This window comes from Ascaphus truei, chromosome 9, assembly GCF_040206685.1.
Source record: "Ascaphus truei isolate aAscTru1 chromosome 9, aAscTru1.hap1, whole genome shotgun sequence".
Classification (NCBI taxonomy): Eukaryota; Metazoa; Chordata; class Amphibia; order Anura; family Ascaphidae; genus Ascaphus; species Ascaphus truei.
In genome coordinates, this window is record NC_134491.1 from 38,795,678 (window position 1) to 38,939,856 (window position 144,179).

Below are 144,179 nucleotides of genomic sequence, written 5' to 3' on the forward strand. Positions count from 1 at the left end.
AGCGGCCCTAAGGTCCAAGTTAGCCCTGATTCCCCACTAGGTTAGTGAGTGTTGCCAGGGACAGTCTCAGGTTAGGGACCCCTGTCACTTGCTGTAGTTAGAGCTGGGGAACAGAAAGGGACAAGTGGGCTGAGTGTTAGTCTGCAGAGCGTTGCTGCAGGATTTAGGTGAGGCAAGCGACGTGAGACAACTGGGGGGTTCTTAGCAGTAACCAGTCCGGGGAGCCATAGCCCAGGGTCCGTCTTGCAAGCGACGTGAGACAACTGGGGGGTTCATAGCGGTAACCAGTCTGGGGAGCCATAGCCCAGGGTCCGTGTTGCAAGTGGCGTGAGGCAACTGGGGGGGTTCATAGCGGTAACCAGTCCGGGGAGCCATAGCCCAGGGTCCGTGTTGCAAGTGGCGTGAGGCAACTGGGGGGGTTCATAGCGGTAACCAGTCCGGGGAGCTATAGCCCAGGTCCGCGTTGCGCGTAGTATGAGGCAACTGGGGGGTTCATAGCGGTAACCAATCCGGGGAGCCATGGCCCAGGGCCCGTGTTACGAGTAGGGTGGGTGCAGGGACCTACCTGCATAGGATAGGCACCCCGCAGGCCCTAGGAGTTTTCCTTAAGCCACTTAAGGTTGCTGTGCTATAGGGACGGCCTATAGTAAAGTGTGTGTCATGTTGTTATAGTGTTAGTGTTAGGTAGGGACTCAGCGGACGCTGCGGTTCCAGAAGGAGTTCGGGCTCAAGTCGGGGCCACAGAGAATAACTCAAGGTTGGGATCAGACGGATTCATCGCACGTCTGACCCTTTGTGAAGTTGTTGCTGATCTGAGCACCGGAGTGCTCGGCAGGTACTATATAGTAATAAGTGCACCAACGGGCCCTTGTGACTGCGCAGTCACCCAGTGCTTTTCTCTGCAAGAGTGCGGGACATTGGGTGGGACTCTATGGACACTGGGTGGGACCACCTGGTGTTGGTAAAGCGTCCTGCGCGACGCAGTGGTAAGTGTCTCCTCTAAAGAGGGACACCGGTTATGTTGGTATTGTCCTGATATGTGTTATCTCATGTTCCTAAGTAAATAGTATTAGTAATTACACCTCACCGTGTATGTGATTATTGTGATTGTCCAGCGAGGAACCACTCCCCCTCTGGTGGGAGCCATCGCAGGTGGAGGCGCTGCACCGCTGTAAGTGAGTACCCCTAGTATAATTGCTCCAGGTTCCCCGTAGCGGAAGCTCAGCCCTCCTGCGAGCCAACAGGTAAAGCACCACACACCTGGTAACATTGTATGTTCCCTTGCACCCCACACTATATCTGCGATTGGGGGGGGGGGGGGAAACCCGTTACACACATAAAGGTAAGAAGTGCTTCAGACATAAAAGTAACATTTAGGAAAAGGGGTCCCTGCTCCAAATAGCTTACAATCTAATTGCTTGGTAGGACGAACGTACAGAGACAAATTGCAAATTGCATTGTCTGGTAAATGTATTTTTTCAATAATGAACTGAACAAATACAGTATTAATGTGTTATACCTCAGTGAATCTCAGTAATATATTCCTGTTTTGGTGGTTTTATTAGGGATATATATATATAAATAAAGAAAGGGACAGGCGGTCCTATGTGCAAAAAAGTGATATTTATTGACTCAATGTTTCGGTCCCCACCGGGACCTTTCTCAAGAGCAAAGTGGGGACCGAAACATTGAGTCAACAAATGTCACTTCTTTGCATATAGGAGTGCCTGTCCCTTTTTCTGTATCTTTTTGGACAGTATGCACCCTCCCTTACCTTTATTTTGTTTTGTGCGTGCCTCATTTCTGATTTTTATATATAAAAATATATAAAATATTTTAAAAAAATTCTTGACTATACTTAAAATTTTATTGGGGGCAATTCAAATAGTTTTTGCTTGGTAACCAAAAACCTTAGTGGACGACCACACAGATGGGGTCACCCCCTACTGTACTACCCCCTACTGTACTACCCCCTACTGTACTACCCCCTACTGTACTACCCCCTACTGTACTACCCACTACTGTACTGGTACATTGTTAACTCCTTTAATGCTGGGAGTGCATAACAGCAACAATTTATAACTAATATGCAGATGCCTTTCTGGTGTTTAAAGCTTCTGTTCCCAAGGCTGCGTAATGTACTAGCTTAAAAAGTTTCAATGTTAAACCACATAACCACTTCCAAATATATATTTTCTCCCAGATGAATTGACCTAGTAATAAGTGGTTGTACCTCGGTGAAGTTACATTTCCCAAATGTTAGTGGTGCTCTCTTAGGTCACCCTGATTTTTCTTAATTTACAGTGTCTCACAGAGCTTTTCAATAAACAACTACAGTACCTGGAATCTATAGTACGTTCCAACAAGCAGGATTTCACAAGAGTTATCCATCCAGCCCAACCAAAACCTCAATCATATTTGTGCATAAAACACCCACATCGGCTATTTGTCTTGGACTTGAGTGCTTGGCAAAAAGCCTTACTTAAGCCTTCAGAATAAGGGCTTAGTAAAGAATGCTGGCATTCACTGGGAGTTTAATGTCCACGACTGACCACGCCCACTGTACTTAGCTTACAGCATTTTGGCAAGAACATACAAACCGCAAGACAAGTTTTATCATCTGGTAAACCTGTCGCTTAAAAAAAATGACTTCAATAAAATATTTCAACAACTATGGTACATTTTAATTAGGTGCACACCACATAATTATATATTTTTTACTTTATACTGTTTAAAAAAAACATAACATTTGCTGAATAAGTGGTTCGTTAACCCTTTAGTGCTTGGGCAGGATGCTTTGCAGAACCCTATAGCATTGAGGCTTAAATACTTGTATATATTTATTTTTTCCTTACTTGATTACCAAACTATATTACCACTATTATACCACTATTATATCATGTAAAATCCCTTTATATCCATACTTGTCAACACCACATTTTCAGCAAAATTTGAATAAGTCAATATTTTTATCTCTTACTCATACTGTAATTATTTTGAAACTCGTGGTCCTGATTTTGTAGATGCATAGAATAGGACTATATTCAATGGCCTATGTGTTTAAAAGCCAGGGCTAAATCGAACTGTCCTGAAAATCTGGAGTTAGTTGAATGAGATCATGTCCCAGTTAGAGGGAGTTTTAGATTTACTGTTTAAGTTGAGTTTCTTTATTTTTGTGTTGCATGATGGATTGTAAAATTAAATGTACTTCAGACACCTAGCCAATGCTTAGGGCAAAGGAAAGACACTTTTCTGGGAATCATAATGAAATGAATCATGATGATGAAGTTGTTTGTGTTTGATTATACAATGATATTTGCATAATGTACATGAAATTCCCAACCTTAATTACTGTCAGTAGTCATGATACAAGTGGAAATCTACTTCTTATTAAATCATGTTTTCTTCACCATATAAAACCTAGGCTTACCAACTTTACACTTTTGTGTTTGTGTTTATTGATGATGTCCACTGTGCACTATGCCAGAGCTGAAACAGTGATGGCTGTAATGATGTAGAGAAGTGAAACCGGCTCGTGCTTCCAAAGTTTGCAGGTGCGTGTGTTCTTGTAACTTGTATCTCATTACTGCTATTGTGTTGGAGCACTCCAGGATCCTCAAGATATCACAGAAAGGGTTCATCAGAAATTAGAAGAGAAAACACAAAGCCCACCGGAGATAAGTATAAAGATTGTATTGACAGGAATAAAATGTATGAGAACACCTACAATGAGGTACCGTATTGACCCTCATATAGTGCAATGTTTTTTTCCTAAAAATGTCCTTCCAAAAACTGTACTCATATTATACAGTATGCGCAGTCTAACACCTTTTATATTCCATATAGAACACCTTCAAAACTTTAGGGTCGTATTATGTGCGAGGCCGTACTATATTCGGGCCAATACGGTAAATGTTGGTGAACAAGTCACTGATTGCTGATCGCCGGGCCAGGAGGGCTCAACGACATGCCGCTCGGTTCTTTGCGCGCTGGGGCATATCCTGTGCTGCAGTTAAAACACTTCCTGCTTCCGTCAGCGACTTCTAACTCCGATGTGATCAGCCCTAGTGAGTGTTACTGCGCGAGCCGAAATGGACACCGGACAGGAACATGACCACTACGCGTTTTGCATGGCTTGTACTTCATCAGGATAACGTTTAAGGCTCAGTGTTCATCTTTATATACCCTCCACACAGTGGGGATCAATTACAAGTTAATTAAACATTTTTACCAGAAACATATGAGTATCATATTGTACATCATTATAAAATACACATTTTAATAATTTATTAAAATCTAAACACACATGAATTATCAATATCTTCCAGATATGGATGATATGAGATTCCGAGACCAACATATGTATTTAAATGTATTTTATAATGATGTTTAATATGACACTCGAATGTTTTTGGTAACATTTTTTTAATTACTTGTTATTGATCCCTACTGTGTGGGGGGTATATAAAGTTGTATGTATGTATGTATGTCTTTATTTAAATAGCGACATTAATGTATGTAGCGCTTCACAACAGTAATATATGAGACAATCATATAAATAACAAATAATATAAATAACACATAAAGGGGAAAAGTGCTTCAGACATTAAAGTAACATTTAGGAAAAGGAGTCCCTGCTGATTTGTTGGTAGGAACAACATACAGAGATAGTAGGAGGGCGTTCTGGTAAGTGAATCTGCAAGGGGCCAAGGTTAATGTATGAGGTGTATAGTATCAGCCAGGGAGCTACTCATATGCTTCCTTAAGCAGGTGTGTTTTGAGGTGGGTCTTAAATGTGGATAGAGAGTGGTAGTCGGATGTTGAGGGGAAGGGCATTCCAGAGGTGTGGGGCAGTCAGTGAGAAGGGTTTAAGGTGGGAGAGTGCTTTAGATACAAAAGGGGAAGAGAGAAGACATCCTTGAGCAGAACGCAAGAGTCGGAATGGTGTATAGCGAGAAATTAGGGCTGAGATGTAAGGAGGGGCAGAAGAGTGATTTGAAAGATTTGATAAGAAGCCACGAGAGGGATTTCAGCAGGGGGAACACTGAGACAGATTTCGGAAATAGTAGAGTGATTCTGGCAGCAGCATTTAGGATAGATTGTAGGCGAGACAGGTGAGAAGCAGGAAGGCCAGACCGCAGGAGGTTACAGTAGTCGAGACGGGAGAGAATAAAGGCCTGTGTCAGAGTTTTTGCAGTCGAGCAACAGAGGAAAGGGTGTATCTTGGTAATATTGCGGAGCAAAAACCACAATTCTTTGCTACCTTTTGAATGTGAGAAGATGGAAGATGGACACTAAACCTTAAACGTCGGTCCTGATGAAGCATCAGCCGTGTGAAACATGTAGTGGTTTTGTTCCTGTTCGGTGTCCATTACGGCTCAAGCAGTAACACTGTCACGCTGCGCTCACCACAAATAGGACTTATACTGCAGGGCTGAGGTGGGGATGTATATAACCGCCGCCCTACAACCACGGAGCCGGGTCCGGAGTGCGTAGTCAGAGTTGTCAGGCCAGGTTAGGGTACGAGAGTTCGGGTATGTCATGGTACTTGCCGTGGTCTGGGGTTGGAGAGAGAAGAATGGTCGATATCCGTAAGCCGTGGTCAAGGACAGGAAAGAGCAGGAATCCAAAGTCAAGCCGAAGTTCAGGGTAAGAGACGGGTCCGGGTACAGGCAGGGGTCAAGGCACAGGTTCAGACAAGCACTGGAAACAGACAGACTTCAAGCAGAGAGCACAGCACATAAACCTTAGTTTATGCTCAGCAATGTGCACAGGAATCAGGAAGGTAAATAAAGGAAGTGAGAACCAATCAGGAGGCTGCAGACAGAGTGAGGTCAGACAAAGGCTGTGAGGCGATAGGAGGAGAGGAGATTGGCTGCAGGTGAGAGGCAGCTGATACCATTCCTGTTATCAGCTGTCGTGCGTCATGCGCACGCAGGTAGAGTGCGGCGTGGGGCGAATGCGTTGCCTGTGAGTGCAGGCGTTGTGCGGGGAGCACGCCTCCTGGATGTTTTGGTTGGCTGGCGCGCACACGCTGACAGAGATCTGCGCGCACTTCTGCGTACTGCATCAGGTAGCTCAGGACAAAGAGGAGTGAGAAGCAAGTACTGTATCATATAAGAAGAAAACAGGAATAGAAAAAGAGGCACTCCACTGGTGTTCCAAAGATTATAAAATGTATTGCACAAGCATCAACGTTTCGGTCCTCTGCGAACATTTGTCAAGATAAAGTGTCAGTGACAGTGCATGTCATATATACCTTCTATGGGCGCATCATCAGAAAAACGGTGCCAAAGACCTACAATGAAACCTATGCTGCATAATGCAGAAATATTTTTATTTTATTTCTAAAAATGTTTTACCAGGAAGTAATACAATGAGAGTTTCCTCTCATTTTCAAGTATGTCCTGGGCACAGAGTTCTAACAATACATGATTACATTAAAAGAACAGGTTATACAGTCAATTCACAGACATTTCATGGACAGATAGAGTTGGAAAATTGGGTACAGGGTATAAATGGGCTGCTGAGTTTCAGATTGAAATAGAGAAGCTTTAACATCACCAAACATCAGAGAATGGCAGCAAACGGCTCACACCCTTTAGCTGCGCCAAAGGCTGTCTGCCTTTGAGGCGACGCAGATGTACAGTGAAGGGGTTCAGATTGAATGCAGCTGTGGATTCAAAGTCCTTTGTCTTCCTGGCTCATTAACGTTCCAGTGGGTGGAGTTGACGTTCCATATAGTACAAGCAAATGTTAACCCTTAGCGCACTGGTTCTGTGCAGAGGGGAGCAGCTCTTGGGTAACCCCATCTGGCATCCACTTTTGGGGCAACGCAGATGTACACTAGGACCGTAAAGTGTAAAATTGCCATTAAGTGAGTGGCAGTAGTAGAAAGTACGGTAGCCATAGAAAACATAAAGAAGACACGCATAGAACTGTGTAGCATTCACGCAACTATGTCTAATAGCATTAGATATAAGATACTGATGTAGATAAGTAAACAAGTGTGTATACCATACTAGAATTGTCCCTAAATGCCGATCAACATGTTACAGAATATGATTCAACAACCAGAGTGTACATGTATTTAAGTAAGAGTGTAAAAAACTTGTAATAAAGTACAAATAGTGCTAGGCATTATATACAATATACAAACAAACAGCACATATGTATAAATGTACAAAAGCAGTGTCAAGACTGCGCATATAATTCATCAGATTCTCATAAGTAAAAGAGATATACAGTGTTGTGAAAAAGAAGTACACCCCCTTTATTTATTATTTATTTATTTATAAAATATTTTACCAGGAAGTAATACATTGAGAGTTACCTCTCGTTTTCAAGTATGTCCTGGGCACAGAGTAAAACAAATAATACATGGTTACAAGTACAGATACATAAATGAACAGGGTATACATTATATACAAGACATTGCGTGCACAGTTAAAGAAAATATATATTATGAGCGAATGAAACAGTTACAGACCAGATTAAAATGTGAGACAGCCTTAGATTTGAAAGAGCTTAAACTGGTGGTGGATGTGAGAGTCTCTGGTAGGTTGTTCCAGTTTTGGGGTGCACGGTAGGAGAAGGAGGAACGTCCGGATACTTTGTTGAGCCTTGGGACCATGAACAGTCTTATGGAGTCTGATATCAGATGATAAGTGCTGCATGTGGTAAGGGTGAGGAGCTTGTTCAGGTAGCTGGGTAGCTTGCCCATGAAGAATTTAAAGGCAAGACAGGAAAGGTGAACTTTGCGCCTAGACTCTAGTGATGACCAATCTAGTTCTTTGAGCATTTCGCAGTGATGTGTGTTGTAGTTGCATTGGAGAACAAAACGAAAATTTGAATTGTAGAGGGTGTCAAGTTTGCTAAGGTGGGTTTGAAGTGCCGAGCCATATACCATGTCTCCATAGTCAATAATTGGCATTAGCATCTGCTGTGCGATACGCTTTCTGACCAGGAGACTTAGGGAGGATTTGTTCCTGTAAAGTACCCCTAGTTTGGCATAGGTCTTGGTTGTCAGGGTATCAATGTGCATCCCGAATGTTAAGTGGGAGTCAAACCATAAGCCCAGGTATTTAAAACTAGTGACAGGTGTTAGGGTGGGGTTAGCGTTGGTTCTAATCAGGAGCTCAGTCACTGGAAGCTTTACAAATTTAGTCTTGGTCCCAAATACCATTGTTACAGTCTTGTCAGTGTTTAAAAACAGTTTGTTTTGGGAAATCCAGTTTTCGAGTCTCAAAAAGTCAGACTGAAGTATGTGTTGAAGGTCAGAGAAGCTATGGCTGTGTGCATATAGGATTGTGTCATCTGCATACATGTGTATTGAGGCTTCCTTACCAGCTGTGGGAAGATCATTAATGAATACTGAGAAGAGTAGGGGCCGCAGAACAGAGCCTTGCGGGACACCACAGGTGATATCCAGGGGGTTGGAGTTAGAGCCTGAGATGGACACATGTTGGGATCTTCCTGATAGGTAGGACTGAAACCAGTTTAAAGCATACTTCCCTATTCCAGAGCTCTGGAGTTTGTTAAGCAGAATAACATGATCAACTGTGTCAAAAGCCTTTGCAAAATCTAGGAATACTGCACCAGTGAGTGGTCCCCGTTCCATTCCACACTGGATTTCATTGCAAACTTTTAGCAGGGCAGTTACGGTGGAGTGTTTGGGACGAAACCCACATTGGAATTGGCTAGGGAAATTTGTCTTGGTATAAAAATCGCTTAATTGGGAGTGGACACATTTTTCCATGACTTTGGATAGAATTGGGAGAAGTGAGATTGGCCTGTAGTTTGAGACAATGTTTTTGTCCCCACTTTTGAAGATTGGGACAGCTCTGGCAGTTTTCCAGGACTTAGGGATATGGCCTGCAGACAGGATAGAGTTGACTATGGACGCAATTGGTTTGGCAATGGCTGGGGCACCAAGTCGTAGGAACCTAGATTGTAGTAAGTCAGGTCCACATTGGCTGCTTAGTTTTAGTTTGAGGAGCGCTTGTATAATCTCCTCTTCAGATACTGGGCCAAATTGAAAATTGTGGGCAGTGTTGGGAGGGGGTGGGACTATGGGGGTACTCCCAGGATGAGATTCAGGTTTATGGTTTGGGCTGCGTTTCGCTAATAAGTTAGTGGCACACCCCACAAAGTAATCATTGAATGCATTTGCAATGTCAGTGGGGTTTGTCAGAGTAATATCCCCCTTAGTGATATTACTTGGTTGTTGATGGTTAGGAGACTGGAATATATTGTTGATAACCTTCCAGAAGTTAGCTGGGTTTGATGTATTTTGGTGGAGATTGTCAGAGTAATATTGTGCTTTTGCATGCCTTGTTTGCCTTGTGCACATGTTCCGCATGCATCTGTAGTGATTGAGTTCCTTGGCAGTGCCAGTTACTTTGTAGCTTTTCCACAAGGCATCCCTGAACTGGTAGAGTGCTATAAGGTCAGGTGTAACCCATGGAAGGTGGGCCCCCCGTACCCTTATTTTGCGTAGTGGAGCATGGGTATCGCAGAGTTTTAAGAACTCAGATTGGAAATAGTCGAGCGCAGAATCAGGGTCGGGAATTAAATCGATTCTGTGCCATGGGCAGTTGGTAAGGTCATCCAGAAACTGTTGTGGGTTAAAGTTTTTAAATGTTCTAGTGAGAACTGTAGGGCTTGAATGGGGCGGTTTAATTTTCCTTACACAGTACACTATTGCATAGTCACTGAAAATATCAGGAAGAATGCCAGAGGATTGGATTCTGCTGGGGTTTGAGGAGAGAATCCAGTCTAGCAAGGAATGGTTACGCGATTTCAGGTTTATCCGTGTGGGTTGGGAAATAAGTTGCGATAGGTTAAGTGACTTAAGTTGTATCTGGATTTTGTGGTTTTTAGGGTCAAGCCAATTGAAGTTGAAATCCCCAAGAACTAGCAGCTCACTCTTCTCATTCTGAGAGGAAATGGAGTCAAGAAATTTGGTGATATCAGTTAGGGATTGTAGAGGGGCTTTAGGGGGGCAGTAGATGCCAGCAAGCAAGATGGGCTTAGAAAAGGGGAGGCAGATTTTGCCAACTAGAATTTCAAAAGAGGGTGGGCTTGGTGGGCAATTTAACAGCGTAAATTGTAAGGTGTCTGCAATATAAAATAACACCCCTCCTCCTCTCTTTGACCTATCTCTCCTAAAAATGGAGTATCCCTGAATGGCGATATTTACATCAGGGGTTTTAGGGTTTAGCCATGTTTCTGTAAGAACGATGGCTTTGGGTTTATGCATAAGGCACCATGCCCTTAGTTCGTCCAGTTTGGGCAGCAGGCTCCGGATGTTTATATGGACGACAGATAGCCCTTTTTGGAATTTAAAGGTGGAATTCTCAGGGGCATGGGACAGAGCTGAAATGGGAGGACCTGGGTTAGGTTCAATATCACCTGCTAAAGAGAGTAATAGTATGAGTAGAAATTTGGGTAGTTGTTTGCAAGTTGTAAATTTGTGGTGTTTGCCATTTGAGTGAGCAGTGGTTGGTGTGCTGGTTTTTAGAGTTCTCCACCAACATTCAGTATATAGTGCAAGGCTTTTGAGTAGTCCAGGGTGTATGGTGATGTTGGGTGCGGGCCAGGAAGGAGGAGTTTGTAATGGATAGAATTCTAAGGTTTTACATATAAGGACATAATAACAATCATCTGTTCCTTAGCAGGTCTTAAAATTAGGTCAATACAACCTCAGATGAACAATAACACATGACAAATTACATCGTATCATGATTTATTTAACAAAAATAAAGCCAAAATGGAGAAGCTATGTGTGAAAATGTAAGTACATCCTTACTGCTTCCATAGGATTTAAGATGCTAAGTAGCAGACAGATGCTGCTAATCAAATGCCCTTGATTAATTGATCATCAGCATGTGTGACCACCTCTATAAAAGCCAAAGTTTTAGCAGTTTGCTGGTCTGGAGCATTCAGGTGTGTGTTAACACAATGCCAAGGAGGAAAGACATCTGCAATGATCTTAGAGAAGCGATTGTTGCTGCCCCCCACCACTTCACACACAAGCCTTACAATGTGAATAGAAATGTTTATCCACAACTTCCCGAATTTAATATGTAAATCTGATAAGCGATTCTTGACAACTACAGTAGTGTAGGCCATCCCTAACCACTTCACACACAAACCCAAACCCTTCTTGAAGAATCCCGTCCCCCCATACATTCAAAGTTAATTTAAAGTTCAAAGAAAAAAGAGACATCCTTTTTTAAGGACTGATTTCAAAAAAACTTAATCTGTATCATGTTTTTGATAAGTTACCAATTTTTGTCATTCTTTCATTTTCTTTGGGGGGGAGGGAGGGAGGTGGTGTTTCAATGATTATCTTGAATTTAAAGAAAGATTTATTTTATCAGGAATGAAAAATACAAATAAATAAATAATACCAATAATCATGAATTACAGTAAAAACAGTAACACAAATTTTCAGTCTTTATCTTCTTCGTCATGGCCACATTGCATTCTGCATTGCATTCTGTAGTTCATTGAGAGAGGGTTTTTTTTATGTAAATCATGACTGTTGATACACTATACACACAGTTCACAAAATTTACACATGATAATCCTTTTTTTAGTGCAGATCTCTCTGAAAACGAAAGAAAAAATTAGTGCAGTTAAGTGCATATAATGGCATTGTGTACAGTATAACTACTCCATATTTTACTATGCAGTTTTTACTGTCAAACTACTGTATACTGGAACTCTATAGTACTGTACATTATAACTACTGTATAACTACTGGACAGTACTTTGTACCAAGATTTGTATTGCAGCTCTCTCTGAAAAGGAAAGAAAACATGAGTGCAGCTAAGTGCATACTGTATAATGGCATTGTGTACAGTATAACTACTCCATATTGGACTATGCAGTTACTACTGTCAAACTACTGTATACGGGAACTCTATACTACATTACAACTACTGTATAACTACTGTAAAATACTTTGTAACAAGATTGGTAGTGCAGCTCTCTCTGAAAATAAAAATTAGTGCAATTCAGTAAGTGCATACTGTATACTGTAAAACAATCTGTGTCATACTGTACTTGGTGTGCCTGTACTTACCATACTATAGTACAGTACTGTACCATACTACCTTCCTGATGCATGCCCATTACGCTCTATCACAATGGGCAACAGAGTCGCAATATGGTCGATATATTTATTACATCTTTCGACGGTGAGTACATTGTTCCAAAAACTCAGTATTCCATTCGCCAACTCATCCTTTTTTGAGGGTTTCACCACTTTTCGGATATGATCCTTCAGCTGATGCCAGACCATTTATATTGGATTGAAGTCTGGCGATCTGTCATTGGAGGGGGAAAAGAAGGAGAATTAGTTAAAGAGATACACAGTAAACAGTGGAAAAAAATGAGACACGGTTACCGTACTTACTCCGCTGGCGTCTTCACCCAGTTGATACCGCAGACAAGAATATGCGCAATAGACGCAGCATTTGGGATCGTTGTCCTGATAGAAACGGTGACCATCTGGGAATTCACGTGTGATGTATTCCACAATCTCAGGCACTATTTTCTCTTGAAAAATAACTTTATTCATGATTCCTGTAACAAGAAAAGAATAGTGCTCAAAATAATGCACACTACAGTAGTACAGTACAGTGCATAAGGCTACAGCATGTGACTTTGTGCATTATTTTACCATCAAAGAGGACGATGCATCCTAGTCCACGCCTAGAGATGGCACCCCACACATGCATCTTCACGGGGTGTTTTGGACGCGGCTTCATAGATATGCGACCTTTTTTGTGGAATGCAAAGGTGGCAAATCTCTCCAGCGATACAGTAGACTCGTCAGTAAAGATGCAATCCTGAAATTTTTTGCCACTTTCTATCCCCCTAGTGTCATCTCCACACCAGTTGGAAATAGAGAGACCTTTGTGACAAGGGGTACGTATCAATGTAGTAAATGCAATATATGTAGGTTCATGAGTCCGTCCAACTATATCACCTCCCACAACCCGAGTAAAAAATATAGAATTAACAACTTTATTAATTGTGACACCACTTATGTGGTGTACATGGTAACATGTGGATGTGGAAGGAGATATATAAGAAGAACCATGCGACCACTAAAAGTAAGGATGCAAGAGCACTTTAGACTAATTAAAAAGAAAGATCTTCAGCACCCTGTCTCTAAACATTTTACTGAATGTGAGAAGGGAGGACCAGGGAATTTCACCTTTGTAGGCGTAGAAAGGATCATTAAGCGTGAAAGAGGAGGGGACGTTATTAACACACTTGATCGCAGGGAATCATACTGGATCTTTACCCTAAAAACAAGAGTACCGGATGGAATCAATGTGGATTGGAGCCTTAGTCATTTTCTAAGGTAACCATCCAATTGCTTCCTCCTATGTGTCCCTTCACTGTCTTTATAACATTTTTCACTATGGTTCTAGGCTATCCTTTAGGTGTGTATGTGTCACATGTTTTGTGTTGGGGACAATTAATTATGTCCCCAATAACACACTTGATATACACACGTATACACATATGCATATATAAGCAATATATGAATATACATATATGAACGAATCAGTATGAATAATGATCATGACCCTTCCAGTACTCAAGTGTCCTCCGTGTACAGAATAGGTTTAACTATTGTATTGTACTTCGTGTGATGCATAAACTTATGGAAAGGCAAATGTAGTCTGTTTGCTGAACCGATAAATGGACATTAGATGAGTTTTGAATATTGGATATAAACAGTTCATGGACAGAGTCTGCCCTCTGGTACCTGACTCTCTTGTCTGAAACATATTGTTGGATGTAGAGAATATTTATATTCTATAAATAAGGATGAGATATGAACAAAATACCACTCAATAACCATAAGTGTCACCCGTATCAGGGGAGGTGTAGTTAAGTCATTTTATTTTTATGTGGTGTTATGCACTAAACTGTGTACCGTTATAATCATTTTACTAATTGTTGTCTTTTTCTTTTGTTTTTCTTTATTGTAATAGATGTATTCGTGGATATCTCAAATCCGGCAGAGATCTAATTGTGCCAATGATGTTGGACAACTTATGGTGCAGTCCGGTGATTTCAACCCTTTGACATGCCTGCACCCACCACCAGATGCTGTTGCATCTTTACATCTTCCTAGTTATATATTGTAAATAGGAGTACTATTGGTGGTCAGTGAGGAGCTCGTATGTAGAGCTCTGTCATTTGCGCAGGTGCACTGGGGATGTTTGGATTTGTAAGGGGAGGAGTTAGGGGCACTCGGGCTTCATGATGTGGGTGCTGTCAGTATCCTGTTCGCAGGTGTCTGACAAGCACCTAACGTTGGTAGGGGCAGAGTATGCCATTGGCCTCCCCATTACCTCGTCTTCAGTCACCCTCAGTGCGCTGTGTGTGTGTTTTTTTCAATTGGCATGCGTACCTGATCAGGGCATTTGAGGTGGGCGTGGACTTGAGCGACATGACGTCGATGGCGTTGGTCTTCCATTGCTAGGTGCCCGACGGCCACCGAATGTCCCTGTTGCTCGGATCACTGTACACCTCCTATTTCCGGTTATGCATTGCGCGATTGGTCCATATGAACGCTAAGCATTGTGGGTATGACATCATCGGTTTTGGCGCGAATTTTGGTACCAGGGAGTGTATGAATAGTATGTATGTGTCTAGTATCAAGAACTCCTTGATAAAGTGCCTCACAGCACGAAACGCGTAGGAGTGTTGTACCCTCCACCGTTTTTTTAATGCAGCCTCAATAAATATTTTTCATTTACCACATGACCTGTTCTTTGTTGCTGTGCGCCACACTCAACTACTTTGGATATATTTGCCCTTTTTGCACCTGTCTGTACTTTTTGACCTATTTGGTCACATTAGATAGCGCGGGTTCAATCTTCTTTTGCTCTTTAGAAGAGAGACATGAAAGACTGAAGGTATTTTCATAGAAGGAGGCAGTTGTAACCGGTACGTGACCGGATTGATTTGCTCCAAAATGGAAAATGGACCCAGGAACTGGGAGCCAGTTTGAGGGTTGGTGTCTTCAGCCTGATATTCTTTGAAGAGAGCCACACCCTGTCTCCTGGTTTGAAGCTGGGCACCTTGCGCCGATGACGGTCTGCTTGAACTTTTTGTCTGCGAGTTTCCTCCACAAGAGTCCTCTGAATCCTCTTCCAAGATTCTTGTAAGGAATTGATTCTGTTTTCAGCTGGTGGGACCCGGAGGGAGAAGAAGAAATGGGAAGCCGTGCCAGGTGAAATCCATAATTGATAAAGAATGGGGATTCCTGTGTAGATTCGTTCCTTAATGAATTGTGAGCAAACTCTGCCATGGGAGAAGATCCACCCAGTCATCTTGGGCGTCGGAAATGAAGCAACATAAATATTGTTCCAAAGTTTGGTTAGTTCTTTCAGTCTGTCCGTTGGTCTGGGGATGATACACTGAAAAAAAATGAATAGCAATGTCCTTTCTTTGGGCAAATGCACGCCAAAATTTAGAGACAAATTGAGGACCACGGTCGAATACTATGGTCAGATGTACCCCGTGAACACGAAAAATCTCTTTGACAAAGGTATCTGCTAAGGAAGCGGAATTGGTAGGCCTTTGAGTGGAATGAAGTGAAATTGTTTTGAAAATCTGTCGACGACGACCAAAATAGTATTCATTCCTTTGGAAAAAGGAAGCTTGACAATAAAATCCATAGAGAGATGACTCCAGGGACATTCAGGAACTGGCAGTGGGCGTAGGAGACCCGGTGGTTTGTTGCGTGTAGCTTTAACCTGAGCGCAGATAGAGCAGGACTTAACAAACTCCTCAATGTCTTTAAGCATGGTAGGCCATCAGAAGGTTCGTCTGATGAGGTCAGAAGTTCTTCTGGTACCAGGATGACCGGCAGACTTAGATGAATGACCGCAGTCTAGAATCTTTTTGCGAAATTGAGGGCAGCATATAGACAACCATCTGGCACCTCAATACCATCGGGAATGCGTGTTTGAGTAGCCAAAATGTCATCCAGGATGTCAAAAGAATTGGCAGAAATAACGTATTTGGAAGGGACGATAGTCTCCAATATATCTTCAGACTTGTCTTCGACCACGAATTGGCTGGACAGTGCATCAGCTTTCAGGTTTTTAGACCCGGGAATATAGGATGGACAATTTAACTTATGAGGAGAGACTAGCTAAATTAGATTTATTTACATTAGAAAAGAGGCGTCTAAGAGGGGATATGATAACTATATATTCGGGGACAATACAAGGAGCTTTCAAAAGAACTATTCATCCCAAGGGGAGTACAAAGGACTCGGGGCCATCCCTTAAGGTTGGAGGAAAGGAGATTTCACCAGCAACAAAGGAAAGGGTTCTTTACAGTAAGACACAGTTCTGTGTTTTATGTACACACTGCCTGATTTTGGGGCTTTCTTGTCCTCACTGGTGTACTGCGCTCCCTGACTTTTCGACATCTTTACAGTAAGGGTAGTTAAAATGTGGAATTCATTACCCATGGAGACTGTGATGTCAGATACAATAGATTTGTTCAAAAAAAAGGTTGGACATCTTTTTAGAAAGGAAAGGTTTACAGGGATAGACCAAATAAGTAAACATGGGAAGGATGTTGATCCAGGGATTAATCCGATTGCCAATTCTTGGAGTCAGGAAGGAATTTATTTTTCCCCTTAATGGGTTTTTTTTTGCCTTCCTCTGGATCAATAAGTAAGTATAGATATAGGATAAAGTATCTGTTGTCTAAATTTAGCATTAGGTAAACTTGATGGACGTACGTCTTTTTTCACCTTATCTACTATGTAACTATGTAACTATGACTGCCCCAAACCTCTGGAATGTCCTTCCCCTCAATACCCAACTAGCACCCTCTCTTTTCAACTTTAACACCCACCTTAAGACGCACTTGCTTAAAGAAGCATATGAGTAGCAGCGTGAATAATACTATACATGATACATAAAGCTTGGCCGTGCAATGTCTTTCTAGAGAGAAGGAAAATATTAATTCACAATACCGGAATCAAGGGCTGATACTATATACTCCAAACCAGCCGATCAAACTGCGTTAGACCAAAAACTTCCACTGATGTGAGTGGGAGTTTCTAGCTGATCACAGAGCGATCTTAAAAATATAAAGGATGATGATGATCCACAACAAAATGGCTAAAATAAAGCCCTTTCAGGTGACACCGAGTCACGGATAAACTATCTCAACCTGGCTGATATTGGTCTGTTTTGACACATCATCAATGACCACACTTCATTTTCATACTAACTTTGGAAGGTGTTCCTACTGCTGCAATGATAATGTTAGCATAAAAGTCAATTAAAACAGGGGGGTTGTTTATCAAGTTATTCCATCCAAAATTTTGTATTTTGTCTTGAACTCAATGAATGCTTCAGGCTATTTAGTCTGCAGCAGTTTTAACGGGTGATTGGTTCCCACGGGTTTTAACAGGCCTCAAATTGTTTAAGAATTTTGGAGCACACATAAAATAAGATTATGTCAGTATCAAGATGTAAGCACACACTTTCTGATTAATAACAAGGTATAGTGGATATCTTATTTTTTTTGCTCAAGGAAAGACATTCCTTTTCTATCATATTTCAGTGAGTCATTGTGTCACTCTGTGATCTACTGTATAATGACATTGTTCTATTTTATTTTTCAAATAATACTTTGCATTCTTTCCAATCTTGAGGTATAGAGAAGCTTTCTAATGGCATAAAATAATATAATAATTTCCTTTTTCAGAAGACTAATCATTCGACTAGACTCAATGAGGACAGAATGACAGCTGGTCAGTATTGGGTTTATCCATACGGGTGGAGCACCCCAGGGCTGCAAGACCCAAACACAATTGGAGGAGTAATAAACAATCCCCTTTGTTTTCTAAATGCGCATTTGCAGTAAAAAATAAAGTACACCGCTTAGGCATGTCGAATGGAATATCCTTGTATGTCAGCTATAAATCAACAGGCTCAGTCAACATTGTGTCATAGTTGAAAAGTTGCCTTTTGTTCAAGGTTTTGCGGAAAAAACATTCATAAAGCAATACATTTGTCATGGAAAAGGTATATTTTTACTTTTATATTTGAACAAGGAAACTGCAGTGTACTAAATGCAGCTAAGTTCACCTAAGTTCAGCCCCAGTCACACACCCTTGCCATAGTCACCATTCTCTGGTCTATACCATATACTAAGAGCTGTATATAAAACTTAGACAAATTAGAGAAATCACAAGAGGGCCTGATGAGAATTTCACTTTACATCCATTGTTAATTTACACACGTAAACCCTCATACTGTCATAATTTATGTTAGGTGGTAGACATTAAAAAAAAGTCGTTCTTTTTAATTACATTTGGGCAAAAATCAATGTCAAAGTTTATTCGGTTTTTAAGAACCACCAGCATATTCTCTAGATACTACAGTGTAATGTCTAGAACAGTTTTTTAACCATTTTTGGAACCCTATAATTATCTTGTGAAGTTCTGAGGAACACTAATAGCACTTCTGAGATCAGATGCATTGCAAGGAACCCCAACCCCCCTAATAGCGCGTCTGAGATCAGATGCATTGTAAGGAACCCCAACCCTCTCTAATAGCGCGTCTGTGATTAGATGCTTTGTAAGGAACCCCAACCATCTCTAATAGTGTGTGACCTGAAAATTGCAGGGAACTCTTTAGGGATGCCCGGGGAACCCAAGGGTTCCTAGGAACAACTATTGAAAAAAACTGGACTAGTACATCTAGTTATGGGTCATCACTCAGTACCATTTTATTACATTGATTTTGTGCATTTGGAAACTAAAACGTTAAATCCTACAGAAATCGCCTGTATCTCTCGTTATAATGATAAGTTTCACTTCACATTACCAGCTTCCAACAAGCCCTTATTCTAGAGAAAATAAATAAAATAGCCTTCCTGTGCAGGGGATAAATAATTCTCAGGTCTTCTAACCCCTAGTAGAACATATAAGGAAGTCTTTACTATAATGTGCCTTTTTTGTGTTTGCAGGCCGCAGGGACAGACAGAGGAGATTTCAAATGATAATTTTTGAGTGTTTGTTTCTATGTTGACTAACAGAATACGTTTCTCATTTCGGGGATGCAGCCAGGATCATTACTGAGGAATGTTAACTTCACATATAATAGGAGCAAAAACACAGAGAGAAAAAACAGATCTGAAAGGGATATTTTCATTTTAGTATGATTTTACCTGCATGCACTAACAAAACCTGATTTCCTAAATGCATTTAATCAAAAGGGTCACACTGTTAGTATAGCAAAGGTTATTTTAACAGGTGCACCTGTGCATAAGGTATATATTTTGCATATACATGTACATTATACATATACATTTACTGTAACGTACAAGGTCTTATATTTCCTATACCTCCCGACCATCAGGGTTGCAGACCTGTCTAAGACATGCAAATGAGCATACAGTAATAATTCCATACCATACCATACCATACTTTGCTGTGGCGGGTTTTTGTCACTTTTTTTTACCCACCATAGCTTAACTAAGTATGGTAAAACCTATCCCTTGCTTCATTTTTTGCATAGCCATAAGAACCAACCCCACACTGAGGAGACCCATTAAGGTCGAAACAGCTGCCTGTGGGTGGGTTTGCTGGCTATGCATCTTAACCCTGGCTGTGCTCAAAGCTGTGACCATGCAGCAAGCTTAAGCCTATAGGGAACCATGTTTATGGTTTTGAAGCAAAAAGTGGCATTGTGTGCTCATTTGCATGTCATTTCCCAGAATCCCTTGCTGCAGTGGAAGGGCTGTGTGCTGGGTGATAATGGTGAAAGGCGGGGTTGCAGACCTGTCTAAGACATGTTAATGAGCATACAGTAATATTTCCATTTGCTATTTGCTTTGCTGTGGAGGGGTTTTGTCACTTTTTTTACCCACCATAGCTTAACTAAGTGTGTGCGTGTGTGTATACTGTATATATAACACATATATGTGTGGTCAGCAGCAGCCAGAACTAGAGTTAAACATTTGCAATTAACATGTACACATTACATGAATGACTGAAAAGCTTTTACACAGATACTGTACATGCTCTCACCAAATTGTATCCAACAGATGTTACTATGTGAAACTTTCGCTCTACTACAATCTTTACCTGTGTTGAACAAATTAGCTCTGTATACTGCAAACTTTTATCAGTCTAACCCCTTTGCTGTCAGAATGACCTTCAATAGTTTGCAGGGAAAGGGTTTTACAAAACATTGTAGTTGCTTTTCCGGTTAATTCAGTAAATATGCCTAAGGCTGCTACTCACTTTTCCTTCTTGTTTACTTTACTTGGTGAAAGATGTTGTGTTCAACTGTGTTAAATCAAATTTACTGATTAGATTAGCTTGCCTTCTAATCTACAAGATAGTTTGCAATGTAATATATTTTGAGACTGGTGGAGAGACACATTTCTTTATACAGTATACCTGCAAATAGCGCTAATTGGGTCCAGATGCACTAAGCTCCATTTGGCAATTTAATGTAATGTTAAGCTAAATTAACGTTGGGCTAATCCTAACACCTTTTCACTAATGAAAATAATATAACCCAGTGCTACTGTGATTGGCTCTAGTACCATGTGACAGGCTTTGAATGACGTCACATCCGTTCTCCCCAAAGCCTCTGTCACATGGTCTTCTAGAGCCAATCAGAGTAGGGATGTAGTTCCCACGCTCTGATTGGCTACCGTACCATGTGAGGCCGGCCATCTTTCTTTTCATGACATCGTCTTAAAGGCAATTGAAGCACAGCCATTCTGATTGGCTGGTGTCATTGCCTTTAAATGCCTTTAAATGACAATAAAAACAAACAAACCGGCGCCTCCAAAAAGAATAACAAACAAAGCCTGACCAAATATAAAGTCCAATAAGGCTGAGTGGAAATCCAGAGTAGAATCTTCGATGAAGTCTCATGGAAAAACAAACAAACAGATAAGACAAACACACAAAAAAAGAAAAAAGAAAAAGATCATACTGCAACTAAAAACAACTAAAACAAATAATCACTGATATGATAAACGAGAGAATAATTACAAATTTAATGCAAATGAATTAAAATGAATAAAAGGCAACAAACACTTGAATGTTGTGCAAGAGACACTTATAAAGCGATGACATCCGGAAGGGATAAAATTGAAACCCTACTTACAGCAAAGCTGCTACGTATAAGCCCATAGCACAGTGTCCTAAACTGGAACTGAAGCCTGGTAGGTGGTTGGTAATACACCGCCTCCGGAGATCCACGATGCCGGGGACTGCCGCTGCTACCACACTGATTGATGTCCTGATGTGTGGGGGGTGCCACAGGTGAAAACCTGGACCCGATGCTGCCGAGGGAATCACCGAGGTGCTAGACACAGACCAAAGGTCTCGCGATACTTCAGTGATGTCACCACGCAGCGCGAAGGCAGGGGAAGTAGCTGGACAAGAACAGGGAAGCCCAGAGGACTCAGGCTGGGTAGAGAGAGGACAGGAGGGCTGCCGGGGGAGGATGTCAAGGTATCTGCAACAATAAAAACCACCCTATGCATTTCGTGACGTCAGTCACTTCGTCAGGGGCATGATGGGAGAATGGGGTGCCAGCATATTTATACCATAGCACCAATTGACACATTAGCAGAATTGGTCCTTGTGGACCATGGCGCCTGGCGGGGACCACGCACAGCCCTACAGACCCTATTTGAAACCAGGTGTTGGGCTACTGTAGGTCTGTGAGGTGACCCATCAGGCCCACCGGGGACTCCTGTGGGGCTGGGGTATGAACCCTGTATGTAAAATAATAAATCATGTATTTATGGGGGGGCACAGGGGGTGGGTTAAGTATGTAATAAATATAATGATGTTTATTGTGGGGCTGTGTATTGTTTTTATTGTGGGTACTGGGGGTGGAGGAAGGGGGTATTGGTCCCAAGTGTATGTGGGTAGGCCTCCCGGCTGGATAGTGTGTGAGGGTGGGTAGGCCTCACGGGGTGGGTGGGTAGTGAGGGAGGGTATTTAGGCCTCCCGAGTGGTGGGTGAGGGTGGGTTAACCCCTAATGACTGTAGCGGTTAATAACCGCTATGGTGATTAAGGGGTTAGGGAGCATTACATTAGCTGTTTTTATTCTTGGTTATGTTTTGCAGCATCGGAGGGGGCATGGACGGTGATGAAGATGAGGATGGCCTTCATCGTGGCAGCTGGACAAGGGTGAGTGCAATATGTATTTAATGTATTTATTGTTCTTTATGTATTTAAATGGGCAAATGCACTATTATCCATTTGTGGATAATAGTAATTGTGCCCATTACTATACTGTATGTGTTAGGGGGGGGGGGTTATTTTTTTATAAGTATGTATGTGTTTTTAAATTAATTTGGGGGGGCACAGAATTGGTACTGCAGGCCCGCGGCTAACACCCGAGGGCCCCTGCCGGCCTATAGAATCATTGCTGTTCATATATGTACTGTATGTTAGGGGGGTATAGGGGTTGTTGGTGTAATATATATATATATATATATAACACAACAAAAAGAAAAAATGGCGCCAACCTAAACCACTAAATGAATATATTGTCCATTCCCTCGCTTCTTTTCCTCCCCTATTCACCCCCCTCCAATTCGTCTCCTCGCCCTCCCACCTTCCCCTACCTTTCCCTTGCACTTCCCCCCCCCTCCCGCATCACTCTGTTGTCTTTTGTACTTTGACCTCTCTGAATCTCTGTATCATTATCTCAGTATATGTATTATCTAGTAGAGACCCATTTATTTAAATCACTAGGATCAATGTTATCTCTCTACTAACATCTGTTTATTATATTATTATATGATTTTGCCGATGATGCAATATTATGTTGTATGATGTTATATTATATTTTGTTGTAGTATTTAAATGTATTTTAATTTAATTTGTTTAATTGTATGTTATCACATGTATCTGTTTATTTGGTCACTTTCTTTAGTATTGTTGGTCCACTTTGCCTATATGTGTTCTGGAACATATAGAGGTTAATATTATCCTTACATTGACCGTGTGTTCCTGATTAGCAATTAGTAGTCTTCTTTGCCCTGATTGGTTCATCTTACTATAAAACTATGTCCCCTATCTATGCTTTTTGCTCCTGATGAAGTCTCTTTGAGACGAAACGCGTAGAGAGTGTTGTGTGGAGGTTTTACTGCCCAGTTTTATTATATTTCCACTCACTGGCTTGCTACAGCAATTTATTGCGGTTTTTGGAAGTATTACTCTCAGCTGTCCACTCGTTGCATACATGGGAACTTTTTCCGGTTGAATCCACTGACGTCACTGAGTTCTCACGGTATCGGGAGCTGAGTACTCACTGTGTGACGCAGGATTGAGAGGAAGGCGGTGTCCCTCGTGTTCCCCGGGCTCTGGAGGTATCCATAGAGGCTGCTGCAGTGTACCTACAACGGACACCATACCAAAGTCATCTGCTACCGGGTTCCTGCGTCTGGCTGGCTGAGTTTTACTCAAAAATGCTTTTTATTAAGCTACGTTTGTGAGTGTACATTTTTAAATCCTTGACTCCATAAATATATTGTTATACCTTTTACGCTATGAGTGCACCTGTTTTTTCTGTGTTTTTATATATATATATATATATATATATATATGCAAATATAACTGTATGCTCATCTGCATGTCTTAGGCAGGTCTGCAACCCCGCCTTTCCCCATTATCACCCAGCATACAGCACTTCCACTGCAGCAAGGGATTCTGGGAAATGACATGCAAATGAGCACACAGTGTCACTTTTTGCCTCAATAACCATTTTTAACATGGTTCCCTATAGGCTTAAGCTTGCTGCATGGTCACAGCTTTGAGCACAGCCAGGGTTAAGGTGCATACCCAGAAAACCACCCACAGACAGCCGTTTTGACCTTGATGGGTCTCATCAGTGTGGGGTTGATTTTACTGGGAATGCAAGAGAGGCTATGGGATAGGCTAAACCATAATACTGAGTTAAGTTATGGTGAGTAAAAAAAGTGACAAAAACCCTCCACAGGAAAGCAAATATGCAAATATAACTGTATGCTCATCTGCATGTCTTAGGCAGGTCTGCAACCCCGCCTTTCCCCATTATCACCCAGCATACACTGTGCTCAAAGCTGTGACCATGCAGCAAGCTTAAGCCTATAGGGAACCATGTTAAAAATGGTTATTGAGGCAAAAAGTGACACTGTGTGCTCATTTGCATGTCATTTCCCAGAATCCCTTGCTGCAGTGGAAGTGCTGTATGCTGGGTGATAATGGGGAAAGGCGGGGTTGCAGACCTGCCTAAGACATGCAGATGAGCATACAGTTATATTTGCATATTTGCTTTCCTGTGGAGGGTTTTTGTCACTTTTTTTACTCACCATAACTTAACTCAGTATTATATATATATATATATATATATATATATATATATATATATATATATATATATATATTTAATATTTATTTATTTATTTATTGTGGAGCTGTTGTGTGTGTATTTTTTTAATTGTGGGTAGCGAGGGTGGGCGAAGTGGGTATTAGCCCCAACGGTGGTTGTTTGGGATTGCGGGGGGGGGGGGGTAGCGGGAGGGCTTAACCCCTTCATGACCGTAGCAGTATTAACCGCTAAGGTCAGGAAAGGGTTAAGTCCACCCGCAACCCCCCCCCGCAAGCCCTAAACAGCCACCAAGGGCCAAATACCCCCTTCACCCACCCCCGCTACCCACAATAAACCTGGCACGACTGGTTAACCCCTTCATTGCCTTAGCGGTTAGCCGCTCAGGTAATGAAGTGGGCTTTAAATGCATTTCCTGCCTCGGATGCATGCCGGGGGGCTCCGGTGCTGCTATTAATGGGTATCAGCTCCCGAGACCCCCGGCATCAATCCCAAGCAGGAAAAGGGCCTGATTTTTTCTAAGTGTCGACCTTGCCGATGCTTCTCCCCCAGCAACTTGCCATTTTTAGTTGGCGGCTGGATTGGCGTTAAATTCTCAATTCTAGAGTGCCGATCAGCAGCGAAAAGCTGATCAGGGCTACTAGAATTCAGCCGATTTCAAAAAGTGGCGAAAAGTGCCGAAAAGTGGCTTATCGGCACCCGCATGCCGAAAAGTTTTTTTCGGGAAATTTTTTTGCCAATTTTGGGCACTTTTCAGCGCTTACTGAATCGGAAAGGCAATTTTGGCGAGAAAATGGTGAAAAAAAGCCTTTTCGGCGTTTACTGCATAGAGCCCCTAGTTCAGTAGTCTCCCAAGTGCTATACATATCCCCTCAAACCCACCTTGAAACAATTTGTGGAGAGACGTGCTCAAAAAGGAGTAATTCAAATATGCTTTGTGTATTTCCCAGGTATCTCAGTGTACTACTTTTTGGGCACAGGTATCTTTCCACAAATTGTTTCAAGGTGAGTTTTAGGGGTTTTACATAGCACTTGGGACTCTACTAAAATCCCCCCCCTATCCTCCTCCTCCTCTCCCTCCGTCCCCCTGACCCTCCTCTCCCATGAAAACACCTGAGATAACGTGGAAAAACAAGTAAATACACAAAATATATTCAAATGATTTAATAAGCTTATTTCTCGGGTGTGTTCAGGGTTTGTTCACAGGTAGACATATCTCTCCATGTGGATAATAAGTGACTCTATTTGTGGCAGGGTGGATAGCCTGTCTGATAACTATGCGTTGGAAATGTGAACAAAATAAGGCGCAAACAAATAAAATTGATATCTTGTGAACAAACTCACATGCGGCCTAAACACCTGCGGTATCCCAAACCGCAAACCTAAACTTAACAAACTGGTGTTCGTGGCACAAACAAGAATGTGAATATAACAGTGCAATGTAACCATGCAATAAACCCAGTGAATACAAATAAACACTGATAGCACTTATACTGCAACTTCATGGAACAGGGTCATCCGAAGTGGTTACTCCTTGATAAACCCCATGTAGAAAAGAAAGGACAGATACATGCAATATGGTGAATTAACATTTTACTTTCATTGACAAACAACACAGGGGGGAAAGGGACAACTCACACTTTCCCCGCTGGTTAAAAGCAGAGAGTGACTTTGGGCACACTCCAACCCTATTCCAGGCTCAGCTCCTTGCTGTGTGCGTGTCCGTGTGCACGGCTTCCCCGTTCTGCGTCTCTCACTTGCGTCCCGGGTTGCCTTGCATCTGTCTCACATCAGCCGCTCTGATTCCTGGTGGAGTGGGTACGGTGGCCTCTGCAGTCCAAAATGCCCAACTAGTTTCGTCTGTGTATCAATTTCTTCTGGGAAAACGTACCTGTAGGTTCTGACTCCAGCAGAGCAATAGTTAAACAGTGCAAGCAGTGTTAATTAGCAAGGTCACAGGTGCATCGTTAGACCTTTAAAAAGGACAGCATAGCTCACTATGGTTTGTCCCTGATCAGGAAGATGGCTGCCCGGCGACCAAAGGTCTGGGCGCAACTGGAAACTGCTGACTGAAGACCTATTTAACCCCTTTATCTATGATTATTAAACTTAGGGTATCAATGGTATGAAGTCTCCCTTGCCCTTGAAAAGTGCTAGTCAATGTCGATATTGGGGTGATTAGGAGGGGGCACTGAGAGAGAGTTAGACAAAATGGAGTCAAGACTATTGTATTTTGTATTGCACTGTTGAGGGGTGTGAGATGTGCATGGGTGTGGGGCTACTGCAGTATGAAGATAAGTTTCTTATCAGAAAATGGCTAACCACAAGTTTCAATTTTCTTAGAAATAGAGTGTTGAAATTAGGAAAACATATGATTCATGATTATTACAGCTCAACCCCGTTATAACGCGATCCGTTACAATGCGAATCCGCTTATAATGCGATGCATGCGTGGCTCCCAATTTTCATATTTAGGAATACTTTACAACACGATTATTGGTATCTTAAATACTTTATTGTACAATGCATACACTTGTACATTATTTCTAACGCGACATGCTTATAACGCGATGTGATTCTTTGGACCCAAAGCACAGGGTTATAAGGGGGTTGAGCTGTATTTGTTTGTTTTTTGCATTATATGTATTTTTTTCTATTCTCTATGTCACCTATGTCTTATCGTTGATGTGGTAATGCAAATGCCCATATTTGTGTATATAAGCTTTGTTCAGAAATTACCAAACCAGAGTCTGTTGACTCTCCCTGTTTGCTACTTGTAAGTGATCAATAAATCTGTTTTTATTGAACCAATATTATTATTTTATTCTTTGATTTCACAACATAGTTTGTAAGCAGTTGAGGTCTGTTCTGTCAAACAGCCCTCAGATCCTCTATATCTCCCTGAGAAGGAAGAAAGATACTGAGCCTTTATATGCCAATAGATACAGCCCTCCTATGGACTGTTTTTGATTTTTCCTGTGTTCTGACTTAATGCTGGTTCTGTGTGTGTTTCATGTTGGGTTGTACAAAATAAAAATCCTTGCTCAGTCGACCCATGTGTTGCCCCTTTCCTGAATCACATTGTCCAACTGCTTTGCGGACTTAAACAAAAGTTTTGCACATCTCTAAATAACATTGTCAGTGGACGTGGAAACTTCTGTATTCATAATATATTGAATGTATAGGAAGGAATAAAGTCTAATACAATGTCAGCTCTAGCTAATTTCTCAAAGACCATTCCAAAGTTGAGGAAAGTGCAAGAGAGAGAGGTGAGATTAATGTGATTGTTCTAAACAAAGCAACAAGCATTACCTTATTTTATGGGGCAGTGGGCACAGCACATACCAATAAAGTGGCTTTATTAGCCTTAAAAGAAGACAACTCTATTACAGTATGTATCAATGCATTTGTTTGCATTTTTCTGTATATGTTGGACCTTGTTGCAGCTACTGTAAGTAGAGATGCCAATTAGCAAGACGGCCTTACTAAAGAGCAAGACTACTATGATGAAGCGATTATCTCACCAAGAAAAGTACTACTGCGATATTTTTACAAGGTGGTTATTATTAATTATCAAATGGCTTAATAAAAATGGTTGTCTAGCAGGTTGCGAGATTGGTAACTTTAGCTGATGGACCACAAGGGATTTCTCATTGGTCACGGATCTCCTTAACTGCAAAATTAAACCTTACATAGACTTTAAAGAAGCACATCAGATCCCCAACTCGGAACAGTTCCGATACATGCAGATGAGACACTTGATCCTATCACACTTTACCAATAAGCTATCCAGCAACAACACTTCCTTTGAGGAGACATGTTTATCTACACTGCTGGGTAAAGGACTCATCTCTACTCTCTATCAATCCATTTCTCCACTGTGTCTTGAAAAAGACTTGAACTACATTAAAAGGTGGGAACGTGATCTGGGAGAACCCTCTGAACAGTAAGACTGGGGGGAGATTTGGAAAGCATTGGCATCAGTTTCCACTCAACTAAAGAGAATACTTACAAAGTTCTGTACCGCTGGCACTTCACCCCTGACAGGCTCAATAAGATGTTCAAACACACTTCTCAAAACTGTTTTTGAGGTTTTGGCCAAAGGGGGACTATTCTGCACATTTGGTGGAGCTGCCCTCATTAACACTCTCTGGTCAGAGGTCTTCAGCCTCATAAACAGGATCCTGGAAACAACAATTAGAGCTGATCCCTGGTTGGTACTTTTGAACAAGCAACCTCAAAACATCGCATATAATGGCCACAAACTTCTTGCATATTCTGGCAGACACTAGGTTCTCCATCGGAGCCTCCCGTAAAGGTCCAACCCAACACCTCAATAAGATAAGTAATAACATTTGGCAAACACTTCATTACGTGAAGATAACAGCTTACCTTAACGATTCCATTAATAAATTCAGAAACATTTTGGATCCCTGGTTGGACAAGGCTGGGGAAGAGGATTCGACTCAGTCTTTGGCTCACTTTGATTAACATAAGATGTTCATAGTTTGGGAATAAACCAAGACCTATTGAGTATCTTCTCAAGTCCCTCATTATATTAGAAATGTGTTTAACCTGATCTTGTGTGACATACAGTAAGCCTCAAGTTAGCATGTTTACATGTTAATTGTAATCACTGTTATCCATGGATGTTGATGTGACGTAACCCCTCACCCTCTCCTTTTTTTGTTGTTTTTGTTTGAAATAAGATGAAAGCACTCCGCTCTATAACACATGCCAAACATAATAGCCGTTTCCTAATTTAACCTTTTTATTACCCAGAGCAGTCTGATAGGGTTGAGATATGTTTAATAAAAAGTACCACAGCATTCAAAGTATTCAATGTATGTGAGAGGCTCTGTCAGTACAAAAGAAGGATGCTGCAGCGATTGCTAAATGTACACATTGTACAGTACTTTGGGTTTAAGTTATATCAGAGATTTTAGAAAATCATAATGGTGGCAACAAGATTGTTTCAATCTTTCTGCGAAATACATTTTTCATAGAGGAGTTGAATCAGAGCGTAAAATGCAAAATATTATTTAGATCTTTTAATTCATCCAGATACTATGGGGTAAACTGCCATTTGGGCAGTTTTTCGGTCGAAAATCCATATTAATGTCAATAGAGATTATCGGTCAATAACGTCCTAATAATAACTACTACCATAGGACGTCTTTCTATTCATTGACACAACATATTTGATGCATCACCAGTAGGCCTTGATAAATTACATCCAATGAGTTTACCCCCTTCTACGCTAGGCAAGTATAGCAATGCATAGCTCTATAATAGCAATGAAGCTATTTTGGAGACCTCATACTGTAAATATGATGCTGTAACCCTGAAAAATAAATACATGTATTCCCCTCACATACTTCACTGGAGCAGATGCTGAACTTTCTAGCATACACTAATTATTTGACTCATGCAAATGAAAATAAGAATGCATATTTACTTAAGCGTTATTCATTTATTTTAAAAATGATCATGCAAAATCTTTGCAACATACATTATATCAGTCTGTATGGCTTTAGCATCTCTGATGTTTGAAGAAATGTTTGTGTCTGATTTCTGTTACAATAGTATTTTTTATTATTATTATTTTTAGCCCCGAGCACAGTTAATGAACCAAAATTGTTTCCTTTCAAGTGGTTCTGCAAACCATGATCATTAGATGTCATGTTGGCTCAAAGATGTCAGCGAAGAAAAAGCTGTTCCGATTGAACTAGCGAATAATAAAAACCATTTATATTTCTTTTCATTATGAATTTAGTGAATTGAAATAGTGAGTGCTTTTCTTTCATTACTGTGAGTCTATTTGAGTTAAATGAACCAAAAAAACTGATTCAGTTTTAAATTGAACATTGACCATTTGGGGGAGTTACAGTTTGCTTGACCCATTGGTTTCCTCTGTTATAGCACATCGTTTTCTCTCATGGATTGAGGTAACCCTGATGTTATGTAACGAGTTGTCCCTATGCACTCAGACCATCTATTATATTATTTTCACTTTGTGAATACTTTCATTGTACTCTATGTCCTCTTGCCAGCTCAGGACTGTTGTCCCCAGAGGTCCTCAAATGTAAAGACCAATTTACCATGTATCTAGACAGTCTACTAAACAGATACTTGCTGCTGCGGAAGTTAGGATTGCAATGGTCAGTTTCCTGTTATGCAATAGGAATACAATCACCCAGAGTCTGAGAACCGGGTAAATGGATTAAGTTCAGTAATTAAGGTTGTACGTATCCTTCACGAGAATGATATTGTTGAAAGACATAGCCACACAAATGCCTTAATATACTTTTTAGCCATTTTTCCTTTTTTCAGATCAGAAAGTAGGAAACACAGAGGAAGATCCTCAGAAGTCCGTTAAATACTTAATGATACCTTAGCTTCAATTTAAGTGCTAACCGTAATCTTCAAAGCTCAGTAACGATGTGTTAAATGCTGTTTTCAGCTTTTCAGCCGCAATGAGCCTTGCGTTATGGTAACGGACGTTCATGCTAATGATATGCAAAAGCAGTGATCCCTCTAACAATGCATATCCACATAGCTCCGTTATAGTTACCGCAGGGATTTAACATAGCTTTAGTTAGGTCCGCGCTAAAGGTGGTGTTACTCCCATCCAGACCCTCACATTGGTCTTTTACAGGGTCTGCATAAGTGTAAGATCACGGTTAGGAAGGATTTAACTATTGTACTCTTATTTGCAGGGTTTTGTCCTCTCCAGTCTTCTATTTTTTTTTTTAACTTTAATTAAACATCTATTCAAGGTCTGCATAGAAACAACACCACCTCTAATGAGACAGGCTTCTCTATGTTATTTGAAGCTAACACAAGGCATTGCTAACGTAACATGGTGTTCATGAGATAAGTAACGACCATTGTTTTTGCATGTATTTACAGATGCAGCAACAAGTATCCGAACACTTGCCTTTGCAAATCTGGGACAATCTCCCAGTAATGCTGCAACATTTCTGTGACATTTCTGCAAACAGACTAAAGGCCAACGGATTAACACAGCGGTGGTCCCTGGCAGCCTCATTCCGTTTTAATGTGACTGCCATGGACCCCCGCTGTGTTAATCCGATGGGCCATTAGTCTGTCTGCAGAAATGTTGCAGCATTACTGGGGTATTGCCTCAGATTTCCCCACGCAAGTGTTCGGATACTCGTGGCTGCATCAGTAGCTTTGTTGATACTCGCTAAACCCAGGGAAACTAAGGGACGATACCTAATTAGGTAACGTCACGTTAATAGGCAAGATTTAGCAGACTTGTGAGTATCTACCCCACAGAAGAGAAATTACTTGACTTCAGAAAGTTAAACGTGTTCTGTTCTCAGGCTGCACATACAAAGATGTGTGCAACCGGTGCTTCAAGGGTTACTAGTATCCATATGAGGAGAGCTCAAATTATGCTTTTACCTGTTCAGATAACCCAACACGATTAAGGAAGGCGCAACTTGTTTTTGATAACACACTACACACGGACTGTGATGATGTTACCGATTTAAAACACCAGTTCTCTTGGTTTGAAAAATTAGTCACAACTAATATTTGGTTATGGTGGGACATTGTGACGATTGAAAATTATATTCAATCAAAAGTATAACAAGGGGACTTCGTATTAAAAAGTCCCCTACGTTTGGATTCCAGGGGGATACTTTTGAAGCAAAGTGGAAGCAGGTACTTGATGAGTGCTCATTTAAACTAATGGAACTGATTGTAACATTTAAATCTAGAGAATTTTTTTTAATTGAGACGGACGTTGATATTCTATAAAAAAACTCCACGAATATACAGAAATGGAAGGTTTTCTAGAGTTGGATATAGCTTTGGCGAAAAATATAAACAAAATGGAAAAGGAAATTATGATTAAAAAGCAAACGAAATTTGAGACAGATAAACAAGACTATGAAAAATATCAGGTATATGTCTGCCAGAAGCCAATAAACATCAGAAGACCTAGTAATCCCTCTCAGGCCAGCAGCTCAACTCCTACCAAAGTGAATAGGAAGTCCTTTTCCCATAAATCTATCCTCAAGACAAAACCAAGCCATCTCACAACTGGTGGAGAATCTGAGGTCTCAGACAATGAGTCCTCTGGATATTCTGTGTCATTTCAATAATTTACAGATATTGAACAAAAATCTTCTAGAAATTCCAATATAGTCCAAAGGGTCTAAATCTCATTCCACCTGGGGAAATAAGCAGAATGAAAGACGGGAACCAACACAGACACATAGTCAGAGAACATCATTTTTTCAATGTCAAAAAACAAAAAGGACACGATGGAGAAGACCCCAGAGGGTACTCCTACAAACGGAAGAAGAGCTCCTAGTTAATACCTTAGGGGTCTGTTGCAGGGTACATGCAACCACACACGCGGGTTCTCTTGATAAGGCTTATTTATTGAGCCTTAAATACATACAGCACACAAAAACAAAATAGCTTCTCTTCAGCATACAAAATAGCTTCTCTTCAGCAGACAAAAACAAAATAGCTTCTCTTCAGCATAGAAAACAAGGCAGCTTCTCTTCAGCATGCAGGGCACAAAGTTATCACACATGTACTTTTAAAAACAGACCTTATAGCAGTAATCTCTTCAGTATATCAGTCCTGTCTCCTGACCAGCTAGCTTGCATATGTGTACAGCCTGGGAGTTTTAACACACCTTGATTATGCAGCTGGGGTCAGAATAATTAAGCAGCCCTTCTCAACTGAAACTTAACCTCGTCACTGCTGCACTGCAAGCATAAACATAGGTTTGCCAGGTATATGGCTAGTGACGTTCATTCACCCTGTCACAAGTCATTAACATATCTAATGTAGATCTTAATCCTGAAGAGTTATCCCTCTTGGGTAAAGGACTCAAATTTGCCCAGGTGTCCAATTTAAATCTTTTTGACACAGTGGTGGACTTGCATAAATTCATCCGAAAGCTAACCGTTAATAAGTTCTTTAAAAAATATACTCCTTTCCTGTCTGAGTTCAAGAATGTTACTAACATGGATGTGTCTATTGATCCTAATGTTGGTTTGTCTGATTCTGGTATTAATATATCTAATTCTGATACTAATCTTATTGAAACAAATCTCTCGTTCCGGGATTATTGTCACTTACAAGACATGAACGAACTGCTAGATGACCAAAATTCACAATTTGATCCGCAGGCCTTTTTGGGAAGAAGGGCCTCTGGATTCAAAAGAAAGTCAAACTTCTATCCTACTTTTGTTAAGGGGAGTTCCATAACTTTTGAACCTTTGAAACACTGGTGGAGAGAGATATATCTATTCTAGCCACTGGATATAAGTTTAATGCTTGGACCATGAAACCACAAAAAAATAAAAACTTAACTGTTGGAGAAATAGAAGCATTGAAAACGTAGAAAACTAACAAACAATTGATCATAAAAAATGCGGACAAGGGGGGGGGGGGGCAGGCAGTGGTTAGGAACGACTATCACAAGGAGGCTTTACGCCAACTTGGGGATACTCTCTCCTATGCTGTTCTCCCAGCTGACCCCACCCTTTCGTTCATGTATGAGCTAAGAGAACTTCTGGATGAGGCAAATATTCTGGGTATTTTGGATGCCAATGTGTAAGGAATCGGGGAACACATCCCCTGCGACGTGTTCCCTCCTTCCCTATTGCTCCACACACCTCCGCACCGCTTACAGAGCGCGCACGCACACGGAGGCTTTCTGCAAACATCACAGAGCTTGGTCCCGCCTCCCGCTTGCGTCACACATCACGCACACGTGGCCCGATCATGCGACGTTCGTGCACTGCTCCCCAGCTGCGTGGCAACATTCCTATCACTGCTTTCCTGTCTCCTGCATCCTCGGTCCTCCACTCCACTTCTCGCACTGATTGCTCCAGCGTTGCTACTTAAACCCTGCATGCTCAGTCATTCATTGCTGAGCATAAACCCTTGTAGCCTTGTGTTCCTGCATTCCTGCTTTGCTGTGCCTTTGCCTTGTACCTACCTATCTTGTTTCCTGTTGATCTCACGTGTACCAACCTAGTTTGACTATTGGACCCTCTCTGGATAACGACCCCAGCTTGCCTCTGACTACCCGCACTTCTCCATCCCTGACCATGGCTACCGGACATTCAACTATCCCACCGACTCCAACCCCTGACCACGGCACAACAGATAACGACTACGCTGCAGGCTCCGCCCCACGACCTCGGAAAGTATCTGGACTAACCCACTCTCTCCAACCCAGACCCAGCTACGTTGACAATCCACTTTCCAGGCGTGCCTCTGCTGCTGTGGGTGCGTAGTACTATACTTTCCCACCTCAGTACCGGGGTCCCGCCTTGTTCGTGGTGAGCGCAAGCGTTACACAATGAGATGGATTTCCTTTACAATCCATTTCCTGTCACGGTCGTGTTCCACCATCTCCCAAAGATCCATAAGACATTGGTCTCTCCGCCAGGAAGACCCATCGTCTCCTGCATTGGATCTTTGGGAGATGGTTTGTCACAGTACGTTGATCATTACTTCTAGCCCCTTGCGAGATCCCTTCCTTCAAATATTTTGGATAGTGGGGATCTTATCACTCAAATCAAGGATATTTCTTGGAAACCTAATTACATGTGGTTGTCTATGGACGTCACATCGCTTTACACCATAATTGAGCACCCATTAGGGATGGCAGCGTCACCACATTTTTTGGAACTTTCTGATTTATAACCTTCACAAATCACATTAATTTTAGATTCTATACACTTTTTGTTGACACATAATCACTTTTTCTTTGATGATGTTCACTATCTCCAAACGCGTGGAATGGCCATGGATCCCAGTTTTGCACCATCTTATGTTAACCTGTTCATGGGATGATGGGAGTCATACCACGTGTTTGGAGATAGGAACTCATATAGGAATAACATTGTATTTTATCGTCGGTTCATTGATTATCTTATTTTCATTTGGGAGGGTGATATCACTACACTGTTATTGTTTATAGATTCACTTAATACAAATGATTATAACTTGAAACTTACACATGATTATCAGAGTTTACAGTATTTGGATCTATTACTTCACGTTGATCTCTCTTTGAACATACATACAGATATTTTCCGAAAAGGAAAACTCACAGAATACATATCTGAGCGCGGACAACTGCCACCCTAGGAACCATATTAAAGGTATACTTAAGGGGCAATTTATGAGGGTCAAGCGAGATTTCTCCCAGGAGGAGGACATCCATAGACAATCAGATGATCGCCACAATAAGTTTCTCACAAGGGGCTACAGATCCCATGATCTTTTACAAGCAAGGGGAGAGGTGTAGGAAATGGACAGAGATCAATTATTAAAAAGAAAGTCTAAAAAGGTCTACAAATTGGAGAGCCCACTTTTCATTACGCAATTGAGTCAGCAGGCAAAAGATATCAAGTTAATCCTGGAAAAATACTGGGATATCCTGCGCCTGGATCTAGTCTTGGGGCAGGATTTACCACCAAGCCCCAAAATTGTGTTTAGAAAGGCTAAAACCATCTCAAATTCCCTCAATTCCAGTTTATTTTCATCACACACTAATAGATCTAGAAAACTGTCTAAGGGGTCTTATATGTTTTTGCAGAAACCTGCGCTCTATTAACCTACCAGCTTTTGATTCCACTTTACGCTCCTCCCACAGTTCTGCTTCAGACCCGGACAACCTCGTCAGGAACTACAATGCTGCCTTATCCTCCTCTCTTGATCTACATGCCTCGCATTCTCTCTGCCATCCTCGCCCTTCTAACCCCAGACCCTGCCTAAATTCACACACGCGCATGCTGCGTTCCTCCACTCGCTTCCCTGAAAGCCTCTGGAGGAAATCTCACACTCTCACAGACTTCCTTCACTACAAATTTATGCTGTCCTGTTTCAACTCTGCCCTCTCTAAACAAACCTACTTTTCCTCACTAATCAACACGCATAAGTCTAACATACGCCGACTCTTTTCTGTCTTGATTCTCTACTCAGACCACCCTCGGCTGCCTTCTCTTCTTCCTCCATCTCAGCTCAGGACTTTGCTGATTTTTTTAAGGAAAAGGTGGAATCCATACGTCAGAACATCTCATCTGTTGCCTCCTCCCATCCCACACCGCTCCCAACTCTCCTCCTGCCTTTCTTGACTCTTTTTCTGATGTCTCGGAGGAGGATGTGTCACTGCTGATCTCCTCTTCTCCCTCTACCACTGCCCTCTTGATCCCATTCCCTCCCATCTCCCAAAACCTCTTACTCCTTCTATAATCCCTATGCTCACACAGAGTTTTAACTCTTCCCTCTACTCTGGTACTTTTCCATCCTCCTTCAAGCATGTATTTGTTATACCATTACTCAAAAACAGCAAGCTACCTGTCCTAACTATCAACCTGTCTCCCTCCTGCCTTTTGCCTCCAAACTCCTTGAATGTCTTGTATTCTCTCTATTGCTACACTTTCTCAACACCTATTCTCTTCTAGACCCTCTACAATCTGGCTTCCGCACTGCTCACTCGACTGAAACAGCCCTCACTAAAATAACTGATGACCTCCATGCTGCCAAAGACAGAGGTCATTACACTCTGCTCATAGTACTCGACCTCTCTGCAGCATGTGACACCGTGGACCAAACTCTTCTCCTTCACATTCTCCATACTCTTGGTATTCGTAACAAAGCTCTATCCTGGATCTCCTCTTACCTCTCCCATCGTACTTTCAGTGTTTCTTTTGCTAACACCTCCTCCATCGATCTCTCTGTGGGGTACCCCAGGGCTCTGTCCTAGGACCCGTTCTCTTTTCTCTTTACAAACTCTCTCTAGGTGACCTAATCACATCTTTTGGGTTTAAATATCACCTTTGCTGACGACACTCAAATTTACCTTTCAACCCCTGACCTTACACCTGCTATACAGACCAGACTGAATGTCTCTCTGGAATATCATCCTGGATGGCCATCCGCCGACTTAAACTTAACATGGCAAAAAACAGAGAACCTTATAATTCTTCCCAATCCTGGCCCTACTACCTCCTTCCATATTAGTGTTGGAAGTACCATCATTCACCCAGTAGCCCAATCACGCTGCCTAGGGGTCACACTCGACTCCTCTCTCTTATATTTGCCCCTCACATTCAAAACATATATAAAACTGGTCTCAGCATCTCCCCTGCTGAAATCACTCTCCTGGCTTCCAATCAAATCATGCATCTCGCACTCAATTCTCCACCTCACTTTTAAAGCTTTACACTTTATGCTCCAACTTACATCTCAGCTCTAATTTCTCGCCATACACCATCTCGACTCTTGCGTTCTGCTCAATGATGTCTTCTCTCTACCCCCTTTGTATCTAAAGCCCTCTCCCGCCTTAAACCTTTCTCACTTTCTGACCTGCACCTCTGGAATGCCCTTCCCCTCAATACCCAACTAGCACCCTCTATATCCACCTTTAAGACCCACCTTAAGACACACTTGCTTAAAGAAGCATGAGTAGCACCATGGCTAATACTAAACATGATACATAAGGCTTTCCCCCCTGCAGATGAACTTACTAGAATCCCCTCCTACTGTCTCTGTACATTCTCCCAGCCAATTAGGTTGTAAACTCCCTGGAGCAGGGACTCTTCTTCCGAAATGTTACTTTTATGTCTGAAGCCCTTATTCCCATGATCTGTTATTCGTATTATTTGTTATTTATATGATTGTCACGTGTAGTACAAATGTGAAGCCCTAGGTACACTAATGGCGCTATATAAATAAAGACATACATACATATGTGTGGTTCCTGTAAAATTTGTAATCTAATGTTGCCGTCCAAGATTTTCTAAAGCACTATAACTAAAGAAGTTCCATATACAGAGCTTCATCAATTGTAAAACCATATATGTTATTTACCTCCTCACTTGTGGCTGTGGGAAACAATATGTGGGACAGACCATGAGGTGTTTGAAGGTACGTGTCATGGTACACGTTAAGAAGGGGGTAGGATGGTCCGTGGTTCACAGCAACTTCAGCAGCCAACGCATGGATGTCTAAAAAAACTTTATTGATCGCTAGCAGCAAACATCAGGCAACATCAGGCAACCACTCTAACATGTTTCGTCCAGGCTATGGACTTTTTTTAGAGTTAGAGTGGTTGCCTGATGTTTGCTGCTAGCGGTCAATAAAGTTTTTTTAGACATCCATGCGTTGGCTGCTGAAGTTGCTGTGAACCACGGACCATCCTACCCCCTTCTTCCTGTGTCATCATTTCCGGAGGAGCACGCTGACGCCAGCTACACCAGAGGAGGAAGCCGCTGCAGAATTCCCTGCACCAACAGGGACGGCTTTTTCGTGAGTACTCCTAACCTCCATGCGGTATTTCAGGGAGATTATTGAGGCGGTTAGTGCCGGGCTGTGATTTACTTGGGGGTGCCCCTTAGGGAGGTGTCCCCCTGTACCTCTATCCGGCTTACTATTACCCAACTCCCTGTTTTCAATACCGGAGGCTTATTGTTTCATTAATCATTGCTGGGTCTCTCTTCAATCAAGTTGCCATAAAGTGTGTGCACTACCTGTTAGCAGCCTCGGTATACTGGGTAATTCCAAATTCTCATGGTACACGTTAGACTTATCAAACATAAAGTTATTATTCATGAGGTCCCACTACATTGTACCCACTGCCCCAGGGGGGATAGTAGATACTTGGAATTCTGCGGAATTGAATTTATTGCTCCAAATGTTAGAGGAGGTAATCATATTAAGAGTCTTGACCAGAGAGAGGCGTACTGGATCTTTACTTTGAAAACCCAAGTACCTATTGGACTCAATAAAGGTTGGGAGCTTGGACATTTTCTCTGATCCAGTGGTCCTACCTCTACTCCTGCAATTCGGTTGTGTTTTGTTTTATTCTATTTTGGAGTCCCCTCATGTGCCTCTGCCTATGAAATTAATGTTTAAACCTCCCCATATGATCATATTATCCTTGGGGTTGTCTTTAAGTTTTACATTTCTGATCAATGGGCCCATGTGATATTTCGTGGACTCTGGAATATATAGGTTATCATCATCCTGTCTCCTATGCATGGGATGTGCCTTTGTTATAGAATTCTTGATTAAGTAATGAGATACACACTTGAAGCTTTTGTTAATAATATATCTCTATATACATGTTGGATTTATTTCTGAGTATATAAAATCACGCCTTTTTGACAAAATTCAAGAGGGACTATATATATATATATATATATATATATATATATATATATATATATATATATATATATATATATAGACCTGTACAGGATTATCGTTAGGTTAATTATGTATAGATGTATTTACCTCGCCAATAACGGAGATCAGACATTTTTTGGTCAGATATGGGGATATATTACATTACGGCTATTTATGACATTATTATTGATTCTTCTTGTGTGCTCTTCTTTATGTTTTTCTTGCTATTTTTTTATCTGCGTTTGTTACATAGTTACATAGTAGATGAGGTTGAAAAAAAGACGTACGTCCATCAAGTTCAACCTATGCTAAATTTAGACAACAGATACTTTATCCTATATCTATACTTACTTATTGATCCAGAGGAAGGCAAACAAAAAACCCCAATTAAGGGAAAAAATAAATTCATCCTGACTTCAAGATTTGGCAATCGGATGAATCCCTAGATCAACATCCTTCCCATGTATACTTATTTGGTATATCCCTGTACAGTATACCTTTCCTTTCTAAAAAGATGTCCAACCTTTTTTTGAACAGATTTATTGTATCTGCCATCACAGTCTCCATGGGTAATGAATTCCACATTTTAACTGCCCTTACTGTAAAGAACCCTTTATTTGTTGCTGGTGAAATCTCCTTTCCTCCAACCTTAAGGGATGGCCCGGAGTCATTTGTACTGCCTGTGGGATGAATGGTTCTTTTGAAAGCTCCTTGTATTGTCCCGAATATATTTGTATATAGTTATCATATCCCCTCTTAGATGCCTCTTTTCTAATGTAAATAAATCTAATTTAGCTAGCCTCTCCTCATAAGATAGATTGTCCATCTCCTTTATTAATTTGGTGGCTCTTCTCTGCACTCCCTCTAGTTCCAGAATGTCTTTTCAAAGGAGTGGTGCCCAAAATTGACTCCATACTAAGGTGTGGTCTTACTAATGCTTTGTAAAGGGGCATCATTATGTTTACTTCCCTTCCATCCATTGCCCGTTTAATGCAAGATAAGATCTTGTTTGCCTTTGCAGCTACTGCATGACTTTGGGCACTATTGCTAAGCCTGTAGACAAGCACTCCTAAATCCTTCTCCATCAAGGATTCCCCCAATTTATCCCCATTTAATTTGTAATTCGCCTTTTTATTCTTGCATCCCAAATGCATAACCTTACATTTATCTGTATTAAACCTCATCTGCCATTTACGTGCCCACATTTACAGTCTCTCCAAGTCCTTCTGGAGAGAAATAACATCCTACTCTGATTCTACTACCTTACACAATTTAGTATCATCATCAAAGATGGAGACTTTGCTCTCGATGCCAAACTCAAGGTCATTAATAAACAAGTTAAAAAGCAGGGAACCCAGTACCAATCCCTGAGGTACTCCACTCAAGACTTTAGCCTAACCTGAAAAAGTTCCATTTATGACAACCCTCTGTTGTCTGTCCTTTAACCAGTTTTCAATCCAGGTGCATGTATTATTACTAAGTCCAATTTGATTTATTTTGTACACCAACCTCTTGTGTGGAACCGCAACAAAAGCTTTTGCAAAATCTAAGTAGACCACATCAACTGCATTACCCTGGTCTAAATTCCTACTTACATCCTCAAAGAAACAAATAAGGTTAGTTTGGCAAGATCTATCCTTCATAAATCCATGCTGACTATTACTAATGATTTTGTTTTCTATGAGGTATTCCTGAATAATATCCCATATTAAACCTTCAAGTAGTTTCCCCACTATTGAAGTCAGGCTTACAGGTCTGTAATTCCCAGTTATGATCTAGCTCCATTTTTAAATATAGGCACCACATCTGCTTTACGCCAATCTTGTGGTACTGAGCCTGTGGAAATGGAGTCCTTGAATATTAAATATAATGGTTTGGCTATTACTGTGATTAACTCCTTGAGAACTCTTGGATGTATACCATCGGGGCCAGGTGCCTTATTTACTTTAATTTTTTCAAGTCGCTTATGAACTTCTTCCTCAGTTAACCAATTGTTCATTAATATTAATGTGGCTTCCTCCTGCGGCACTACTATTGAAATTGATTCTTCCCTGGTAAACACAGAGGCAAAGAATTTGTTTAATACCTCTGCTTTTTCCTTATCTCCAATAATCTGCCTGCCCATCTCACACTGAAAGGGTCCTATATTTTCTTTTTTGTTATTAAGGTACTTAAAGAACTTTTTAGGGTTGATCTTACTTTCTATTGCAATCCTTTATTCATTATCCATTTTTGCTAATTTGATTGCCCTTTTGCAATTTTTGTTACATTCCTTATAATTATGATACGATGTCTTCATCCCTTCTGACTTCAAGAAGCTAAACGCCTTCCTCTTCTTGTCCATTTCCTCCCCTACCTTTTTATTTAGCCACATTGGTTTTGACCTATTTCTTTTATACTTATTACCCAAGGGTATACACTGATAAGCGTGCTTTTCTAACAATGTTTTAAAAGGCTGCCCATTTATCTTCTACATTTTTCCCTGCAAAAAAACATCATCCCATTGTATTACTTGTAGATTAGCCCACAGTTTATTAATATCTGCTTTTCTAAAGTTTAAGGTCTTTGTTGAACCCAAGTAATTTGTTTTTTGATCATTTATTTCAAATGAGACCATGTGATGATCACTGTGTTTTTCATGTTTTAATATATTTCTTCAATTGATTTTTTAATTCTTTCTTTTGGTAGAAGGCATTCTTTCATAAAGTTTTTATTGTTATTACTTTTGTTGATTTCTGATTTTTAACTTTAACCATTTAGTATTAATGTATATGTTGTTTGTCAGTGACTGATGTCACAACTCTTTATTATTGTAGAGAGTTGTCTGTTTCGATATAGCATAAATAAAGTTTGTTTTGTTATCCATGTTAATTGGAAATGTATTGGTCTTTATGTATGAACAATCCTTTGGGTGTTCATGTATGCCAATATGGTTTGAATAAAGTTTCTTGTATTGATATGGCACTTCAACCAATTAGATCCCTTGGTCGAAGGAGCTCTAATCTGATGGGAGTTCTGACGTCACTCATTGGTGCAGTCTGGATTTGTATTTATATTCCAAGCAATTACACCTTGATAAAGGGCGTGTTGCCCAAAACACATAGGTACGTTGCGTTGTTGCCTACCCAGGGGTCAGTTATGATCCACTTATCCAATAAATAATTTTTATTTTCATGCTGTACATGAGCCTCCTCTGTTTTTGTGGTAGTGCTCTGCCTTTTTTCCTTTTTCTACCTTGTTTGCACAAACTGGTACAATGGAATTTGAAACATTTTGAACTCTGAATCCTCCTCAGTTACATTATCAATTTCATTGAAATTTAGTTGTGCTTTTTTTTTTGCCACAAATTTTATTCCTACGATACATTTACTGTAACTGGAGATAGATGGTTTAACAGTGAATTGGTCTTCCAACCATTAGTGTGTCATGATGTCAAGTGTGATCACTCCACACACAATGGAACTTTAAGTTCTTGAGCTTCAACTATGTGTTTATATAGTTTGGTTTCCAATCCAAGTGCCAAAAATCGTAAATGCCTTTGCATGAGATTATTTTAATCCACTAAAGCAATGCTGTATATTTGCCCAAAATACAACTCAATGTAATTATTAGGGATTTTAAAGTCCACTCCTAATAACAGTAAACAGTTATTTTTGTTTTCTGAAGACTGGTCATAATGTTTGTCGCTTTTCTTAAAGGGTAATGTCGACTATGAAAAATATCTTGGAGTACGGAAGGAAAAATACTGTGGTTTAGAAAGGGATTACAGCTGGCTGCATTTCACTGGAAATTCAGACCATGTCCTTGGTTGTGAAGTACGAGAGACTTCTTTGATGCGAAATATGATCTTATTCAGTCTAGAAAGCTGAAGCCGTGTATTGAAAGTAAAAAGAAAAAAACTTGTGAATACTATGGCCAAAAGCATAGTCCTGAAATGTACATTCCTACTGTGCTTTGTATTAGGAGTTAATAAATAACTTTACTTCTTGTAATATTCCCATAATAAGAGCATACTTTTATCAACACTTATTCAGCGATAATACTACTTTTTACCGTTTGTAAGGACATACTATTGTTACAGCCAACAAAATTGGGAAATATTTTTTCAGCTTGGATCGTATTTCCAATTCTAAAGGAAATGTGGCTTACTGTCCAAGTTTCCTAATTGTATGTTTAAACAGAGATGTGAATCTAAGATTTTTTTCATACAGACGAAGAAAAAAGACAACAGATTGTCCCTCATACTTTAAAGCAGTAGCATCTACATGGCGACTTTAGATATGTTATCAAGTAGCTGGAATTAAGTCCGTCTGATCTCAGGTACGTGATGTGCAGCAAATTATTTTCTTTTTGGCACTTTGTGTTGAAGTTGTGAATTGTATCATGACAGAATTTCATTCTTTTTTTTTTAAAGAATTTTGAAAGAATTATTTTTAATACCAACATAAAGAATTACCAAAACATAGGAGAAACATATAAAACAATGAGTTAAAAGCCAATATAAACACAAATATAAATACTCATCCAAAACCCTCCCCCTAACCCAAATAGCCTAACTTCGAAGTATATCGATGACCTTGCTTCCAGCTCAGGATAGGCTAGGGTGATTTGGTACCAACCACCACGAGAGCTTTCGAGGAGTATAAAAGTTAGCTCTAGGTAGTGATGATTCCCGTGGTCAGGAACGATCTCGTGGTAACCAAATTGCTAGACTTAATCCTCCAGATACAGGCAGATTGCGCCAGACTTAAAGCCCTATGAAACGACTCAGTCATTTTTTTTGGTAAAAAATTATCTCAAGATTATTATGGAATGGTGTCTCCAGCTGGGTGAGAATGGAGAAAACCAGGAAAAAGTGAACAAAGCCATCAGTAAGATCAACATCTCTCGAGAAGGACAGGTAGTGTGAGATGGGCAGGCAAATTATTGGAGAGGAGGGAAAAGCAGAGGTATTAAACACATTCTTTGCCTCTGTATTTTCAAGGGAAGAATCAATTGCATTAGTAGTGCCGCAGGCGAAACCCACAACCTACATATTAATGAACAATTGGTTAACTGAGGAAGAAGTTTATAGGCGGCTTGATAAAATCAAAGTAAATAAAGCACCTGCCCCGATGGCATATATCCAAGAGTTCTTAAGGAGTTAAGTTCAGTAATAGCCAAACCATTACATTCAATATTCAAGGACTCCATTTCCACAGGCTCAGTACCACAAGATTGGCGTAAAGCAGAAATGGTACCTATATTTAAAAAGGGAGCTAGATCACAAACTGGGAATTACAGACCTTTAAGCCTGACATCAATTGTGGGGAATACTACCAAATAAGTAAACATGGGAAGAATGTTGATCCATGGATTCATCCGATTGCCAATTCTTGGAGTCAGGAAGGAATTTATTTTTCCCCTTAATGGGTTTTTTTTTTTGCCTTCCTCTGGATCAATAAGTAAATATAGATATAGGATAAAGTATCTGTTGTCTAAATTTAGCATAGGTTGAACTTGATGGACGTACGTCTTTTTTCAACCTTATCTACTATGTAAATATGTAACTATATGTGTGACGAATCAGGGAACACGCCCCCTGCGGTGTGTTCCCTCCTTACCTGTTGAATTCTGATTGCCACCCTTTAGCTGCGAGTCAAGATTATCTGATGTCTGTCTGTGTCCTGAACCCTTCCCTGCTTCCGCAGAGGCCACTCCTCCGTTCCGCTCCTGCCTTGTCTTCTCTACAGGAAGTGACTACAAGCATGCTGAAGCAAGCAGGGCATCTTGCTTTCTGGCAAATCCTGCCCTCTTCCTCCTGACAGGAAGTATGCCTCACTCTGACTCTCATTGCTATAAGCTGCCGCTGCCCTTTAAATAGCAGTCAGTTGCTACCTGCCTTGGGTCCTGCAAAGTACTACCCCATTACTCTATGCTTCTTGTGCCTGCCATCACATGCTGTTCCTGCCTAGACTTCCTCTGGGACCATTACTCACCTCCTTTGGATTACCGGAAGACTGGGATATTCCTCCTTTCTTTAGTGAGGTTAGTTTACCGTTGCGGGTAGTGTAGGACCTGCTGAATAGGGGTTACCTTGACGTGGTAGCAGGCTTACAATACTTTGGCCAAAGCATTCAACTAAAGAACCCTTACTTTGTATTTAGTATTGCTGCCCTCTTCAGTTACTGGCACTATGCCTTTAAGGAGGCTGGACGTCCTCCAGGAAGTAATTCTATAGTGACCTTGTGCTCTGAACTCTACCCCTCCTTGATTCCCACTAGTGGCATACCTCACACCCCCGTGGTGGTGTATGAGAGCGCGCGCATTCTCCTGCGTGCGGCGCGGTCACGTGACTGCTTGCATCGCTCCCCAGCTGCGTGGCAACTTCTCCTATTTCGTGTCTACTGTGGCTTTCCCCTACCTCGCTATCGGGTCCCCCTCCTTGTCTTGGCTTGTGCGTGGGAGAACAAGCATCACAATATGTAACTATGTACCTCAAGTCTGTTATTTACTGTGGTCTCATGGAAATGTTACTCTCGCTATCCAATACAAACTCCTCCCTCCTGGCCCACACATACACAACATACACCCTGCACTACTCAAAAGCCTTGCATTTCTACTGAATGTTGGTGGAGAACTCTGAAAACCAGTAAACCAACCACCACTTATTATAATGACAAACACCACAATCTTCACCAGAATACATCAAATCCACCAAACTTGTGGAAGGTCATCAACAATATATTCCAGCATTCTAGCCATCAACAACCACCGTATATCAAAAAGAATGACATTGCTCTTAAAAATCCCACTGATATTGCAAACACATTAAATGAATACATTTTGGGGTGTGCTACTTCCCTATTAGCAAAGCACAACTTTAACTACAAACATGAAGCTCAATCTAGGAAAACACCTATAGCACCACCCTCTCCCAAACACTGCCCACAATTTGCCCCAGTACCTGGACAGGAGATTAAATAAGCACTCCTCAAATTAAAACTAAGCAGCCAATGTGGATCTGACCTGCTGCAATCAAAGTTCTTACGACTTGGTGCCCCAGCCATTGCCATATTGCTTCCCTAATCAACTCTATTTTGTCTTCAGGTCATATCCCTAAAACCTAGAAAACTGCCAGAGTTCCCCAATCTTCAAAAATGGAGACAAAAACACTGTCTCCAACTACAAGCCAATCTCTCTACTCCCAATACTACAAAGTCATGGAAAAATGTATCGACTCCAAATTAAGCAATTACTATACTAAGACAAATTTCCATATCCAACTCCAATCTGGCTTTCGCCCAAAACACTCCACGGTAACTACCCTCCTAAAAGATTGCAATGAAATCCAGTGTGGAATGGAACTGGGGAAACTTACTGTTGCAATATTCCTAGGTTTTGCAAAGGCTTTTGATACTGTTGATCATGTTATCTTGGCAAACAAACTTCAGTGCTCTGGAATAGGGGAACATGCTTTAAAGTGGTTTCACTCATACCTATCGAATAGATCCCAATTTGTATCTATTTCTCACTCTAACTCCAACCCCTTTGATATCATCTGGGGTTTCCCGCAAGGCTCTGTTCTGGGGCCCTTACTCTTTTCATCAATGATCTGACTACAGCTTGTAAGGGAGCTTCCATACACATGTATACGGATGACACAATCCTATATACAGTACAAACAACCCTAGCCTCTCTGACCTTGGACACGTACTTCAATTGGATTTTTCGAGACTTGGAAACTAGATTTCCCAAAACATACTGTTTTTTTTTTTTTTAACACTGACAAGACAATGGTATTTTGAACCAAGGCTACATTCTAAAGCTATCAATGACGGAACTACAGATTAGAACCAACTCTAATACCATCCTAGCCCCTGTCGCTAGTTTTAAATATCTGGGCATATTGTTTGACTCCCATTTAACATTTGGGTTGTACATTAATACCCGGACATCCTAAACCTACCGTGCACCTCACAACTGGACCAATCTACTACAGACTCTCAAAGCCGCCTCCAGTCTAAGTTCTTTCAAAACTAAAGTGGTCTCACATTTTAATCTTATCTGTAAATGTTACATACGCCTATAACATACATTATCTCTAGCTGTTTGTGCAATGTCTTTAAATGTAGTTTTTATTTAATGACACCATGTATTGTCATCATAACTCTGTGCCCAGGCCATACGTGAAAACGAGAGGTAACTTAATGTATTACTTCCTTGTAAAATATTTGTATAAATTAATTAAGACAGCCAACGTACAATAGATCACAAACTCTTTCTTTATATAAACCTACTAGAGGCCTATTTTCTAATTATCCATTTAGACTAACTGAACATATTTACTCCACATAAGAGATACACAAAAATCAATGAATGCCAGAGGTCTAATAAATAATCAATAACATCTCAATATCTAGTGTGAGTGATATGTTAGCAGAGTTAAAGTAAAAATTCCCTGTACCACTTTTATTCTATTTATTTATGTGGTGTACCAAACAAGCCTTCAGAAACTCAATTTCTGATATAAACCCAATTTTAAGTTAACGTTGTGTCATAGAAGGGGGGCTAAGTTTCCAGTGCAATGCTACCAAGTATCTAGCTGCCACTAATATGTGTTTGATTACATTTTATATAACTTTATTTTTTATTTCTTTAATGGGTTTACTTAAAATAAAGTTCCATGGGTCTCATGGAATCTGCACAGTGGTGATACCATTTACTGGTTCTTCCAGAATGGTTCCAGCTTGGGACACAACCTCTAAAGATGCGCATTGAGTATATTTGTCTACAATCCCTTCAGCAGAGCGGGAAGGGGGTTAATTACAACCTAAACAGTATTTTATATGCATTTTGTTGAATCAGGATACATATTGAATTTTTTTGCGGTGGTTTTCTTAAGATCTTCCCATCATTCAGCATCAAAATTTGTTGGAAAGTCCAAGTTCCATTGAGACATGTATTTGGTGTTCTGACCCTGTGGCCATAGCTGCTGATTCACCATGAAGATAAGCCCTCTGAAAGAAGGTGGCTTGAGACAAAGGTCCTTATTTTATTGACTTCAATGGTGCTTTTCATGCTATAGCACCGAATCTGCGCGATCACACTTTATAGAATAAAGTACATAATCTCTCAAAGTTCGGTAATTACAGAAAATCATGTCTTGGTATCACTGCCTGCACAAAATGTATAAACTGCATGAATCTAAAATATTCCCTGTCAGGAGATTATATTTAATCTAAAGTCTATCAAAATCGAGTGCTTCTACATTCGCCCAAATATGAGCTATGGAAAATTCTAATTCTATCCTGGCTAAGTTTAAAAACGTAATCAATCTCTCTCCCCATATTTATCTTCAGATGCAGTTCTGTTTTGCTGTTCTTGTATAGCAATTCTTTATAAAATTGGGTCCAAAGAGCTAAAATTGGATGTCATATTTATAGCATGAGGACACTTTTCCACATCGCATCGCGATTTTCTTGACCAACATTTAATTTGTCTGATATTTAAACTTGGATATTACTAAATGACTTTTACTTTGTGCAATATACCTGTCATAAGATCATTCTTTAGGCAACAATTATTCTCTGTTAATACTACTATTATTTTTTGCAGTTCGCAGTGACATACTATTGTTTGAGCCAACAAAATTAGGAAAGCATCACGTCACTATTTTGTTCATCAATATTAGGTGATTAGGGATCCAATCAAAGATCTGAGAAAGTGACCTCGTAATGCAATGGTTCTCAAACTGTAGTGCATTGACTCCTGGTGGTCCTCTAATTCCTAATTCACTTCTGATAGTCACTCTGTGACTACTATCTCTCAAAGGCTGAGGTTGGTAATAATAACTTTATTTCATTTAGCACTTTTCTCCCAATGGGACTCAAAGCGCTTCACAATTACAGTATAGGGCCTGGGACGCAGTACACAGGAGTGTTACAGACACAGTCCCTGCCCTGATAAGCTTACAATCTATGTGTTTTGGTGCCTGAGGCACTGGGAGATGAAGTGACTTGCCCAAGGTCACAAGGAGCTCTGATTTATACTCAGTGTCACTGTTTACAGTCAGTGTGTTTACTCACTGAGCCGCTGCTTCTCCCATATACTGTATGCATTCCAGTGTTTTTCAAATATGTCACCAATGGGTTAAAAATATTGATGAACTGAGCTAAGTGTAAGTATGGTAATTCGCCAACATTATTATGAACATTGCACTGGTCTGATATAGGTGAAAAGTTTGAGGTTATGCATATAAGAATACTTACCCTGTCATTCTGGACACACCTGTTTGGCATTGCTAAACCCTTCACTGTCAGGGCTGCCAACAATACATTCGAAGGGGACAGGCGTTATCTATTTTGGTTTAATACAATTGCAATTATATGCATACATTTTAATATATATTATTTATATTTCTGAAACTGTAAAATCATTTTACTGTACCTCAAAGAAACAAGCAGGAGAGCTGCCTTCTCTGTCTTCATAATTATGTTAAGATGTTTTGCTCTCTTTTTCTTAAATAGTAGCTTTTCATGGTTTTTTTCGTTGCCTTTTGAGTCAAATTGTATATCAACAATCATAATTCCAGCAATGTTATTTCTTGTTCTGAAGACCATAACTTTAACATGAAACATCAGACGATATAACAAGACGACATATGCATGGAAACAAATTGTTTTGAGAGAATAATAATGAAACATTAGTGTTTGGTCAGTAAATCCATTTAATAAGAGTTCCATCTTAAATGTCGCTGTAAGAGAATTTGAAGTAAGCTTATCTGTTGCTAGTTACATACCAAAGTTTTAAACGTAGCTATTATTATTTTGATGCACTGATTCTTGTTTCCATTTGGTTTACATCATATTTGACTTCTCTTGTATCCTTTGCATTCAATATTATATGGATTTCTCTTATGTTAGAAGTAAAGATATGCAATAGAAACTTTTGTTATCCTCTTCTCTATGTCTGTATACAATATCCAAACCCGATTATTGAATTATACATCAGGCTACTTCAGCGCTATATTCTCTGGCCAAGTCATCTATGTCGACCCAAAACCAGATGTTGGTGTTAACATATTCGGGACTTTATCGTGCCGCTTAGTTTGCATCATTGCACAGTTTTCCGTTTTCATTCTTTTGTGGATTATGTTTGCATAAAAAAAAAAATAGAAGGAAAGTTATAAAGGGCGATAAGATTTTTCCAGTTACCACAAAGTGGAAAGTTGTCTTCAGAGGGAATTTTTAAGCATCTTGTAGCAATTTTTTTTGATTTGACGTGTTTTTGAACGGAGTGTGCATCCAAAACTTAACAAAAACTGACTGACTGAATTCAAAAGTCTTAGAAGCAGAACTTTTAATTTTAAAAACAGTTAACATGCATTAAAAGAATAAAACATTTCTGCTTTGCTTTCACTCTCCTTCAGACACAGTGACAATAGTGTCACTTATCATTATGCTGTGATCTTTTCATGGAATAATAGGACATTTCCTCATACTGCATATTATTTGACTTTTTTTTTTTTTATCTCTCCCAGTGTTTTTTCTTTAACTTTGATGACTGACTCAAGAAATACCAGTAATTTTACCATTATACCAAACATCATAAATATTCCATTATTTACAATAGACCAACGGTAAACTGCAAACCGTAGCATTTAGCTGTCAGATACTGTATCTGAAAATCCTCTTTGAAAATGTGCATATATTTAGTCAAGAATATACCAAAAGCCTTTGAAATGTTGAATGCGGTGACAAGCCAATAGCTTTGTTGTGTCTTTGTGTCCTTTTTTGTATCTTAAAGAAAAGACATCTTTACAACATCATAGGGGAAGGTATAAAAGATCTCAGATCTTGTAAAGTTCCAAGAGGACTGACACTTTTTTGAAAAAACAATTCAACCATGCTTCACGTGGATGTAGATTATAAATGTACCACTATTTGCTTCTTCTGTGTTCGCCTATGCGGAAATAACTTGTTGTCATCTCTAACTTTTTATTCTTGCATCCCAAATGCATAACCTTACAGTACAGATAAATGGGGGAATCCTTGATGGAGAAGGATTTAGGATTAAGGAGTGCCTGTAGACATCAGGCTTAGGCCTGGGACATAGTAAACACTTTTGTGCTGCTGCTCGCTGTTGCTTGCTGCCGCTCGCTCTACCAGGAGCTTTTTGCTGTCCTGGCAGAGGAGACAGCAAGCGCGCTTGGGAGGCGGGTATCACTGTGTGTGTGTGTCACTTGGTAGCTGTCAGTGTGTGTGTGTGTGTGTGTGTGTCACTTTGAAGTGGTCTGTGTGTTTGTGTGTCACTGGGGAACCTGTGTGTGTGTGTATATGTGTGTATATATGTGTGTGTATAGTATAAAATATTTTAAAAATTAAAAAAAAAGACATGTGAGAATAAATTATTTATTAACATTGTGCAACTTTGTGTGCAACACACACACACACACACACACACACACACACACACACACACACACACACACACACACACACACACACACACACACACACACACACACACACACACACACACACACACACACACACACACACCTCTGTGCTGCCTTTACTCTGTCTGGTGGCTCTGCTATCTCAGATCACCGACACAGTAGGAAAAAAAAAGGCTGCAGCCCCATTGGATTGTAGCGGTCACGTGACCGCTCCTCCGCTCCCCCAAGCGGCAAAATTTCAAACTCTCCTGTCTCTTTTGATTTTCTCAGCCACCGCACGCATCAGCATGCATGTGGAGGGAGAAACTATAGCCGCGCAGATTACAGATGCAGGGGCTTTGTGCATCTGTTCAGTGCGGCTCAGCCCGCCTCAGCGACGCTGATTTTACTATGTCCTAGGCCTTAGCAATAGTGCCCAAAGTCATGCAGTAGCTGCAAAGGCAAACAAGATCTTGTCTTGCATTAAATGGATTGAAGGGAAGTAAACATAATTATGCCCCTTTACAAAGCATTAGTAAGACCACACCTTGAATATGGAGTACAATTTTGGGCACCACTCCTTAGAAAAGACATTCTGGAACTAGAGAGAGTGCAGAGAAGAGCCACCAAATTAATAAAGGGGATGGACAATCTATTTTATGAGGAGAGGCTAGCTAAATTAGATATATTTACATTAGAAAAGAGGCGTCTAAGAGGGGATATGATAACTATATACAAATATATTCGGGGACAATACAAGGAGCTTTCAAACGAACTATTCCTTCAGTACAAAGGACTCAGGGTCATCCCTTAAGGTTGGAGGAAAGGAGATTTCACCAGCAACAAAGGAAAGGGTTCTTTACAGTAAAGGTAGTTAAAATGTGGAATTCATTACCCATAAAACTGTGATAGCAGATACAATAGATTTGTTCAAAAAAAGGTTGGACATCTTTTTAGAAAGGAAAGGTATACAGGGATATACCAAATAAGTATACATAGGAAGGAGGTTGATTCTTGGAGTCAGGAAGGAATTCATTTTTCCCCTTATGAGATATCATTGGATGATATGACTCTGGGGTTTTTTGTTTGCCTTCCTCTGTATCAATAAGTAAGTATAGATATAGGATAAAGTATATGTTGTCCAAATTTAGCATAGATTGAACTTGATGGACGTACGTCTTTTTTCAACTTCATCTACTATGTAACTATGTAACCTTATACTGTCCATCTCAGCTGTACATCTATTTTGCCACCTTTAGGTAACCACCTAAATAACCTTTAATGTTAATTCCCTGACTTAACCTGAACAGTATTTAGTGGATATACAATGTTATGGGGAATGTCTTTTTTGAATACCATTAGATATAACAGCCTGAAAACTGTACTGCCATGCTATTCAAAGGAGTCAAATTAGATTAACATTAGGTTATTCCCTTTAGTGGGTAAGCATTAGTGTTACACGGAATTGTCCAATGAAGCTTGGTATACAGTATCTGGTCCAAAGTGTCTGCTATAGTGCTATAGTGTTTTGCCTTCAAATACTTTCTGGGCAAGCTACCCATCTATCTGAACAAGCTCCTCACCCCTACCACATGCAGCACTTATCATCTGAGATCTAACGCCACAAGACTGTTCATGGTCCCAAGGCTCAACAAAGAAGCCGTCCGCTCCTCCTTCTCTTACCATGCACCCCAAACATGAAACAACTTACCGGAGACTCTAACAGCCACCACCAGTCTAAGGGCTGTTATATACTGTGTGCGGCCGTGCGCGCGTGTGCAAAGACGCATGCACGTGCCGCACGCGTTTTGTGTGTATACTGTGCGCGCGTGTATGACTGTATGTGTATGTATATACGTGTGTGTGTGTGTGTGTGTGTGTTTAAATACGTTTTCAAATAAATCCTTTGATAATTTTTTTAATAACATAGTACACACACACACACACACACACACACACACACACACACACACACACACACACACACACACACACACACACACACACACACACACACACACACACACACACACACATTTTCAGCGGCGGTAGCAGCACAAATTCATTCTTTTACTCATCTTCCCCCTGCTGGACGGTTCTACTCTCCCTCCCGTGCGCGCGGCAACATTATAAAATGGCTGACTAACCTCAGCCAACTAAAACTGGCGCGCGCGCACGGTGTAGAGCGTGCACGCAGTATAGAACCGGCCTAAGTTCTTTCAAAACTAACACTGTCTCACATTGAAATCTGGTCTGTAACTGTTACATACGCCTACAGTATAATATATATTATCTCTTACTGTGCATGCAATGTCTTGTATATAATGTATACCCTGCTCAATATGTAACTGTATTTGTAAACCATGTACTATTTGTCATCTTAACTCTGTGCCCAGGACATAATTGAAAACGAGAGGTAACTCTCAATGTATTACTTCCTGGTAAAACACTTTATAAATAAATAAAATTAGAATGAAATATGCAGTAAAGAATAGTGAAAACTATCACGACTGGAGATAATTAAGCCTCTTCCTTATCTCTTCACACAGCAGCACGTTGTTTTAAAATAATAAAAATAAACCCTGTTTAGGCAGAGTTCAGAGGCAGCAGATATGCACGACTCTGCACTACGGAAGCACAAATATGAGAAATGAAAAGTAATGTATCCTAAGAAATGTATATAATTGACCTTAAGAGCCTGATCTTCTATCTGTGAATTAGTATATGGGGTCAAATCAGTGCAATGCATACACATATTAGTTTGGGATTGTAAAGTCTGCAGATGGTGTCATGCAACCAATTTCCTCTTTGGCATTGCGAAATACAAAATATCTGCATTATTCTGGAGTCATTCCAAAGGGGAGTTAGCCTTCGGAGAGGGAGTGACTTAGTGGTAAAGGGTGTGAAGCTCACAGCAAGCTTGTTGTGAAATGTAATTTATTTCCAGGTGTCTTCAGAACAGAATAAAATTACAACTTATAAACAGAAAGAAGGCTTTAGTCAAAGCAAAAATGATAGATACAAAAGTAAAATATGCACATAAATAACCACTTCCAGTATCAGATGTTTACCATATACAGTAGTTACCCATCCAGAATTTTTGTTGAAACTAGTGACATTGGACACTATACCTGGTGGCTGTTAATTTTTTTATTTTTTACTCTACATAATTAAACGTGCTCTATATATTAAAACGTGGGTTTCATCCATCATCTGTCACATAATTACACATCTGGGCCTCATCTGCTGCGTCTAAAGTTTTGTGTAAAAAAAAAAAAGAGAAAGAAGGTAGAAAAATACTTTTACTACAGTAGCTTCAGGTGTAATACTGCTTTCACTTTTCAGATGGGTACAATGTCATGGTAAGAGCAGACTCTAACGATTTGCCCCACGCCATAAACAGTGATAGCACTATCTGTGTAATAGCAATGAAGGCCATAAAGCAATTACACACAAAGCTCATGTAGCCCTGGTAAGAAATGGGGCTATAGTTCTATCCTCCTTCTGGTATAATCCCTGGTAAGGGCAGGTGCCAGGAGTTATCATGGGTTTCCCCCACTTCAAGCACTACCCTGAGTGGTGGAGGTAGGTCACCTGACCTTGTGTCAAAGCAAGAGACACAGGGGCGGTGCCTGCTGAGATCATAAAAGAGCAGTGCATTTCCTATTTAGTGTGTTCTGTCAGTCTGACAGTAGTGATAGTGAGTTAGGAGGAGAGGAGTGATCAGCTTATGAGTAGAGCTGATCTAGCTACAGTTAGTGAGGTGGAACCTCTCACCCTGCGGAGGGGGTGAGGGAAGAGCCAGCCCCACTCTGGATGCCAGGGAACATCACAAGGGAGAATAGTTAGCGGACTGTGCATTACTGTACCTGTCGGCTGCTGCTGCTGCCCAAGGGAATAAAGAGACGGATGCTTTTAAAGATAATCCTTGTGTGAGACTGGAATCTCTCATCCCTGTGGGGAATCTCTGTGGTAAGGATTCCACCCCGCATTCCTGGGGCTTACTATAGATGGAGGCGCTGCACCATTGAACCAGAACGAAGGCATCCACCCCAGTAACCTGTTCCTGTTATCCCCCATGTCATCGCGGGAGACTCAGGCCCTCCTGTTGCCAGCACGTATGCACCACACAGAGACACCTAGCCAGACCCCAGAACACCTTAGGGGACCCGATCTGCGATTAAGGGGGGGAAGATGGGCTAGACCCAGTTTATAGAAATGTAATTCTTCCATGCGTTCTGATCACTGTTTTCACAGAATTTTGCTGTGCCTTGCAGAGGGTTGTAAATCGTGGTTGACATTCTTCCTAATATGTCAGGCTCGGCTTTTCTAAGGCATTGCATAGGAGAGGAAGACCTGTGCTGGAAGTTGAACATAAAAAAAAGGGAAATATTCAAGGCAGAACGCAGTCACTTAAACAGTGATGTGTGCTGGAAATAAAGTATTCGTCTTTTACTCGACCCATAGAAAGAACAGAACTCCAGTATTTCTCTGTGAAATGTAGCCCTGATATTCCTCAGGCAAAGCCACGTAAGGACAGGTATTATTTCTCAGTAGGTTTTACGAGTGTCAGTCCATGCTGTGCATTGTTTTTCTGCGGGATATATAAATACGGGTTAAAAGCTGAAGTACACTAACCATGTGTAAGTCCTATCTGATCGCCAGAGATTTGCAAATGCTGTTTTTCTGCTAACAATTTCTTTCAAAAATGTTAAGGGATTCTTGCAATTTTGCACAACTTTCACAGGGCTATTATTGGTAAATGTAAACATTTATTTACACTGCATTTGCATAAAAAAATTGGACCTGCACATTGGTCATGGGTTCCATGCAAATTTATTGGGTGAACTTTGTCATTTTCTTGTGAATGTTTTTATTTTTTTATCTGGACTATTTTGCTGCATTTGTGAAAATTTGCAAAAATCTTGCACATTTCTACTGATGACACCGTCCTGGACAAATGTCACCGGATGCCCTCAATACCAGAGTTTTGAGAGATAATTTTTCTTGGACCTGGGAGTGCAGCAAAAACTAAATGGGAAGACCTGATTGGGTTTTGGAGTTATACATTTACACATGTAATAATAAAGGCATAGACGTCTGTAAGCTCTTCCGTGCAGGTATTATTCCAGCAACATTTATTGATAACTCTTTCATAAAGAAAATAACTTTTTAATAAGCACAATGCACAAGTACAGTAGCTCACTACTGAACGAAGGACCAACAAAAAGAACTATGGTCATGAAGCCAAAGCGAAGAGATGCTAATTTCTCATTATAATAATGATGCCATTGTGCATGAGGGTACTTACTGAGCATTGGATGCAAATGGGTAGAGAACTGCAGGCCTAGGAAAAGGAGCCAGCAGTAGACCTGCAACTTAATTAGGTTCCCAATTTGAGGCAATCCTCACTCCCCACTTCACCTATATCCTAAATAACTCAGCACCCAAACTGGCCTACCCTCTCTAATTAAAGAGTGATCCTCCCTTATAGTTTCCCCCTCTCTGCAATGTTTTTCATGTCTTTCTAACATGTTTTCATACAGCACAGAGCAGAAATGGGTTGGTTCTTCTGGTACATATTCTCAGCAATAGATTCTGGTGTAATCATGCATATAGTTGGTATTTCTCCGGCCAGAATAAAGCTGTAGGAGCTAATGTATTCTGAATCAGACCAACTGCCTCTTATGAAGGGGTAAAAAAAAAAAAAAAAACGAGAGACTTGCTTGAGTAACCATAATAATTGGAAAATTATTTTGATAGCCTGAAACAATCTAATATATTACAGAATTTTATTAAAATAATATCAAATCAAATTAACTGCTATTCCATAATGAATTAGGTAACAAGGTAGGCAGATATTAATCGGCCTTGGCTTGAAGGCAGGAGAGCCAAGAATTTATTAGCTGCCGCGGCTTTCAAGAGGAAGACAACAGAAACTGTATCGCGCTGAGAGGAATCCCCAGAGAAAAACAGCGCTTTAGACATTTTACTTTCACTTTATAATCCATCATTAAGCACTTGTATTTCTTTTATGTGAGGTCTTAGGATTTAAAAAATATATATTTTAATTGCTTTGTGATTTTGTAATAACTTTTGTGATATATGAAAATTCGCTACTGATACAGGAAACATTAAACCCTTTTGCTGCATTCTATTAAAACATAATTCTCGTTATAAAAAGCAAAATATGGGAATGCTCATTGATGCCTCCCTGCAGGAAAACGTTAAAATAGCAGACACATTTCATTTGTTATTTAACAGGATTGCAACCATGGTTCCTTTAGAGCTGGACCCCCCATGGGTTCCCCAGACACAGTTTTAGCTACCGGTGCACTTCCTGTTATATTTTTTAAAGATGGCGCTGGCAGTCATGCAATAGGAAACCACATCATCATCCATTACGACTTTTTATTGGCCCACTTTGTTTCACCAGGAAGAAGGGAGAAGACTTGCAGCTAAACCTGTAAGTGCTTAGGGAGCTCTGGGGTCACTGGAGCAGAAAATAGAGGGACTTTTCTGTCCTGGCAACAGAAACAAAAAAACAAGCAGCCTGAATGATTGCTTTAAGAATATATAAACATCCATGTATGCCGGGATTGAATGGCAGTTAACGCAGGATTGTGATGTGATGTCCCGTTTTGGAGGATAATGAATGCCCCCCTTTTTTGTATGGAAGTTAATGCATTGTTCACCGCACATTACAGGTTCACAATCTTGTAACATATCAACTACTTGTTGGTCCAATAAAAGGTATCATACCCCCTACTCCCTCTCCCTCCTCTCTTACTACATGGAAAAAGGACCAACACGGCTACCCTCCCTTCTTCAATTTTGATCCCATTGAATCGGAAAGCGAGTCACATTGGTCAACAAAGTTTGGCCCATGTCTACTTCATACACCTTAAAGAAAAGGAAAACAAGCTCATGTTAAAAGGTGAAATACGCTTATACTCCGTATATCAAATGTGCATGAAAATATCTTTGTTGGATGTACTGGAGGAGACACATCTGGTTGTGAGGCAATATGGTGTTGCAGGAATTTGAATGATATCAGAAACTGGAAGAATCAAAGAGGATTATTTGATGTTTAGAATAGGTTTCCAGTGTGATTTGGCTGTAAAGTTCAGGGGGGAATGGGTTAAGTTTATCCTGATGTTAATTTTTCTACTGGGCTTCTTTCAATGGCCATCAGGTTGGAATCAGCGGGTATACTATATGATGAGCATTCTCTGCTTGATCAAAGCTTGGCACAGTACACAAGTGGCACTGCTACTAATAGTTTGCAGAAATGCTTCTATTCATTCAATCACATAGGCCTGGCAAGCAGAAGTATGATACCCAAACTGTGGTTGAAAGATCTGCTATAAATTTAAACACACATATAAGTAGTTTGTGTCAGTTTTAAGATGGAATAATCTTGTAGGAACACTGTAGGAACCTCGATTGTCCATGTAGAGACTGCAAGGCATTGCAAGCCCCTATAAAATCACCTTCACTTTCCACATGCAAAGTCCAGCTAAAGATTCAAATCTTAAAAGGAGCAATCCAAGATTTTTCTTTTATTATTAACATTTTATTTAACCAAGGATTGAAACAGGGTATCTCTGGAGCTGAACCCCATTCATTTCAGCTCTGGGTAGCTCCTGCTCCCGGAGATACTTACCTCTGAAGTAGGTACTGGTATCCGCTCCGGCTGAGCTAGCTGTGCTTTAAAGCTCCCGGGACACGCGGGCCAATAGAAAGCTGAACCTGATGTCACTGCTTCCTATTGGCCGCAGGGCGTGGGAGCTTTAAACAGCGGCCATTACATGATCCCTGGTAGCCGAGCAGAGCAGCTACCTGCCCCTACTACGGAGGTAAGTATCCCGAGAAGCAGGGAACCCTGGATCAGAAATGTATATGATTAAGCTCCAGAGACCCGCTGCTTCAATCCTTGGTTAAAAAAAAGCACTTGAATTGCTGCTTTAAAAGCTCATTAAACGGTCTATGGGTCTGCTACGAACTCCCAATAACTTCCACTCCACTGTCTGCACTTCTAATAAGGACCTTGACACTGTGTCTGTAACCCGAACCCAACAGAACACTTAGAATGTAAGCTCTTTAGGGCAGGGTCTCCAAATGTTGTCATTTATCAGTTGCACTTATTCCCATTGTTTGCAATGTACATTATTTATCTCCTATTGTAATGTTGTAAAGTGCTGCTTAAATGGTTTGCATTATATCAATAAAATGATACATACATTCAAGTGGGTAAGGATCTCTTATCAGTAGTCAGAAGTGGGACATAGAATCTCATGAAGGGATAACTGAAACCTTCAGGGTTAAAACAGACTGCTTTTTTAAGAACAACGCTTCAGTAGTTGAAATGAGCGTTTTGTGTACATTGTACTAAAAGACACATACTATATAAATGAATTTTCCCTCCTAGAGATATCCAGCTATCTGCTAGAGATAATTTGTTGGAGGCGCTTTCAGTATAAAAGAGGATCAGAATGAGCTGTGATCTGAGCAGTTGGTCAGCAATCCCAGAGAGTAAAGATCAGCTGCTGGTTAGGTTGTCCTCTTGTTGGTGACCCTACTCCCAATTAGTACATTTGTGAGAGTATGATTAACAGCCAACCATGCCGAAATTATTCTCATAGGGCTACAGGCCATAGCATCAGGCTAATATAAGGCATCTATTGGATGTTGCAAGGTTATTACTGCTGCTTGATGTAATGGAGGCTTTTACGCAGTTTTCTATCCACAGCAGGACAAGATAGCAGCAACCAGTGCTGGTGAGTCCTGGGTATCTCTATTGGGTAGATTCACAGAGCTCCTTAATTTTTACCTTAGTCTGAAATAAGGAACAGACGTTATTTTTCTCCTTATTAACAGGTATCCTCAAAGCTATGTCCATTAGCAGAACCATCGTAAAATTACCTGGATGAACAGGGATTATCATAGCGTTGAGACACAAATAAAATACACATTTGGAAAGAGTGTTATCAGTGAACGTCAGTTATCATGCCCCTAATATCGTGCCCCTAATACCGGGCCCAGGAGCATGTTACAATTGTAAAAAATTCACATGCCCAACTGCAAATCTCAGCCATTTTCAACTGACACACAGTAGAAATGGGTCACCAATCTTCCACCTCCACTGCTGGGGCTACTCCAGCTGCTCCTGCTGCTGAGGCAGGCAGAATAAGGGCTCGTCCAGGCTGAGAGCAAGCGCGCATGAGACAATATGTTTGACCAGCGTGCACGTGAGCGCACGGCACTCAGCTGCTTGGCGAGACAAATCAATTTGATTTGGGCGCTCGGTGGCGCATCACGTGAGCAGTTCTCCCAAGGAGGGCGAACCAGATCCGTGATGTCATAGCCACGCCCCCAACACACCCTGCCGAGCGCGCAACTAGCTAGCCAGGAATCACTCAGTGCTTGACGTCACGGTGCTCGAGTGCTAGCGAGCTTGCTGCCAGCCTGAACGCGGCCTAAGAAGTCAAAAGTTTAATGAGGAGGAGATGGACTTTTTAGTAGGTGGGATGGCTAACAACTCCAAATTAATGAGGGCTCTGAACCAAAAGACCAGCACTGCAGAAAGCAGCGCATTTGAGGCCGCATTCTGCAGCTCATTAACGCCCTGGGCAATACTAAGCGCACCATTGACATGCTAAAATAGCGATGGGTGGCCAGTAAATCCAAAGTTTAAAACAAATTGGCTGCTCATGCTGCAGTGGCTAAGAAGATAAGAGGAGGCCCACCCTTGTCCCGTTTCACCTGACACGGAAGGAGGATCGCATGCCCCCAGGTTGTGGGACTACCTGGCCTTGTGGACACCACAAATCAGAGAGACCTGGTAAGTGACACTACAGTACATATATAAGACACTACATATTAATCTCTTGTATACATGTCACTTTAGACACAACCTATAACATCAGAACAAACATTACTGTCTTATTTGTAGCGCACTCACACATAGAGGTGAGGAGTACTTAGCTACATAACATGACATGCTTACATGCATGCCCTCATATGATTATCAAACACTAATGGCCCTGCCTTGCACATTGCAGTAAGGGATCAATCAGTATAAAGTGATACTTCGTCTATTTGAGCACCATATAACTGCTAACTAATCACAATGACACTAGTTTAATCAACACATAGTCTCAGTTAACTCAATAAGTTATATTCAAATTTGATTAATCTTATGAAATGGTTCTAAACACCCACTGTACCCAGCACTTATCTCCTAAGTTTCAACATCATCAACCTGCTTATAGTTTTAAGGTTCACAGATTAATCTTGTTGCTCACCCCACTGCTTTACCTATTGACTTGTGTCCATCAAATCATCTTCCTGTATAAATGAGTTTCAGACTTATAATGTTAGCCATAGCAATCATGTTAGAAATAGTCACTTTTAACTTTACTTATTGCCCAGGAAATACTTGAAAATGAGAGGTCGCTCTAAGTGTTATTGCTCCACAAAAGGGTTACAAACGGTAGCACGCCGAGACATTAAAGAGACATGTTCAAAAGTGGCTGTTTGGGCTAAGCAAATCTATCCAAACGTGCTCACATGCACCCCCATTTAGTAGGAACGTGTTTGATGATACAATGTATTTAATGTTCAGGACCATCATTGAGATGTTGTTTGCATTTGGCCAGACTGGCTGCATCTGTGGCTGCAGAGCCTGAGGTTTAGGAGGAAGAGCCCACGGTGACCCTCTTGCTCACAGAGGTTACAGTTAATCATTCTGAGTCAGCTGAACCTCTGGCTGCCCCCCCCCCCCAACAGCTTAACCTTTTGCTGCCCACCCCTACAGATGAACCTCTGGCTGCCCCCCAGCTGGACCTCTGGCTGCCCCCCCACCCTGCAGCTTAACCTTTTGCTGCCCCCCCTACAGATGAACCTCTGGCTGCCCCCCAGCTGGACCTCTGGCTGCCCCCCCACCCTGCAGCTTAACCTTTTGCTGCCCCCCCTACAGATGAACCTCTGGCTGCCCCCCCCCACAGTTTAACCTTTTGCTGCTCCCCCCCCGTCTACAGATGAACCTCTGGCTGCCCCATCCTACAGATGAGCCTCTGGCTGCCCCTCCCCCCCCCCAGTTGATCCTCGGGCAGCCCTCTCCAACTGAGCCTGTGACTATCCCACCTGCTGCTCCAGTTGTAGCAATGAAACAGCTAACATCTGACTCTAAGGCCTGGGACCCGCTGCACTCGTTGGCGCGGGCGGCAATGTAGCGAGTTCCCCACCAGCAGGGGAATCCTCGCGAGCCGGTCCCGGTCCCCCCTGGCGGCACAGCTGACTACACGCTGTGGCGCGTCAGCCGCTAGGAGACACAAGAGAATGGTGTTTCCTAGCTTCGACGCGTCACGTGGTGTGGCTGTGAGCCAATGGGGAGGGGAGGCTGCGGGAGGAGGAGAGGCTTCGGGGAGCGGGGAGGAGTGTGGAGTGAAAGCAGCGTGAGTGCCTGTCTGTGTGTGTGTCTGAGTGCGTGCGTGCCTGTCTCTGTCTGTGTGTGTGTGTGTATGTGTGTGTATGAGTGCGTGAGTGCCTGTCTGTGTGTGTGTGTGTATGTATGTATGTATGAGTGCCTGCGTGTGTGTGTTTTTTTTACTTACCTGCAGCCCGTGGCAGCCCGTGGAGGGAGGGAGGGGGGGGTAGAGTAGCGGGTCCCTCTGCTCAAGCCACGCCCCCCCTCCCTGTCAATCCTCCCACTCCCGCCCACCTCCCGCTCCGGCCCCCCACGTCATGGCCGCGCCCCCTCACATCATGGCCGCACCCCCCCCCGACCCGTTTGGCCACGCCCCCCCGCTACTACTGAAGTTTCCTGTAGACCGCAGATCGCGGTACAGCGAGTTGCACGCGCCGCCGGCAAGCAAGCCAGCCGTGCGGACGCGTGCAACGGGACCTTAGCCTAATGCTGTTGTGCTCTTGGAGCACCAGAGGCAGCTGCTTAAACTGCAGCGGGAGGCGTTTACACACATCTAGGGCCATTTTTACCGTATAGACACCATGGCTAAAAGAAGGGAGCAAGGAGACCGATGCCAGAAGCTGTCATCGCAGCTCTAGCTCCTGGCAATGAGACTGCTCACTACAGCTGTCACTACAAGTGTATCTGTAAATGTGCTCACCTGGGCTGTGCAGCAAGACCTGGACAGTTTCCATGCCCCTCAGGTGAATCCCTGCTGTCCCTGGCCACATCAGGGATATCACAAATGGCTGAGACTGGCCTTTAAATATTTGCACATGATTGTTCCTGCTTATGTATCTAGTTCTATTTGTTGTTTATAAATAATGTTAAATTGCTTTTATTTATTTTTTACACACAGTGCCGCACCGTCATTTAATAGAATTATTTTTCCTACTTTTGTCTCCTTGAAATTCTTGTTCTCGTACGTAGATTCCTTCTTGTACAATCATACTTTAAACAATTTATATTATATACAATAGTAAGACACAAGCATGTTACATTCCCTTTTAATCATTAAAAATCATATTATAGTTAATCCTTTCAACAAAATAAAATTTTATATCCATCTGTTGCTGTGTTTCAGCCATTAATATGTTCCACCAAATACACTATATGTTAGTATAACACATGTAATGTAAGGGTTAAATCGTACCCCAAGTCCATTTATTTGGGTAGCCTTAAGACCCGGCCTTTCCCCTTGTAAGCTATTTGTATAAATAACGCAGTGCTCCTCCGGGTCTGGAAGTGATTAAGGGCGGCTTATGGAAGATGCTAAATATCGTAGCGTTATTCCCATGCGCTTAAAAGTAACCTAGGTCTGTGGATATCCGTTATTAGGTAAACTTCTCATTACCATATGATTTGCATATGACTATGCCTAATGTCCGTTAAAATGTATCATTCCGTTCTTTTTCAGGAAAATGTCAGTACCTTTGTGGATATGCGTTACGGATATCGATATGCTAAATTAACATTACGGGTACATTAAAAAATTGACCTTCTGTGGATCTACCCCTAGGTGTTTTATCTGTTTGTCTTTAAGGTGCATAGGATAATATTTCTAAAAAGATGACTCAAAGAATTGAATGCAGAATAGGCACGTCACATAAATGTTTTTTCCATTGAATTGGGTTTAGTTGAAAATATGCTACAAAGCATTTTTCCAGCAGTCAGAACTTCCACTAAACAAATCATTAAAGAGCACTGAATACTGTGATTTCAGCCCAAAGGGAAATTCACCCAAAAAGACCTATTCAATAAATGGATAGTTATGAAAGTTCAACACTCTAGAATGAAACCGGAATATGTTTGTTATCATATGGACCAAATTACAGGATACCTATTACAGTCACTTCATAATGATGTCTTCTTATTTCAGAACGCTGATTACTTAATGATGTGGTAGCTGTGATGGTCTATTTGAATATATAGGACAGAGCAGAATAAAGTCTCCAATGCTGATTTATATTCCAAGTAAAGGCTTATTTTAAGATCATTCCAAAATTAGCCTCAGCATCCCACAGTGTGAAACGTGGGCTTTTGCAAAGGATTCTGGGGATGAGCATGCAAAGGAGAATGACGTGTTCATTATATAGCTTGCACATAAATCCATTGACAGTGATTAAAATAGGATCCTGCCTGTGTTCTGACATTGCTTGTGTGGATTATGCTAGCATTGGAGATTCTAGTATACTTGTATATGTAGCAACATAGAAAATCCCAAACAGGGTTGCACTGGCTCCACGATCCAAGAGAGGACTCAGATCAGTTAAAACATGAGTTTATTGATGAAAATACTGAACAACATATCCAAAATAGAACATAGGAACCTCCTATGCGTTTCACACCTGTCAATGCTTTCTCAAGGAGATCAATAAACTCATGTTGTCTTTTTGCAATCTATGTTGCTCTATCTTTAAGAGAGCATTTGCCCTGAGAACGAGACAAGACACAGAGGAGTACAGTGCAGAAAACCGTGTAGAGCACGGATGTCCAGAACCTTTGTTCTTGGGTAATCGGCTGTGGATATCTCCATTATAAAGACAGTGACACCTTTAAACTGCTCAGATTTCACTGGAGGCCAGAATAAATGTGTTATCCATATTCCTGTGTAGGTCTGATATGGCCACAATATAATACAAGATGATGTACAGTATGGTTGAACCCAGTAGCTGCTTTTTTTTATCCTTTAACTCATACGTGTACAGTGTGTATATATATATATATATATCTCAAGAATGAATAGACGAATAGATTATACCGCTCTGTGGCTAACGAAATGCTTTTATTTGTGCGAGCTTTCGAGATACATCAATCTCTTCTTCCGGCGATGTTACATAGAATAAAGCAGGCATGAGTTTTACTTGAAAACAGTGTCTCTTGGAATGTAATCTGTGACCAGAGCCTATCCCTCCCCCGTGTGTAGTATGCGATTTATAACTTGAGGTGTTAAATAGTCCCTGAATGTTAGTGATGTAAGAGAGTGTGTGTATGTATGTATGTATGTATGTACTGTATGTATGTATGTATGTGTGTAAATATAAATAAGGAGCCCACAGTGTATAGAGCGCTTTACAAAAGGTGTGTGGAGTGGGAGTGTATATCAATGGTGCGGGTAGGTGTGGAAATGTAACAGGGTGTTGCATTACTAAAAGTGTATGTAGATACTATGTGGTCCCTATTGGTATATAGGAATGTAATTACATAGAGTATTTGTATGTGTAAGAGACAGCTGTGTGTGCATACATGTAGCGCTGTATATATAGACATGGCCATTAGCACTCATGGGAAGAGAGTTCTCTTGTGCCGGTAGTGACTCAAACTTTGGTCTCGGTTTAGGCCATTGCTAAGTGTCTCGAGCAGTTGCATAAATTTGTATTCATGCAACCATCTCTCTTTCTGTGTTCTAAGATTACCTTTGAGATCGTTCATCTTATGGCCAGTGTCAGAGAAATGTTCGCTGACAGGACTGTCTCTTGTTCCGCGTGTAGCCATGTGTAAAATTGGTGTACATATCTCTTTCATGCTGGCAGTAATCCTGGTAAGTATGCAGGGTTGCCAGTAACAATCATGGAGGTTTGCCCTCAAACCCTGGTGAGGTGTCATATGTCCCAAAGGAAGTGACAACATGCTGTGTGTCCACGATTAGTGGGTGTCCAGTATGTCACCCAGAGTGTTACAGCATTGCTGCTCTAAACCCAGTGGACCATGCTGTGCGTAGGCCACCTTAAGAGGATATGGTAGTACCAGTAATGGATACTCCATCAGGAAGCAATCCTGGTTGTTACACATCTAAGTTAGGATGTAGCTGTTATTATGTCTATGATGAAGAGATATGTACTGTAATGTGTATTGTTGTGTTTTGCAGTGCTAACTGAAGGTAGGTTCTGCAAATTTAGATCCCAGCCGGGTAGTTGGGTTCCACCAGGGGGAGAATGTAGCCATGTGTAAAATTGGTGTACATATCTCTTTCATGCTGGCAGTAATCCTGGTAAGTATGCAGGGTTGCCAGTAACAATCATGGAGGTTTGCCCTCAAACCCTGGTGAGGTGTCATATGTCCCAAAGGAAGTGACAACATGCTGTGTGTCCAGGATTAGCGACACAGAGGGTGTCTGTTTTCTGGAGGTGATATAAGACACAGAACTGCCTAAAGTTAGCAGTTCAGTGTGTGTTCAGTTGGTGTTCTGACTCTGTTCAGGAGAGTCATGTGGATGTCTGCAACAGTGTTGCAGTGGCTGATGCAATAGCTCTGAGTCTGTGCAGCTCAAGAGAGACAAGCTGGTGAATCTCCCTGAGGGGAGAGGTGGAGAGCAACTCTATTAGAGGAGAAGGAACCTTCCTAATGGAGTGCAGCAGAGAAATGAGTGGCTAAGCTGACTGCTGCGAGGGACAGTCTGCCTTTACATCAATAAAGATGCCCTTGTTCACAAGAACCCCAATGTGTGAGTGTGAAGTTACTCCACAGCGGAAGGCACCATCAAGAAGGAGTTCCTCATCAGAACCATCTCCTTGCGGACGCAGAGATCCTGATGAGGTGGAGGCGCTGCACTGGATATAGGTAGGACTAGCACACTACCTCAGCTGCCTGTCTGGGTTGACATTCCCCATACACCATTATGCGGGAGACTCAGAAGTCCTGTTGCCAACAGGTGCACCACCAGACACGACCATGTAATGGGGACTGGTTAGAACACAGGGGGCAATGTGAGATTGGGTGGGTCAGCCAGGTCAGAATATCCATTATGCGCGTGTGATGCTATGGAGATGCAGATTCATTCTCTTGTTTAGCACCTGTCCCGTCTCACCTATGTAGTAGCTTTTCAGTAGCGATTTCATGCGAATGATGAGGTACACGACATTGCTGGAGGAACAGGTGAACCTTCCTGTGATTTTGTACTGCAGATTCCTGTGTGGTATTTGTATTGTATCCGCTGTGTAGAGCATTGCGCAGGATTTGCATCTTGCGTCCTGGCATGGTCTTGTTCATCTTGATCTTGATCCCGCATTCAGTTTTACTGCTGAATACTTTACTCCTCACAATCATTTTCTTGAGATTATGAGGTTGTCATATGTGTGTGTGTGTGTATGTATGTGTGTCAGTGTGTGTGTGTATGTATGTGTGTCAGTGTGTGTGTGTATGTATGTGTGTCAGTCAGTGTGTGTGTATGTGTGTCAGTCAGTGTGTGTGTCAGTTTGTGTGTTCATCACTGTGTGTATGTGTGTGTCAGTCAGTGTCATTCAGTGTGTGTGTCAGTCAGTGTGTGTATGTGTGTCAGTGTGTATGTGAGTCAGTGTGTGTATGTCAGTGTGTGTTTGTGTGTGTGTGTGTGTGTGTGTCAGTCAGTGTGTATGTGTGTGTGTGTGTGTGTGTGTTAGTGTGTGTGTTTGTCAGTGTGTGTGTGTGTCAGTGTGTGTGTGTGTATGTATGTGTGTATGTATGTGTGTCAGTCAGTGTGTGTGTTTCAGTCAGTGTGTGTGTGTCAGTTTGTGTGTATGTGTGTGTCAGTCAGTGTCATTCAGTGTGTGTATGTGTGTCAGTGTGTCAGTCATTGTGTATGTGTGTGTCAGTCAGTGTTTGTATGTCAGTGTGTGTGTATGTCAGTGTGTGTGTGTCAGTCAGTGTGTGTGTGTGTGTCAGTCAGTTTGTATGTGTGTCAGTCAGTGTGTGTGTGTATGTGTGTCAGTCAGTGTGTGTGTATGTGTGTCAGTGTGTGTGTGTATGTATGTGTGTCAGTCAGTGTGTGTATGTATGTGTGTCAGTCAGTGTGGGGGGGGTACACAGAATTTGCGGAAGGGGGGGGGGTTGGTGCGCAATGTTACACCCCGCCCCTGGCTGCAGCAGGACACACACACTGACTGACACACATACACACACATACACACACACTGACTGACACATACACACACACACACTAACTGACACACATACATACACACACACACACACACACACACACACACTGACTGACACACACACACACACACACACACACACACACACACACACACACACACACACACACACACACACACACACACACACACACACACACACTCTGACACACACACTGACTGACACACATACACACACATACACACACACTGACTGACACATACACACACACACACACTAACTGACACACATACATACACACACACACTGACTGACACACATACACACACACACTGACTGACACACACACACACACACACACACACACACACACACACACACACACACACACACACACACACACACACACACACACTGACTGACACACACACACACACACACACACACTGACTGACACACACATACACACACACAAACACTGACTGACACACACACATACACACACACTGACTGACACACATACACACACACTGACTGACACACACACATACACACACACTGACTGACACACATACACACACACACTGACTGACACACATACACACACTGACTGACACACATACACACACACTGACTGACACACAAACATACACACAGACACACACACACTGACTGACACACATACATACACACACACACACACACACACTGACACCCCCCCCTTCCGCTGCCCGGCCCGCCCTTTCTTGCAGCAGCAGGAGCCTGCCCCGGCGCCGAGCCCCTGTGCTGCACGGGTTGCGCTGTGTGCCACCGCTTCCTGCGGGGGCCCGCAAACGCCCGCGTCAGTGGAGGGCGGAATGGTGCCGTGTGGGGTAAACGGGAGCGTGAGGGCGGAATGGCACCGCTGCCAAGGAGCATGTGGGTGGAACGGCGCTGCTGCCAGCCGCTTCTGCGCATGTGTGGCGTCCGTCAGCGGCGCCATCACAACTGCGCATGCGCGGCATGGCAGCGGGCGGGGAACAGCGGCCGTGAGCTTGCTGGTGCTGCGGGAGTGGGAAGACCTGCAGGAGCACCAGGTCAGTGTGCTGCTGGGCCTGCACCCGCCGGTGGCAGATAGCGGCTGCGCGCCACCCCCTCCCCACTCCTCCCGCGGTGATTGGAGTCAGTGGCGCCATCACAACTGCACATGCGCGGCATGGCAGCGGGCAGGGAACGGCCGCCGCCCCCGCATATTTTAGCGCCGTGTGGGGGGTGCGGCGCCCATTAGGAGCGGCGCCGGCGGCTATCGCTGCCGCCGCCGCATCTGATTTTTTGAGCGGTTGGGATCATGTCAGTGTTGGGGTCGGGCTGAGCCAGAACACAGCCCGGCCTTAACTGTCAGCACTGACGTCACATCCGTTTCATTTCTGTCTCCACAATCCATTTTTGCCGAATGAGGTGCCACTAAAGAAGTTTCACTTCAATAAGGGTGTTTCAAGGAAGACCTGTTGCAGTCTTGTATCTTCCTGGAGGATGGGTTGTAGTTCCCTGGCGATATTGCATAGGGCTTCTAGGTGTGGGTTATTTGTGACCACAAAAAGGTACCCTATTGCGTGTCTATTTCTGTCTGTATTCAAGGAGATCACTTCTTTGTATTCTGGTAGCTTTGTGGATTTGCTGGTCTACAATTCTGTGGTTATATCCACAGTTTATGAAGTCCGATCTCAAGGCTGTTATCCACTGGCCTGTCTGTAGGAGTGTGTGTGTATGTATGTAAATATAAATAAATAAAGAGCCCGCAGTGTATACAGCGCTTTACAAAAGGAAAAAACTATGGCATTTTTACCCAATTCATTTTCAGCGGGCTTCGCACCAATGGTAACAAATTGCACTTTTAATGTCACATGAGCTAATTTGAACATGAATCCATTAGCACCAAAATATCAAGCTACTTTGCACCTATTTCGCCCTGCGTGCGCGAGCGAGCGCGAGAGAGATCTGCATCTGATGCCAACGTTTTTCTTCCTACACCAAGAGTATATGCCAAGTATGTGTGGTTAACATACATTTCCCACATTTAATGCAGAAGATAAAGAAAACTGGTTTGAGTCTAGACATTTTTCAAAATCTTGATATAGAGCTGCTTACTTGAACAGAAAAAAAGGGTTGTTTGCCAATTGCTATTTTCTTTCAGAAATGTGTGATTAGTCTGAATTATTAGAAACATAGAATGGCTTTATTTGTCCTGTCAACTGGGCACAGAGGTAAATTAGCAAACCCCAGGGAACAGCAGCGGATTTGATGCAGACAGGAGCAGGGCAGCTAACTTCTGATCGTAAAAGTGCTTTTCTGGATGTGTGTGACAGTTGTATCCTCTTTTCTTGGGGATTTTAAATGAATTTGATTTACTGGTGCAGCAGTGATATGCCTGACATAAATATCTATGTTTTTGTTACATGCACTCTAACAGATTCAGCTAATTAAAGTTAAATTAATGATACAAAAACCATCATCCCTATCTCTGTGTTACTAATTTAAATCTGCTGTAAATGGCCAGAATTATTCACAGACCAATAAATCCAAATACCCTATGGGAATTAGCTCTAACTTATTGGTAGGTGAAGGTCAATGTGTAATGCTGGTATTCATTTCAGCATTTTAAATAGGTAGTTAGATCTCAACTTTAAACTGCTTTACATGTCATTTATAAACAGGATGTATTAAAGCAAAGCTGTAGAACGCAATCTTAGCGCAGGGGTATTGTGGATGTAATGGCTGTCAGGCAATTGAGAATTAAAATTAAAAATGCAGATGTTTGTTCTGGGAAATGAATATTTGTAACAGATTGCCTCACACTTTTAAAAGATTAATATTATTGAATAAGTCAATGATGATAATTCAGGATTTTACACTGATGTACCATGAGCTGGAATCATCATCCACCTTTTTCACCCCAAAGCCTAATTGACCAATAATTATGATATAAAAGGGAGTGTCCCAATATTACCACTATACAACTATAAGCGACAGGAAAGTAAAGGAGTGCTCCTACAGTATATCTAAGTGGTAAAGTCTATATACTCCAAATTGGCCATTCGGGATGTTTTTGGAGGAAAATCCCCATTGACTTCAAGTATATAGAATTTACCCTAAGTGTCACCAGGCTGATTCTACAGGTTATACGATGTTAACGACCATGTGAAGAGGAATGGGATGAGAGAAAAGGAGCTGGCGCTAAAAAGAAAAGGAGAGGCACTTAACCCTTCTTTTCTAACAGGATGAGTTAACGTGTCTAGACCAATGTCTACTGTTGACCAAAATAACTGAAAAACCAAAAAAAAACAACAAGGATTACACTCGTCATCGCCAAGGCACAGAATAGTTATTTTCCCACAATGCAGTATGAAGCTGAAGAAAAAGAAAATATTCTACTGTAAGGGGCTCTTGGTGGTGAAATACGCCTGCATCAACAGTAAAGCCTTAACTTTGAATAACGCAACCACAGCCTTAGTCCTGGTTTTGGGTGAAAAAAAATATTGAAATCGGCTAATATTAAGGTTAAGAGATATTGGTGTTGATTTAATTTACCATAGTTTTAAAGCAAAATGTAATATGTGCCAAACAAACAAAACATAATGCAAGGTCCCCTCAGATTAGGGAACTCTCACTTAAAACCAACCCCACTAGGAACAGTGAATATATGAGCACTTCAGCCCAAAAGAAACTGTATTTCTCACTGTCTCCAAAATAATGTGAGATATTGTTTTCTTACAATAGGACAATTATAGGACAATTATACCACATGTGTTATACTACAAACAGCATCAACTAAGAATAGAACATTGATGGTACAAATGTATTTATTCTGCATGCTGTTTTGCTACTTAATATGGTGGCTTGCATAGTTATGAATACATCTCTTTGAATTAATTTTGATGAATTATCATTTGGATCAAAATAAGGGCTTTCATAAAACTCCCTGCTTTAAGAGTAAGATGTAATTTAAGATGGTTGGCTTGGAAGCCTCTCTCTGCACCTATTACATAATACGAATTATTCATCTTGTCCTTTGTATCTATATTTGTGATCAAATGACACAAGTAATGAGATGTGTGGCGTATAAGGTTTAAGACTAGGTGAGGCACATAGAAGTATAAAGGTATTGATCTGGTTTTCTGTTCTGCTGTCTATTTATATTGTATAATTGTTAGCAAGATTCACACTGTAGAGGAGGATACGCTGTACTGTAGCTAGTCTATTAAATCAGTAACTAAAGTTCAAGTGCACACTTTGCAGTTTGTTTTATCTGAGCCCTGAAAGCAACAAGAACATTTCAGCGGTCAGTCTCTGAATGAGCATTCATCAAGGATATTATGTTGTTTTAGCGTAGGAAAACAAATAGTGCTGAGAGGATTAGTCTGTCAGAGATGAAAATGCATTGTTGGCCCCTTTTTGGCAGAAAGGGGGTTAATAATCTGATGAGCCCCAATCTGTGTTTCATGTTAGCGTTCAAATTGGCATGTGTAAATGTCATGCTTGGGTCCCAATAATGAATAGGGGTATTTGGTCCTGGAATGCTCAGCCGTCTCTCTGAAAGCACACGCAGCATTTAGCTGAAGGTATGCTGCTTCTCTGCTTTTCATTTCTGTAGCATTTAGTACAGTATGTCAATTTTTGCTAGTGTAGCAATGAAGTGCACCCCCCCCCCAAATGACAATATAAGAACTATCAACAAGTTTTCTTTGTGCCACAAAACATCAATTGAATTGCCTTTGTTTTATACAAACTTTGAATACTACCAGTTAAACGTTTGTCATAAAAAAAATCCTGTTTTGCAGAATTGTCAGAAGTTGAATACATCTTAAGTAGTAATTTCCACCTAAGAACACAGCTGCTGTGCTATGTAATAAAACACCAAGGCATGTATTTTAACATTTTGCTCTCTCTTGCTTATGTAAATAAATTTGACTGGTGAACACCAAAATCCACTTTGCACCGAGAATTATTTGAGACAGTTCCCATAAGGTTGTGCCAAATTGATTGTAACGCAGAACAGAAGCCCCAGCTCTGATTTACCTGGTCTCCCACGACAACAGACTTAACGGCAGCCAAAGAGATCGAGATGCAGCCGAGCGTGACACCGACATCAAAGTAGGAATGCCACACCTTGATCCAGGCTTCAGTCTACCTGCCGGGGCAAAGGTATTAATGTGACCACCCTGGAATTCAAAGGAATAAGGAAAAAAGACCAGAATTTAAAAATAAAAATAAGAGTCTAGACACCCTTTCTTAAATACTTCTCACTGACCTAATTATCTGGCTTTGCTTCTTCATTTGTCTCGCTCTTCAAAGAAAAACTGAAAGGGTGGTACATTTCCCCTAACAGGATAATTGACATGACTATTTTTAAAGTAAACACTGAGTTCTCAGTTGCTGCAATTTTTCAGTGATCTATCTATCTATCTATCTATCTATCTATCTATCTATCTATCTATCTATCTATCTATCTATCTATCTATCTATCTATCTATCCATCTATCATTTTTACAAATAGATGATACTTTTTAGTGACATTTGATTATTTAATGAAGGCAACTGATTTTAGTTAATGATGTACAGAAGCTATTTGTGTAGCTAGGGACTCGGTTCCCTGATAAACTGAGGGGTCTGGTATAAAAAGAAAGAATGCCCAGCTTCCATGTTAGACCTGGCAGTAGTGAGCAGACTTCTGGGGGATGACTTTTTGAAGGTAAGCACTGGATGGTGTTGGAATGTGAAGATTCCTCAACTAAACTATCCAGAACATTTGTGAAACTTAAACAAAACAAAACAGGCATACTGTATTTAGTTTATGGTGGACATTAAAAAAAGAACAGTGATAGATATACAACAGGTTGCATCAATTCAATAGGTTTTAGATATCATCTTAGCAGTACCAAATGCCACAGGTTTAATCATACATTTCGAGCAATCCTTCAAAGACATTTATGCTTTTGAGTTGGCATAGAGGTGTGGTCTACAATAGTTTATATACTGTAGCTGTCTGCCAGTAAAGATGCTAGGCATCAGTTTTACCAAGTTATTGTGTTAATGGCAACAATATAGATGAAGAGGGGCATGCACTTAAAGCACATGCGCTGGAAACCAATGTCAGCAGAGACTTAATTAGCAGAGTATGGAGCCTTCGTAGCATAATGTTGCCAGTTTGCCACAGAACAAGATCAGAACTCATAATTCTATACAGAGTTCAGAGTATTGTAATCAATGCACCCCACTGACTGTCTGATGTAAGAATGTGCTTACATTCCTTGAAAAAACTTTCGTTATAGATCAGCACTGTTGCAAAATGTCTCCAACTCTTTCTGCAGAATACTTTTTACATTTCACTTTCACAGACAGACAAAAAAAGGCGGAAATAAATGAAGACCATACCAAGACTCTTTAAATTGGACTCTGATAAACTGAAATGTGATATTCTTGGATAATTACTAATGAGAACACTTTCCCTTTAATTAGTGTGTGGTCGCTATTTGAAAGGTGATTAAAGCTATCCTTCACTAGATGCGGTTATAGATTTAATGCAAACCTGGCCTTTCTTGTGGTTTTATCACAGCAATTAAATCGGCCTTGCTCCCAGACTGTGTGGCATGAGGGATTTCACAATGCAAAATGTTTTTTGTCCTTCAGGCAATGTTAAACTTAGGGATAGTATGATTAATTATAAAAGGCAGGTATGTATTATATCGTCTGCATGGATTTACAGAGTCTAGGAGGTCCATTTTCTATTCTAAACATAAACTGTTATCGCTTTTTTTTTTAAGGGCAGTAGCCGCTGCTTCGTGTCTGGGCAAGAATTCACATGATTGTTATTTTCCAGTTGAAAGCACATAGCCTGAGTACAGTATACATCTATTTCCCCTTTATTTCACTGTATATAGGCATATTGCTCCAGTTATGCCCTGTGTATGTCTGCTGGACCTTCGTTGAGATGCACATATTGTAAAGGGGTACATCTGTTTGTATTGTATTTACAATACCTCCTATCGCAATGTTGTAAAGCGATGCACACATGGTTTGCACTATATAAATAAAATGATACATACAATCAAACCCTGCCATCTCCAATGATGCAGTTAACACCAGTCTAGCCCATGTCACTAGCTTTAAATATCTGGACATATAGTTTGACTCCCATTTCATATTTGGGATGTACATTGATACTCTGAAATCCAAAACCTATGCCAAAACTAGGTGTACTTTACAGGAACAAATCATCCCTAAGCCTGCTGGTCAGAACGTGCATCGCACAGCAGATGCTAATGTCAATTAAACACTATGGGGACATAGTATATGGCACAGTACCCCAACCTCACTTTAACAAACTAGACACGTTCTACAACTCAATATTTCTCTTTGTCCTACAATATAACTACATCACACATCACTGTGAAATGCTCAAAGAACTAGATTGGCCATCACTTGAGTCTTGGCATAAAGTTCATTTTTCCTGTCTTGCCTTCAAATACTTTCTGGGCAAGCTACCCATCTATCTGAACAAGCTCCTCACCCCTACCACATGCCACCTGAGATCTGACTCCAAAAGACTGTTCACGGTCCCAAGGTTCAACAAAGTATTCGGCTGCTCCGCCTTCTCTTACCGTGCATCCCAAAACTGGAACAGTCTACCAGAGACACTCAAAGCCACCACCAGTCTAAGTTCTTTCAAAACTAAAGCGGTCTCATATTTAATCTGGTCTGTAACTATTACATACGCCTATAACATATATTATCTCTTACTGTGCATGCAATGTCTTTAAATATAATTTATAACCCTGTTAATTTAATGTAACCATGTATTGTCATCATAACTCTGTGCCCATGACACTGTACCACTGAGGAAGCTACAGCGAAATGCATAAGTGCCTACTTCGCATGAACAGAGTTTCCAGCTGACTGGACACTGAGGGTGTTCTATCGTGAGACGGAGAAGTCACCAAGTGATGTGCAAGTGCAGTGCATCAGATGCCTAAGGGAGGACAGTTACCGGGTGCCGCGGTGGTGAGGACGAATCTCATATTGCCCAAGATTCAGTCAGTTATATGCTGAATGCACTTTTATTGATGCCTAAATGTGAGTGCGATGTGCATACTTTTTACATTTTAGACTTTTTAACAAACTTGATTTTGCAATGTTGGCTCTCCCTCTATTACACGTCCCTGATGCTGAGGTTGTGTCTTCAGGAACGACCCCATTAAGCAACAGAGGATCCCTTCTAGAGATTTTTTTTTCCAATTCCCATACCAAGTCTGTTGTGGTATTTGCTTACACTTTGATAGAAGATATTTTCTTCATTACATAACACTTTATTGGTGCTTTCCTTTTGTGCGGAAGGTATTTTTCTCTGACTGGTTTTCTATCTCTGTGGGTACGAGACTATAACTTTGCTGCAGGGAAAGATTATACATTGTTCCACTGTATTGGTTTAGATTACAGTTGGTTGCGCTGGTCTTTTTCTGTCACCCTGTGCCCAGGTCATATGTGAAAACGAGAGGTAACTCTAAATGTATTATTTCCTGATAAAACATTTTTATAAATAAAGAAATAAAGAAATCTCTCCATCATTTTATTGCTTTAGTTCCGTCTGCATCAAACATCCCGGCTCCTGTATATCTGAAGTGGCAGAAACCACATTGGAAAATAATCTGTGTAAAATATTAGAAACTTGAAAGTTTCTTTTGTTTTTTATTATTTCACAGACATCTTTCCAGTTGAAGTTTGCGTCAGTTTGAATATGTTCATCCCATTTTGCATGCAAGCCCTGTTTACACGACCTCTCCCAAGGAGGACTGAACGGTATTAGAGTGGCAGTAAGCATTCTTTTTATGTATTGAACACTACAAACAGAATGATAAGCACAATTTTTCTCTGTAGTAAACTAACAGCTACTGTATTTTAGGAATGGAAATCATTTTACTATTAGCCAGACAGTAAGGGAATAGTTTGCAAATCATTGCAGGCTAAGCAGTTCTCAACTACAAAATGGAAACTGTCAGGATTTTACTTGGTGCCCGTTAAACGTTTCTGGACTTGGTTTTAAAAAAACAAAGGACTTTTAACTCCTTTCCTGCCAGACCAGCCAGACCCTCCAGCTTTGGAAGAGTTGGTATTTCCGTTGTTAAATCTGACACAACTTTTTCACAAGTCCTTAATTTCATCCAAGAATGAAGATAAACAAGTATATTATTAATGAGATTAGTTTTTTTGTTTTTAAACCCTGCCAAGTTACAGTGCTTGCTGCTCAGAGGCAAGGAACTTTACAGGAACATTGCATCGATTTGATCTACACACAAGATAAATTATATACCTTCATTAGGCTGCTGTGCAGTAGTCGACTTTTCAAAGCGAATTGTTAAAAGGTGATTCTTCTGAACTATTTCAGACTGTTGAGCAGACTTTGCCAAAAACAATTCTTTAAAAAAAATTCTAAACTGACATTTAAATATTTCCAATTTATCCTGTGTCTTAACTTGACTTTATGCCAGATTCCCCTGTTTCAAGATATGTCTCAATTAAGCAGGCCAGGTTTAGGATGACCGCCATGAGAATTAACCCCTTCCTGATAACATTGCTTTGCTTTAGACACCAAAACAATTACAAATATCTCTGTAACTGCAGCACCACAGAGCATGACCGGGATACCCCCTCCCCAATTCAGGTAACCATAAAATAAAAGTCAATACCCACATGTGTTTCTCTGCTTCATATTGATATCTTTACAGTATTGGCACCAGGGGCTCCCTCAAAGACATACCGTATTCTTTGTACCTCCAGGGACCCACTGGTTCCAAAGTTTCTTAAAGTTTTAGTTTCCGGTTTGGCAGTTGATTTGGAGAATCAAAATGGCTGTCAAATTGGACCTTGATTTCACAGGTTATTAGGAAGCTACAACATCATCAAGGGGATGACTATGTGGCTATCTATTGAATGATTGTGGACACCTTCTAAAATCCAGGAAGAACACCAGCAACAAAAACGGTAAGTATCCCTGACTCTGGGGGAATGGAGATTGCTGCTCTTTCACTCAGAGAACCTTGATCCATGTTTAATTATTGGAGCCAAGTGATAATTCTGAGCCTCTGGTACATGAATACTTCAACTCCTCTGACTCCATGCACGAAAAGAATACCCTATATATTTCCCTTTTGGTTATTACTCTGGCAGCTACCATGCAAATTAAATATGACAGACTCGGATAATCAGAAGGTCGCTAATTCTTTAATGTAACTGTAACAGGGACTTATCACTGTTGGAGAGAAACTGCCTCTAAATCCAGCAGTGTGCTGGTTAATTGCACACAGGCAATCAACCAGACTCCACCGGGCTGATTAGAACTTTTAGAAAAAGCCTGGTCTGAGACACAGGAAAGGGATTCCTTAGCTCACAAGGGAACGGACAGAAGGAAAAGAGGGCGGTGTTCTGAGAGCGAGATAAAAGGGGACCAGACCTCTATGCCTGGACCCTCAAGCAGACAACTATCTGATCACCACTGACCTGAAAGGCCACCTGCGTTAAGGTACCGCTGCGACTTTGGGGTGATAAGTTGGTAAGGGGCTTTCCCCCCCCCAGCCTAGCAGAGAGGGACTGGGGAAGTAAGTTAGCACTTACACAGGGATAGGTGTTTAATGTTTTATGTATATTTTTGTTTGCTGTATTGTTTAAAGGAACAGGCTCAATAAAGCCTTATATTAATTTCACCTTAAAAACGGTCCCCATTGCATACTTCTGCACACATCTCTTACATATGGTGTCAGAAGTTGGGTGAGAGGTGGCCCTTGAAGTTCAAAAGGGCCCCGGGGACTGCCTGTGAAAATGTTTGTGCTTTGCCTGCATAAGTTGCTGCAAGCAGCCTGAGCAACAAAACATGTGCAGAAGTGACCAGAATTAAAGGGCTACACATCCAGGCAGAAAACCTACACTGCACTGGAGAAAGCCACAATGCCACAGTTTGACTGGGAGGACTGTGACCCACACAAGGGACTGATGCTGTGACCAGAGTCTACCCCACCACTTGTGAGGGTAAAAAAAACCCATGGGATATTAAAATGGCCGCCCATGTGAAATTAAATATAGACTCTGCAAGAATGGAGAAGAAAATGTTTTCCTGGTGTAAAGAGCACAGCTACACAGAGCAGTGTCCCTTCAAGCTTTATTCAGATGATGAGGATGATCCCTATGTGGCCCCAGAAAAAGGGCGACAGCCAGAGGAATATTTTTTTTCAATGAGCCAAGGAACTGCAGCAGCAAGCAATGCGATGTGGTCACAAGGAAGGTACAGAAGATTTACTTAGCAAGTGCACATCCAGTATCACTGATCAGAAAGAATGTGTGCACAGTACTGATGTTTCAAAACATATCAAAGTAAAGAAGAAAAAGAAAAAGTCTACAGAGACGCCTGTGAGAACTACAAACTCTGCAAGCAAAGTCTGCCCACCTGTAGGACTACCAGCTGGGGTTTTTAGCAAAGACAGTAAAAATAGCTGCAATAGCGCCTCCTGAGGTCAGGAAGAAAAATACACCTGATACCACCAAAACAAGATGATGAACGATACCCATGGACGAGTGGCTCTTCGGTCCTATGAGGATAAGGATGAAGATATCTCTTATGGGGAACCTGAAATGAGACACACCCTCAAAACACCTCTAGGATGGTGGAGGTACCTAAACTTGGTACGCACCGAACAAACAGGTCTCTATGACCCCGAAAATTCCTGCGAGCTAATGCAATTGCAAGAAAACCATGGTGGATGCTGTGAAACTGCTAAAGTTTCAAACCGAGAAGGAGACCCCAGTACCCCTGACGGAACGGAGTTGTCCAAAGCAAAAAGGCGGTAAAAGAAAAGAGATTCTCCAATTACCATGGAAGGATCAGACACGTCCACAGATCCTGCAGAGGAAAAAGGGGGCCGAGATGCCCTGCAGCCTAGAGAAAATGGAGAATTCATCCTGCGGGTGACCGAATATCCAGGGGGCCCAAGGCAGACGTCGTGTACCCCAAAGAAGTCTCTGTTTGGTACTGAAAGTGACAAACCCTCAAACTATACCAGGGAAGCGGAGCTGGAACCAATGAGAGATGATCCCTTGACCAGCCCTGAAGATGCCCTGAAAAATACCAGGCAGGACTTTGATCTCCTCTGTAAAAGATTAAAACAGGAGATAGAAGCTAATGCCAAGCTACAGCGTTATCTGTTCTCAATCACCTGACTTTGGGATAGTGATGAACACGTAGCTTCGCTTATGCAGTGACTTAACTTGCAGAGGACCGGGTGACGGAGCTGAAGACAGCGAACACTTATTTCCACCATGGTCAAGAAACAGACCTGCTCGGACGAGGTTATTACTGACTTGCAGCAGAAAGAGGAGGAGGTTAAAAATAAGGCTCTCTGTCTCAATGTAGAGCTTGGACTATCTCAGAAGGAGTCTCTCAGTCTCAGTGCAGAGCTCAGAGGCTTTCGAAAGGAGGTTGACCGCCTCAGTTTGGACCTCGAAGTCTCTCAAACAGAGATTCGTAGTCTACGTGCCTAGCTGGAAGTCTCCCACATAGAGTTTCACAGCCTAGGTACCGAGCGGGAGATCTTCCAGAAAGAAGTCCATACACTCAAGTTAGAGCTGGATGTTTCTTGCCAGGAGGTCAACAGTATCCGCACAGCGCTGGACATATCTCAAAAAGATGTCCTCAGGTTTAATATGGATCTTAAAGTCTCTCAGAAGGAGCTTCAGAACCTTAACCTAGAGATTGAAGTCTCATGACAGGAGACTGGGAGTCTCAAATCAGAAGTACGTAAATGGAAGGAGGACTACAAGGAGGCCCTGCATATTACAGAGACTGTAAAAAGAGTAAATACAAGGCTGAATGAAGAAAATTCTGATTTGACTGACCACGTCAATGAAAAGAAGGAAAAGCCGCATGAGCTACAAAAAATAAAGAAACTATTAGAAGATTAAAAGTTTGAAGCATTGGAGCAACACACACAAGCAGAGCAGCTATTGCAGAACCAACTGCAACGTCTGCGTACGCACCTCCAGAATACCGAGGAGAATCAGCGAACTCTGCAGGAAGAATATCTGCAGGCTGCTAAAGAAGTACAAGTGCTGCAAGAATGGCTGATTACCCAGTGTGTTCCTGCAGAGTAGCATGAGGAACTGAAGGCTAACCTGAACAACACCAGAGCTTCACTGGAGGCCAAGCTTAGAGGCCAGGTAACTCGGTACAAGAGGGAGCACAAGAAGGTCCAGAAACTGAGGAAAACAGCTGTGGTCCTAGGGAAGAAATTAGATGTGTTCCACAATATAATGAAGGATATGTGGAAGCAAGCTCAGATTAAGCACAGTGAGGAGATAAAGACCCTGAGAGGAGAATTGCAAGATGCACTCAAGAAACAGGGATCTCTCGCTGATGAGTTGAACTTGCAGCAAAGCCAAGAAGTGGGAGGGCCAAAGCTGGCAGCTAAACACACATCCCAGCAACTTGAAGCTCTGCAGACGCAGATTGCTGAGCTCAAGATACAGCTCGCCAAAATGGAAGAGAGTGAAGAAGTGTCCGTTTGTCAAGGGGCCAACCTGAAACAGCTGCGCTATGAGGTCTAGATGGCCAATGCCTGCAAATTGCTGGACCACATGGACAATGAGATGGCTGGATGCATATTATATAACCTTGAGCACTGGTGGAGCAGTTGCTTCTCCATTTGTTTCTATTTTGTGGATTCAGGAGCTGCAGGGAACTTCATAGACCACGCATTTATGAAACCCCACTCCCTTCCTCTCCGTACTAGGGAGATTCTGTTACCAGTAGTGGCTATTGATGGAAAACCTCTGACACCTGAGACCATCACTCGAGACAAATCCTTTGCTGGTCACAGTCGGGGCACTTCACAAAGAGTCACTATCATTCTACGTGATTTGCCCTCCCCAAAATCGACTCCAGTGGTTCTAGGACTTCCATGGCTGCGGCACCACATAGATCGATTGGGCGACCAATCCAGTGACAGCCTGGGGACAACATTGCCATGAATCTTGCCTTCCAAGGCATTGCACCATTTCCAGGGTTTGACCACCCACAGAGACTTCTTCGTCATGCCTTCCAGTTTTTTTACCAGGAGTTTGCTGATGCATTTGACAAAAACAGGCAGTGGAGTTACCGCCACACCGATCTTACGTTTGTACCATCGACCTGTTCCCAGGGGCCACCCCTCGCCGAGGCCACACATACCCACTTTAGTTATCCCCACTCTCCTCATTAACCCACCTCTCCCCATTACCTTTCTCTCCTTGTTACCCCCCCTATCCTCGTTACCCTCTTACGGAACCAGAAATCAAGGCAGAACCCTTTCCAGTTCCCACCCATCCATAGAGCCATTTGTCCGCAAATTTTGGTGTGGAATTGCCACCCTCAAGGGGTATGACTACCATACTTGTCGATCACCTTACACATCAAGCCCATTTTGTTGCTCTCAGGAAGATACCTACAGCCTCCGAACTTTCTGAAATCTTTATTAAGGAGATATTTCGCCTTCATGGAGTCCCGACGGTTATGGTCTCACACCGCAGATCCCAATTTACTTCAATATTCTGTAAGGCCTTCTGTCAAAGAATGGGCATCTCCCTTCATTTTTCTTCTTCCTACCATCCCCAGTCCAATTGACTCACGGAAGGGGCTGGACAGTCCTTGGAGCAATTTGTGCGATGTTTTGCATCTGAACTACAGGACGACTGGATTGATCTGCTCCCGTGGGCCGAATTTTCCTGCAATTACATGAAACATGATTCCACAGAGGAATCTCCGTTCTTCTGTGCCTACAGGTACCATCCTGCTTCCCTTCCTCCTTCCAGTCCTCTCTCCAGAGTTCCTGCAGTGGATAACAAAATCCAAGAACTCAAATTACTCTGGAAGAAGATCCAGGCCAAAGCTGCCTTCCAGGAAGAGACCCAGGTGGATAAACATCAACTTCCATCCCTCCCGTTTCAAGTGGGAGATAAGGTCTGGCTGGCTACAAAAACTATCCGGCTGAAACTGCCTTCCTCCAAACTCGGACCCAAATTCATTAGACCTTCAAAATCCTGAAATAGGTCAACCCAATGGCCTTCAAAGCCTCCTCAAGCCTTTAGTCCAGAACACCTTCCCTTCTCCTATTCCCCGTCCTCCTAGACCGTTCTTGGTGGATGGCCAGGCGGAATTTGAAGTACGCCAGATACTGGATTCCCAAAGATCATATGTCAGAGTATAATACTTGGTCCATTGGAAGGGTAATGGACTCGAAGAGAATTCATGGATTAAATCCAGGAATGTCCATGCCCCCAAACTGGTCCGGGCATTTCATCTGAGATTTCCTGCGGCTTAGATCGCCCAGAGGTCTCTCCTGGAGAGGGGGGTACTGTAAGGATTCTGCTCAATCTGTGCCGGGTTTTGCTGTCAGTTCGTGTTTTCTTGGCTGCCTGCCCTTTCTGTTCAATTTGGCCATTTTGGTTACTGGCAGCCTGCTATTTATGGCTGCACTTTCTGGTGGGAGTCGTCGAGCAAAGTTCTGTGTGTTGGCAGCTCCTGTCGGTCTTTGCAGTTACGCCTTACCCTGTTGCCTGTTTTGAATTCCTGTTGCTGACTCTGGACCTTGACCCTGACCTCGCTGCCTTCCGTCTGCCCTGACCTTCACTTGCTTCCTTGACTTTGCACCTCTGCCACCAGCCCTGACCTCTCTCTGCCTGTCCCTTGACTTTGCAACTCTGCCGCCAGCCCTGACCACTGCTTTCATACTGACTAAGGATACTCTTACAGGACTCTGTCCGTGGGTTGTGGTTGGTTTATATGCAACCCTACCTGGACCCTGCGGGTCCGTCTCTTGATTTGAGATGAGCACCATCACGCTGGTAATGAATAGATAGATCATATCAAATACATTCATACAGAACGTTGGTACATGTAAGCACATTTAGATTGATTTGCTAAGACCTAATAGCCACATTTGAACATGTCTCTTTATTTAAGTAATAATCCCCAAAGAACAGGGCATTACTGGCCAATAATGACCTGGCTGGAAACGTTGAAGGCCCGAGGCGAAGCACAGCACCTCTACACACAACACAGCACCTCTACACACACAAACTGCTGCTACACACACACACACACACACACACAACACAACACAACACAACAGCACAGCACACACAGCTGCTGCTACACTCAAACACTGCTGGTGCTGACACACACACACGCACACACAGAGAAACAAACTGCAGACAGACACTCACTTGCTTTGCAGACTCTCTCTCTCCCCCACCCCACCAATTCAACTGAATCTGCTCAGTTCACGGAGCAAGGGGTAGGAGTCAACCCATGGCTGATACTTCTTAACCAATCCCCTGCCATGTCTCAGAGCTGTTCCTACTTTTAGACCAATCCCCTGCCCTGCTTAACAGTTTGTACAGGGTCTAACATAACTCTTAAAATGCCCTGATGACCACCTGCCCAACTCGTTAATAGCTGCCATCGCTAAGAGGAGAGGAGGTCTATAGCCCATTCACGGCTGCCACAACGCCCATGTTGTCCATCCATAAAATGACCTTTCTATTGGCCAGTTCCATCCCTTATAACTCATAGTTCTACCAGCAGAAAGAGCTCTAAGAACATTAAGTTCCCCATACTTTTCTGCTTCCTCCACTCCTTCGGCCATTGCTCCGAACACCATCAGCCCTGACAAAATGCCCCAAAACCCAAAGTTCCAGCCACATCCGTAAAGAGCTCTATCTGCACATTCTCTACTACAGTATTCCTTGGAAAGCCAGCGTATGACTATTGTATCATCCTAGAAAGGTGTCCCACACTTTCAGGTCCCCCTTGACATGTTTTGATACCTAGATAAAGTGATGCTGCGATTTTACCCCTGCCATCGCAAATGCCAGCCGCTTGCCAAAGACACTTCCCATTGGGAAGATCCTGGTCGCGAAGTTGAGGTAGCCCAGCAGGGACTGGAATCAGCTTAGTGTGGCTTCTTAAGACCCATAAATTCCCTCACCAAAGCCCTCAGCTCCACCAGATTTCTGGCCGGGAGACGGTATTCCATCTTCACTGTATCAATTTCAATTCCCAGGAAACTGATGCGCATCGCTGGGCCCTCCGTTTTGTCCTTTGCCAACGGAACCCCAAAACGGGCAATGAGCTCCCAAAATTCTCCTTGTTACTTCCCACACACATCAGACCCAGCAATTCCTATGAATAGTAAGTTGTCTAAGTAGTGCAGGATACCCCAACTCTGGCCACATCCTCCAATGCCAAGTCTAAAAAAGAGCTGAATGTCTCAAAGTAATAACATGAGATTGAACACCCCATTAATAGGCACAAATTCACCAAAACGCCGCTCCCAACATGCACCCCAGCAGATGGAAGCATTCTGGGTGAACAGGCAGTAGACGGAATGCCAACTCTGCCATCCACGTCCCCGGTCCTCTTTCCCTTACCAGATCCCAGGACCTGTCAAAAATGCATACTGCACGCTACACAATTCCTTGTCAATGTCATCATTCAGCGACAACCCCTCTGGGTATGACAGGTGATGTATGGAACGGAATGAACCCGGCTCTGTCTTTGGAACCATGCCCAATGGTGAAACTCTCAATTCCGGTAATAGGAGAGAAGAAAACAGGCCCTCCATTCTGCCCACCCCAACCTTTTTCTCTCTTTTTTCCTGTGCTACGCTCATGTGCATCTCTAGCGATTTCGAATTCGTTTTTCCTATGGGAACCTCCACCTCCCTTAAAGGGCACCAGAACCACTTCTGAAGCCAGTCTCTAGCAGTTCTACTGCCTCCCTGTCAGGGTAGCGTCAGAGCCACGGCGCCATTTCATCGACGGTCTCCGGTGTCCTTTCTCTTTCTCCAGTCTCTCCACTTTTTCATTTCTTTAATCTACCTTTGCTCTTTTTAAAGCATGGGGTGGCTATCCCATAGCCGTTGCACTCATTCCTGAAATTACCCCCAGCGCCCACTTACACTGTCCCCTATTATACTTTGTTTATTCTGATGTTCTTTGTTGTGTCTAAAGTGACATGTATACTGTACATGAGATTGATATGTAGTGTATTATATATGTATATTTTTATTGTAGTCTCACTTACCAGGTCTCTCCTGATCCATGGCATCCTCAATAACAGGTGGTCCCACAACCTGGGGGCGTGCGATCACTGAGCTGACCCGCTCTTCCTTCCGTGTCAGGTGAAAGGGGACAGGTGAGCCTCCTCCAGTCTTCCTTGCCTCAGCATGAGCAGCCAATTTGTTTTAAACTTTGGCCTTACTGTCCGCCCATCACGTTTTTTTTAGCTTGCCGATGATGCGCTTAGTATCGCCCAGGGCGTTAACGCGATGCAGCATGTGACCTCAAAAGCGCTGCTTTCAGCAGTGCTGGTCTACTGGCAGAGAGACCCCATTAATTTGGAGTTGTTGGCCACCGCACCTTCTATTGAGATCTCCAGCTCCTCGTCATTAAACTTTTCACTTTTTACTCCCCCAGTGCCAGCAGCATGAGCAGCCCCAGCAGTGGAGGTAGAAAGTTGGTGACCCATCTCTACAGGGTAACAGTTAAAAATGCCTGAGGTTTACAGTTGGAAATGTGTATTTATTTAAAATTGTTACATGCTCATGGGTGCGATATTACAGGTGTGGTACCAGGGACGTGGTACTAGGGGCACGCCAATACGTAACATGTCACTAACTGATGTTCACTAAACACTCTTTCCCAATGTGCATGTGCAGTGTATTTTTTAATGCGACTGAACACTACTATAATTCTCATTCATCCAGGTAACGTTATGATTGTCACTTGACTAACGCACGTTATTTCTGCATCTCATTAGCTTTGAGGATCCCCGTTAAGAAGAAGAAAAATAACATGCGTACCCTATTTAGTGAACATCATGTTATTAGGTAGAAATTACTTCTGAGGCTCTATCCCTAAGGCTGGTGATTATCTAAACTATATAAGGAGCTTTACTGCACTAGTGTAGTGTTACTTATTATCATTATACAATGCAGGATGTTCATTTTGAATACATTTCTTTTTATTCCTGTCCGTTAACACGTTTGTTGCTGTGGAGCATGGTCTGAGTTAAAGAGAACTGACAGTTTGATCCAGCTGTGGCTGTGGTAATGTAAAATCTAGGATACTAGGCTCAATATAGCTGTGTAGCATGCATCCTTCCCCACTTGTCATATTTAATAAGCAGACTATCATATCATCTGACTCCCATGTGCAAGACCCAGATTCCTAGCGCTGGAACATTTGGGAGCCATGACAAAAATCATATCAGTCAGGCAATCCTTTGACATGGTGACCTTGTCCTTTGAACCAGTACAATTTGATTAGATCCTCAGAGGGTCAAGGTATAGTACACCTGCTTACAGTATTTTGCCTTTTTAGCCTTGAGCATTGAGGGATTACGATGGAGTTGAGTAACGGTCTTTACAGACACCTTTACAAGGCACAATTTTTTTTATACAGAACATACATATCGTATTTTTGATACCATTTTTCATTTAGAAGAAGTCTAACATTGGGACTTTATATGAGTTAGCATTGGAGAAGAGGAAGACAATAAGACATGCCTTTAACACAAATCATATACATATAGTTGATCACTAAATCTATTTGCTTTGATATTATGTCTTAACATTTGGCTAAATACAGATTAAAGAAAAAGTGTATATATAGAAACAGAAAACAAACATAACTAATAAATAGTTATATAAACTCCAAACCTCCCAACAATCCAATAACGCCACTATACCTGGTGTCACGCAGAGACTGGAAACCTGTGCCCCATGTAATCTTCATGAATAAGGCGCCAACAGAAAAGAAAACAGCAGTGAGTCCGTCATAGATTAAGCGTTGAAAGGGTTAAAAGTATCCTCCATCTTGTCTACCTGAACTTTTCCCCTGAACTAAGTGATATATGTACGCAAGAAACGACCTCCAAACATTCCGGCCGTTTTATCAGCTTTTGCTAATTATTGTCAGAAAAACAGCACTGTTCTGTTGTCTGGACACCAGTACTGTGTTTTCTTAGAATCGGCTTGGCCACAACTTTGCATACAGAAACCAAAGCTATAGATAATGTGTATGAGTGGAAAATTCCCAGCTAAGCTGTTATTTAGTAATATACTAATGTTGTTACGCCTCTAATTTACGCCTCTAATTAACACAATATTTCTCTGTATAAAAAGTATTTCTCTTCCGTAATAAAGTTGAGCGGAAGAATCAGAATCACACTCTCTGTGTCTATTTCTTCATTTTCCGAGCGCTCGTACGTCATCAAATCAGATTCCAACAGCCCAGGGCGTGGTTAAGTATCCCCGGGCAGAGCAACACTGTTTCCAGTCACGGCCGGCTGTCCGAGGCGGTCCCCGGTGTATTATAAGTTTACGAACCTAACAAGCGTGCTCCAGCCGAGGTCAGAAAAGCAGAAAAAACAACACCGGAAGGTGGTGCGCTGCACTACTATAATGTAGCATCAATAACCACATTGCTAGGTGCTGCATACAGATGCATAAACCTAAACATGGTGGTGCTATTTAGAAGATCGCCTGAGCACTTAGCCACAATACTCTTACAAAGTTCCTATCGGAACGAAACGCATCGGAGTGCGCTTGGTTATGTATTCTTCAGTTTTTTCGAATTAAATTGCCTTTTTCCAACAAGTTGTGTTTGGTTCGTTGAGTTAGCAGCGCGCCGCCTTCCGATTGTTGTTTTTTCTGCTTTTCTGACCTCAGCTGGAGCACGCTTAATCTACGACGGACTCACAGTTGTTTTCTTTCCTGCTGGCGCCTTATTTATGAGGATTAAATGTGGCACAGGTTTCCAGTCTTTGCATGACACCAGGTGTAGTGGCGTTGTGGGATTGTAGTAAGGGTTGGAGTTTACTGGGCTCCTCACCTTAACGGTGGGCACTTCAGTGGTTCTGTTCCCCTACTTCATTTATTACCCCTCCCCCCAGCCTGTTTGCATGTCCGCATTATCATATGAGTCTCGGTTATTGATATGAAAATACAACTTTTTTGTCCTGCCTTATCTAATTGACTTTTTAAGGATCTCAGGACTTTATTGTGCCAGCAGTACATGAGCACCAGTTTGGGGTGCATGTCCCTTTTTTCCCTATGTGTCTGAATGAACAATACAAAGATGAATATTGAATTTCTAATACAAATGGAGTAAAAAATAAGAACTATTGGCCCTTCTTGTGTACATATTTGGGCCGCACGAGGCGGGTGGAGAGGGGCAGCACGAGGCGCGACGAGAGGGGCCGCACGAGGCGCACAGATGCTGTGTACTAAAAAAAAGAATGATGCTGTGCGCCCCCCAAAAATAGAAAGTGTGACAAAATCATACACCAAGTTGAACCCTAAATGTTCTGTTTACATTTTTAACGCATAATTATTAATTAAACATCTACGTGTCATCCGAAAATGTATTTTGGATGTCTCATTATATAGCTTAACAATTTGTATGTTTTTCACACTATAGCTATTATTATAAATAACACTACAGTAATAATTGTATATTTACTAATACTATTTATAAATAAACACACCTTTTCTGTGTTAAAGAAATCGGAAATTCCACATGATGCACTGCGTCAAACGTCATTTGAAACAGTAAACTATGCATCATAAGTATGAATTCACACAGCCGCAGACAGATTTTTGGGGGCCCAAAACTACAGTTATGACCCCCCCTCACCCTCCCACTGGGGCCCCCCATCAGCAGTGGTGTGAGTCCCATTTCACACATCGCGAGCCCCCTCTATCTCCCTCCCTCTTCCCATGTATTTCGCTCCCCTCCGTCTCACCTCTCACTCACCCCCTTCATCAATTACCCCACTCTCACTCAATCCCCGCTCCACGCCTCACATGTATTTCTCTCCTGTGCGTCTTACTTTTAATCCCTCTTTTCCTCACTCAACCCCCTCATCTCTCACTCACCCCACCCTCTCAATAAATCCCCCTCCTCACACTTATTCCCTCTCCCCCTCCCACAATTCCCCCACAAAATATATACCAAAACATCCCACTCCCAAATACATACAAAGAAAATCCCCACCCCTAATATATACAAACCCCCACCTCCCCAAATACATAAAAAAAACACCTCCCCAATACATATAACCCCCCAATACATATAACCCCCCAATACATATAAAAAAGATCCCAAATACATATAACCACCCAAAATACATAACAAAACAATACATATATAAAAAAGCCCCAATGCATATAAAAAAACCCCAATACATATAAAAAAACAATACATATAAAAAAGCCCCAATGCATATAAAAAAATATACCCCCCCATTCATATAAAAGGCCCCAATACAAAATACACATTTCCCCCAAATACATGTGTGACCCCCCCCCATATGTGATATTGGGGGGTACACTCCTTCTGGTTACATTAAATGGGTTTTGGTGCTGTGACCAGCTGGCAAACAGGAGGGCGGAGGCTCCGCGGTGTTGTGGGGAGAGCCCAGGACAGGGACAGGGGTCGAGACAGGTAACCTTGCTTGGGTCATCTCTGGGTGGTTGCAATGCCTCCAGCCAGAAGCGATCCTCTGGGATCTTCAGAGGAGGGACCCCCACTGACACTCCTCATTCACCAAAGACAGTGACTCCACACAGCAGTATCTCTTTTCTGTTGGTCTAAATTCAGCAGAGCAGCATACAGCATATCACAGCATTGTCTCTCTGCATGCATAGGCCCTGCTCAGCTCTTTCTCTCTCTCATCCTGCTCATAGCAGCATAATTTCCCTCCCTCCCTACCCAGGTGGGGGTAGGAGGGAGAGAACTCTTCTCTGTACTTCTCTATCAGCTCTACTCAATAACTGACTTCAAACTAACTGATCTCACTAACTGATTGATAACTTAATTTAGGAGGTGTGTCTCAATTTGGACATCTCAGGGGAGTGTCTCTAACTTTGAATCATTACAATACAATGCCGGATACAGATCAGGCAAGGCTATTGGTAATACAGATACAGCAATACAGCAAACTAAGAACAGCAATAAAGCAATCAAGATCCAGTAAAGACCCCCCTGTAAACACTTAAATGACCTACAATAAGGATCAACAGTATATGAGATCAGGCAAGGTTATTAGCCACACAGAAGTAGCAATCCAGCAATAATGGAGAAACAGCAAAAGGAGTACAAGATAAAGCAATATGTGCAAGTTAAGAAAGCAAACCGTCCTTTGCTGAGTCACTGCTCCTCTGTGTCTCTGCTACTGACAAGCGCTGTATTGCTGTATCTGTATTACCAATAGCCTTACCTGATCAGATATTCAGTTGTTCCTTATTGTAGGACAGGGCGCATTGTATATAGGGGAGTGAGGATATAGGGAAGAACCTCTAGGTCCCTTTGGATCAGAGGGAACGGGCTTGAGAAAGAGGTTAGTACCTCAAAACTGTCGTTGCCCCCCTTACATACCCTCCTCCTTTTAGTGTGTTTTTCCCCCCTTGATTTTGTAGTGTGTTGTCGCCTAGTCTCCCTTTCCCACTCCCCTTCCCTAAGACTCTGTTTCTAATGTGATGTGCAACTTCAAGTAATTTTTTCCTTGTGTTCTCATTAAAACTTATTGCATATTTCAGACATACTCTTGTAGTAGAGTTTTCTTTATAGACAGTGAGTGCTGGGACGCCTTTGTATTTTAATTTGGGCCTCAGTTTTCGGTGTGCTCTAGCATGAGAGGGAGGCCCAGCACACGCTGACGTCAGAGTGTGGAGGCCTGCAGCTGAGGGAGAGTGGGGGCCCCTGCCGGCAAGGCCCCCCGCAGACACCGGGCCCTGGACACCTGTCCTGGCTGTCCCCCACTGTAGGCGGCCCTGAATTCACATACCTACCCCCATACAAACAACACATTGTTTTAAAGGTTTTATTGCTTTTTTGGAATAAAAATTGGAATGCGCACAAAAAATTCAAATCTGATCTTTGTACATACGCCAAATTGCTCTTGATTTATAGGGAGTCATCTGTAAAAGTCTTCCGGCTTCAAAATTAAAGAAAAACCGGGGCTCTAAGTCTGCACCCCCTTTATCAAAGGAGAACATCTTGTTGTCTTGAATGGGATCCTGTGGGGTGATGTATGAAGGCAAATTTGGAGCTAAATTTTCATTTTATGTCTCTTTGGTTTAAGGTATCAAGGTCTTTGCTCCAAGTTTTGCCCGTGTGTGTCAGTTTGCACGTTTGACAGTGTCAATAGGAGGAATTAGGGAGGCGTTACCTGGTGAGCAAACTGATTACAGTAAAACACGTGAGTCTGGGGATTGTGAGTAAAACGCGTCCTTGTTTCATCTGCAATCTGACGGACGAAAACCGTAAGTGGGGACATGAGCATCAAGTGGGACACTGCTACCCACAGAGGCGGTGAGACCGCAGTTTGTGTGTTACTCAGGAGCAAGTGCTCATTTTATTGATTTTATATCTGACACATAAATAGAATTTATACCACCTGCACTATTGTATCATCTCTATTCCCCTGAGATCTCTTCAACTAACCAGGTTACCTATGCAGAGATTGCCAGAGTTTGGGATATGCTGTTTAAAATTGGGGAAAATGTGAGTAGATTCATCAGACTGATGCAAACACCTCTCTATACTTTTACTGCGTGCTACACTATATTATGTCCTTCTTCTTTCTTATATTTCTGCTGTCATTTGCGATCCCATTATCTTGGAGAAAAGCAACATTTTATATGAACTTTGGAAACTTCCCTTTAGGATTTGAGCAGCAGAGCTTATACACAAATTTTTATTTTCATTCTGTTATTTATATCACTTATATACTTACGAGTGTCACCTAGATTGGGCATGGTGTTAGGGGGGTTAATACTATCACTGATTTAAAAAATAACCCACAGAGTGCTAACCATTAAACTATTAAACGCACAATTGCAAGTTTTTGGAAAATTCACATCTCTGACAAATCTGCAACCATACTTTTCAATCTCTTTGCATAAAATACTTTCACTGCAGCCAGGGATTCTGGGTAATGACATGCAAATGAGCACAGTGTCACCTTTTACTTCATGTGCATTTTAATATGGATCCCCTATGTCATTTGGTGTATTTGTTAGAAATTAAGGAAGTTAGGTCATTAAACTGTGATATTGCTTATCAATATTGCTGATATTGCAGTTTAATGATTGTCCCCCTTAGAGTTAATTAAAACTATAAGGTTGTCATTTATGAGGTAGGATGTTACCCATATTACTGAATTATTTCTGTATTACACAGCTTTTCAGCACAGCCTTGGTTAAAGAAGTGCCATCAGTAACCTACTCACAGACAGCTTTTCAACCATTGAAGTCACAATATTATAAGATAGGAGCGCCAATTGCAACTATTCTGTCTAGTATATGAGTTACATGATGCATAGACTATAATAAGATGCAACAAAGCATCACATTGTTACCTTGTATTTGTGTTATAGAGGTGGTGTAAACATTTCTGGCCAACAATTTGCGTCAAATATAACAAATAAAGATACCACTTGTGAGCACATTCACATGTCACAGACAGGTCTGTATCCTGCTGTGACAAACTTCCCCTAGTTTGTTCAATAATTAACTTCACATACCAATATGAAGTGGCCAGTATTTTATTGTTTAACTGGTTAATATCTTTTAACAGGCTTAGGAGAAACCCTCCTGCCACAAGGATAAAATAAAAGAATATTAAACAGAAATACCTAAACAAAATTCTCAGTATTGTATTTCCTTTCTCTTCCTTGGCTGAGACCCAAATGAACCTCCCTGTGTTCTCAGAAGCCTGTCTGTATAGCTCCCGAGGCTGGCTGCAGGTGCTAGCACTCTGTCTTGATTAGGTGTCTGTCTTTTCCAAAGGGGAGTTTCCAGCAGTCAGGCAGCCTTCCTGATAGACCTTTGCTTGTACTGCTTGTTTTTTAGTGAGGGTTCTGTAAAGTCCGTCTGTAACGCTTGCGCTGCCCACAAGCAAGACAGGATCCCGGTACTGAGGTGGGGAAGTAGCAAACCACGCACCCACAGCAGCGCAAGCTTGCCCGGCAGGCAGATTGTCAAACGTAGCCGGGTCTGGGTTGGAGAGAGTGGGTTAGTTGATACTTGCCGAGGTCTTGGAATGGAGAGGTCAGAATAGTCCAAGTCTGGTAGACAGGTAAGAATTGTGGAAGTCCGTATAGCTGTGGTCTGGTGTTGGAGAGGTTAGAATTGTGGAGGTCCGTATAGCCGTGGTCTGGTGTTGGAGAGGTTAGAATTGTGGAGGTCCGTATAGCCGTGGTCTGGGTTGGAGATGTCCGCAGAGTCGAGGGTAAGCCGGGGTCAATATCCAGAGGGGTTCCAAAGTCAAGCCGGGTCGGTACATGAAGAGTTAACTGCAAGAGGACAAGGATTCCTTGCACCGTGACACCTGACTTTCGCCATTCTCTTCTCATCATACAATGCTTCCACAGCAGCAAGGGATTCTGGGTAATGACATACAAATGAGAACACAGTGTATCACCTTTTGCTTCTTATCCTTTTTAACATGGACCCCTATAAGTATAGCCCAGGGCCGCAATCAGGTGGGGGGAGAGGGGAGGGTAGTTGAGGTGTGTGAGGTCTGGGAAATCTGTCCCAGGCCAAGTGGCAGTGGGGGCTTGACCGGTGATGGAGGTTGGGCCCGTAATTAAAATTCTACGTGATTGCTGCCGGGCCCCAGCTCTCCCCAGCTACAGCGGACCTCTCTCCTGCTGGGCCTTCCACCGAGCCTCCTTCACCCCGCTGGGCCTCCCACTGGAGTGGGGGAGTAGAAGAGGGGAAGAACGAGGGGGAGAGGTTAGTGAGAAAGAGAGGGGGTAGGGGGGAGAGAAATACATGAGGAGAGGAGAGGGGAGAAATAGAGGGTCATGAGAGCAAACAGGTGTGAAAGAGGGATGGAGGGGGCTAGCAAGGCCGCTGCCATGTGAGGTGAGTGGCCCTCCATATGCTGCCTTATTACACAGCTTTTCAGCACAGCCTCAAAGAAATAGTCAGTAACTTACTCACAGACAGCAGATGTCTCAACCTTTTGTGTCTCATCAGTGCGAGGCCGATATACCGGCTCTGTAACGTGGAGCTGGAAAGGGCTACTTTCCATAACTTATTTTGCATCAAAAATAAGAAACACTTTTACATTTCATACAAGCTCAAGCAGAAAATGGAGCAATGTGTCATAACAAACTTGTATGTGCACTTTCTTTTCTCTGATACAGCTCCTTCTGTATCTGCAGCCATGAGAATGTGACACACAGGCCCTTATGTTTAGCAGTTCCAATGTGGCTGTGTATCAGTTTCCTGACTGCAAAACCAGGGCAAGCTTGGAGCAAACAAAAACTTTGCAAACAAACCAAAGTTATCAAAGCACAAAACCTTATTGATACCAATGACATCTTTTTATTTGATCAATCTTGTGTAGCCTTTTACACCAGTTTTACTCCAATTATAAGACTTTCAAACTTAGCCCCCAAAGGAGTGATGTGTAGATTTTTTTATTTCTAAATAGTATTAGTAAATATCAATTATAAGTGTAACATTCTAAAAGCCATACTGTGAAAAGAATATATTTTGTTAACCTAAATAATGAAACACCCGCGCTGCATCAAGTACATTTTTGGATGATACATGGCAATATAAATCTGGGTATATAAATATATCCCAGGACATACGTGAAAACGAGAGGTAACTCTCAATGTATTACTTCCTGCTAAAATATTTTATAAATAAACAGATTTTTTTAGGGTGTGCGCCAGGTTCAGCTTTGCAGGCAATGTAATTTTTTTTACGTTCAAATATTTGTTGGGGCGCACAGATATAATTTATTTTAGTACATACTATTTACATCCGTGCGTCATGCGCATCCCATAATATTTGTGTGCGCCAATATAGTTGATTCAAAACATTTTTGATGCTTACGGCGCACATTAAGGGAAACAAGGTTAGTTCATAGGTTCACATAAGCGCAATTTAAGCAGTGATGTCTGTGTGCCCCATTTACACTCTGTAAGGTTTTTGCTAGTGGTATCAGTGTTGGAGAAGGACGTGTTCCCTGAGAGGTTTGTATGGTTATTTGGAATTCCCTGCATAATTATATGGGAGAGCAATTCAGAACTGCTTACTGGGAATGTGCTAGGATGAGAAATGCATTTAATAGGCAATGCTTACCTTACCCCATAGTGATATTTAAGTTATTGTTCTTGTTTGCAGTATGCACTCCCAATGATTATTAATAATCAGTCTTTCCACATCATTATATTATTTTCTAGCAAATCATTTTTTTTAATGCTAAACTGCCAATATGAATCCCAGAAAAATGATAAAACACCCTCAAGTTTGTATGGCAAATTTAATTGTATAATTAAAAATGTGCCTATGCTGGTTCCTGCAATTCATTAGTCTATGGTTATTGCATGCAGTTTTATAATCCCTGTGAATTGCTAATCGTGTTGAACATCCTAAAGCTCTAAAAATATTGCACACAAATAGCGCTAATCATACATAATAAACTAGCCTAATAAATTGCATCTAATACAGGCAACGGTATTGGATGCATTCATTGTATTAAGTTGGAAGTTTATTAAGGCTTGTAATGACTCTGTATTAATGTAAAGTGGAATGTTTAATAATGTAAATGATAATGTTTTCAAGCACCATTATTGTATCGCTTTAGTGTTTACAATGTTTCTACTAATACAGTATCTACCCACATGTATTACATCAGGGGTGTGCAAATTTCCCCCCTGTGCCCCAATGTCTGCACTCTCCCCCTGCTGGCACCCCCCAGTTTGCGCGGCCCTGCATTACATAACCAAAGTAATAGATGTGTGTTTGTTTTCGCAGAAAATATTTTCACGGCAACATTTTAATATGAAAGCCCTCCCAAGCAATAATTCAGCAAAATGGGTAACATCCAACCTCACAATTGACAAAGTTAAAGTTTTAATTAACTCAAAGGGGGGACATTCATAAAACTGCGATATAGCTCCGATCAGCAATATCGTAGTTTAATGACTAACCTCCTTAATCTCTAACACATGTGGAATACATTTTTTTTCCAGTGTGTAACATGTGTTTATCATTTAAAAAATGTTATAATATTTTTTTTATAAGTAGCCCCCTCGTTGGGGACAACTAGTTCTGTAAAAGGGTTGATTGTTTTAAGGGATTAACTGTGTGGCCTCACTCAGGTTGGTCCCCTCCCCATCATGTGATGTATGATGTAGATATAAGGGTATATATAGCTTCCCCTTACATTCTAGAAGCAGGTTCTTCAGAGATCTGACTGGGGCCCTCACTGTGAGTCCTGTAAATATGTTTGTGTGTATAGTCATGTATATTAATGTGTCCTGCCACTGTTTGTGGTTTTCATTTAGTAACACGCCCTTTAAGATAGCGCCTGTTAAAGGAAATGGGACCTGAAGTTGTGGGAGAGGTATGCCACTTGCCCTAGTCTCATACAGTTGCCTCTACCACAGCCTGACTGCTACAGTCCACACCAAGTTACCAACACTGTTGCCCATTCTCATATAGAGCCCTAGGTGGAAACTTGCCTATAAATTCACAAGCCCAAAGATTAACCCCTGGCTGGCTGAAAGTCAAAGGGGGGTAATGAGTTGCTCAAGTAGTTCCAAACAAAATCTTCAATACTGGTATCCAAAATACATATGAAGAGGACTCTTTTGCAGAGTGGGTAAAGGTTCAAACTAATGAAAAGTCTTGTACTTTTCTTAATAACAAAAAACACTCCCTGAAGGTTACAGTGAGTGAAAATATTCCACATCTCTATTGCCTCATTGGGGATGTCTGTTCAAATACATTTCTTCAACAAGACATACAGTAGTAGTCACATTTTCTTCTTTGGTTTGTATTCCTTCTGTCCTTTCCCACTCCTTGAGTCTCTGTTGGAGGCGTGACAAGCAGCAGGCAAGAGATATCCAAAGGCAGAAAACAGAAACAGCAGCACACAGCCAAGGGAGCAGAGTCAAAGTTATGGTAAAAAATATATATATTTATTGAGACATAACTAAAAAGGAGGTACACAGACCTTCTGATGCATTTCTCACCCTTTTTATCAAGGAGAGAAATGCGTAGGAGGGTCTGTGTACCTCCTTTTTGGTAATGTCTCAATAAATATATATTTTTTACCATAACTTTGACCCTGGCTCCTTGGGCTGTGCGCTGCTGTTCTGTTTTTCTGCCTTTGGCTGTAAGAAAGGCCTGCAACACATTGCACAGTAATACTGCAGCTGCTTTGGGCAGCAATATGATTACATTAGTTACATAATGTTCAAAATGGAAAGATATAGTATTTCATTATCTCATTCAGTCCCTTCATTAGAATTCTTTTCCCTTCAGGTTTTACATAACAGGGATTTGAGGGTTCTCATGAAATCCGTAAACCCCCACAACTGCTTGGAAAGATGTGACCCAAAGAAGCAGAAGCCAAAAGCATAAGGGAGTGTCAAAGCACTGCATCCTCTCAGACACTTTGATTATCATGAATGACATCCCAAATCCAAGATGGCGTCTTGAGGAGAAACTAGGAAAAACATTTTATTTATAGAAAAACTTTGTATTAATCTAGTGTGTTAACACTATCTTGAAATTGAATTGCTCCTCAGACTGAGGATGTAATAATTCTGGAAAAAAACAAAACAAAGCCATGTGAGATTTAGGTGGCGATCAAAGAATTTGCATGGAATAGAGCTACTGTATTACGCGTTACTCTGATTCTCAGATACCTTTGTCAGGACTAAAGTGGTTTGGCTTCTGAACCAACATCTCTTAGCTTTATTGAATGATTGACTATTTTTAACATGCTTTGTTGGTTATGTATAGCCTAGTTCATGGCCATGACAAAGCAATAATTTATCACTGACCCATAAAATTAACTAGTGCCAATCATGGGTATCTGTGCAGGTGACATTTTAATAGATTGCAGGGGAATCTACAGTACAAAATAGAGGAATTAGGTTTTTCAAATCTTCCAGTGAAAACACACAATTCCAGTGAATGTAACAATATGTTTACAATCCCATCCTATTTATTAACTAGAAGTCGCTAATATTAAAATATTTCTATTCTGGTAACAGATCACCCTGTCATTTATTCTTTATGTTTGGCTCATAGGCCATTCCTTCATTTATTGGGTGGGTAAGAGAGTAGTTGAGAGCATGTATGGGAGGCAGTTGGGATATCCATCAGGTGAGCTGAGAGTGAAGTGGGGTGGGGTAAGAGCTCTGTGCAGAGGTATGCAAATGGATACCGTTTAGGGTAAAATTAACATATGGCTTTATTGAGCCTGTCACTTTAAACAGCACAGCAAACAAAAATATACAAAAACAAACACCTATTCCTTTGTAAGGGCTAACTTACTTCCCCCAGTCCCTCTCTTACAATACTGGGAGGATAGGCTGAACAGCCCCTTTCCAGCCTACCACCCCAAAGTAAATGTGAGCACAGTCTTCTGTAGCTCGGCGTTATTTTCTCTCTCCAGTTTCACTTCTTCATGGAGCAGATCACAGTCATGCCTGGCAGCTTGCAGTGCATCTTCAGGGCTGGTCAAGGGATCGTCGCTCACTGGTTCCAGCTCTGCTTCCCTGGTATGGTTGGTTGAGGGTTCCTCATTGTTAGCACCGGACAGATACTTCTTTGGGTGGCACGACTTCTGCCTTGGGCTTCTGGATATTTTGTCATCCGCGTGACGAATCCTCCATTTTCTCCAGGCTGCAGGGCATCTTGGCCCCCCTTTCCCTTTGTGTTATCTGCGAACATGTCTGTTCCTTCCACGGTAAGTGAATAAACGCTTTTCTTTTTCCGCCTTATTGTTTAAGACGTCTCCATCCCATCAGGGATCCTGGGGTCTCCTTCTTTATTTGAAACCTCAGCAGTATAACTGTATCCGCCAGGCTTTTCTTGCCATTACATTAGCTGGCATAAATATTCCGTGATCTGCTGCTCCTGCTCTTGCTCCTGCTTATCACACTCGTCATCATAGAGACCGGACTTTTCGGTGCGTGCCGAGTTCAGGCATCTCCAACATCCATGTGGTGTTTTGTGGTTGTGACTTTGTTCTGGTTCCCCATTAGTGATATCTTCATCCATATCCGTATCCTCATAGGACCGGAAGGACCACTCTTCTGTGGGGTAGGGTTCTTTACAGGAATACCACATCTTGTCCTCCATTTTGGCGGTATCAGGTGTATTTTTCTTACTGACATCGGGAGGCACTATTGCAGCTGTTTTCACTGCAGTTGCTAGAATCCCAGCTGGTAGTCCTACAGGTGGGCAGACTTTGCTTGCAGAGTTTGTAGCTCTCACAGGTGTTTCTGTAGAAATTGAATTTTTCTTCTTTACTTTGGTACATTCTGAAACAGCAGCAGTCGTGCACACATTCTTTCTCATCAGTGATACTGGATGTGCACTTGCCAAGAAAAACTTCTGCAATTTCCTTGTGACCACAGCGCATACTCCTTTTCTGGGGACATAGGCATTCTCCTCATCATCAGAATAGGCCTGAAGGGACACAGTTCTGTGTGGCTGGGCTCTTTACACCAGGAACACATTTTCTTCCCCATTCTTGCAAAGTCTGTATTTAACTTCAACTGGGCGGCCATTTTAAAATCCCATGGGTTTTTTTTGTCACCTGGTGGGGTAGACTCTGGTCACAGCATCAGTCCCTTGTGTGGGTCACAGTCTGTCACAGTCCTCCCAGTCAAACTGTGGCATTGTGGCATTCTCCAGTGCAGTGTAGTTTTCCTGCCTGGATGTGTAGCCCTTTAGTTCTTGCACTTCTGCACGTGATTCTTTGTTTTGTTGCTAAGGCTGTTTGCAGGAACTGTATGCAGGCAAAAAGCACCAAAAAATTGCAGGCAGTCTCCGGGGCCCCTTTGAAATTCAAGGCCACCTCTCATCCCACTTCTTACACCATATGTAAGAGATGTGTGCAGAGGTATGCAAATGTTACCATTTAGGGTGAAATTAACATATGGCTTTATTGAGCCTGTCCCTTTAAACAGCACAGCAAACAAAAATATACAAAAACAGACACCTACCCCTTAGTAAGGGCTAACTTATTTCCCCCGGTCCCTCTCTTACAAGACTGGGAGGATAAGACCCTTTCCAGATTACCACCCCAAAATCTCAGTGGTACCTTACAGCAGGTCGCCCTTCAGGTCAGTGGTGTCCAGGTGCCTTGGTGTGCTTGAGGGTCCAGCCTCTGCGATTTTCCTGGGTCCTCTGCGTCCTGGAAAAGAGGTCTGGTCCCCTTGTGTCTTGCTGTCAATATACAGTGCTCCTGTATATTCCACACTCTCTCCTCTTGTCAGCACTGTTGTGTGCTGAGGAAAATCTCTCTCCTGTGTCTCACATGAGGCTTTTTACAGAGTTCTCATTAGTCCAGGAGCTGACTGGCTGCAATTAACCAGCTACATGATGGATTCAGAGCTCTGAGGCAGCTTTATCCAAACAGGGATACGTCCCTGTTACAGGTGGTGTTAGGGGTATGAGGTGGTGCAGTTACTGCTTGAAGTGGTGCAATTAGTTAGGTGTTTCGTTGTTTTTAAACATTGTTGGTTATACATGCAGGGGGCAATGATTTGGGGGGTGTTCGTATGTTTAATTTAACTTGCAGCATTAAAAGGGCCGTGGCCAGGGGATGGCTGGCAAATTGTAGCCTTGGGCCATGTCAAACAAACTGGCCCAAGAACCAGACAGCCAACTCAACATATACACAGAGACGCACACCAGATACACTGACCACACACACAGAGGCGCACGCCATATACATAGAGGCGCACGCCATATACACAGAGGCGCACGCCATATACACAGAGGCGCACGCCATATACACAGAGGCGCACGCCATATACACAGAGGCGCACGCCATATACACAGAGGCGCACGCCATATACACAGAGGCGCACGCCATATACACAGAGGCGCACGCCATATACACAGAGGCGCACGCCATATACACAGAGGCGCACGCCATACACACAGAGACGCACGCCATACACACAGAGACGCATACCAGATACACTGACCACACACACAGCGGCGCACGCCATATACACAGAGGCGCATGCCATATACACAGAGGCGCACGCCATATACACAGAGGCGCACGCCATATACACAGAGGCGCACGCCATATACACAGAGACGCACACCAGATACACTGACCACACACACAGAGGCGCACGCCAGATACACAGAGGCGCACGCCAGATACACAGAGGCGCACGCCAGATACACAGAGGCGCACGCCAGATACACAGAGGCGCACACCAGATACACAGAGGCGCACACCTTGAGCAGAACGCAAGAGTCGGGGTGGTGTATAGCGAGAAATTAGGGCTGAGATGTAAGGAGGGGCAGAAGAGTGTAAAGCTTTAAAAGTGAGGAGGAGAATTGAGTGCGAGATGCGGGATTTGATCGGAAGCCAGGAGAGGGATTTCATGAGGGGAGACGCTGAGACAGATTTCGGAAATAGTAGCGTGACTCTGGCAGCAGCGTTTAGTATAGATTGTAGGGGAGACAGGTGACAGGCAGGAAGGCCGGACAGCAGGAGGTTACAGTAATCGAGGCGGGAGAGATTGAGGGCCTGACTCAAAGTTTTAGCAACCGAGTAACAGAGGAAAGGGCGTATCTTTGTTATATTGCGGAGGAAAAAGCGGCAGGTTTTAGATATGTTTTGAATGTGAAGGGCGAATATGAGAGAGGAGTCGAGTGTGACCCCTAGGCAGCGTGCTTGGGCTACTGGGTGAATGATGGTACTTCCAACAGTAATGTGGAAGGAGGTAGTAGGGCCAGGTTTGGGAGGAAGTATAAGGAGCTCTGTGGAGGGCCATCCAGGAAGATATTCCAGAGAGACATTCAGAAACTTTGGTCTGTACAGCAGGTGTAAGGTCAGGGGTTGAAAGGTAAATTTGTGTGTTGTCAGCATAGAGGTGATATGTAAACCCAAATTATGTGATTAGGTCACCTAGAGAGAGTGTGTAAAGAGAAAAGAGAAGGGGTCCCAGGACACACACAGAGGCACACACCAGATACACTGACGTACAAAGAGGTGCACACCAGATATACTGACCACATACACAGAGGTGCACACCAGATATACTGACCACATACACAGAGGTGCACACCAGATATACTGACCACATACACAGAGGTGCACACTAGATGCACGCACCATACACACCGATGCACTCAGCAGATACACCACACATAGACACGCACACTAGATACACACACCATATACACAAATGCTCACACCAGATACACGCACCATATACACAGACATGCACACTATATACACACACCAGATACACGCACCATATACACAGACATGCACACACCATATACACACACCATTTACACACCCTATACACACACCATATACACACACCATATACACAGACGCGCACACTAGATACAAACACCATATACACAGAGGCGCACACTAGATACACCACCATATACACAGATACACACACCAAATACAGAGGCGCACACTAGATACACACACCAGATACAGAGGCGCACACTAGATACACACATCATATACACAGAGGCACACACTAGATACGCACACCATATACACACACCATATGGACAGAGGCGCACACTAGATACACACACCATATATACAGAGAACGCACTCTAGATACACCATATACACAGATGCGCACACTACTATAGATACACACACCATGTACACAAATGCGCACACTAGATACTCACGATATACTGTATATTAATGTGCACACTTGATACACGCACCTTACACAGAGGCACACACCCATTAGACTGTAAGTTCTTTGGGGCAGGAACACCTTTCCTAATGTTACTTTTATGTCTGAAGTGCTTATTGCCATTATGTTATATTTTTATGTAACGTGTATTATTGTTGTGACGCACTGTGTAAGATTAATAGAGCTATATAAATAAAGATATATACATGCATACATAATAGATACATGCAACAGACACCCACACCAGATACACGCGCCGTACACAGACGTGCACTCCAGATACACGCACCATGCACAGACGCACATACCAGATACATGCACCATGCACATATGCACACAACAGATACACACTGGAAATGATGGAAGAAACAGGGCACTACGGATTTTTAACTGCAAATTTATTGCCAATAGATTCAACGTGACGTTTCGGCCTCACATGGCCTTTCTCATGAGTATATGCCATGTGAGGCCGAAACGTCACTTCGAATCTATTGGCAATAAATTTGCAGTTAAAAATCCGTAGTGCTCTGTTTCTTCCATCATTTCCAGTGTTTATTGGATTACCAGCCAGAGAATCCTGAACCAGGTGCACCGGTATTTGTATTTATTTATTTTTATTATAGGTGTGCAGCAGTCCCCTTTCCCATTCACCATATACACATATATAAAATACCTTTTCATACTGTGTGTGTATATTATACACATTGTGTGTATATACAGAAATATATCTATACACAGACGTCATATATGTATATACATCTACACACATCTATACTCATATACATGTATATACACACACCTAATATATACATATATATACACACACCAAACACACCACATATACAAATATACATCAATTTATATATACACGTATACATTGTGAGTCATGGACTCTGTATGTTGGCAGGTTGCATTATGCAGGCTTTCCAGGGTGCGAGAGGTTAACATCTCTGGAGAGGCAGCCTGCAGGTGCACCCAATTCAGTCTGAACTCCTGATTGCAAGGGGGTTTATATGGCAGTCAAGCTGCCAGAGTTGAGAGATTTTCCTCACCCAGTAAGGACGGTTCACCAGGTCTGCCGATGCAGGGCCTGCTGGGACCCACACCAAACTACGGAACCTCCGCAGCCTACTGAGGTAGCAGAGCTACCCTTTCTGCATGGTGTCAGTTCTAGAGAGATTTCCTGGAGACTCCTGGGATGGATTTCCAGCACTACAGGTAAGGACTTTTGTATTTTGGTTTCATAATATTTAGGGTATCATGTTTAGACTGGAACTAGTCTAGCTAGCCAGTCAGTTAGGTAGACTCTGGTATGTCTAGTGCCTCCCTAATGCGGAGTAGACTTTTGTTTTATGATTTGTTTTTTCCTTAAAAGGGACAGTGTGTCTACATTATCTGTTCTTGATATGGAGAAATAAACCACACTAGGGTTTGTTAAAGCCTAAAATGCACTGTAAACTACAAACTAACTAATAACGCTCTCTATCAGCGCTTGATCCAATGTGATGTGATACTTAACACTAAACAATTTTGTGCGATGTGTAACAAATGGTGAAAAACAGCTGCCAAGGGGACAGCAAACAATAGACGGTTCCAAATCTAACAAAACATATACATATACAAAATGCTAAATCCCCGGTGCTAGTGAGTTAAACTCCACAGTACCATGATCCAATAGACAGTCCTTGATGGAAAAGGCAGTCCTGGCAATGGGTGGATTAACCCATAAAGTTCTGAATAGCTTGGATGATCTTCAGAATGTGATCCAGATGTTCTCTGTAATGAAACAAAGACACACCAATTGCGCAGTATATAAGGAACAATAGCCCTAACTAAGATGGGAAAAACCCAAACTTACAAGATAGAATCTTGTTTGTTCAAGGGAAAGAATCTGTGCTGCGCTGCGTGTCCACCTCGATATCCACGAACCCCACATGGTTAAACGGGGTGATTTCTCTTGTGCTTGATGGCTCCCTCACGGATCCAGCATAAGCCGCCGCAGCAAGCGTGCAGAGAAATAAAACACAGCCTAGTGTAATACGTAATTACACTTTAATACATTTAAAAACAAACATACTACCAACACTTACAATTTGTATTGGTAGAAGGTACAGCCAACGGATGCCGTCCGCAGCCTGATTCCACTCTGGCTAAGCGAGGAACCCACACAGTCGTGCACAGCTTGCCGATTGATGACGTCAGCAGCGCGGGTCACTCACGGGCACCGGATGGGCTCAGCAGTGGATTGGCACATACGTGGGATACTAAGCTCCTCCTCCCTACGCGTTTCGTGACGTTATGTCACTTCCTCAGGGGATGTAGGAGCTTAGTGAATGAACTATTTAAATACAAGGTATAATTGATAGACTCGCCCACTAATGGGCGTGTATGCCATGATTGACAGATCACTAAGGACACAAGCTAGCTAACGACATTACAAGAAAGCTGATGGGGTTAGGTGTACCTCAGCTGACATACCTGTCATTAAAAATTCCATAAAACAAATAAAAAACAATAAAATGATAATGTGGTGGTTACTAAACCCAGTATGGATGAAAAATGAAAGTATTCAAAACCAGACACCCTGATTACTTTAAGGATCTTTCAAAAAAGCTGCCAAATCGAAGTCTATATTGAGGCCAAGGGGAGACAGAGTTTTAAGGACATATATCCAATAACTTTCTCGCTTGGATATAATGCCAAGCCTGTCTCCCCCACACCAATTAGACTTCGGATTGTCAATGCCCATACAGATTAGGCCCTCAGGACTCTGGTTGTGTTTTAATCTAAAATGATTAGAGACACTATGGGTCTCGAGGCCCCTTTTAATATTATATATATGCTCAGCGAAATGCCATTTTAGGGGTCTCCCAGTGCGGCCAACATACTGCAACCCGCATGGGCATTGTAATAGATACACGCAGAAATCAGTCTTGCAATTAATAAAGGTCTCTATATCATAGCTGATTCCAGTGACGGTTGATTTAAAACATTTGCTTTTGACGCTATGTTTACATCCAACACACTTTGAACAAACATAATACCCCTTTAGGCCACTAAGCCAGGTGACATGGCGGTCTCTAAGATTATCAAAAGGGCAACTAGGGGACAGCCGGGATTTTAAATTCCTGGCCCGTTTGTAGACTATTTGGGGTTTGTCTGGAAGGTAATTGTTGAGAATTGGGTCCCTTTGAAGGATACCCCAATGCTTCTTAAAAACCTGTGATATGATGGGAGCCAAACCACTATACTGGGTGAAAAACATAGGGAAGGAGGTAGAGGTCATGATCATGGCAGAAATAGTTATGAGTCAGGATAAATCTAATTCCATCTAGAATGAATAATCTTAGTTTCTCATCGACAGTGATGTCTCTTTCAAGGACTCTCTTGATGGCACTGAGTCCCATCTCATGGTCTATCACTGTATATAGTGATACCACGTCACACGTAACCCAACAACATTCATCGGTCCACACTAGTTCTTGTAGTGTGGTTAATACATGTGACGTGTCTCTTAAATATGAAGGGACCTGTATGACATATCTCTGGAGGAGAAAATCTAGGAATTGGGAAAGATTCGATGTGAGGGAACGGATCCCAGAAATTATGGGTCTTCCGGGGGGTCTGGTTAGGCTTTTATGGATTTTCGGGATGAAATAGAAAACTGGAATCCTGGGTTGTTCTATAATCAGGAATTCCTGTTCTCGTTTGGTGATAATCTCATCCCGAAATCCTTGATCCAAATGTAACACCAATTCCTCCTTGAAGAGATCTGTTGGGTTACTCTCCAATTTCTGATAGGTGGTGCTATCATTTAGAATTCTCAATGACTCCTCCTTGTAATAGGAGGAATTCATCACAACCACCCCTCCCCCTTTGTCCGCCGCCTTTATAACAATATCTCTATTACACTCAAGAGACTTGACTGCATCTTTTTCTTTTGGGTTAGTGTTGGATTTCTCTTTCAAATACTTCCCACCCTTTGCCTCCTTTACTACAGTGTCTGATTTTTCACTCTTAGTGGAGTCAATTCTCTCTCTAGGGTTGTTTTCAACAGGAACTCCCTCATGCCCACTGATCTCCACTTCGCTAATTGTAATTATTTTTTCAGTTTTCCAATTTCTCTGTCTATTTTCATCATAATCGCGTTTATCTCTTGCGAATTTTTTAACTTCCTTTTCGGTCTTATCTAATTTTGAAATTACCTTTTCTTCTAATAATTTGTATTCTGACAGCTCCATGGATGGTTCTAGCTGTTCCTTGATAAGGTTAATTTCTTTATCCAGACTCTCTAAAGTACTAGCTCTATGCTTAATGAGTAAAAACATAAGATCCACCGAACAATTATCCAATATAAAATTCCACTCCTTTAAAAACTTCTCATCATCTTGATCTGAGGTAGGGGGCTTCAGAACCCTGAGCCCTCTAGGTATTCTCTTATGCTCAAGATATTGCTTGAGTGTATACGTTTCCCAGATTTGTCTCATTTCTAGTGTTAGGAGTTTCTCTAACTTAGTGAATTGTGTATCGAGACTTTCCTTGTCAGGATCCATAGGATCATTAACAGTGAAAAAACCTTCTAAATTAAGCCCTCTTAAAGCCCTATTAGTGAAAAGTGCCATTGTGATTTAAATGGGTCAGCTGCTGAGAGAGTGATAGAACAGACAAAATAAACTACAAACTAACTGATAACGCTCTCTTTCAGCGCTTGATCCAATAGGCGAATGTGATGTGATACTTAACACTAAACAATTTTGTGCGTAGTGTAACAAATGGTGAAAAACAGCTGTCAAGGGGACAGCAAACAATAGACAGTTCCAAATCTAACAAAACATATACATATACAAAATGCTAAATCGCCAGCGCTAGTGAGTTAAAGTCCACAGTACCATGATCCAATAGACCGTCCTTGATGGAAAAGGCAGTCCTGGCAATGGGTGGATTAACCAATAAAGTTCTGAATAGCTTGGATGATCTTCAGAATGTGATCCAGATGTTCTCTGTAATGAAACAACAAAGATACACCAATTGCGCAGTATATTAGGAACAATAGCCCTAACTAAGATGGGAAAAACCCAAACTTACAAGATAGAATCTTGTTTGTTCAAGGGAGAGAATCTGGGCTGTGCTGCGTGTCCACCTCGATATCCACGAACCCCACATGGTTAAACGGGGTGATTTCTCTTGTGCTTGATGGCGCCCTCACGGATCCAGCATAAGCCGCCGCAGCAAGCGTGCAGAGAAATAAAACACAGCCTAGTGTAATACGTAATTACACTTTATTACATTTAAAAACAAACATACTACCAACACTTACAATGCACTGTGTGGACTCTTTCTGACCTAACGGGAGGCCGTTCTGCCGCAACACACATGGATCATATATACACTTACCTTACCATTGCCAGCACACTGTATAGGAAAGAAGCACGCCCGGGAGAGGAGGAGCTGTGAAGTGAGCTCTGCAACTCCACCTAATGGTCAGTGTCAGTGAGTCAGTGAGCTGCTGCACAGAAATCCTTCTCTCCTCCAGCATGAAATGTTCCATTTTAACCAGCCCGGGGGCAATTGCCCTTGCCCCCCTGGCTAGCCCGCCTGTGGCCTTGGCTTGGACATTGGTTTATATCTGAAATTGGCATTGTATGGTAGGAAATGGTGCCGCATAATTTGGAGATACGCTATGAAGGCGGAGGAAATGGAGAAGTGTAGGAGGAAAGTAAAGAAGCCTGTGGGGCAGTTTGTGTGCGGTATTTGGGTTATAGTAGTTCCCCACAGGGAGCTGGAGGGTGAAAATGATTTGTCAAGGTCTGACAAAGTGCATTTGAATGAGATTGTTTTTGATATTGGATATTTTTATCTTGTGTAAGCGCATTAATTGGGGGGATGGGTATGGTGGTGGGAGAGGTGTTCCTCACAAACGGGACATTCAAATTTTACTACCACTTTACAGTAATATCTTATTTATTTGGTAGAAGGAGTTGATTTTCAAATACTTCTACTCTGGAAACTCACAAACACATTGTGGAATGCTCAACACAAAAGCAAGTAACTTTAAGCATGGAAGTAATAAGAATCCATAGATGGAGTACCCTTTAGGTATCAGAATAACGAGGCAATCTCACATATAATCAAATCAACTGGTAGTATCCCCCCTCTTGGCACTGTAGTAAGGTATACACACAACAGTGTCCAGACACATTTATAATAATATAGTGTGAGGAAATGATGAATGAGATATATCTCAAGGACTCACATATAGTGCAGCATCCTTGGGTGGTATTCCACGTCCTCAGGTACGGGTGTGCTTCCGTCTTTCCTCGGGTACAAAAACAGGAACAAAAAGACACAGCACTACTTCCCAATAGGATAGATCAAAAAAGGAGAGCGTTCCCAAAGTAGAAAAAAGCTAATTTATTAGAATCATGGAGAAAAAAATAGCATACACAGGCAGGAGGGTACAAATTGCCACATCCTTTTATTAATTAAATCATAATTTTCCTGGACATTTTCAGAAAGTAGCCCCACCAGCTGAACCATGATCTATGTCCACCGCTCCTATGTGACCCTCATTGGTTCGTAATACTTGGAATCTGAGTTTGGAGCACACCCTTAGGTCCACCACACTTGACCCTTACTCAAGAGCACCTCCTGTTGTATCCTTCACATTCCTCCCCATTTTACTACCCGGTCAGAACTGTCCAGTCCCCAACTTCCAATACCGAGGCCATTTGACCCCTCAAATTTGCCTCATAATCGCCAAACACAGCCTTCTTCTAGATCTCCTGCTAACTCATGTTTAAGATATCCAAGGCTATCTCAGAGAGGTGAACTTCATCTCTTCGATTAAAACTCTGCCAATTCACCTTCCAAATCCTTGTGCCATACTGCTATGCCCCACAGTGATGTACCAAAATGTGCCACCCCTCTATAGAGTTTCCTCTTGCATCTATCCACAACCTTTCTGTTCTGTTCCCCCCTCCAAACCAATCGGGAATGCTGCCACTAACTGGGACACGTTTCAACGAATTGCATTTATTAAATCCATTGATTTCATTTGGGCCAGATATTTTCCACCCTCATGAAGGTAGATAATATATGTCTCTTGCCCCAGCCAGACAGCCTCAGTTATGACCCTAATCCAAAAAAGTGGGAACCAAAAGGTTTTGGGTCCAAACATGCCTTGCAAAGGCAGCCTTTGAACCCCTTTACGAATTGGTACATTGCCAATAGCTCCACCCCCTCATGCACCAGCAACCAAACTTACCCCACAGCCTGACCACCAGGTACTCAGCCACCATTCTCACTGGATTCAACGCATCCTTGTCCACACTTCTCAATGCCCCACAACCACCTCTTCCTCCCTGATCCCTCGTTGGTCTTCTAATTAGGAAACAAGGCTCCTCCTTTAACCAAACCTCTTCAATGCCTAAACCCTGGCCTCCTGACTTACTCTTAGGGTGCAGAGCTGGTGAGTGCAGCTAAGTGCCGCAAAAAGGCTACCGCAAATGCTGCCCTAAAGAGTTTCCCTTCAAACCCTGAGAAGCAAACTCTCTGTTGCCTCCAACATCCCTTTTAGAATTGCCTCAACCCCTTACCACTGGTGGAGAATCGCTCAACAACCTGTTCACCCCCCATATTTTTTCATTTAAAGAGGACCTTTCCATCCCTTAGCTACCCAACCCCAATGCTTCACTGCCCCCACCAAAGGGGACAATTCCAAGAATGTCACGTTCCTGGCAGATTTTGATTTGGCCTATACCACTGGCCATTGCTCTGCACCCCTTGTGTCCAAATCCATCCCAAAACCTACCGATCCTGGCGTGTCCCTTAATACCTCCATTACCATGCACATGGGCTCCCTCCGCCACTCTTCTGGCAGCTGGAAATATCTGCCATGAATCTCCCAATACCCAGAATCTCAAGACTGTAACAGGGTCCACCATCATTTCTGCCTCTAGCGGGATTCCAAAAGGTTCTGTTCTTACCAGAACTGTGCCAGCCCCCCTCCCCCCATACACTGTACCTGCTTGAACCCCAACAGGTAGTCAACCAGGTAATAGATCACTCTCAATGTACACATCTTCAAAAACATGCTAAAAGTTTCCAAATAAAACAAGAAATGGAAAAGCCATTTGTCAAACACAAGACAACAAAATATTTCCCTTCACCAAAACAGCCTAACAATTTAAAACAGCCCGGGTTGCCCTGGTAACCACATGAAATCCAGTTCAGGTAAGAGAAATAAAGAAAAACCTCCTAGTCTCTTTCCGGGAACCACAACCCCAGCAGAGATCCTGCAACCCCAGCAAGGGAGGTTCCTCAAGGGGACCCGCCATGCGCCCCAATGCCACCTCCTTCCCACTCAACTCCCGGATGCTCCCACACTGATCTAAAGAATCTCTGGGAAGATTGCCACAGTCCTCTTTGAACTGAATCCAACCCGCTATAAAACACTCCTTTGCTGCCACTTGTCAGCATAATGGTCAAGCCAACAACCCACCCTGACTATCCTCCCTGGGGTTATCCCCATCCGAGCAGTTTCCTTTTCTGCAACCCCTCCTCTATTAATCCTCCATTTACTAAACACCTGGACACACTGTCCCTTCCCCTCCACAAACACTCAGTCGTGAAATGCCAGAACACTCCACAGTTATACTTTCCTTTTATTGAACGTACACCACACTCCTTACCTAACAACGGCCGACAACCCAACATGTCCTGTGCTGCTGCCAGTCCTGAAAATGAGATGGATGTTGGAGCGTCTCTTTCGACAACTACATGTCAACCTTTCAGGTCCCACCTCCCATGCTTCGCAACTACCATGCGCTCACCAACACCCTCACTTGCTAACCACATTTCAAACGTCCAACCTACTTATTTTCTTATTCCTCATTCTTACTAATGCCGCTCTTTCCCACCCTCTCAAACAAACCCTATACCTTGGCAACAAAGTCCATACCTCAACCTATCCACCCCTTTCCAAATCTCCCTTTATTTGCCCAATATAGGCCCAGCGGGCCTGCCAAACAATAATGTTTTAAAAAAATGTTTTACTATCTTACACTGCCTTATCCCCGCTGTCTGCTGCGCTTACGGTAACCTTGCAGACTGGGGGGCACTTGTTCTGTCGGTGCTGGCTCCACCACAGTGCTGGACTCAACCGATCGTTGTACCGCTCCGACGTCCTACTCGGTATTTCCTCAGCAGATCTTCAGTCGTCCTCAGATCATCTGTGCAGACACAATTGCTCCTCTCTATCCACATGGACCCTGTTCCTGCTGTGCTGGTCCCCATGTCCCTTCTAGCCCCCGTTTTCCAGGCCATTCACCAATACTAACCTCTTCTTCTCTGGGGTGTCCGGGGCCTGCTGGTGCCTCACTTCCCTTGTGGCATGTCAGGGCTTATGTCTTCCTATTGCTCCCATTGCCTTGGGGCCTGCATGAGTTTATAGTTCTGGGGTATACTAGGTCCCACACTCCTTATGGGTCTGCTGGAGGCACTAAAATCCAGGGGCTACTGGGGCTTCCACTCCTTATGGGGTCTCTTGGAGGCACTAAGACCGTGGCATCTGTGTGCGCCCACCTCCTTTTGATGTCTGCTAGGGTCTGTCCCACCTTGGAGCTTGCTGGGGTCTGTCCCAACTTGAGGCCTACTGTGTTGGATTCACCTGGGGCCTTTTGGGACCTTTTCCCCTCTCTGGGATTGCTGGGTCCTTGCTCCACCTGCCTTTGCTCCAACCCCACTCCCCTTGCTGTGCCACACTCCTGAACCTGAGCGTGCCCTTCTGGGACTAAATCGGTCCAGTGGGCGGGACCTCTGGTGGGCCCAATGCTCCTTCCCCTGTGCTGGGACCTCCGGGGCTGGTCTCACTATGCCGTTCACCTTCAGCCCAAGGTGCTTCTTCTATTCTGCTGTCCAGCCGGCCACACTCCTGGACCTGATGCTGTTGTCTAGGCTAAGCTCATTTGGGAGGGGGGACCTCTACCGGGCCTGACACTCTTCCCCATCCCCATGCTCAGAGACAGCCTGGCCTCCCCTCTTGGGTGATCACCCAGCATCCAACAGCGATGTCGAGCTGGGGAGGGTTTGAAGTGATCTGGTGGGCATGACCACTAACAGAACCTCAACTCCTCTCGAGACGACCCTGCAGGGGCATTGGGTGTGTGTACGGTGCACTGACAGCACTTATCCCCCAGCCTGGCTGCCCTCTCCTCCTTTGACATCACGTCGATGTTTGACGAGGTCGCAGGACTTGGGACTGACTCAATCGGGTCCTGCGGCCAGTCTCTGCAGTGCAGCACCGCTCCTCTTTGCAGCTCTGCCACCAGTCTTGCCTTGCCGGGGGGAAAGGGGTGAGGGGGCAGTTTATCTGTTGTCTGTCCGCCTCTCCATCGCAGCTGCTGCTCCTGGGGACCGCAACACCTCTGCCGCACCTCTGTACCTTCTGAAGCTGGAACCTTTTGGGGTGGACTTCGCCTGAGGCGAGTGGTAGCTCTTGGGCTGATGCCGCTTAAGTACCCCAGACTCTTCCTCCCCCTCCCCACTCGTAATTAATGTCTCTACAGGTCAAGGGTCATGTTACCCTTCTCTAATTGGTCTGGGTTGTCTGTATGCAGTGTTGCAAATATTTCATTTTTTTGTGAATGCTGATCCTCATGTATTAATCTTACTTTTGCTAAGAAGTTTAAAACATAATTAGAGGAATATCCTCCTCCCTCTGCTCTGCAATTCCAAACCACAGCTCTACACGTTTCTCTTCCACTTTGTCCTACCATAGAAACGTGGCGCCGGTCGGGGCGGAGGCCCTCTATCATCTGTGCTGATTTTAACTGTTTTATGTGTGTTTATGTTTTTATATAATTTTTGGATTATGATATAAAACCTTACTCTAACTTCCTTTGTGTGCTGCCACTCTATCATCACAAGTATCGGAAGGGATCTACACCAGACAGCCTATTGGAGTAATTCTTGGAGTCACAACACTGCTTGTTACTATGAGGCCATGTGAGTTGTGACACCTCTAGATCGTCAGACGAATTTATCGCTCTAGTATTTTTTAATATTGCACTATGTATTTTCTCACTTTTCCATTTGTTATGATTCTGCGCTCTCCATCATGAGACGAAACAACATTCAAGAAATACAAGGATGGTTCTATTGGGTTCTGAGCAGCATATCTCATTTAATTGCTCACTTATTCAGCACTTTGTCTTTTAACACACATTTTACGTTGTCACCACATTCACGTGTTACTTTTTGGGTTGTGATAAGAGCACCCGATGTTCTTTCACTTTTTGCACATAGTTAGAGCAATATTAGATTATTTATTTTAGTGCCTTTTATGAGTGCTTCTATCTGCATAAAGGTAACATGAGGAGATTGGAGCATTGTATTTGATAAAATGAAGTTGGTAAAATGTTAGCAAAATGTATGTTGCTTAGGGCAGGTGTAAGTGGAAGGTGAAACCTGACCTCTTATTTAAACAAGTGCTTGCTGATGCTTTTTAGTCTTGCTGCTGAGTCTGCAGCTTGCTGATTACTAGCCCTGGTTTCCTGTGTCTGGACTGGTTTGAGGTTCAGTCGAAAGTGACTTCCTGTACTGTGTTGCTGATGGCTAGTCTAATTGAAACGACATGGCAAGTCTAGAGGAAGTCCAGTGCCCTGTAATAGTAAATGCATAATTGGTCTAAAATGGAGGATAAAAGAAAAGTCAAAGAGTCAAATGTTCATATCTGGGGATAATTACAGCTGCCTACTTTCTGTAGAGCTGAAGAAGGAGATTACCTGATATGAGGCCAAAGTTCTTGTGTGAGAAGTAAAAGCAATTTCTGTTAGTTATGATTTTGAAGCAGTACTTATGGAATAAACATTTTCCTATTCTAATATTGCTACTTACAGTAGCTCAGAAAGTCAAACCACGGGTCATCTTTTCACTGTTATCTTTTAAAAAATTTAGGCTCTCTGTTAGTTTTTTAGTAGGGTGAAAGTATAAGAATGGTCATTTATTATTATTATTATTATTCATTTGTATGGTGCCAACAGATTCTGCAGCGCAGTACAATGTGAGAGGGAGAACACTAACATTGTAAGACAAAAGAGTATATAGGGCCTATTCAGGTAGCTTTGATAAGTGACTTAACACATGTAAAGTGCACTTTCCAAGGGATTTTGCATGTGTAGCTATTCAGAAAGCTTTGATAACATGTCAAAACAACTTGGAAACCGCATTTAAAGAACCGTTAGCACTCTGGCTCTGACAAGCTGTGCGGTAGCTAAAAAAATGCCCAAACGCGCTTTTTTCCCCCCCAGGAACGGCTCTTCAGGTAACTTCTATATGCACATCGAACCTTAAACTCGCATTGTTTTTTCCCGCCACCTAAAGGGTGGTGAGACTGGATGTGCATATGAAGAACTATAATTTATTTTTGCTACATTGGATTGAAGCCGGGAGTCTCCGGAGCTGACCCGCATTCATTTTAGCTCCGGAGACCTCCTGCTTCAATCGTATCTAATAAAAAAAAAGTACAGGTGACCTTCATTACCTTAGTTGCTAACTGCTAAGGTAATGAAGAGGTTACATAGCAGTAGCTGATTTGTTGGGGGTAGAAGGTGTGGGTGAAGTCGGTAGTTGCTCCAGGGTGGGCGTTTAGTCTTCCTGGGTGGGTTGCGGGAGGGGTTAACTCCACCATGGGGCAATTGCCTCCTTCACCCATCCCCTCTACCAACAACACCACACAGGAATGGGCAAAAGTCCTATTAGCCAAATATAACTAATGCTTTTTTTCCATTGAAATATACAATACATTGCGATCAAATCAAATACAAACTACAATACTATATAAAAAAAATCAGTAGCATTTAATCCATTGATTGCCACTGTGGTTATCTATGCCCTAAACGGGTGCATAGATGGTCACATTGACAACCAATTGGCACCTTACTAACCACCCACACTAACCCCAATGATCCCCCCTCCCCCTCCCAGTACACAGAGTAACAGGCAATAGCCCTGTTTGCCATATCTGGCTATTTGCGCTTTTACCATGCAAAATCAATCAATAGCCAGCCATCCTATAGTATATAAAAGTTGTACTTAGCCCTGCCAGGGTGAGGGCCGTCCTCATCCTCCTCTTTCGTGGCAACAACATTTACATTAAAACACTAGCTACTGGTCAATAACCCCTTAATTACAGTATCCTAGTGGGTAGTAACCATTATGGTAATTAAGATGTTAACACCTCCCGCTATTCACCCGGTGATATCACATTTGACACACATGGTACATCCATCAATCCAATTGGTGGCTGTACCATGTGTCTAGTCATCATGTTTGGCAGTGAATTATTTCTCTATCAAACTTGATGCAATCACATGGTACATTCACCAATCAGATCGGATGTGATGCCTTCCCTTTTTTGGGTGATGATATGCAACCTTAAATGGAGAGAAGCACAACCAATTAGGTACCATATGCATCCCTCGCTTTAAGGTGGCGTCACATCACCCAAAAAAGGCAAGGCATCCCATCGGATTGGCAGATGTACCATGTGATTCCACCAAGTTTGGTAGAGAAGTCATTTACTGCCAAACTTGATGCCTAGAGACATGATACATCCACCAATCGAATGTATATCAAATGTGACATTACAGGCCTTTCTCATTTGACAGGAAGAAGATGGCATGTCAACATCTCCTGGACCTGTTCAATAACGAAGAGAAGAAAGTTCTCACTAGTGACTCCTCTTCAAGCAACTGAGGATCATGGACTTCTGCAAATCATGCTTTACTTCAAGTTGAGAATCATTGCTTTGTTGGTTAAAAGTTGTTGGTGCCACAGTTAGACGTGGAGGATGAGCCTTCATCCAGACAAGGGTAAGCAACATTTTGATTGATTATAGAGTGCCCATTGATTGCCAATGGGGTTATCTGCACCCCCATTGAGGACATAGGTAACCACAGTGACAATCAATGCATTTCTTGGCTACTGTTTATTTTAATTGTAATGTATATTTTATATTAATTTGTTTTTTTTTTAGGCTGCCTGTTGCAGGGTACATGCAACCACACACGCCAGTTCTCTTGATAAGGCTTCTTTATTGAGCCTTAAAAATATACAGCACACAAAAACAAAATAGCTTTTCTTCAGCATACAAAAACAAAATAGCTTCTCTTCAGCAGACAAAAATAAAATAGCTTCTCTTCAGCATAGAAAACAAGGCAGCTTCTCTTCAGCATGTAGGACACAGGAGCAGTAATCTCTTCAGTATTTCAGTCCTGTCTCCTGACCAGCTAGCTTGCATGTGTGTACAGCCTGGGGGTTTTAAAACACCTTCATTATGCAGCTGGGGTCAGACTAATTAAGCAGCACTTCTCAACTGAAACGTAACCTTGTCACTGCTGCACTGCAAGCCTAAACATAGGTTTGCCAGGTATATGGCTGGTGACGTTCATTTACCCTGTCACACTGCCCATTTATTGTCAATGTGGTTATCTGTGCCCCGGTTGAATTATTGCCTATTTGTTTTTATTTTATTGCAATGTGTATTTTATATAATTTAGGAAATAAATTGTAGGCATCGCTAATGAGAAAAAACACTATTAGCCATATTTGGCTACTAGGGCTTATGCCCATTCATGTGTGTGGTGAAGGAGGTATTGGGGGTGGGGGTAGTTGCCCCGGGGAGGGTGGTTAGGCCTCACGTGTGGATAGTGGGAGTGGTTAACCCCATAATTACTGTAGCGGTTACTACCCTTTAAGGTTATTAAGAAGTTACTGGCCAGTAGCTAATATTTGTATTTAAATGTTGGTGACAATGAAGATATGGATGAAGAAGAGCATGGCCTTCATCCTGGCAGGGGTAAGTATGACTTTTATTTACTATAGGGTGGCTGGCTATTGATTGATTGTTTTTGAATGGGCGAAAGTGTTATTAGCCAGATATGGTTAATAAGGCTTTTTCCCATTACTGTGTGTGCTAGGGCAGGGGGATGAGGATAGAGGGGGTGGATAGTAGACTGCCCATTGGGCATAGATAGTCACAGTGACAATCAATAGATTAAATGGTTACTGTTTGTTTTAATATAGTATTGTAATTTGGGTTGTATTATATTTTATTGCAATGTACTGTATATTTGAATGGACAAATATATATGTCCATTCCTGTGTGTGGTGGTGTGGGGTGAAAATTTGTTATTGGTAGAGGGGATGGGTGAAGGGGGTAGTTGCCCCATGGTGGGGGGTTAGGCCTTGCGGGAGGGGTTAACTCCTTCATTACCTTAGAAGTTGTACAGGCCTCTGTATCGAGTGCCGGTATCTCCTGTAAGTTTAAATGTCCTCCGTCATGGCCCACGTGACTAGGTCATTTACACTTGCAGGAGATACCAGAACCCGATACGCAGATATGTACCTCACAAATCAGGGAGGGCCCGGACCTGAAATGAATGTGATTCTGCTCTGGAGACCTCCTTCTTCAATACCATGTCATTAAAATTAAAATAAAAACAACTTGATTGCCTGTAAAAGCTGTGCAGGGAGATCGTCTATCTCTTTGCAGCTCTATCAGATTGGAGGGAAATTGCATGGGCATATCGCTTGAAAAGCAAATTCAAACTAGTGCAGTATGTCATTTTGTAACAAATGGTACAGCTTAACCCCATTATAGTGCGATCCGCTACAACGCGGATCCGCTCTATAACACAGTCTGATTGTGGCTCCCGTTTTGTTGGGGGGTTTTTTTGGCAAATTTTATTAACACATCACGGTACCTTTAACCAATAGCGGAGGCGCACACGCGCACACACACCACTCACCCAATATGCGCTGACCCTGGATTTCCCCGCTAGATGTGCTGGGATTTGTAGTTTCTCCACACCCTTTCTGTGCTTTCGGGACTACATTTCCCAGAAGTCGCGCTGCTCTGACGGCAGCCAGCTGGCAGTGTAGGTGGGGCAAGTGAGAGCGGAAGTCTGAGGGCTAAACAGCTGGGTATGAATAGAGTAGTTGTCACTGATATGATTACAGGCATCGTGTATATATATTTATATACACATATATTCTTATAGTGCTTATTTAATGTAATATATTTTATTTAAATATATTTATCTGGTATGATCTGTATATTTTAATATAATCAATATATTCTAAGATTAACGAAAATGATTATATATTATCTATCTTATATTATTATCACTATATTATTAAAAAATATTATATATATATATTTTGCCTATATCATCTAATATTATCTATTCTAATATTGCCTGCATAAGTTAAAATGATTGTTCTTTCATCGTATTACCCTATAATTCCATTATACAATAGGTGATTCTATTAAATGCATTTCATTGTATGTTAAGTTATATATCATGCAGAATGTTTATAAAATTATTAGTCTTTTCCACAGAATTATGAAACAATATGTTTTTTTTAATAGTATTCATCTTATATGATGCTATACGTATATATATATATATTATATAAATTATTATATGGGTAATAATAACATACTCACACACTGATATACACACACACACCTCTCACTCCCTCCCTGTGCCTCCGCTGGGGGAAAGGAGAGAAAGGAGCTGGTTCCTGGCCGAGGGACTCACGTAGACAGCTGACATACCGGCTTCTCCAGACTGCATGAGACCCTCCCCCTGCTCCCCTCCCCCTCTCACAGACTCACCAGCTTCTCCTGCACAGCACACAGATCAGCTGCTGTGGGTAAGCCCTGCTTTGGAGTGCCACCGCGACGCCAAGTTCAGGGAGAACTTGGAGAGTTATCCCAGCTCTCCCCCTCTGGCGGACGCAGAACCCCTCATCGCGGCGGCCTCTTTTTTTTTTAAATCGCGATTCCGGTTATAATGCGGTCTCATTCCGTGGCCCCGAGCACAGCGTTATAACAGGGTTCAGCTGTATATTACAGAATACTGTTCGTTCACAAATTTCTTACGGTGTCTTAGTAACATGTAAAAATGTTTGATATTGCAGTGATAACATCGAAGCTACCTGGATAGGCCCCATATATATGTTAAGACAAACAGACAATAGGAAGAAGGTCCTTGCCGGAAAGGGACGTTTGCCCATGACGAAACCTCCGCCGGCGCTCCACCACCACACAACTCACCGCCATCATGTTGCCTCTCTGATCCCCGCTCCGATCACAGCTACCGTTGAGATTCCCGCTCCGATGTCCTGTCGCCGCTCAAATGTCCTGTGCAGCCGCCGCTCCATCTTTAAATGTCCTGTGCGTGCAACGGGACCATACATCACCCTGAGGCATTCTCCTTTGCACAATGAGCAGTCACTTTACCTTTTGTTTTTATATTGCCCCTTATTCCCTCTAGAGTGTAACTCTCAGGAGCAGGGCTCTCATTACATTCTGTATCTGTTTGTGCCTGTTTGTCTTACTTTTATGTCATTCACTTTATATAATTGATGTTACTCTGTACCCCACTGTACCGCGCTGCAGAATATGTTGGCACTTTACAAATTAATGATAAAAAAATATATCTGTGCATCATGTAAATCCTCCCAAACGCCTTCTTTAAACATTTACACATCACAAGCTGATGTACATGGGCATATATTGGTGCAAATTTGCCTTGGTACACAGGCACCAAAAACAATATTGTCCTACATAAAGCATACACTTTGGAATATGCTCTCTAACTTCTCTACTTCACTATTTACAACGATTGCATGGACTACTACAGTATAATGTAGTGCCACTACCTTTATAATGGCAGTTTGACCAGTGCAGTGTACTTATAGCTACTCTGCCACCTTCCCCCAGTGTCACATATTAGACTTATCTCCATATTTACTGCAGCTGGGATTTCCTCTTTCCAAAAACATCTGCTATACCACTTGGTTAGTTTTAGGCAAGGGAGCTATGTTTGGAAGGCCACATTTTAAAGCATACTTGTCTCCAAAAGAGATTACATTCTGGACTATGTTTGTTTTATTGCGACATGAAACAGATGTGTACGGAGTATTACATCTCATAAGTATTCTTATATAGAGATGTGAACAAAATATGCTACCAGGCCTGGCACATTTTATGTAAAAATGTGTATTATTATTATTATATATTACTGGTTATGTATTTGACTAGAAGGAAACCTCAGAAAAGAAGCATTCTGACCAAGTTTAAGTGACTCAGTGAAAACTGAGAGATAGTGATTTTTATTAATATTACTACTGTCTGTTTCAATGAAAACATAACCTATGGATTTGGCTGGCAATTTTATAAAAAAATATGTAAATACAAATTGGTTATCACATGTATTTAAAACCAGAGACAGAACATGAAACACAGACAGAGCTCAGTGCACATCCAGTGAAACTTATACACGGTACAGTGCCTAAATATATATGTATAGATATCGATGAAATAAAATGGTCTTTTAGTTTAACATTTTGGCCAAAGTGTTCTAAGCCCCCGAGCCACTACACGGCAGACCACATCTCAAGGGTCCCTAACACTAATATAAATTCTTAATAACCTGTGCATTACCAGGAAGAATGATTTATAATAAATCTGTCAAAATTAGTTGCATAGTTCTAAGTCTGATTGAAGCTTTTATTAACCCGTAAATTAAGAGGAAAAGCACTCTGTATTAGATTTGTCACAATCATACTGCAAGCAAGCAAGTTCCCCTGAGAGTGGGAGATGCTATGGAGTGAGCTTTTAGCCATTTAAATGTGGGAGGGGGTGAGCTTCAAATTAGGTAGGAGGTTGCCACCCCCCAATCAGCTAAGACCAGCTGAACAAGAATTGTAAAACATACAGGACACCTACAAGCTCATATTGAACCCCCAAAATAACCACAACATATATATAAGCATATACGTGTCACAGAGGAGTGCTACTGAGCATGGCAATATATATTTAAAACCAGAGACAGAACATGAAACACAGACAGAGCTAAGTGAACATCCAGTGAAACTTATACACGGTACAGTGCCTAAATATATATGTATAGATATCTATTAAATAAAATGGTCTTTTAGTTTAACATTTTGGCCAAAGTGTTGTAAGTCCCCGAGCCACTACACGGCAGACTACATCTCAAGGGTCCCTAACACTAATATAAATTCTTAATAACCTGTGCATTGCTAGGAAGAATGATTTATAATAAATCTGTCAAAATTAGTTGCATAGTTCTAAGTCTGATTGAAGCTTTTATTAACCTGTACATTACCAGGAAAAGCACTCTGTATTAGATTTGTGTCCTGTCAGAGGATCCGCCAGACTCTTTTACTCTGATGTGTAATGAAAAGTTTTATCATAACACCACGGCCTGCTGCGGTCTTCATTCGGCTGCGCGCCGTTCCTGCCTCCCACGGGGGAGTGTCTTTTTACATATATATTTAGGCACTGTACCGTGTATAAGTTTCACTGGATGTGCACTGTTTCATGTTCTGTCTCAGGAGGAGAGACACAGCGGACCACAGCTGACCACTTACAGTACTTCAATCTGGAAGAAATAAGCTCCAAGGAGAAACGAAGGACTGTAAAAGGAAAAAAGCCCCTGGAAGAGGCATATTGCCGCTTGAGACTCGGTTCCACTGAGTACCTGAACCTGCAGTGGAGCCAGACTGCTGTTAAGGAATTTCATTGAAAGCAACATCCTGCTGGATGAAAAGTGTATGAGGGATCCTGTGCCCCACAATCACCACAGAGGCTCCTGTAGAGAAAGCTGAGTACCAGATTCCCCTGTCTACAACCATGGAGTGGTAACTGAGTGTGATACACACTAAATGCTTATGATTTTTCAAATTGATGTACACAGATTTTATACCCCTCAAATATTGTAATACATTTTTATTACTTGCTTCACTATTTGGCGTTGTGCGCTGTTTTCTTTTTGTTTCCATTTCTTAGAGTGTGTGGGGTGCTGAGCCACCCCCAATGTTTATAGCAGCAGACGCCCTTATCAACCACACGGTTATGATATAATTTATTATATAATCACTTATTCACTTGGTATTGTGGTTTATCCAGCACATTTATGGTTTAGTCACTGCACTTTATTTATTTATAAGTAGGAGTTAGATAGTAGCGCATAGTTTATTTTTGTTTTTTTACCCTCCTGTTATACCTGAAACAAACGTTATCACAGATTGTCATAATATCGCTCAAACCCAAATGTAAATGTAATGGGTGTTCCCTCTGGTCTGACCCAACCAATCTCACATTGGCCCCTGTGGTCTATCCAGCCCTCATTACATGTTCGTGTCTGGTGGTGCACCTGTAGGCAACAGGACTCCTGAGTCTCCCGCATGATGGTATTAGGGGATGTCACGCCAGACAGGCAGCTGAGGTAGTGGGTGCGAGTCCTACCTATATCATGTGCAGCGCCTCCACCTCATCAAGATCTATGCGTCCGCAGGAAGATGGTCCTGATGAGGAACTCCTTCTTGGTGGTGATGGCCCCTGGAGAGTAATTTCAGACTCACACCATGGGGTTCTCGTTGAACAAGTCATCTTTATTGTGCGTGGTGATATGGGCCAGCTGCCCCTCACAGTACGTGCTTCAGCCGCACATTGCTCCGTGCTCCCCTTTAAAAGGTACGCCCTCCCAATGGAGTGGGATCCCCTCTCCCCGTAGGGAGATCACCCCTGTGCCAGGTCCGTGGACACAGTTGGCCTTCTCTGGCTGGATATAAAACGGTGCCACTAGTTACTGCACTAGTGGCCACATCCGAACTTGCTGCTTCGCCTTCACCTTGCAGCATCAACCTGCAGCAACCACAACATTAACTTTAGGCAGTGCAGTGCCTTATATACCTCAGGAGGCAGGCACATCTCTGATGTCACTAACTATGGACTCAGAGCATGCAGCCACTCCCATCCATACATAGGGCACCTCACCAGGGAGTGAGGGCAAACCTCCCTGATTACTGCTGGCATTCCTGTAACTTACCAGGTTTTGCTGCCAGCAGGAGAGATGACTGTTGACCATTGTTATGCATGGCTACATATATATATATATACATAAAAACCATGTGTATAGGGAGATATACAATATTTGAAGCGCAAGAAAAGTGACCAAGGTCACAACAGTCTCTTTAATACGCACTCATGGTGAAATTATCAGGCGTCACGGTAGTGGCGTCCACGAGTGGGACGGTGTTTGGAGGCTGGTCGCATCCTGGTTTCTACAAAGCTTACATTTGTATATTGGGCTTTTTTTAGTCATATTATGACACACGTTTGACTGTTTACTAGCGTCTTTATCCATACACTGGCGCAAACGGAAGATATGATCTAATTACACTATGTATTGTGCTGCATTGATACATTGACATATGCTGGTGCTACACTTACTATATTAATGTCAAATATTATTCATATACTCCCTGGTTTCCGTGGTATACAACCTATCCAACTCCAGGCTCTACACAGGAATATTTCAGTCATCTAGTACAACAGTGCGCAAATTGGGGGGCGGGAGATTAACTGCGGGGGGCGTGGGGTTTACAGATGCCCTGCACGCTTCCCGAAGGCACTTAAATGAAGTGCTGGGGAAGCGGCGAAGGCCTCTGTAAACCTTACGTACCGTGGTTCAGCCGGCATCTGGAGATGCGTCAAATGTAACCGCGGGGTCATGTCACATTGCGTTGCTATGGCAATGTGACGTCATGACGCCCAGACGCCGGGAACCAAGGTAAGGAGGAGGAAGGGAGGGGGGCACGCGGAGAGGAGGACAGCCGGCGGCGGGGGGGGGGGGGCATAGGGGAAAAAGATTGCGCTACCCTTATCTAGTAGTTATACACAGGGGATGTGAACTAGTTTGCACTTACATACCTGCTTATGAGTGGCATGTATAGGTGTTCACATAGGACAACACATTATTAATTGTTCACCCTGCTTCTATTTTTCCTCCATTAACCGTTCCCTACTTGGGGATTTATTTATTTTTTCATTTTTATATTCACTGTGGCATACTTTAATCACTTGTTTTGCTGTTGTTATTGATTATTAAAAGTTTATTATTTTTGTTTTTAGCAGCATAGCCGTCTTGCCACCATAGTTTACTATAGGTATTTGGCTGAGTTAGACACTTTAGTCTTCCCTGTGGATATTTTATCCCTTCGATTATTTATCTGATAATTTCACCATGAGTGCGTATTAAAAAGACTGCTGTGACCTTTGTCACTTTTCTTGTGCTTCAAATACCTGAAACAAGGCAGGTTTATTTGATCTCCATCTTTAATAATGACTTGTTTATTTAATCTCAGAATTATTCTTTAAACTTTCATTAGGTAAAGTTACACTTTTGCACAAATATCTGTCATCAATATGTGACTGCTTCCATGTGCATTGGCTGTTTTAAAATACTACTATAATAGGCCCGGTACACTGTGGAGAACTGATATTCAGAACAATCTTCACCAATTCAAACTCCTCGCTTATGGATTTGGGAAGTAGGTTTGCCTTCCAGTCCTCAGCATGCAATGCACAATATATCATCTGTGTATGTCACAAACTGCATGCCTACAGGCAGGGCCAACCTTACCAAGGCAGCAGGGCCCCACCTCCTGTAGCGTCATGATGTAATGGTGTAACGCGTCACATCGCCATGACAATGCGACGCTGCGAAGGCCGCTCCACAAGTCCTCCCTGTGCGTGCACACACGCACACATGCACACATGCACCTCCCACAGCTACACACACGCACTTACCCAACACCACCCTCCATCCTTCCCCTGTCCCTACCTTGAGGTGATCAGTGGTTCGGTCCTGCGCCGGTTCGGGGAGTCCCCAGCTCTCTCCTTCAGCAATCTCTCCCCTCCTGTCAGGTGGAATTTGGATCCCGGCGCCGACAGGAGGAGGGAGTGCTGGGCCCCAAGGCATCCGCCTAGCCCTCGGGCCGGCCCTGTGCTACGGGGTAAAACTAAATGATCAGTGTTCCTTGTGAGTGTCTGGCAGTACGAGAGGCCAGAATCAACTACTGCAGTTGGATCAGTGAGCGGCATGGTTGAACAGCAGCAGTAACTGCTTACTTTATTTGGGGCAAATGCCATTCACTTCATCATGAAGGATAGCTGTATACTTTCACAGAATCTGAGCAAAAATGGCATTCAGAAACCCCTTTGCCAGGTACACTGAACATTTGGTCCAAGAATTAAAGAGTACTATTTCTCATGAATTTTAGACTACCAGACTTAAGACACACATGTCATTTTTTCCACATAGTATGTATATCTTTATTTATACAGTGCCAGCCATGTACATAGCTGTTTACAGCAGTAACACACCTGATATAATAGGAATAAGCGCTTCATACATAAAAGTATACATTAGGAAAAGGCGTTCCTGCCCTGAAGAGCTTACAATCAAATTATAGGACTCTTTAATAATTGTTGTTATTGCAAATATTTATTAGTATTTTGGTAGCATATTCCCACCATCATTTTGCTATGAATCTATATTACTGAACTCATTTGTTAATGCAACAAGACTTAAAATACCAGCGCCTTTTTAATGCCCTATGTTGAGAATGTTTCAAGGGTTACCTTCCTTTCATCCAGTTAGATAGTAAGCATCTTGCCAAGCAAAACAAACGGTTTAATAGTCAACTTAAACCTACCAAGTGACTGTTGCAGTGACATCTTTAGAACACAGTTGTTACACTAACTACAAAACTGCAGTGGTAGTAGAGGTTTGTGCGCAGATATCAATAATAGCGTTTGTTCCATTAACCACTGGTATGAATGCAAGATATCAGTAGTCTGAAAAAGAGTGTAATGGGCTTCTTTCTAATGAAGTAATAAACGCAGAATGATAAGGTATAACCTGGCCATTAGTGCCATGGGTGGAAAAGTTCGCCTTGGGCCTTTAACCCATCCAGAGCATAGATGGCCAGGTAATTCCATCATCCTGAGGAAATTATTAATATTATAGGCTAAATTATTTATTATTATATTTTGTGTGTTTGTAGTTATTTAGAAGTGCTTTTCAATGCTGGATGAGAAATGTTTTTTGATGTTTGAGAAATGTCTGTCAATCCACTAATGTTTAATTAAATAGTATATGTAAATGAAACACATTGAAAATGGCATAGAAATAGTCCATACTGTATGTAGTAGAAAGGTAATCCAAAGATTTGAGCGGAGCACAGCTGCAAGAATGGGGCCAACACCAATGTGATGCGGTTAAAAAGTTGTATTTTTAATGAACATAGTAAACGGGGAACACAGATACAGTACACACTCTGATGCGTTTCAGGCAAATGCTCTTTGACGCGTTTCAGGCAAACGCCCTTTTTCAAAGAGTAAATTCGCGTCTGATCATACTCACAGTCTTATAGATGATCCCCTGCCTCCAATCACAGATGACGCAGTAAGAAATTGGCGCTAAAAACACAAAGACAGATCCTATTGGAGGGAGCAATCTTCCAATCAGCTGTCTGAGATGGAAGGTGCGTCCCGTGTAGACGGAGGATCATATACAGACTCACAGGAGTAGATCTATATTGCTAACATGGACAAAGTAGAACACATAAAGTTTATACAAAGACATACACAAACAGAAATAATATAAAAAACAGCGAACTTGTTTCCTATATGGTTGGAAGATTCATAATTCATTCATGAATTATAGCCATCTACTACTCTATATCAAGGATCAGCGTGCTGTGCAAGGATCAGCGTGCTGTGCAAGGATCAGCGTGCTGTGAAAGGACCAGCGTGCTGTGCAAGGATCAGGGTGCTGTGCAAGGATCAGCGTGCTGTGCAAGGACCAGAGTGCTGTGCAAGGACCAGCGTGCTGTGCAAGGATCAGGGTGCTGTGCAAGGATCAGGGTGCTGTGCAAGGATCAGCGTTCTGTTCAAGGATCTGCGTGCTGTGAAAGGACCAGCGTGCTGTGCAAGGATCTGCGTGCTGTGCAAGGATCAGGGTGCTGTGCAAGGATCAGGGTGCTGTGCAAGGATCAGCGTGCTGTGCAAGGATCAGCATGCTGTGTAAGGATCAGCGTGCTGTGCAAGGATCAGCGTGCTGTGCAAGGATCAGCGTGCTGTGCAAGGATCAGCGTGCTGTGAAAGGACCAGCGTGCTGTGCAAGGACCAGCGTGCTGTGCAAGGATCAGCGTGCTGTGCAAGGATCAGCGTGCTGTGCAAGGATGAGCGTGCTGTGCAAGGATCAGCGTGCTGTGCAAGGATCAGCGTGCTGTGCAAGGACCAGCGTGCTGTGCAAGGATCAGGGTGCTGTGCAAGGATCAGGGTGCTGTGCAAGGATCAGCGTGCTGTGCAAGGATCAGCGTTCTGTGCAAGGATCAGCGTGCTGTGCAAGGATCAGCGTGCTGTGCAAGGATCAGGGTGCTGTGCAAGGATCAGGGTGCTGTGCAAGGATCAGCGTGCTGTGAAAGGACCAGCGTGCTGTGCAAGGATCAGCGTGCTGTGCAAGGATCAGGGTGCTGTGCAAGGATCAGCGTGCTGTGCAAGGATCAGGGTGCTGTGCAAGGATCAGGGTGCTGTGCAAGGATCAGCGTGCTGTGTAAGGATCAGCGTGCTGTGCAAGGATCAGCATGCTGTGCAAGGATCAGCGTGCTGTGCAAGGAGCAGCATGCTGTGAAAGGACCAGCGTGCTGTGCAAGGATCAGCGTGCTGTGCAAAGATCAGGGTGCTGTGCAAGGATCAGGGTGCTGTGCAAGGATCAGCGTGCTGTGCATGGATCAGCGTGCTGTGCAAGGACCAGCGTGCTGTGCAAAGATCAGCGTTCTGTGCAAGGATCAGCGTGCTGAGAAAGGATCAGCGTGCTGTGCAAGGATTTGCGTGCTGTGCAAGGATCAGCGTGCTGTGCAAGGATCAGGATGCTGTGCAAGGATCAGGGTGCTGTGCAAGGATCAGGGTGCTGTGCAAGGATCAGGGTGCTGTGCAAGAATCAGCGTGCTGTGCAAGGACCAGCGTTCTGTGCAAGGATCAGGGGCTGTGCAAGGATCAGGGTGCTGTGCAAGGATTAGCGTGCTGTGCAAGGATCAGCGTGCTGTGCAAGGATCAGCGTGCTGTGCAAGGATCAGCGTGATGTGCAAGGATCAGCGTGCTGTGCAAGGATCAGCGTGCTGTGCAAGGATCAGCGTGCTGTGCAAGGATCAGCGTGCTGTGCAAGGACCAGTGTGCTGTGAAAGGACCAGCGTGCTGTGCAAGGATCAGCGTGCTGTGCAAGGACCAGCGTGCTGTGCAAGGATCAGCGTGCTGTGCAAGGATCAGCGTGCTGTGCAAGGATCAGCGTGCTGTGCAAGGATCAGGGTGCTGTGCAAGGATTAGGGTGCTGTGCAAGGATCAGCGTGCTGTGCATGGATCAGCGTGCTGTGCAAGGACCAGCGTGCTGTGCAAGGACCAGCGTGCTGTGTAAGGACCAGCGTGCTGTGCAAGGATCAGCGTGCTGTGCAAGGATCAGCGTGCTGTGCAAGGATCAGCGTGCTGTGCAAGGATCAGCGTGCTGTGCAAGGATCAGTGTGCTGTGCAAGGACAAGCGTGCTGTGCAAGGACCAGCGTGCTGTGCAAAGATCAGCGTTCTGTGCAAGGATCAGCGTGCTGTGCAAGGATCAGCGTGCTGTGCAAGGATCAGTGTGCTGTGCAAGGATCAGGGTGCTGTGAAAGGACCAGCGTGCTGTGCAAGGATCTGCGTGCTGTGCAAGGATCAGCGTGCTGTGCAAGGATCAGCGTGCTGTGCAAGGATCAGCGTGCTGTGCAAGGACCAGCGTGCTGTGCAAGGATCAGCGTGCTGTGCAAGGACCAGCGTGCTGTGCAAGGATCAGCGTGCTGTGCAAGGACCAGCATGCTGTGCAAGGATCAGCGTGCTGTGCAAGGAACAGCGTGCTGTGCAAGGACCAGCGTGCTGTGCAAGTACCAGCGTGCTGTGTAATGATCAGCGTGCTGTGCAAGGATCAGCGTGCTGTGCATGGATCAGCGTGCTGTGCAAGGATTAGCGTGCTGTGCAAGGATCAGCGTGCTGTGCAAGGATCAGCGTGCTGTGCAAGGATCAGAGTGCTGTGCAAGGATCAGCGTGCTGTGCAAGGACAAGCGTGCTGTGCAAGGATCAGCGTGGTATGTAAGGATCAGCGTGCTGTGCAAGGACAAGCGTGCTGTGCAAGGATCAGCGTGCTGTGCAAGGATCAGCGTGCTGTGCAAGGACCAGCGTGCTGTGCAAGGATCAGCGTGCTGTGCAAGGATCAGCGTGCTGTGCACCTGTGGCATTTCTCTACCTACAGTATTTTGGTTTACATTAATACAGTAGGTTGACTTGCCAGAGGTCACACTGAGCTGATCATTTTGAACTGGGATTATGCACATTACAGAGCAGTGTTTTAACTACAGATCAACTGTTCTTCATTGCTTTTAGTTAGTCATGTGTCCTCCTGAGTTTATTTATTTTCTCTGTGATTATGTGTAAGTTGCTTTATCTCCCTGTTCTTCAGAACAACCTCTGTGTTCTATATTTGACCATTTTTAGAAGCCATTAATGTAACTGAAAGAGGGTGATCCATTATAAGGCACTTGTACAGTTATAGCTGAGTACTTTTAAAAGCTTTTTGTCTCTTTTATAAGATGATATGAATAACTCCAATTCATTTATCCTCCTTTAAAACCATTAAGGAAGCTTGGGGGGCGGGAGGGGAGGGAGAAACTCCAACATTCTCTCATAAGAGGACCCAGTGACCTGGAGGGAGATAGCTGGCAATGCATTTTAGCCCCTTCAGAAGGGAAGTGTTAAACTAACTGAGGGGCTTCTTTAATAGAGTTCCATAGTGGCAATTTGGTGCTAACAAAAGTAAAGACCCATTTACTTGAATGGAACTTTGTGCTGTAGTCCCGAATCGCGACGATCATGCGCTATCGAAAGCTCTAGTGTAGATTAGAGATGTGTAACATTTTCACCTAAATTCACAAATCAAGCAAAATTAGGCTTTTTTTTTTTTAAATAAAATGTTTTGCCTAATGGAGTACAAGTGTATTTCGAGGTATATAATTAAGCATGTATTCTACTAAATAGGACTCGTCTCTCTTTTCTCCCTCCTCTCCAGCAAAAGCCCTATTTCCGGGTCTGGATTAAAAAAGTTTTGGGAAAATTTTGAGTTTTTCGGTAATTTTTTCCTAATTTTCAGATAATGTAAAAATTTTAAAAAATTACAAAATTTACAGAAAGTTCACAAATTTAGCAAATCATTTTTGGAGACATTTCACACATCTCTAGTGCAGATTAGGACACAACGCTATCACACAAAAACTCCCTTTTACGTAATTGGCACTATCGCAGTTTAATGAATAACTCATGTTATGTCATATGATGGTAACACTATCAATCTAATGGTTAAATCTGACTCCTGCACTCAGCCAAGTTCTGGATGAAGGTGAGAAGGAATTCAGACGAATGAATCCTGTTTATTATCATGAGGGCACAGCTGTTTGTCAGTCCAGCAAAGTAGGTAAAAGTAAAGTTTTACAGAAAATCTGTAAGCTACATGTTGGCTGAAGTGTACAATTACTAGTCTGAATTCCATTCTAAGGATATGTAGGGGAACATAGCTCAGAAGGGCAAGGCACATACTGTATTTAATCTGCGACTTCCTCAACATGTAGGCATTAGACACATCCTTTAAAAAAAGGGGAAAACAATTAGGAATTTGGTGCTTGTAGCAACTGTACATTTAGATCAGGGTAATCTGGAATTAAAGCAGCAATCTGTGGTGAGGGAAATCACACAACTGTTCATTTTGCATTATAAATCTTATATTGTCGGTGTGATCCAAGAAGGATCAAAAAGATTCCCCAAAATTAAGCACTCTCTGCCGGAAATATTACTCTGGATAACAGTGATCCAACAGGAGAAATTACCTGTATATAACTGTATAGGGAATTAATAGCCCTAGTAATACCACTAAGTCCAAAGAAAAATAACAAAGTTTTATTCAAGTCAATACTGTAAGGAAGCAGGAGTCACGCCGTGCACGGCGTGCTCCTTACTCACCCGCGGCTCTGTCTGGGTCTCCCGCGGCTCGCAGGGACTCCTTCCCCATGGCGCCGAGCTCCGGTCCTCCTATGCGCGCGCGCGCACGTCTACTCTCCTCTTCTGCCCTCGGTTCAGGGCGTGGGTCCACGCACGCAGCTACAGACGCTGCCACAGGGAGGCGCGGCCACACAGGGGCGCACCAACCCTTTAAAGAGACAGTACCCTTTTTCAATGCCACAATACAATTCACCAATACTTCTAGGATTTATAGCTCCTCCTCCAGGAACTCATCTAGACCTATCCCTGTCTCAGCCTGGCCCATTCACACACCCCCACCTTGCTACTCGGCTATTGGTTCCTCATACCTACATATACCCTCCAGATTCATTAACTCGTCGGCTGAGCATAGAACCAGTTGTTCTCATCACTCTCTGCCTCCCTAGTTCTGTTTCACAGATTCCCTCGTGTACCGGACCGGCCTCTGCTACGTCTTCCTGCACCTCTGGCATCCCGAACTCGGCATACGGCATCACGACTCTCCTCATCTCTGGCATTCCGATTCTGGCTTACGGTAAACGACAACGTCTCTCTCTCTAACCCTGGACTTGGCTTCCGCACCCTCTACCATCCGTACCTCTCCTACACCGATCCCGGAATCCCAGACCACTCTTCAATCAAGACGTGCCCTCGTGGCTGTGGGTGGCGTTATATCCTATCCCACCTCAGCACCGCGGTCCCGTCTCGTTTGTGGTGAGCACATCCTGACAAATACTTATTAAAAACACATACACATCATTCAAAACTTGTTAAAAAAACCCGTTCGGAGGTGGCTGGTGTGGTCAGTATTCTAGTTGGATTGTCTCTATTAGTATAATCCTGCTGACTCACATACATCCATATCGGTATTGTCTATTGAGAACCGAAGTAGTATTGTGATCCTGCAGAGGGTATTTGCTATTATGAACTGATTAGTATCAGACAGTATACATACAGGCTAATAGAGTATCTATTTGTCTTTACACAGAAAGTTATCCTATTGATGTTACTATATATCAAAGTGTGTACTAGTATTGAAACATTCTTTTATACACATTAGCCATATATGGATGTAGATCAATAGCGCATGGTAAAAGGACAGACTGTATTTATAGTTGCAGGGATAAACCAAGTATTGTATTGTATGTCTTTATTTATATAGCGCCATTAATGTACATAGCGCTTCACAGCAATAATACATGTGGTAATCCAATAAATAACAGATAATATAAATAACAGATCATGGGAATAAGTGCTTTAGACATTAAGGAAGAGGAGTCCCTGCTCCGAGGAGCTTACAGTCTAATTGGTAGGTAGGGAGAACGTACAGAGACAGTAGGAGGGAGTTCTGGTAAGTGCATCTGCAGGGGGCCAAGCTTTATGTGCCATGTGTTCAGAATAGCCACAGTGCTATTCATATGCTTCTTTAAGCAAGTGTGTCTTAAAGGTGGATAGAGAGGGTGCTAGTCGGGTATTGAGGTGAAGGGCATTCCAGAGGTGAGGGGCAGTCAATGAAAAAGGTTTAAGGCGGGAGAGGGCTTTAGATACAAAGGGGGTAGAAAGAAGACATCATTGAGAAGAACGCAAGAGTCTGGATGGTGCATAACGAGAAATTAGGGCAGAGATGTAAGGAGGGGCAGAAGAGTGTAAAGCTTTAAAAGTGAGGAGAAGAATGGAGTGTGAGATGCGGGATTTGATCGGAAGCCAGGAGAGGGATTTCATGAGGGGAGATGCTGAGACAGATCTAGGAAAGAGTAGAGTGATTCTGGCAGCAGCGTTAAGGATAGATTGCAGGGGAGACAGGTGAGAGGCAGGAAGGCCGGACAGCAGGAGGTTACAGTAATCAAGATGGGAGAGAATGAGGGCCTGAGTCAGAGTTTTAGCAGTCGAGCAACAGAGGAAAGGGCGTATCTTTGTTATATTGCGGAGGAAAAAGCGACAGGTTTTAGAAATGTGTTGTATGTGAGGGGCAAATGTGAGAGAGGAGTCGAGTGTGACCCCAAGGCAGCGTGCTTGGGCTACTGGGTGAATGATTGTAGTTCCAACAGTAATGTGGAAGGAGGTAGTAGGGCCAGGTTTGGGAGGAAGTATGAGGAGCTCTGTTTTAGCCATGTTGAGTTTAAGGCGGCGGAGGGCCATCCAGGATGATATAGCAGAGAGACATTCAGAAACGTTGGTTTGTACAGTAGGTGTAAGGTCGGGTGTTGAGAAATATATTTGTGTGTCGTCAGCATAGAGGTGATAATTAAACCCAAAAGATGTTATTAGGTCACCTAGAGAGAGTGTATACAGAGAAAAGAGAAGAGGTCCCAGGACAGAGCCCTGGGGTACCCCCACAGAGAGATCAATAGAGGAGGAGGAGGTATTAGCAGAAGAGACACTGAAAGTACGATGGGAGAGGTAGGATGAGATCCAGGATAGAGCTTTGTTCCGAATGCCAAGAGTATGGAGATCATAGTAATCACGGAGGATCATGCACTCGGTCTGTGTCAAGACCAGGCAATATTATTATATTGCGTGTATACACGTGCATAAATCAGATTAACATATGCGGAGCAGTGCTGTGTGGCTATAAGAAAACTCCGTGATCGCGGCGGATCATAGACTAAACCCGTGTGCACAGTGAATCATACACTAGGTCTATGTCAAGACCAGACAATATAAATATATAAGTCAGTGCTGTGTGGCTATCAGCAAGCTCCGTGATCGCGGCGGATCATGGACTGATTAGTGTCAGGACCCCGCCGCAAATACAAGCCTGTCTTCCCTCGATACACAGGATCACTGGATGCTGCCACCTCTGATGACGTCAGCTACTGACGTCAATTCCCGACGACCGTTTCACGTAAGGCTACGCTTCTTCAGGGGAGGAGGAGTCATTCTGAGGACTTATTGGTGAGTATTTATATGGTAAGTCATTAGCATATCCCGCCCCTTTAAGCGTCAGGGGGCAGGTTACATCCGAGATCCCACGGATATATAATTTTGGTCTCCTTGGAGCTCTTTCTTATATGTTTATGGTATCTTTACCATTGTTGTTTATGTTTCCCATAATTAAAAGGAATAAATCTGTTAGGTGGACTGTATTGTCTTTATTGCATGTCATTATTGTGTCTGCGGATATGCGTATGCTGTATTAATATTTGGCAGATGGGTGACAGTGATGGTAAGTATAGTTATTTAAATCAGTTATTATTTTGCTACAGCATCATTAAGGGAGCATATAATCTTCCCTGGTAATGGTTAGAGATAGGTGGCAACACTAATGTGACCTGATGAATACCAAGATAATAATTAATAAATAATTAATAAATAAAACATTTATATAAAATTTATTACGTGATGATGAGGTGCTAGAAGTGATCTATATAGATAATATAATGATGAATATGTGTACAGTGTAGGAGTGAAAGTATCCTGTGCGATCTGCCCAAAATGGTCAATACAGATCTAAGTGGTATTTAAACTATATACCCTGGATCCCCATACAAATACCCTTATACTAATTCATTGGTGTAGTTGTGACTAGTGATAAATAGGTGCCACATATCTCTAAATATTCATGGTGATCAAACTGCTGCATACAGGATAAACTTATAGATAAGAGGAATAAATTAATCCTTCATTGAGTCCCAGGGGAGATAGGGTCTGTTGGATCACTGTTATCCAGACTAATATTTTCCGGCAGAGAGTGCTTAATTTTGGGGAATCTTTTTGATCCTTCTTGGATCACACCGACAATATATGCCATTTTGTCCCTTAAAGCACCTGCCCATACTAATTACCTAATGTACATTATAGGATGAGCGGTCCCATTCCCCTTTAGAGTTTTTTAAAGGAATTTGAACAGCTATTGTTCTATACACATGAGACCAGTTCCCAACTCACCTGAGTTAATAGTTTAATACTCCAGATTTTTTGAAGTTTTTTCTTGTATGATTACGTCATGACAGGCTTTCTAACTAATGGACAGCAATTAGATAATTGGTTGGACGAGGCTAAAGAATTTTTTTTTGACCAACCCCGTATCTAATGAAGATACATCCACAGCAGACATCAATGGTTATTTTAAAGATCTAAATAGAACCTACAGTTCCAGGGCCAAAATGTGGTGGGAGGTGGCAAGCCTTGAAAATTATTTGAGAACAGAACTAGTACCGAGAGGACTAAGAGTCAAACTCCCACCGTCACACAATATTACAGACATAACTTTTATTAAAAACTGGGAACAAATTTTTCTAAATTGCTCTGCCCAAATCATGCAATTATTGGTAGATTATGAAACCAAAAAACTTGATTCAGTAAAAGCCGAAATCAAAACCCTGCTTGCTGATATAAGCAAGTGGCAAACTGACCCCAATTTCAATGATTTGGAGAGCAAATTAAAAATCAACATAAACAAATTCACTAAGGACATCAAGGATAGAAAACATAGTAAATACATCCGTGATTTCGAGGATTTTAAGAGTGGGAAAATCTTTAGGTTTAAGACCAAAACACGACCTACTAACGCATATCCCAAAGCCCCGGAATCATCAACCGAGTGGGAAACCTCACCAAGTGACCACGAGGTTGATACAGGTACACAACCACAAGGAACATCTAACCTGGGTACAGAACCCCTCTTTCCCCTACCACAAAGACAGGGTTCTTTTTTTAGAGAATCCCGGTCTCTACCCCATACCCAATACAAGAGGAGGACGAGGAGGGGAAAAAGACAATTACCTAAGGGATCGACAAATTTGGGGATACAGGGAACCTCCCAAAAGGTACAGACGGAGACGACACAGGTAATAAACCTATCCTCCAAAATCCTCAATACAAATCACACTAGTATGCTATCCAAGGGCCTTACTTTTTGTCCTACAAGTCCAATAGATCATTTTGTGTGCATAAAGGACCTAAATCTCTTTTGCAGGAAATTGTCACTACATAAGTTTTTTAAAAAACGTAGACAGTGGCAGAACGCCAACACTCCCATGGAACTATTGAATACGCAAGAGCTCAATACCATTGATGACTTAGAACAGCTTGAAGAGGAAAGCCTCAGACCACCAGGGGAAGGTCCATTTACAATACTGAAAAGGAAATCCACTTTTGTTCCACCCTATGATTGTAGCACTAATATAGATGTGTTTAACCAAATGGTAACTAAAGATCTGCATGAATTACCCGTTCTAAAGAAACAACAAAATCTGACTTTTCCTGAAAGACTGGCCCTTAGAGACCTTGAACTAGATGAAAATATTGTAATAAAACCATCAGACAAAGGGGGAAACGTCGTTATCCTGAATAAAACAGACTACATACAGGAATGTCAAAGACTACTATCTGACAGGAAATGTTATACCATCTTACCGACCAATCCTACCTCTGATTATCAAAAAACACGTCCAGATATACTAAAAGAAGGTTTGGAGCAAAAATGAATATCAAAGAATGAGTTTGAATATATGGCGATTAAAAATCCTAAAGTGGCGACGTTCTACCATCTACCAAAAATTCACAAGAAGCTAAGTCCACCACCAGGTAGACCAATCGTCTCTGGCATTGGGAACTTAACTTCCAATGTGAGTGCATATCTAGATTGTGTTTTACGCCCTTTCGTCGAAACACTCCCCTCATATGTGAGGGATACAACTGACGTGTTGCGTAAAATTGAGGGTATAACTCTGGATCCAGATACATATCTGGTGGGTCTTGATGTTGAGGGTCTTTATTCAAGTATCCCACACAACTATGGCATCGATGCGACCTCACATTTTTTAAGAGCTAGAGACACCAATTGTGTACCTCATAACAATCTTGTTCTTAGACTGTTGGATTTTGTCCTGACCCATAACTTCTTCTATTTCCACAACACTCTATACAATCAGGTACGTGGCACAGCTATGGGGACCACCTGTGCTCCTACCTACGCCAATCTCTATCTAGGCTGGTGGGAAGAAACGGTGGTCTTCATAGAAGCACAAGAGAAGTTTACAGAACACATAGAGTTATGGGTCAGGTACATTGATGATATTTTAATATTCTGCAAGGGTACTGACAAATTGCTACTAGAGTTCATTGACATCTTGAACCATAATCCCTACAATTTAAAGCTAACATTCCAAATGGACAGAAAACAGATAGAATTTTTGGATATCAGCATTACTAAATCTGCTGAGGGGCGTCTTGACACCAGCATTTATAGAAAACCAACAGCCACAAATACACTACTGCTGGCTACTAGTCACCACCCCAAACACGTCACGAACAACATACCGACTGGCCAATTTCTCAGGCTACGTTGGAATTGTTCAACCACATCAGAATTTGTTCTACAAGCCAAGGACATGTCAGAAAGATTTAGCACACGAGGGTATAGTAACACTCTAATTAAGAAAGCATACTACAGGGCACTAACCTCACCAAGGTCTAATCTTCTGATAACCAAAGTCAGAGAGTCAAAAGACGAAACCATCAGGTTTATCTCCACATACAATAACCAGTGGCAGAATATTAAAAATGTGTTACAAAAACACTGGCATATTTTGTTAGAGGACAATGACCTACGTAAAATCCTAAAAGATAGGCCAACGACTGGTTGAAGACGCAATACCAACTTAAAAGATAGAATTGTACATAGTCATCTCCAACCACTACCATTAAAAACCTGGCTAGGTTCCAAACCACAAGGGTCATACTCATGCGGTAGGTGTATGGCCTGTAAATTCACGCCTACCACTAAAACATTCACTGGTGCAATTGATGGGACCCCTTATAAAATTAAAGACTTCATCAATTGTCTAACTTGTGGCACAATCTATCTAATGACATGTGTCTGTGGACTAAAGTATGTGGGTAAAACCTACAGACCACTAAAAACTAGAGTTTGGAGCATGTGGGAAGTGTACGAAATGCTGTGGACATGCCAGTAGCAAGGCATATCTTGCAAAAACATAAGGGTGACCCAAACGTGATGCGGTTCTGTGGAATTGAATCAATCCCAAGAGATCCTAGAGGGGGCGAATGGGATAAAAAATTGCTACAAAAAGAATGCCGCTGGATCTACCAGCTCCAGACCCTATCCCCCCTGGGACTCAATGAAGGATTCATTTATTCCTCCTATCTATAAGTTTATCCTGTATGCAGCAGTTTGATCACCATGAATATTTAGAGATATGTGGCACCTATTTATCACTAGTCACAACTACACCAATGAATTAGTATAAGGGTATTTGTATGGGGATCCAGGGTATATAGTTTAAATACCACTTAGATCTGTATTGACCATTTTGGGCAGATCGCACAGGATACTTTCACTCCTACACTGTACATATATTCATCATTATATTATCTATGTAGATCACTTCTAGCACCTTATCATCACGTAATAAATTTTATATAATTTTTTTATTTATTAATTATTTATTAATTATTATCTTGGTTTTCATCAGGTCACATTAGTGTTGCCACCTATCTCTAACCATTACCAGGGAAGATTATATGCTCCCTTAATGGTGCTGCAGCAAAATAATAACTGATTTAAATAACTATACTTACCATCACTGTCACCCATCTGCCAAATATTAATACAGCATACGCATATCCGCAGACACAATAATGACATGCAATAAAGACAATACAGTCCACCTAACAGATTTATTCCTTTTTATTATGGGAAACATAAACAACAATGGTAAAGATACCATAAACATATAAGAAAGAGCTCCAAGGAGACCATAATTATATATCCGTGGGATCTCGGATGTAACCTGCCCCCTGACGCTTAAAGGGGCGGGATATGCTAATGACTTACCATATAAATACTCACCAATAAGTCCTCAGAATGACTCCTCCTCCCCTGAAGAAGCTTAGCCTTACGTGAAACGGTCGTCGGGAATTGACGTCAGTAGCTGACGTCATCAGAGGTGGCAGCATCCAGTGATCCCGTGTATCGAGGGAAGACAGGCTTGTATTTGCGGCGGGGTCCTGACACTAATCAGTCCATGATCCGCCGCGATCACGGAGCTTGCTGATAGCCACACAGCACTGACTTATATATTTATATTGTCTGGTCTTGACATAGACCTAGTGTATGATTCACTGTGCACACGGGTATAGTCTATGATCCGCCGCGATCACAGAGTTTTCTTATAGCCACACAGCACTGCTCCGCATATGTTAATCTGATTTATGCACGTGTATACACGCAATATAATAATATTGCCTGGTCTTGACACAGACCGAGTGCATGATCCTCCGTGATTACTTGGTTTATCCCTGCAACTATAAATACAGTCTGTCCTTTTACCATGCGCTATTGATCTACATCCATATATGGCTAATGTGTATAAAAGAATGTTTCAATACTAGTACACACTTTGATATATAGTAACATCAATTAGGACAACTTTCTGTGTAAAGACAAATAGATACTCTATTAGCCTGTATGTATACTGTCTGATACTAATCAGTTCATAATAGCGAATACCCTCTGCAGGATCACAATACTATTTCGGTTCTCAATAGACAATACCGATATGGATGTATGTGAGTCAGCAGGATTATACTAATAGAGACAATCCAACTAGAATACTGACCACACCAGCCACCTCCGAACGGGTTTTTTTTAACAAGTTTTGAATGATGTGTATGTGTTTTTAATAAGTATTGACTTGAATAAAACTTTATTATTTTTCTTTGTTTTCACTAAGTCCAAAGAAAAAAAAAAGAAAAACCTCGCGCCAAAAGTTCATTGGATAATCCTGTACTCCTCAGGGGATCAGCACACTTGCTTTGCAGGTAATTTCTCCTGTTGGATCACTGTTATCCAGAGTAATATTTTCCGGCAGAGAGTGCTTAATTTTGGGGAATCTTTTTGATCCTTCTTGGATCACACCAACAATATATGCCATTTTGTCCCTTAAAGCACCTGCCCATACTAATTACCTAATGTACTGTACATTATAGGATGAGCGGTCCCATTCCCCTTTAGAGCATTATAAATCTTAACAACACTTCGAGCCTCTATTTCAGACCATCTTTAGGGCAGATGAAATATTGCTAATATAAAACGTAAAATAAACATACAGTGGGCGATTTCCGTGCACTTAAACTGATAAAAAAACTACAAGACTCGGCTATAGGCAGTTATGTGCTTTAGTACCTTTTAGTACAGTATTGTCTGCACTTTTATGAATGCGATACAACGCATAGCTGGTCCCTCTGGCAGTGAAGAGATTTAATTAGTTAATCACTAGCATGTTACATGTACTCCCAAAATGCAGATTTACACTTTTCTTGGCATATCTTGAGTTGGTCACCAAAAAATAGTATGTTAAAAAATGACCACCTAAACAAACACCTATATTTTGTAAACTAGAGTGCCTGTATTAATAAATGCACAGAAAGCCTATTTGTTTTGGTGAAGAATTTATTGCAGCAGTAATATCTGTCAGTCTGAAAGTGTAGTTAATGTGCTGAAGACAGGAGCGTCTGCATGGAGTATCTATCACTCTATCGACGTCCTGACATGGGTATTGTGAACTCTTGTCTTGAACATAAGCTTTCCGAGTGGCAATGTTGACCAATATAGGTAGGTTGGGGTGATGGCCACACTCCAGCTGTTTCTTCAGAGGTCATCACATCAGTTTGACCTTCTAGAAAACAGATTTTTTTAAAATGATTATTATTTTTTGTTTGTAGGAAATTGATTTATAACAAAGTCTTAATAAAATGACTTGGTGCTGATTCACGTACACTGCTTCTTCCATGTGCAGCGCTCATTCTTGAAATATAAAAATAGATTTTGTATTTCTCAACCCTGCAGACATGGTTTACCGGGAGAAATTTGAGTTCTCACTAAGAATGTTATTGATATAGATTGCTACAGAAGTGTGACAGGACGGCCTCACGGTGTGGTCAGTAAGAGTCCCAAACAGTGGGTAAAGCTTTTAACTTCAGTGGTTTTTATTTTCCACAGTTAAATCAACATTAGGCACACCATCCCTTTAAGGCAAACAAAAC